The 121,896-nt window shown below is 38.6% G+C and overlaps 1 protein-coding gene across 1 annotated transcript; it reads left to right on the top strand.

The window, feature by feature from the left end:
- The first annotated feature begins 379 nt into the window (after nt 1-379).
- Nucleotides 380-69,549, top strand: LOC146002588 (uncharacterized). Its single transcript, XM_083140528.1, has 3 exons — nt 380-528; nt 57,101-57,196; nt 62,632-69,549. The coding sequence occupies exons 1-3, from the start codon at nt 511-513 to the stop codon at nt 68,863-68,865; spliced, it is 6,348 nt and encodes a 2,115-aa protein (XP_082996654.1). The 5' UTR covers nt 380-510; the 3' UTR covers nt 68,866-69,549.
- The last annotated feature ends 52,347 nt before the right edge of the window (nt 69,550-121,896 follow it).

The raw sequence follows: 121,896 nt of genomic DNA, 5'->3' as shown, positions 1-121,896 counted from the left end.
CTCATCCCCTACGTACCTTCATAACTTTCCTTTTTTCATAACTAATAAGCAATTTGGACAGGAAGTGCTTAGTATTTACTTCCTGATGCCCTCTTAAGGCCGGTCCTGGCTGGGATAACATAAAACATTAATTCATTCACTTCACAAAATAACGATACCGCCAAACTTTTCAAAAATACCTGAAGGATAGGGCCTTTGGGCGATAAAATCGCCGCCAGACCCCTCCTTTTTCCGTCATTGTTTTGCGGAACGCGCAGCGAAGCGACTCGTAATGAGATCGGTAAAAGCGCACGCGGTATGCCTGGCAACACTGCCGACTGGACACACAGGGCCATCTCCATTCCACACGCTTATCTTGCTCCGGTGCTCCTCGCCAGCGACCTGCTTTTACTCGCAAAAGCACGAGCACTTGGGCTGTCGTCCGCAGCAAGGCGGAACCTCACTACTTAAACGTTGACCAAGAAGATGAGAAGCAGTCAAATGTTTCCCTAGTCAGCTACCAGGACAGACATGGCCTCTCAGCTCCAGGTAAGTCTCCCTGTGTATGCATATGGACGTTACGATACCTCCCCCCTTCCCCAGGGCAACAGTGAAGTGAAGTGAAGTGGTTTTTCTTGTGTGTTCGTTGTGCGGCTTGGATTCTCAACCTGTGGAAACTGGAAATCGTGCGAAGTTCAGTGTCACGGACGCTGCGATATCACAGGAATGGATTCGCCTGTTTAGTGCTTTTTTCTTTCAACGATACCAGTGCAACAGCTTGTGTTTTGCTTCTTTTTAATAGTGATTGCTTGGTTTAAAATTTAGTGGCCTCGTGGACTTTTCCCATTGTGTTCCAATTAAATTACTAGAAGCATTTGTTGGTGTTGGCCTTGAAACTTAAGTTTCTATTTGCCTGCTTGATTTTTCTAGTTTTTGCAAAGAATCATCTTAAAAGTTTATATCGTATTTAGTAAATTATTCGCGCGGATTTATCCAACATAATATTATTTGATTATGGTCGATAGTCGTGTCTGTAAGTTGGTCAAAGGCTTGTCGAAGTTTCTTTCAAGCTAACCATACGCTCATATATGATAAGTAGGACTGAACCTACAGTTTTAAGTGCTAGTCTAGCCACTGTGCAATGTGCCTCCACCGGGTATCGAACCCAGGATCCCTTGATTTCATGGTGACAGCCTCGGAGAGGATCTTCAGAAATTCGTTTGTTTTGGTCCAAGTTCCTTTTGTTTTATTGCGATTTCATCATGCTACGAATGCAATTTTAACATGGTTCGATTTCTATTTACTTCTGTTAACACATACTGCGGAGTTTTAGAGATCAGTTAAGATTCTGATCAATATATGCTTTCGTAGCTAGGTTAGGCAGGCCAGGTTTGGTTCTCTTGGAATTAAAACAAAGTTCCTAAATGCATTCTACTAAGGTTCTCAATTACTTCTATATTAATTCCCACTAGTCTACGATACTTACAGTCGCTTGTCGACGGAAAATACATTGTCCATGGGAAGCGCTCATGCTTGCGTAAGGCAATTTTTACGTTGTTTTTTTAAAACATAAATAACTTTTTTCGAAATCCAAACAGTGCTAATTACTTTAAGGAAGCTTTATATTTCGCTGGACAGTGATTGACAAGATTCTACGATAATTAGTCTTCCTGCTAGGAGAATTTGAAAAGAATCCTAAAACAATCGGAACCGTTACCTTTGTTTTTGTTAGCTGATCTCATATTATGCCAAAATCATTGATTCGCAACGAAAGACTAATATGCATTTTGTCTGTTAGGAACTTTGTTGAACAGTCAACGCGCGAGTCAATTTCTATTTCTACTACCAGTGCAATAAGACATAAGACTAACGCCTTCTTTTACCGCAAAACCTAAAGTAACCTGTCATCTTGCGGACAGAGGATTTTGTCGTGCTAATTACTTGATTATTAAAGACAAAAGATTAATCCTTCTTTGTAGCTGATCAGTGGTGATTTATTCATCTTGAATTTTTGGACTTTTAACCACTATATTAAATATTTACGTAGGTACGTAAATATTTAATATAGTGATTAAAAATCAAAAACTCAAGACAGAAGATTACGTTCGTCACATTGCACTATAATTTGTATGCGAACGTCACGTTTTTCTAGATTCATTTTTTTTACCTATTTCTAACACGGAAAATTATCATCATTCTTGCTTTTGCGTTGTGTTGTAAATTTGCTTCCAGCAGGAAGTGCTTCGACATTCATATCTTTCACCAAAAAAGTATGTTCCATTCCATTTCTTACGAATTGTAAACCATTACTCTCTTTGTGTGCTAGAAATCGTTTTTCTTTCATCCACTGACATTTTAGTTTGTTCTCCTTACTATACGTGATGCACAACAACACCATCCTAACTGCTTTTCCACCTTGTTCCCCTCCAGTGCCTTTGAATGAAGTTCTTTCCAAAGCTACGAAATCCGAGCGCTACGAAAGCAGAAGTGGAGCAGGAATATTATATCCGCGTTTTCTCTGTTCATATCGGTGCTACGATATCATTCTCCTTTTGAGGGATTTCTGTAAGCATATATATATGTTGCAGCGTTATTGAAAAATTTGTTTCAAGTAAATCTGTTACATTGAAATTGATTTCCTAAGTTTGAAGCCTTTCCAAGGGTTATTTGTAAGAGTATATTTGTAGATTTCTTCCTTGAGACAGAAACTTATGTTAATTTTCTGTCGTTGACTATTTCACATAAATTCTTCAAGTAAGTTAGTGATTGAGTGCATTAAGTTTCGATCTTGCCAGAAACGTTCTCGGGTTCGAATCCAGCCCTAGACAAGGATGAGCGTCCCTTCATCAATTTTATCTATTCAGCACTCATTCTCATCGTTGCGATCAGCCAGAAGTGGCAGAAAAGTGCGTTAAATAACAAAAATATGAAATCATCAATTTGTCCCTATCGCACTGATTTTTTACTTAATATGATGATGTAGTTTATGTGGACAACTAACTCATAATTACAACGCAAATCCCGTTTTGAATACCATATTAAGAGAGCTCTAGTTGGGCGAGTTTCATTTCCTGTTAATACACTACAAGAACATTTTATGTCGACTGTACTAGTAAAAGTACAGTTAACCTATTTCTCAGCATATTTTGATTTTTCTTCCCACTTTTGCTTCGATGCCCTAATATCGTCAAGGTCACCTATTTGAAACATGCATTGAATATTTTTCTTATTTCTTAACGCGATAAAAAATATCAAATTTAAGCCATTTGAAATCTAATAACATTAAGAACTGAATACAATTTTGAAAATTTTTGCTCTTTCTTCCAAAGCTACATAAAATCAATGTCGTCTATTTCACTAATTCACTATTCATTTCCATCGCTGCGATTTACCTAGAAAAGTAGAAAACTATATAAAAACACGTAAAATAGCAATAAATACAAATATTATACAGTAATTGACAGTTTATACACTGATATATTCCATAATTCTATGTTGTTGTTTGACACCGTTGCATTATATCAGTTCCAATCTTGTCAACACGTTACATAATCCTAATACTGGAGTGAAATAGTTGAATGAATGTGGAAGCCAAAACTATGATTCAGGGACTGATTGATTTGGTTCATTTTTACTTTGATTCAATTTTTACTGATAGCGAAGATGAGGATGAGTGATGACATGGTGAAATTGATGAAGGGCCACTCAGGAAATCACCCATGCCGAGGCCGGGATTCGAACCCGGGACCACTGGCATCGCAAAATCTATGGGTAGTTCCATGGGCGTATAGAGCTCAAGTAAGGGGGGGGGTTCAACGTTTGGTTCAATTAGGGTTCCTATATTTCATAAGTGAAAATGCAGGATACTACTGACCGGTAGCTTGTTAGGGAGCGGGGGCGGCTGGACCCGATAAAATTGTATGTACAATACAACATAATTGTCATTTACATCACAAATTGTGTGGAAACTTTATTTGAAAACTGCGGACTGAACAGAAAGGCATCCAAGCACTGACTCCTTATAGTAATCAATGCAAGAGAATCTCTGCTAGCAGATGGCGGCGCCATCGTGAAGTCAAAGATGTTTGCAGTACCGTCTGTATCTCGTTAACTCTTCTATTATGGAGAGGGAGTGGTTCAATGTAGAGTTACATTGTTTTGTAAAATGAGCATTTTTAAATTACGTCCACGCATTTAATATAAAAAAAAAGTTCAGGGAAGTAGAAGTCTTAATCATATCTTCTTTCCCACCCCATTCCAGAACATTTGTGCATCCCGAAGAAACTATTCGGAACACCGGGAAAAGTGACACCATTCCGGGATTGTCCCTGAAAATTTTTTCCCCTGCTTTTGAAAAAGCTAATCCCAGCTTCTCTTTAAGAAAGTGTTACAATGTTAGAATTAGTCTTTTTCTCCTTGCTACAAAATTGAAAATAACAACATCGGTGTTATTTTAATATTCGTATGTATGTACACTTAACAGTGCAGGGTGCATTAGTCGAGGATCTCCCGTTGAATTGCGAGGACATTATTTCAACCTCCTTAAAGTTAAAGACATCATCTCGGGTGTTGAAGATGAAACTGGCAGTGTAGCCAAGATCACCAACAATTTGTGCATATTTGAGTACAAGGAGCTTGTCACAATTTTCTACTGCCTAAAATGCAGACCCTGGACATGTCTTTTCAATTACTGTTTGCTACATATTTTTCAGATTTGGAAATGTCAAAAATATCAACCAGGTTATCCAACATTTTGACACACTGTTCCAATGAATGAGGAATAGGCATTTCATATTGGAAAAAGTTGTTGCAATTTTTCAATGTGTTGACTGTGTTCAGAGAAACTTGGGTTCATTTCTACTACAAAATGGTCCAAATATGGACAACAGTAAAGTTTCTGCTATTAGTGTATACGATTTCACAAGTCACCCTACTGAGTATTGATACTTTTCTCTCCATTTTGTGTCAAACAACTTGAGAACGTTACAGAACTTCCAGAGCTATCTTGCACTGCATATTGTACAACCAAATTACTTTGAGAAGATTGATTGCTTTATTTGCATTATTTTACTTCGCTTTTTATGCCACTTTTGGCTAATTTCCGAAGATCGGGTTGAGCGATGACATGATGAAATTGATTAATAGACACCCACAAATGCCCATGCTCATTTCGGGTTTTGAATCCCGGACCCATGACGTGCTAACTACGTGGGGCTGCTCCTTTGAGAAGACTCTAGGGGGAAAAATTATAACTGATTTGACAGTCTGAATATCGCAGAAATTCCACAGAAATGGGCAATAGCCAGGGTTAAAATGTACAGAAATTGCTTTTGGACACTTCCCTGAAATTATCAATCTATCTCACACCCTTAATTCTACCACCCATTACATCAGCACTATCATATTCTTCACCAACTATTTTTTTTTTCTAAATCAACACCCACTCAACCCAGAGAGAGAGTAGAAATACTAATAGCTGAAGCTAACCCAGATGCAGTTATAATCTCCAATAGGGACAAGTTTCCCATTCCGATCTATAGTTTGGAAAATGGTTTATCGACTTTTCGGAAATTTCAAATTATCAAAAAATGAGAACCTGAGGAATACTTAAATTTTGAATGGTAACAAACCATATCGGGAACTTCTAATGAAATTACAATGTTTGCGCTATAAGTTTACAAGCAGCTGCTTCGGGCAGAAATTACATGTGGTACTATAGAATTTGTGAAATTTCAGGAGTTTTCTGAGTATTTTCCAGATAAATTCCAAAACTATCAGGAAATTGCAGACATTTACTTTGCAGTCCCATCTGGCGTGTGCAATTATTTTCTTTCCCATCCGTATCCCGTTCTATACTCTTGTAATTTATGAGAACAAAATAAGTCTGAAGAAATTTTTAGGAACAAGTCTCTGCGCATAGCGGATAGAACAGGTAATCTGGTAATTTTTCTGAACCTAAGGGAAGGGGTTTGGACCCGTTGAATCCCTCCCTTAAATACGCCCATGGGTAGTTCTACTTAAACTTATATTGAAAGCCATAGTTTCTTCAAGCACTTCTACTTATCGGAAAGTGTATTTTGCAAATGTTATACCTGAATTTTCTAAAGGCTATTAAACATACTTAACGGAAGAATTTGTTGTTAGAATTGTGAATGAAGTAGGAAGATCCACTACTTCATTTACATGCACTGTGCTGTCATCAGAGCAAGCTTAGATATTGCAAAAAGTTCCAACAATTTTGTTTATTCCAACGCGAACAGCGTGGCTTGAGACGAACTGGTCACAGTGTCACAGTGATCGCCACGAATCAGGAATGTTAGGTTTCAATATTTAACAAATCATCGATATTGCTAGCTATATCATCCCTATCGTCGCGATTAAATAGATGCAGTAAAGGGGTCTACAATTACCAAAATACATATACAAAACATTGGTTACCAATCACAAATTTTTAATCAATAATTTATTCGAAAGAAATTATTTGTCCCGTTATTTTCAACTCGTATAAAGAATGATCAAATATTCTACCTATCCACTACATGATTCTAAATATTCCACGAATCTGTAAGCATCCGATTGTAATAGATTTTGACTTTGAATTAGAACTGCATGTTTAGACATTCACTTTAAAATCACGGTACCTCAAATATATATCCATACTCAACATGTTATAAGCCGGACCCTGTGGCCGAGTGTTTAGCACATCGCGCTGCGACGCCAAGGGTCCCGGGTTTGAATCCCACTATGGCTTGGTTGTTTGTGAATGTCCATTCATAAATTTCATCATTTCATCCCTCATCCCCATCTTCGCAAATTAGCCAAGAGGCACAAAACGCAACCTTTTTTCTCGCACAATTTGAATTCGGTCCAAGTTGTGTATTGTTTCATTTCAATACGGAACTTGGACCGTATCTAAATTGATTCAGAAAAAAGTTATTGGACCGTATTTAAATTGATCAAGAAAAGGTGCCTACACCGTATTTAAATTGATCCGGAAAAAAGGTTCCTGGACCGAATTGAAGTACTTTAGAGATAAAAAGGTTCTTTACGGTCCAGAACCAATATGCGTTTGCTGATTTACTCTCCTGGACCGAAATTGAATTTACTTAAAATTCCTGGTCCTTTTAACAACCCTGGTTTTAGGTGCTTCTATTCAACTGATCCTTTATAGAGATCAAACTCGCGTGCTGAAATGCACTAAGATACGAGACATTCCTTCTTACCCATTACTTGCTAAGGTTAAGAGGGAAGCCATTCTTGAAAGATTTATTCAGTGTTTATGGAGGTTTGTTTGTTACATAAAATAGAGGAAAGCATGCATATATAATTTATACCAGCCAGTCCCTGTCAGTTTTATGGCGCTCTTAAAAGTTTATCTGACGGGCATAAACAATTCGGATCTTCTGTCATTACACATGTAACCCACTTACTAAGCTCTCATTAGCCTCGTGGTAAATCCCAAATTTATTAGCCTTCTCTATCAAGGCCGCACTGCAAGGGCATTCTTTGCATTTTTATGTATTTGTGTTGTTCTCGCTTATGGTCACATTGTAGCAAAATGGTATCATGCATGTGTAGCATACTTTACATTTTCTAATTACTCATGCTCGTTGATTAATGCAGGATTGCTTTTGTAGCTGCATTTGTAATTTTGTGTTGCTGTTCTTCCTCTGAAGAAGCGTTGATAGTCTATTCGTTCCTTTTTCCAGTAGCAGATAATGTTCCCACCTGTCGTACTTCCTCTGAAGAAACTTTGATAGTTTCTTCGTTCCTTTTTCCAGTAGCAGATACTGTTCCCACATGTTGTACTTCCTCTGAAGAAACTTTGTTAGTCTCTTCGTTGCTTTTTCAAGTAGCAGATAATGTTCCCACATGTCGTACTTCCTCTGAAGAAACTTTGATAGTCTATTCGTTCCTTTTTCCAGTAGCAGATAATGTTCCCACATGTCGTACTTCCTCTGAAGAAACTTTGTTAGTCTCTTCGTTGCTTTTTCAAAGTAGCAGATAATGTTCCCACATGTCGTACTTCCTCTGAAGAAACTTTGTTAGTCTCTTCGTTGCTTTTTCAAGTAGCAGATAATGTTCCCACATGTCGTACTTCCTCTGAAGAAACTTTGATAGTCTCTTCGTTGCTTTTTCAAGTAGCAGATAATGTTCCCACATGTCGTACTTCCTCTGAAGAAACTTTGATAGTCTCTTCGTTGCTTTTTCAAGTAGCAGATAATGTTCCCACATGTCGTACTTCCTCTGAAGAAACTTTGACAGTATCTTCGTTCCTTTTTCCAGTAGCAGATAATGTTCCCAAATGTCGTACTTCCTCTGAAGAAACTTTGACAGTATCTTCGTTCCTTTTTCCAGTAGCAGATAATGTTCCCACATGTCGTACTTCCTCTGAAGAAACTTTGATAGTCTCTTCGTTGCTTTTTCAAGTAGCAGATAATGTTCCCACATGTCGTACTTCCTCTGAAGAAACTTTGATAGTCTCTTCGTTCCTTTTTCAAGTAGCAGATAATGTTCCCACATGTCGTACTTCCTCTGTAAGTTGTCTGTTGAAGACAGTTCCGAGTAACAGAGGGAAGTAGGAAAGTAAAGTAAAAATGCAAAATACGCCCATGCGTCCTTCTTATTCGGGGGTTAACTTTTTAATACAGCTTTCGCTGAATGAATAGAAGATTGAAGTTTGTCATTTGTGACGTTTCGCAATGAGGTCTGCTGTGCCCAAGATAACGCGTTTATTTCGAGTATAATACCTTATGCCATCATCATAGAATCTGTTTGCAACCTACATTTACGAAAAATGACAAGACCTATTGAAACTTTCCCCAGCCAACAGCAATAACAACTATGTTCAAATATTAGTTGCACTCTTCAAGTGCATCCTATATTTCTTGTCGAGAATTAAGGCATAGTAAACCATATGCTGTAGTGATGATCTTATGGAAATTGAGCCATACTAGGTAAAAAACAGTCGTTGACGAATTGAATATGCAACGTACATATGTTCCAAAGGTACTAATCAGAAGATTGCAATATCCCCATGTTATTTATTATAAGTTGTCACCGCCGGCAATGATGTTGATTTATGTAATAACAAATTTGCATTAGAGTCAGACTTGGTTACAAAATAAATCTTTCTAGATTTCATAGTTATCTAAATAGAACAATGGAGATGATAAAGAGTTTTTTTACAATTATTATTTCATGTGTGTTTCATCCAGAACATATAGTTCCATTTTCATTGCTTACGTCATCATTTAATTCATTACATCTCTACATTACCGATTGTTTTTTAGATTATTTTACTTTTATTGACAGATCTAATGACAGTCGCATAACTATACTTGTTTGGCCCCATAGTGGGTCGATGAAAATAATATTTGTCGCGTTGTGCTATATCTTCAAATTGACTGCTTTGTGAGTTCTCACCAGATCATTTTTAACAGATTTCCTTGCCTGTCAGTGTCAACTAGCAGGTTGAATTGTTTTATAATTCTTTGAACTATTATTTTGTACTAAATCTACAACCAAGCAAGTATTTATGGGGAGGGGTCCGGACCCCTACCCCCAAAGATTTTCTAAGTACAAGAAATATATAATGAAAATAATGGAATAATAAAATAAAATTAATCGAGGGTTATTAATTTCCCCCAAACTTATTGGAACCAAATGATTTTGTGATCATACGACTTTGAATGACAGTAGAATATTTATGCAATATTGTTTTACTACTTACAACGTAACATTCATAATATATGACCGGAAAATTACTTTTCGTTAACTGGATCTAACTACTTTTTTATATACACTATAAATATTCAATTTTGTATCTATTTGACATTAATTTCCTTTCCAGGGCAGTTTTTTTTTTACATATTTTGCCGGCCTTAACTACACATAAGCTAGATAATGAATACCTGTTGTTATATCATTATTCCCTACCGTCGTCGCCTTGTAATAAAGGGGTCCCGGGTACAATACCCGGTAGAGACACAAGTGGGTCGGATCCCACTTTAAACTGTAGGTCCAGTCCCGATTAGCCTTACTGTGCATAAAGTGGACTTAAAACACCAATTCAATCAATCACCATGATTATTCCTATATCGTCCTTTTATCTATTCATGTAATAAAAATATATTAATTAATTTGAATAATTTAATTAATACTAATTTAATTAATTTAATATAATTATAATTATTTTAGTATAAATAATATTATTATTACTATTACTATTATTATTTTGAGACACTTCCTTCGAATCGTCCCCGGAAACATATTTCTAGATACGTGCCTGTCTACAACTACACCAAATTTATAATCTCTGATGTATCGGTAGCCCCCTGAAAAACTTTTCCGCGTGGACATAATTATTCTTGAACACAATATACCGATTAAATGAGAATATCAATATCTGCGGTTGAATATGTGGAGAATAATTGAGTTTCTTTTTAACATGAAAGTCCATGCAAAGGAGATGAACGAGGCGCGAGAATCTTAGCAGAGAAAGCTGTTAAATTTCTTAATTCATGCATTTGTTTCCTTTTAGCGTGGGTTTTTGCCACTAGGTTAACAATGGAAGTGAATGAATAATAATGACGGATGAAAGAAGAAACATCCAAGCCGTACTAAGAATTCTAATAATAAAAGATTAACGTAGGTGCAAAAATAACCACTACACCTTACCAGACAAAATTTGTAAAATTTCCCCCGATTTTCAGAAGCAAACGTTGCTTACATTATAGGTGCATGTCCAGATTTCCGCTATAAAAACTAGAAGAAAGGAGTAGAAATAGCAGATGTGAGTCGAGCAGATAAGCATCAGTCATCCAACAATCAGTTCCCATCATACAAGTTAAGGAATACATTGGAAGAGGCAGAAGAAGGCATATCGAAGCAAAACCATACAGCTGTTGACCCTGGCCATTTCATGCACTGCCTCAGACGCCGGAATGATTGATTCGCGGCGGCGCAGATGAAAGGACCTACCTTTGCCGGTGGCAAGGTCGAATTTGTCTTCCTGTGATTCAACGCTTTGAAACGGGGAATACCGCTCCCTCTGCAAGTAGCTCCGAAAGCGCCGTTAACGTTGTAGACATCTTGTACCATTCGGATGTGAATGTTCGATTGTAAATATTTCACAGGAAGGTGAACTTGATATCTTGAACTATTCACTAACGACAGACATACCTACCCACATGTCAAAGGAATATAAACTAAATTAAAGTGCACTGCAATGGCATTTGTCTGGAATTACTGAAACAGTCGAGTTCATCGACACTTTAGTTATTCAGTTAGTTGCCCAATGAGATAGATACCATGTCCCATTTTTCTAAGTTGCGATGGTGCTTCTCCGATGACGCAGTGGTAACGTCGTCGCCTTGTAAACAAGGGTCCCGATTTAGATACTTGGTGGAGGCACATAGTGGTTCGGATTCCACTTTAAACTATAGGTCCATTCCAGATAGCCTTGCTGTGCATATAGTGGACTTAAAATGAAAACTCGTTCCAATTTGCCATGTGTTTATGCCCTTTTGGTCAATTCCGACGATTAGCGTGGATTATGATTACATAAGACTGACAAACTGACGAATGGACACTCCTGACCGAAATTTTTCATTACATTCCTCAGTCTTTCAAAGCAAGTTACAAGGTGTTACCTTAACAAAGACAACATATGCTTCTTTCGTGCTGTTTCCTTAGTTTAATCTTTAAACCCTAGGGGTTCACCTAACCCTTCAAACAACCGTCATGCAAATTTGATTTGATTTAAATCTACAACACTATCCAATATGTGAAACAGTTTACAAAGGTGTTTTACACATATTGCTAAGGACTCATGTTGTAGTATCATCGCTTGTTGGAATGGATATTGTAAAAACATACCAAGCAGTATTACAAAAACAAGGAATGTAAAATGGGTTTATGTTAATTAGAATGGCGTCTGGTTCACTCGATCTCTAAACGGATAGGAAAGAAATAACCAAAAATTAACAAAAATGGTGGAGTAAATTAGATTTAAACATTAACGGATAGTTGTTCTGTTAGCACTAGGTTACAGATAGCACAATTGAATGCTTAAACAAGTACCTTGCTGCCTTGACTATAGTTATTTTATTTGTTGCTACAGCAATATTAGCCTTCCGCTTTGCCTTGTTAATTTTAATTCCGACATTGCATCTACCATTATGATATCATCCTGAATCAATGTTTCTAAATATAGACATTCATTCATTAATCTGCAATAATAGGCTACTTCCAGTAAGCCCGTTATCTCTTACAGACAGTACTAGACAGAAAGTGTACAGTGTACAGAAACTGTCACAGGCTATATCTTTGTTTGACTAATCATTTTGCCAGATTTATCTGAAATTTGTTTATATATATAAAGATTCCCAGCTTTCTTCAGATAATGCTGGATCCAAGCTACGTATTACATCGTCGTTTCCCAATGTAACATTCATCAGTTGTCTGAACACTGTGTAGCTCACGAGATCGATACCTGATGGAGGCACCGGATACGACCTTAAACCGTAGGTCCAGTTGCCATTAGCCTATCTGTGCTTAAGATGGACTTCAAACTCGAACACCGTGTACCATCGACTATCATACAGACAGACGACCGACTTGAAGTCTATCGGCTCACCGTGCGGATTTGTATATTAATTTTTGAGGTCATCTTTCTTAACCCATCTCTTCTTGTTGCAGCACTTTTCTCTGACTGGGATGGGCGAAAGTCACGAACTGATAATCGGACCCATTCATGAGGAACGACTCGCGAAAATGAACTGAAATTATTAACCTTCCCTAACGCAACCTACATTGCACTCTTCACCAAGAACGTGTCCGGAGGCGGCGGATCGGAATTTCCCCCACCCTCACCACTCCCACCACCACCCTCATAAAAATGAAATGGTGTAGAGACATTGTTACATTTGATACAGCATTCTGCATAGGCCTATATGTATTTATTTCATTTCTTTTAAAGCTGAAGCCTGTACTTTTTAAATTGTTAGCAAAGGACTTAAGGTATAAATGTCAACAAGACAAGAGTTTGAAACCACAAGTTAATAAAAAAACATATTTTCTGTTATCAATGCCGTGTTTAATGGGGTGGAGGCTATCTAGCTTGAGGCTACACCAAATACGTATCATTAGTCATGAAATCATGATCACTGAAATGTCAAAATATGAATTTAAAATGCCAAAATATAACATTAAATTTGAACTTCTATTGAGAAATGCCTTCATGACACATGTTTGCGAAATATAATATGTGGCTCTTTAACAAATCATGAAATATTGACAAGGGACTCGTGAAATAACTCTGAATGGGAAAATAATACTTATTGAACAAATATTAATGCTTTCTGATATTACATTGTTCACAGTTGCCATATATGTCATATTCATTTCAAGGATAACAAAATTACACATGTAGATTGATGCATTAAAAGTGAAAAATTGTTATCTTTGAAATGAAATTGTCTGATCTTTGCAATTCGTGCATTTTTAATGCATCAGACGGAACACTAGCTGATAAAAGTGGCCTTTTATGCCTCGACACACCAAGAAGTGCATCATTTGCAGTTTATGCACGTTAATGGGTTATTGGAGTCTAAATACATGCGTCAGTTGACACATTTGTGGTTCTGTGTGCAGAAACAGCGCAGTGGGTTCACCCTTCAAGGGTGCAAATAACAACGTATTCCCATTTCGTGCAGTACCCAACCCACTTTGCTGACGATTCTGTTCCTGAGCTCAAAAGGATGTAGTCGTTGTTGTTTGGTGATTTCTGTCTGAAGACACAGGCGACGTTCTTAATTAAATCAACCAGCGTGACAAATCGTGAGTGGCTCCTTCGTCGGAATCTGTTCCATTAGGTGCACTTATCGCTCATAAGGAACTGTAACACGCACGCATGACGAAGCAGCAAACAGGGAGGTGAAAATGGTACGAATATGAAAGTTTCACCTACAAACGCATCCAACTAAGAGCACTCTTTTAATGCGGCTGATAGGAAGAGCTGGAAACATCCCCGCGAAATGACGAAATCATGACCGATGTTCCGTCCGGGTGACTATTTTATATCTGGAATTTCGCTGAATGTCTTGGAAAGGCGGATTTCCCTGATTTGCATAATTAATTGGGCTAGTGAAAGAATGCTCAGTTGATGTATATAATGGTTCATGGAAAGGGCGGACAGAGGAAACGCATTATGCAGGTGAGAAGACATCGCTGCCTTTTTTTTTTCTTAGTTTCGGTTTGGAGAGTTCTGATTTATTATACTTTAGTTGCGGCCTCTCCGATGACGTAGCGGTAATATCCTCGCCTTGTAATCAAGTGGTCCCGGGATACTAATGGAAGCATATAGTGATTGGCATCTCGCTTTTAACTTTAATCTAGTACCGATTAACGTATGTGAGTATACAGTGTGTTCAAAACAAACTTCAAACTACTTCTTGGGATACAAAAAATTAAGTGAAGGCATAGTAACAAAGGAACGTCACAATGCGCGTACATTCCAGTACAGCAAGGCCAGCAGTGTATTTCAGCTGCAAAATACTATTTTTCCTTATTTTTCGCAATAATTAAAATCTTCCATCTCAATGGAGTGAACTTGTAATTCACCCAGTCAGTTTAGTTTCGAGATGGAAACCCTTAGCGTCATCTTGTGGCGATTTGACAAAACATCTGCGTATTTCACCAAACACCCATGGGAAGCAAGAAATGAAAACTAGACTCTGTGATCTTGAACCATCCAATAACAGACCAGCTTCTATGCACGATACCTTCAACCCCAATCAGCAAGGGCTGAGAGATTACAATCGCAGTACAGTCAGTAATGTATGCTGCTGTAGCTGCTGTAGTGTTGCCAACTGTACGGTTACATATCTACGTACGGTAATTTTTTGTTTCATTGTTATTGCCAGTGTCAAGGCAGATCAGCGAAGTATTATTTAAAGATTATAATTATAAGCTTTGGAGCAAAGTAGACACAAAAGCTATGGTTTTTGACAGAAGAATAACATATTATGCATGAGCGTGATGGTTTGAAAAATATTTTGCAAACATTGAAAGCAGAGGACATTTTTATAAAAAATGACATGAGTCTGCAAAGACAAAGAAATACCACATTTCACCTTTAAATAATCTCTTGTTAAATATAGTGTTGAAGGTAGAAAGACTTAAATTCTCTTGAGCTTCTAAATTTTTCCGGGCCTGCTTCTCCAAGGATAAATGTCACCGCACGCCACTGAACTATTCAATGATGATTAGTGGACACAGCTGCTAAACCTGGCGTCCAAGATTCTAATCCAGTATCGAGCAATCACATTTAGACAGTATCCATTATTTATGCCAATTTCCTCATAAATTTTGCTCTGGTCTTGAACATATAATAGAGGGTTAATATTTTATTTTATGGAGCTATTTAAGGGTTTCTTGATAATTAGGACCCACTTACTAATCCAGTCTGAAAACCACAATTATACCTCCTGTTATTGTAATTTAGTTCATCACATACCAATCGTTCATTATAAACTTCTCAGTTTGCTTAGCGATAGGAAAACACAATGTAAACAAAGAAAACTGAATTGGAACATAACAAACATGGTTTCGCTGCAAAGCCTAGGCCTTAGGTCATCCCGAAATCAAATTCAGAAAATTCCTGAGTTTATTAATTGTGCCTATTTTCTTATCTATTTCATCAACCTCCTGTCACCCTTAAGAGTCAGCGAAGCGAAACGAAAAAGTATAATTGTTATTAGGGCTCATAGCGAAAATGGAAAGAGAGGAAATGTTGGAAATGTGTATCATACTAATAACGTTGTTCTCTGGTACTGGACTTTTGAATCACCCTATATATAGTGTATATAGTTTGCTCAATGTCTCGAGTTTCTAAATTACACATCTACAGACACCTATTTGAAAGCAGAACTTTCATTTAAACTTTAGTTAATTAAGTCTAAAGTTTTAAGTGTGGACGAAAGGGTTATTAAGTTTGGAGGTTGTTATTGTACAACCCTAGATGATGCACGTAGTGCTCGGAGCAAGTATTATTATTTCACTTCCTTTCAAAAGTAAACCATTTAAATAAAACAATCTTTGAGTGTCCAAAGTGCCGGCATACGACCTTAATTGGCTCTCTATATATGAAGAACGGCAGATTCCATTTTTTTGTCCGTGTTTTCGGAATTCAAGTCGTCTTGTACGTTCGACCAGATATGTGTCGCACACGTGGAAACTACCGGTAACCCATCTTAATGAGGTGGAAGTAATCGTTGTTAAAATTCTTTTCCCCGGTGCTTCTTCCATTGCCATATAAATTGTTTCATTTGTCGACAAAAAGCAACGAAATCTTTTACTTGATTGGTTCTCCGTTCTCTGCTGTTCCAATTTGCCCGTTTACATCCTCATGCTTAAGTGTGCAATGAGTGGAATGGATTTCATTGTATGAACGCTGTGGTTTTATGTAACCTGATCTGTTGCTACTGTTAGGTGTGGAGATGGTGAAAAGTGAAATGAAGGGGCACGGGTGCTGAAAAGTCATTTTTTTCTTCGTGAAATTCACTTGGAGTGCGTGAAGAATATTCATTGAAAACCATACGGACTGAAACAGCAAAGTCATACGTATATTTTAATGACAAACTGAAAAAGGGTTATTTTTAGTCAATTTTCATGCAGGAAAAGGTTAAACGTTACAGATATACAGATTTAAAATTCCAATCTAACCACTGAAACACAACCGCATCACATTGATTGCAAGTTGACAGCTCTAACTAATACGTTATGTAGGAGGCTTCTCCACTACAAAGCAAATATAGTATGCTTATTGTAAGATAACCACTGCATATATTACTATCTATACTGCTGGGTGTAAGGGATGACCAATTCTGCAGACACTCAAATGGCAACCTCTCTTCCAGGTATTAAGCCTTAAACTGCATTTTGCAGACTAACGAGTCTTTGGCGTCTGGACTCGCAACCAATATAATCGTCTCTGAGGGTTTCCGTTGTGTGCTGTCCGTGTATGTTTGTCATTGTCCTTTCACCAACTTTGAGCTTTTGTTTTAAGTCTACTTTATGCACTGAAAGGTCAATCGAGATTGAACCTACAGTTTAATGTGGGATCCGAATCACTATAGGCCTCCACCGGGTATCGAACCCAGGACCCCTTTACTATTACAAGGCGACGACGCTACCACTGCACCATCCGGGAGGCCCTCTTTCACCAACTTTATGATCATCTTTGCGATTAACCAAAGTTGGCAGAAAAGCGAAATCAAATAAATCAATATATGAATGTCTATACTTTTCCACCATGTTCTTATAATATGTGTCATATTGGGAAGATGACGCAAAAGCCCTCTAGGGAGCAAGCCCCCCCCCCCCCAAGCTACTTTTTCATTCGGTAACCCCTGGTCAGCCATCGAGTCCCATCGCCGCTGTTTCCTAGCTTTCGAGATCGGAGCCCGCTACTATTTCTTCTCAAGTAACTCCCAATTGCCTTCAGGATGCTGTGTCAGCACAGAAATTTTGTGACACCTTGCATCGAAACCCTGAACAGCTCGCACCAAAAGCTAGAACACTAACATTTTGGTTACACGGGAGCTCTCTACTTTATATACACTTACTAGTATCAACCATTTCAAACTTCAGCAATAGCTTGTGTATTTTAAAAAACAGGGATTCTGGGGCCTAATCGTGGCTACGTATACTCGTTCATATGGGGTTGCTCTCACAGCGCTTCCATTCATTGCTACTGTAGTAGAAAATAGACTTAAAATAGTTGAGATACGCAGTGTATGCCTCTACATTATGTATTTGCACCAGTTTCCATGGAATGTGATATTAGTTGCGTCACTTTTCTGCCTCTTTAGTTTAATCATGATGATGAAAATTAGAGCTGATTACATAAACTATATAAAAGTTACACGCATAGCATTTGAACATCAATGTCCAGAACCTTTATAGCAGGCCCGAACCCAGGGGAGGGCCTTTGGGGGCCATGCATACCCCCGAACTCTGAAATTTTATAATGTTAACGTATAAAAACGTACGAAAATTACATTGACAATTTTTCTGGTTTTCAAGAATTTCGATTTTGTTCTTGCATAAATGAATGCGTTGTTTGTGGTGAGAGAGACAGGCTCCAGATATCTACAGTCTGCAACATTGAGTAATTTTAGTTTTGTTGATCTATCTATGTTGTTAGTATATCGGCAAGGTTATACCCCCCCCCCCCCGTTACTTTGGACCATAACAATGCAAATCTACAATTGTACACCGAACGGCAAAGATAATAACAGGAACATTATCAATCACTATTTTAATTCTTTTATTTACTCTACATCTTGAGTTGGTTGCCTACTATTGCCTATGTTACCTACTATTACTTTTGCCGTTGCGTGTACGCTTAGCTCTAGCTGCAATACTTCCATAACATTGATGGTCACATCTAATAATCAACAGCATTTCGCCTACCATTGTGGGGGAGTGGTTAGCACGGTGAGCTACGACGACATTGGTTCCGGGTTCGAATCCCGACCTGAGAGTGGGTGTTCTTTGTGAATGTTCCTTCATTAATTTCATCTTATCACTCATCCTCATCGCCGCCATTAGCCAAAAATGGCAGAAAAAGAACCAACGCAATGAATCCAACGCATTTCGAATCTTCTATTTGTTCCACATTTTCTTATCTGGCCCCTCCCTCAAAACAATCCTGGGTACGGTCCTGCTTCAGAGATGTGATCGCGACTCAACTATTCTTCAATGGACGTTTTAAAACTCCTACTTCAGGGATAGTCGAATGCTAGCGGACAATATGTGTTTTACGTTCCTATGTGATACACCAGTAATAGTTACAAATTATGTGTATCCTCATCTCATCCATTCTCAAAATACAAAAAGTCCAGTTAAGTTATCTTTAATCGTAGCTTAACCGCGCCATACGAGAAACTTACTTACCTAAGGAAAAGGGGGCTCGAAGACCCACACTTTTTTTTTATTATCCACTAAAATTCAAGACACTATTTTGTTCTTGAATTGCGTCTTGCTTTCTTGTTTATAGAAGGTTTGTTATTTATTCATTATAATGATTACAAAAATTACCATCATTAATAAAAAATAATAACCAATTATTGCATGAGTGTCACGTCACACCCATATTTTACCATTCGCTAAAAATCACAAAAAAAACACAATAATCTTTTATTAATACTTCTTTGATTACAGAGTGGCAGTTGTTTATTAATTATAACAATCACAAGAAGAAAGCCGCCATTACCAACAAATTGCATACTCTCACTAGTATGAGTGTCTCGAATAACACATTTTTAATGATGGCACCTGATACGCCCTCCAAGGGCATTTTGCCTCCTATTTACATTATAATTGTGTTTTTTGTGAACAAAACTAATACAGAATATTCATAGCATCCTACGGAACTATGTAATTTATTTTCTATCTTTTAGAAAAATTTTCACAGTTGAAAAATTGAAAAAAAATAATAGAGGTAACGGGCCTGAACCCCCCCCCCCCCACCCTCTGATATGCTAGGGTTAATAGTTTCTCTGTTATTAACATTCAAAGAGTGTAAACACTATTTTGAAATGCTCTGTGTAACAGAACTTGCCATAAGCTGCTAAAAATTTCGAAGAAAACTATAAGATATTGAGATTCCGCCACCTCCTTTGACAAAGCATGTCCTTAAAGTCTTCACGGTAATAAGATACACTTGGGTCATATTTCACTGGTGCCGAGAGATTCGGCTGCAGGTGTGGTGATGAAGATCATTCCGGTCTTGATTTAACGGTGCGCGGAGGAGCTGCAAGTAGACCAAAATGTGTCAACTCGATTTTGCAGGAACTTAGAAGTTGCACCTGGTGGCTCATAAAGAGCCCACTACTGCATTTTCTGGGACAGGCACTTTGCTCATGTGGTAATGGTAACGGACGTCATAAAGCATCTTGAAATGGCCACTTCGACTATCACGAAAAGGAATCTGTATGAAATAAAGGTACTTGTGTAATGTTTATATTTTCCTTTATGGATCTCATCTTGTGAGAATAATAATAATTATATTAATGATAATAATAATAATAATAATAATAATAATTTTATTATTATTATTATTGTTAAACTTGTAGTCCATGTGAGAGCAAGGATTATTTTAACACACTAAAGTTAAGAGATATTTGGTACTATTATAGTATAAGGGAAACACCTATAAAACATATTTTTTACATTGCTAACGTACTATTTTGGAATGCGGAACATTTCCTAAGGTGAAATAATGCATTTCTAACTAAGATAATGTATATTTCTTACATTTACAAGTACTTACTGTTACTTGTTATTTCGATTCTGTAACACATTATAGCTGGCGATAGCGTACTGGTTCAGGGCGCGTTGTGAGAGTGTTTTGTCGATTTATGCAGTGCTGCAACCTCGTTCATCGGAAAATACTTACTTTCGTGCCCGGATTTGGAATTATGCTAATACGTCGCAAACCATTGACGTTAGCCCCACAAACCATTGATGTTAGCCCCAAAAACCATTCACGTTAGCCCCAAAAACCATTTTCCGTAAGGTTAGGTTAGGCAAGCATAGTTAAAAAAATATTTAAAAAAAATACTCGACACGTCATGTTCTAGTGAAAACACGGCGAGGCTGAAACACTGACTATGGGGTTGCGTCATCTTAACACACGGAACATTGTACTCTCGTGCAGAAAGCAAATGGCGGCAGCACAAACAGCGTGTCGGACAGAGATTTTCGCAGAAAAGGACATGTTTTCGCATTAAAATGGATCAAAACTAGATTCACGAACTTCCACAACGCTACAGAAAATGATTTCCGTAAGTACTTTCTCCTGTAAATTTGAAGAAATATGTTTCCCTTATACTATAATGTTACCAGATATTTAGCTTTTCTATGACGACGTAAGAGGCACGTCAAAGCATTAAACGCTTACAATTTATATCTCTTAGGGTAATAATTCAAATGACGATAAATATGAAGGCGGATAATATTGCAAAATTTCACAATACGTGTCTCAATACAGGGTGTATCACAAGTAATAGCGCAAACTGACACAGTTAAAAGTACACGATAATAGAAGCAAAAAAGTCTCAGTAAACATGGGTCTGCAAACTAGCAGTTTTCGAGATAATTGCGAATGTGTGGCTACAAGCCGCCACTGACTTCATTGTTTGTAAACGTCGCCCTAGTTGGTAAAAATGTACTCTTCGTTGCTGTGAGGTTCCGTTTTAACTACGCAGTACAGTACAACTGACGTGACTCCCACAGTACGATTAGACTGTGTACTGATTGTATCCATCTTGTTTGATTACAACGCCACCTTTAGGAAATGTTTTGTTTTGTAAACAAAGAGCAAACCTCGGACAGCGCAAGGAGTAAAGCACTCGGTGTTTACAAAATGCAATCAGTGACGGCTTCTAACCACACATTCGCACACATTATTAGCATTTTGTCAACTAGGACGACGTTTACAAACAATGAAGTCAGTGGCGGCTTGTAACCACACATTTGCAATTATCTCGAAAACTGCTAGTTTGCAGACCCATGTTTACTGAGACTTTTTTGCTTCTATTATCGTGTACTTACAACTGCGTCAGTTTGCGCTATTACATGATACACCGTGTATAAAATTATTAGAATTATTATTACATTAGAAGAAAATGCGACGGATAATAGTAACATCTCCAGCAAAAAACTGTTTTGAAAAAGATGGAGGGGAAATATTTTTTGATGTGGTAACATTTATTGATATAGGAGGGCAAACCATATTTAGGGTAAATGTTCTTTAAACTATTGAGTTTTTCTTGTTTGTAGGTAGGGACGAAAGGAGGGGCCGATTGGCTGACAGAGGCTCTTGCCCTCCAAATCATCCTATGGCGTCACAAGTGACGTAATATAACTAAATACTTTTAAAAATTTGTAATTTTGTAGTTTACTGATGTCCATATTGAGCCACGGTATGGCGCCTGACTGCCACGCTTAAGACCCGGGCTCGATTGCCGGTATAGGTGACCTAATGTCGGAAATTCTCCGGCCTTGTCTCTGCATATAGCGGCTCTGGTGTTCACCTTAGGGGCAATCCTGGTCGTAGGGGGTTAAACTCAGCTAGAGCGTGGTGCTAATCATATCATGTCCAAAACTAGTCAAGATCGAGAATGTAAGAGACCGTACTTCTACATTATTTGTTCCATTATGTAGACGTAGTAGGTGTTTATATGCCCTAAAACACAATCGGACACCCTCAAGGACAATCTGTTTGATCGGACAATCCAAATCACTGCACTTATTATGTAAACATTTAATTTTCTCCGACTGATATAAGCGTATCGGTTTACCGACTAAATTGCTAATTTTATGACCCGATATTTCTACATATGACATGGCAGTTATTGTCATTTTAATTAACATAAGTATATAATTAATATGCTCAAGTTTTGTATAGCAGGCTTTCTTTTTCAAACGGGAAACCCATTGCAGTCATCTGGTTACAAATTAACGGAAGTTGTAAATAAAAACATTGTGATTCCTCAGGCGACATTTGCAATTTTATACCAAATCTATAGATTATTGGTTTTTGATATCGACAAATTTTGTGTTGGCGCTTTATGGGTATTTTCAAAAATCTTATACTGCTCCATTTCTACCAACAAGATAACATTGAAGACAAGTCTCTTTTATTTTTCATTTTCTGAAACTAACATTTTATCGCTGACTGTATTGTTTCACACATTTGCATAGGAGTCTGTCTGAAAGTTCAATGTTTCGTCATTTTGCTCTTCGTTCAGGTCGTATTATGTTCTCAATGTACTAATACAGCAAGAACCTTAAAATTTCAAACACGCAATCAGTCAATTGATCGATTGATCGTTGGTGGTTTTCAAAGGTAAGGAAACAGCGTATCACAGAAAAAATCCCTAGAAGTCTGCAACCTTGATATACAGCAGGGTTAAGTGGGTGGCCAAGCCTTCAGTGTGTGCCATTCTCGCAAAGTTTGTTTAAAGTCGATTTTCATGCATAAAACGGCTAATCGGGGCTACAGCTACAGTTAAGTGGGCCCCAATCACTGAGATGTACTCGAAAGGAATTATTTTGTTTTCAATGTCTGTTGTTTTTAATGTAATTTGAAGTTTTTAAAGTAGGAATATCACTGACATGCTAAAAGATACTAGCTAGCAAAGCCGTTTCGCAAAACTGCAAGATGACGATTACTCGCGAAGAAATATCTTATGTTTAATTAAAGTGTTTAACCATTTCTTACTTTAATATGAACATAAATTCGTTCAAACATTTTCTACACGATATTTTGAAAAAATCTACACATTTATGGACGCACCGAAATAATACCACATTATAAATGCATTTCTTTCATAGTGCTGTGCCTATGATCCGAACAAAATAACACATGTTATATCTTATTTATTTATTTCGCCTTATTTTCTATGGCGACGTTAGGGCTGTGGAAGCCTTCTCTACAACTTATCTTAAATTAATTTGCATACCTAGACCAAACTAATGTAAAATATTCACTTTGATGTGTAGACGCAGTTCATATTACTAAAAGCTTTTGATTAATACTTTTAACAATCTGGAACACAATTAATGGAACACAATTAATGGAACACTTATAATAGTAGACTGGCAGTGGCAGCGATTAGGGGGGCGAGGGGAGCAGTTGCCCCCCACGTCTCGCCACTTTTGCCCTCGCACTATGCTAAACCTTATCTACCCCCCAGCCAGTTTTGAATCTTGCCCTCCTGGTTTTGGAACCCAATCGGGATCAGTTAGCGATTAATACCCCGTCAGGTAATGACACTTGAACAGAGTTTGTTTTATGAAAGAGATACAAATATCGCCATGTTGTTACATGATATCGTCTGGTTATAGTAGCATACGGCAAAGGTAGAAGTTTACATCGTAAAAGAGCAACTGTTTGAAAAATAGCACATTATTTCATCAATCCTAGTCGAAAGTGATAAGATGATTAATTAAACATGTCGAATACACTCAAGAAGAACATAAGCTTATGTACAAGAATTATACTTTCAGTTTTTGGCATTGTTTATGCAAATCATGTACATTTATCTTGTACGTTTTCTTAGTAATTAATTTTCAAAATAGAACTTACAATCCGCCATCAGATATGAACAAATAACCAGTTTTTATGCTGTTGGAAATTAATATTCAAATTATTTCTTTAAGCAGGTCTTTCTACTCTTAATTTAGGGTGTCCATGTATTTCTATACTAATTTCTTGGTCTGCTTCCAAACAGTTAAGTGAAGACCTTATCTCAAACAGTGAGCGAAGACGGGGCACACTTGGTTGACTCGTCAGGCCACAGTGCTTCAGATCGTGTGCATCTCGGTTTCATTAGCTTCATTTTCCTACAGCAATTTGATCTCCTTATATGCGTCACAGATTACAGCCATACGCAGATGCGCCATAACTAGGGTAACTATAATATTTTTACCCCAAAACAGGACAACCCATGGAAATCAGATCCCCCCAGTCCTTTCCTTTCCTGAAAAGTTGGTTAGTCCTAATAATAAAATTATTGTTATTATTAATGTATTGCTATTATTTATTAAAGGATGGATCACATAAATGATACATCATAAGCAATACATTAAATATGATCTACCATTTTCAAAATGTATTAATCATTATAATCTCGGTATGACTTACATAGCATTTCTCGTTCTATCTAGTTGAAATCGGTGGCGAAGTGGTTATCACATCGTGCTACGACGCCAGGGGTCTCGGTTCGAATCCCGGCCTAGGAATTTCATCATATCATCCCTCATTCCCATCTTCGCAATTAGCCAAAAGTGGCAGAAAAGCAATGTAAAATAAACCAAATCAATCAATCGTCCTTTCATGCTCAAGTTGAATTATGCCAGAAGTATTTAGCCAAAGAACCAATCTTCTGGAGAGCAGCTTTATTCTTCATCAATCGTTTATAAATATCCCGAAAACCTTACTCCAATTATCAAATACATAACTCTACATTTTTTTTCTGAGTTTGTGTCAAAACACAGGGCAATTCCGTAAAGAAACTTTATGCTTATTCACTGCCGTACAAATAACGGAACACATACAAAACATATTTTTTAGCATGAAATTTCTCACAAATTTAGATTTGCTTTTCAAGATAACTCCTAGACTTCTAGAAAACGGGAAAAATAGTGACTTTTTAATAATATCGACGGGACGACCGGGTCACGCCTCTGAAACTGGACTGTTCCGGTCAAAACAGGACGTATGGTCACCCTAGCCAGAACGCACAACACTTTCTGTAAAACTCTTGTCAAATTGGCAAGCACCACATATCATACGAACATCTTCCCAATGCAAAAAACAATCAGCAAACGGTACACTGTGTCTGAAACTCTTGGCCATTGAACACACGTCAACAAAATAAAGACAATTGAATGGACAGCCACAACACACTTCATCTGAAATCCTTGTCCAATAAAGACAAGACAGTTTTTGTACGCCAGTGGTTCTAAAAGTGTGCGCCGCGGCGCCCTGGGGCACCATTCCTGGCTTACAGGGGCGCCGCGAAATGTTCCAATATTTTCACTGAAATGACAGTGATTATTATGATATGAATATGATTGTTCAAAAAAGGTGCTTATTTAGTACTTTTTACTGTTTCTGAATTGAAATATGTGTTCATTTTTTAAGTTAAGACAAGCAACCTAACCACACTGACTGATGAGATAGGCCTCCATTCTGACTTGGGCGCCGCTGAAAACATCTTGAAACACTAATGGCGCCGTGAAACGAAAAATTTGGGAAACCCTGGATTAAGCCATTGTGCTGTGAAATCAGTTGGGTTACACACATTTAAATTTTGGGTTTCACAAGCACTATTCTCAAAATGCTTCAAACAATTTTCAGTTGTGAAATATATTTACCTGGTTTGCATAATTTACTTCAAAATTTTAGTTCAGCTACTTGAAATAAAATGTATTCAGTAAATAGGCTCATTTCAATATCTCTATTGTTATGTGGAGTCTTGAGTATTATATTTTGAGAAAACATTTTGCGAAAGTCTTACGAAGAGAAAACTGCCTAGTGCTTTCATTTTTGTATTACAGTAACATTCTCTAAAACTAACAAGCTTACCTGATTATCCATAGATGGTAGAACACTTTCTATTACAATGTTAAGATTATAAATTGTGTAGAAAACATCTTGAGAATAGCGTACTAGTTTTCAATTTTATGATGTCGTTATTGAACAATGAATGAATAATATAAATTTTGCTTTCCTTTGAATATAGTTCAGAATTTACATGGAACATGTGACAATTCCTAACACAATAAATTCATTACACGTTGAAAGTACAAAAGTATTACTGATCTCTGATCTGACGCAATTTGTCTTCATATGATAGTACATTTGATGTAGTGTTATATTTGGCTATATTGCCTACGACACTTATGATTAATATGATTATGAAGAAATATATAAAGTACACAGAATTTGACATGATGTTATTGTTAAACAAACTAGCAATATGAACAGTACCGAGACTATACGTGATTTAGGACTATACGTGTAAACTCCAGTCTCGTTCTTTTCTCGGTTCGGAATAGTAAGCTTCGATTTCGTATTAGTCTCGCCTCTAGTCTCGAAATAATAGGCACAAAAATGTTAAAGGGTATTAAAGCTAGTAACATAAGTTTTTGCACATCGAACAAGGCATTACCTACCTTCTGGTACGCTGAAGAAGTAAGGAGAGTTTTTCTTTTGGACACTCTGCGTCTCTTTCTTTTCCTCTGTTGAGCTATCTCTTTATACATTTCATATGCCTCTAATGTTTCCTTTATTTTGGCAACTCCCCGGCGGTGTTGGGTAGGCTGCACAACGTAATAAAAGTGTCCTATGTTCTGAAGTATATTTGACAGTGGTTCGATTGTCACTTTAATCTGCAAGTACAGTCTCGATTAGTCTATCTAAGCATAAAGTGAAACATAAAACAAAACTTTGATAAACTTTTAACTTTCTCTTATTATTTCTTACTCCTTTACAATTTTCCATTTCTTTCTCTCTTTAATATTTCCTTCCCTCTGTATTTCTTCCTTTGATTCTCCATCATTTTCTTCATTTCCATCTTCTCTTCCTCTGCTTCTCAACCTTCTTCTCCTTTCTATTCTGTGTGTCTAACTTCACCTTAATCTCTCTCTCTCTCTAACCTCTGTGTAGTTTTTGTTATACGTGTTGTACTATAAAGATTCTGAAAGTTTTTCTTGGACATTATTTGGGTGGGCAGCAGGTTAGGATACAACTATTTCACGGTGGGCTCCAGCCCACTCTAACTCACCTAGTGTCTACGGCACAGCACAGTAAAGCGATGTTTGTGATGTAGGTGAAATATATCTATGTACCTTACCTTCTGATTTGATGGATGCCTCGAGACCAGACTGTCTGATTCCAAGCGTTGGTCTCGTCTCGACATTACAGATAGCCGTCTCGTTCTGCAAGTCTCGATTGGGTATGGTATCGTTCTAGTTTCGGATTTCAACCACTCGTCTGTTTAGTGTTGTCATCGATATCGATAAATTGGGAACTTCCAAATTGAACCTTGCTGTAGAACAGTATAATAATCACCACACGTAAAGGTCAAGTACTTAGCGAGAGAGAAATTGAAAAGAATCTGACTAATTACAAGGGAGAGTCAAATAAAAACCTTCATTTGTTTTTGTTTCTTATCTAGCAGATTTCTGTATGTATGGTTGCACAAGTTTGCTCCATTTTAGCACAGATCTATTGCTGATATACATTTATTTTCAATGGCCCTCCCCGTCGTGGCTTTGTAATCAAGGGGTCCCGTGTTCGATACTCAGTGGAGGCACATAGTGGTTCGGATCCCACTTTAAACTGTATGTCCAGTCGCGATTAGCTTTACTGTGCATAAAGTGGACTTAAAACACCAACTCAATCAATCAATCAACATATATTTTAAACTTTGAGTTAGTGCCTGCATACCTTAGGAAGAATAAGTGTTTGGGGGTCCACGTGCAGTCACTCAAGAGCCACTGCAAAGGCCTTTCCACCCATGTGCCTTCGAACTGAGGCCATGGTCGAACTTTGTCATCCATTAGTAAACATGCTGGTGTGGTAAGCGTGCACAGAGATAATTCAATTTTCATTTGCCGAGGAATTTCAGTAAGGTTTAGGCTGACAGAGAGCAAGAATCCACTCGTCTTCACTGGTGCAAGTGTGTATAGGAGACGCCATCTTTAAAATAACAAAAATGACGTTTTGAAGCTCACTTGATTAGTGTTGCCTTCTTGAGATCGTTTTGTAAATAACTGTTGATACATTATGTATTTTTTTCAAGGTCTTCATTTGACGCTTGTAATACCGTGCGTTCATTTCGATCTGCAGCCGAGAGATCGGGAGAAGCGTGGCGGGCGGCGCTGACGGAGATGCCGACATTTGCGGCCTGTAATGCCCGCTTATTTTTATAGACATATGCAGACATTTATATAAATATTGCAAAACGATCACTAACCTGTGTTATAACACGCAAAAGTTCTTCTGTAATTCATCCAAGTTCTGCTCTTATATACACAAATAAATACGCTATAGAAACGATGTTAAGAGCCACAGATAATAAAGCATTTTAATCATAGTTTTGACCAGTAACGTCCTGTTTAAGTTTATATCCTTGAAAGAGTTTTGTGGCCATGGGAATCGTTTGGAGGTTTCGAATGTGCAACACTGTATCAGGATTACACTGCAGACGAAACCGATAAAAGTGAATGGTTTTCGTGAGCTTCCTTGCAATCCGAAATATCCGAGCTCGAGTTTTTTGTTCCTTCGCGACTAGATGAAGACAGAGTTGTAAATATAGTGGCGAGCAATGTAAACCAAGAGCGTGTTAATTTCGTACTGTGCGCAGGAGTGTTATTCTTGGTTACTTGCAGTTACTTGTTTGTGTTATTGTAGTGTGTATGTGTGACGTGTCAGTGAGACGATTGGAATGCCAGCCGCAAGATTCACGTTAGAACAAAGATTTTTTTATGTATGACACGTACCTACGTGAAAACAAACTCTTGTCGATACGTGTGTAGGTAATTTGTACAGAAATTCCCATGCGTTTCAACTCCACACAGAGATACGGTTAGACATCTTGTCCTTAAATTACGAGAAACTGTATCGTTAAATTTTAAAACACCTAAGCAAAAACGACGGATTCTAACCGAAGCAAAACTCGATGATATTGGTGCATCGTTAGAACGTTCTCCAAACAAACCTCTACGCCGTGTTTCACAAGAGGTGGGCGTGTCAAAATCATCGGCACATACAGTCACTAAGCTACTAAAATTAAAACCATACTCTTATAACACAGGTTAGTGCTCGTTTTGCAATATTTATATAAATGTCTGCATATGTCCATAAAAATAAGCGGGCATTTCAGGCCGCAAATGTCGGCATCTCCGTCAGTGCCGCCCGCCACGCTTCTCCCGATCTCTCGGCTGCAGATCGAAATGGACGCACGGTACAAATTAAAATAAAATCTGGTCAAATACTTAGTATAGGTATGTTCAGAGGGCGAAGCATGGATTTCGATTTTTTTTTCCACAACCACTTACAAAGCGACACATTCTTTCCTCTAATTAATACCATTCAGGTTCGATATGTACTTAACGATGACGATATTTCCTACTTACAGATGCAAATTTACGATCATTCCCAACAAGCAATATATATATTATAAGTTTTTAATTATACCAGTTGACCATAACAGGAACCTTCAGAGGTTAGAATATAATTATCTAAATCAATTACTATTTTAATCAAGGCATAATCCTTATTCTTTTTACCTGAATCATAGCTCGTCCAATAGATGGCCCATTGGTTTTTGTACGAGATTGTTTAAACATTTTGTACTTTACGTGCTTCACACTGTCGTCCTCTTGTTGATATGAGATAAATCTATAATAAAGTCGTTCAAAAACGTTACTATATTAGACTACTTACGAAACGGAATCTATCCTGAAACTTACAAACACCCACCAATCAACATAGCTAAGGAAATAATTGCAACAACAAATCCAGCGCCCGTAACATAACACGATTTCTCGATTATCAAATTTCTATGATGACAATTTATTATTATGCATTCCTAAATCCAATTCACTTTTCTGCCCGTAATTATTTACAATGTGAACCAACTCACTCATAGTACATCATCTCCGAATACTATATCGTATGTATCTTTGTAGCTGTTTTTACTTCTGTGACATCGATATCAAGACATATATTGCTGACTTGTCATTGTTCGACTGCTACACACAATTTCCTTCCTTCTTTATCGTAGAAACTGATCACAACATGAAAGCTTGACCAGATATAACAGTGTCTCAGGATCAAGACCTGTCAGAATTAAACCGCTGGCTTGCTTTACCTGCCATAATTTTACATAATCTATTGGGAAAAAATGTGATTTATTTTTCTTAATTAGGCGACTTTCGTAGACAATCATTTTCTATTGATAAGCATATAATATACATAGTTTGCAAACTTTGGATGATTTCTCAACGCTATTATAAACATGTTTCTTGTTTAAATTTCCTTTTGGCATCTCTGCCATTTTGTCATTCAATATATAGCTATTCTATTATGTTTTCTATTACCCCTTTAATATAGCATCATAACTTTTGTATCCTTTTATTTTATTTAAGGTTAAAATACTTATTACTACTTCTTACTTACTGTCTACATACTTCACAGCATTAAATCTATTTTTTCTGCTAACAGAAATCAAATCATTCACGAACCACACTTAGGAAATTAGCATTCCATTGAAGCTCTTTGAATTTTGTCCTGCTATCTATATGCGTCATGTATCATGATAGAGTAAACAACTTATCAAGTTCGTTGTTAAAACATTATCTGAAACAATGAAAAAATCTTGAAGTTTTGTTTTCATGCGCAAGACTTTTGTAAACATGGTAATTTTGGCGCTGGTGTTGTGTTAAAGAAAATGGCGACTTTTACAGGTCCTCAGACCTTACACCCTTGTGAAAGTCATAGCTATGTGCCATCTATGCCAGAGAATATGCAACAGTTAAAGAAGAGAATAAGGAACACCCTTGCTTTGGTGGGTGAGGAATTCTTGGGAAAAGTGTGGCAAGAACTGGAATTTCGATGAGATGTGTGTCGCATAACTGGTGGAAGCCACATTGAACATTTGCAGCCATCGGTAGCCATTTGTATAGACATTCAACTTGAAGTGTTACTGATTGATACGTAGTAAATATCATTGCTGTGTTCCATACAGTCGAAGTAAATTCTTAAAGTTGTTCACTCCATTATGATACACCCTGTATTGCTAAGAAACAAGATGGGTGAAAATGAAGAAAGTTAAAAGCGTTCTCAATTGGTCAGTGAGAAGCAGTGGCAAAAAAATGAAAGCCACTTTTACCAATAGGAATCCCACGCTGATGGCGATCGGCCTAACCTTGCTCATATTTTTGTCACTCCGCACAAACATCGTAAATCCACTCGGACACACCTCTACGTAATGAACTTTGCTCCATAAACTTGGCGCCCAAGTGTTTTGATGTTAACAGGAGATCCACACTGGGGAAGATTGACTCCTACCACGAAGACAGGACCAGCTAATTGGTCTGCAACGTATGACGTAATTGCATCCCTGGGATTCGATGCAGGGTAAATTGGATTGCTGTTCTGTACGGACGAGATGTAATGTAGGAGTTGTTAATTACAGTCAGAAATTAAAATATTAATTATTAATTTACTGAATACTTTCGCTGCAAACAAGAATTAAATTTATGTTACTTCATGCAAGGTTACTTTGCTCGTTAAGAAGACGTGAGGTGATCGATCATGTTTGCGGAATGTTTATGAGAAATAGTCGCTAGAGATGATGCACTCCTAAATAGGTTAGGCTCTTGTGTTGAAGCCCACTTTATGACTGGTCGGGACTGGATCCACTATGTGCCTAGAGTGGATATTCAACCCGTGACTCCGTGATTACAAGGCGACCATTGTGCGAACTAAAGAGGAGGGGAGGGGGAGGCCGGGGATTTCCCTTGGACAAAAAAATAACCGTCAAAAAGAAAATTATTTTTATCCCTGCCAGGGATATTTTTATTCCTCTCAAAGAAAATAGAATTGAAAGCATATAATATACCCTTTCTTAACTATAGAAAAAACACAATTGAAATATCATTCCTGTCCATTAATGGTCCAGTCATCAAAGATTTCCCTGCCGAAAAGTAAGCAGCCTTGTAGAATATAGAAGGACACACCATTCTGCAACGGACCAACCTCACTGAGCCGAAGTTTCTATAGCATAGTACTCATATTTTAAAGTGTTCATGTGAAATGTATAGGTCGGTTAGATGAAGATTAAGTTTGAACTTTGCAATAGAAATTTGGTCAAGTTTTCGGTGTTATTAGTTCGATAGGTCTTTTGCGTATGGGTTTGTTTTTCTTAAAATGTAAATATACTAAGTACAGGATGTTCATAAAGTCCCGGTACCATTACAAAAAACATAGCTCTGAAACTACAAGCAATAGAACAATGCTGTTGATTGCAAAACGAGCTACAACTCTCCCCGTTTATATGCCATACACCTCAATGTGCGCCCCTCTAGTTGCTCTCAGAACATCAAGGCGGTAATCCACTTCTGCCCATACCAGTAACAGTTAGGTTAGGATACTCTCCGTTATTCTTCTTCGAAGAGTAGCAACATCTGGAACAGGAGTGCGGTAAACACAATATCTGACATACCCCCAGAAGACGAATTCCAAGGGTGTGATCAGGAGACCGCGGTGGTCCATCACGGCCTATTCACCTGCCAGGGAAGGTAGTCGTTGTCTTCGTCTATTGATTGCAGCATGGCACTGGCGAAATCATAACGCAAAGGACGGTCATTTGGTTGCAAATCCTGAGTGATTTGCACTTTGTTCTATTGCATGTTTCCGAGCTATGTTCTTTTTTAATGGTACCGAGACTTTATGAACACCCTGTATTTCTAAATTACGTGTGAATGCTAAAATTTAATGACCTGGGTTAGAAGCAATGTTCTAAGGTACTTAAACCGCAAGGCAATAGTTTAGTTTACTGACTGGTAACCATTGTCTGCCATTAGGAGGAGCGTTGGGGCAGTTGCCCCTCCCTTCACTTTTGCCTTGCACTATGGCCTCCTAATGCAAAGCCTTGTATACCAAGAGAAAGTATACTGTCCTTGTCCCTAGTTTTGGGACCCAATCGCACCCATTGCTGGTAACATATACAAATTTGCATACCCAAGAACAACCTACCTTCCAAAATGAAATCACAAATACATCAATGATTGAGCACCCCCCCCCCCCAAAAAAAAAAGAACAATGCTTAATTCGCACACTGAAGGCGACGATCAGTAATCCATCGATGAGGCCTGTCCCTACATCAGAGTAGGTATATAAATATTTGGCTACGTTTTTAGAAGGCGGGACCAAGCAACTTATAGAAGGTCGACGTATGTAAGCAGGCTATTTGATATTCAAGATTGCCATATATTGTAATGCTAGTCTATCGATATTTCATTTAATGCAGTTTGTTTGTTGGCGGTGTTAGGAAATGCACCAATCAAAATATTTGAGAGGCGTTTTGTCCTATTGAATTATATTCTAGACATGGCATTCCTATAATATCGATATTTGACGAGCAGGGATAAGGAGACGGTGATCGATAATAAAGTGATGATACTTTTTTTTTGCTTTGTGGCGGTAACATTAAAGGAATGTTGCTGAAATTATTTCCACTGCAGTTTCACGCAATGAATATATACCTCAAAAATAAACCAAACCGGAAATTTAAGACAAGAAAGCAGAACTGGTAGAGATTTGTTTAGGTAAGTCTCTTGTTCAACCCCACAAGAAAGTCCCAGAAGTTCCCATTTCGGGTTTGCCGCCATTTTAAAAATAAGTTCGCCATGCTTGATTTCTTCACTTGTTCATAAATGCGGTTGTTCTTTGTGAGCTATTTGTCCTGGAATAATGCGGTTTTTTTTAAATTGTCCTCTTGAGACGAAATTCCATTTTGATATGAATTTATTACATTTTGTTTGTTTATTGCGGATTACCGCCACTTTGAAAAATACTTTTCTCAATTTTTCCTAGAGAGTGGGAAAAATTTCAGCAAATTACTGGCATTCCTAAACAGTTATGTTCATGTTTCAGAAGACTGAAGCCAGAAATTAAGAAGTGCTAAATTGTACGACGTCTGATAGACATGATTCATATATTTCATACGTATTGATGAAGGGAACAGTTTATATATGTAAACAACCGTTTATAAAAGAGGAAACATAATTCTTTTGTCATCACAAAGTATTGAAATATTAGAGCGAATACAAAGACCATATCATCAATGGTAGTGACGGTACAAATGTCATAATTGAAATTATCTAGAAAGGAGTATATGAAAATAGTTTATTGTTTGTAAACAAATATTGAGAAGAACATATTATGGAGTATTCAAATCCTATATCTGAGAAAGTGAATTTTAATTACGAAAAATGTTACTCTAAAGGACATTGCTTGAATAATAAAAGTAGAGAAAAACAAGTAAAAAAAATCCCAGATGTAAAGTTAGAGAGTTAGAGGAACTTCAGAAATAAGATTTTACAGCAGTTAATAAGCTAACAAAATTTGCTGACATTCAAGGTAAAAGAATCAACTTCTGGTGCCTATATCATTGGGACTTAACGTAAGTTACCATAGTCTCTTCGAAAAGGAAATTATAATTCCGAATATGTAAAGGCAAATAGTGCGAAGTTGTTTGGGTTAGATTCATATGTTAATTTACATTACGAAGAATCCTTACGGAACATTGAACGATTAGTGATTTCATGTTCTTTCGAAGGCAACTTAAAACTAACCTGACATCCCTCATATAATATGGAAAATTTTACTGTTATGTAGGAACAATCATCCAATACTTTCATAATTCGCATTCGAAAGGTTTCAAATTTCTAATCGAAAATCAAATCATTGTGTTGGATTTTCTTTAGCGTCGTTGATCTTCATTTACATCAGTCGACACAAAAGAAATGAATTGTGAATAAATCTAGCTTCGGAACGTGGTGGATCACGGAGATCGATAAAATTTCTCTGCGTAGACAACCACGTGATTAAAGGCATTGACGGCTCCCGTTGTTGTTGAGTTGGTGTTTTAAGTCCACTTTTTGCACAGTAAGTCTAATCGGCACTGGACCTACAGTTTAAAGTGGGATCTGAACCACTAGGTGCCTCCACCGAGTATCGAACTTGGGACTCCTTGATTACAAGATGACGACGCTACTATTACTCCATCGGGCAGAGTGGTTACTACATCGCGCTACGATGGCAGGGGTCCTGGGCTCGAATCCCGGCCTGGGCATGGATGTTTGAGAGCATCCATTCATCAATTTCATCATATCACTCATTCCCATCTTCGCATAGCCAAAAGTGGCACAAGAAGCGAAGTAAAATAAAGCAAATCAATGAATCAAAGGCATTGACGACAATTGTTCAGTCCTTGCTACAACATGTGATTGCATGCCGTTTGTATGGATGGTGTCGTTGATAGCCACTGTGTCTGGTGACGGCTGAATATGTTTTTTATGTATTGTCACTAATTTCAGGGGGCTCATCCCTTATCAGCACGACCGTCGCCAGAAATATTTGTATGAGGAGCAGACCATTGTACTTGATTAGTACAAATAATACTGACAATAATAATTATTGTTATTTTACAATAATAACTATTATAAGGGGGTTCAGATTTTTATGACCTAAAAACTTCTGTAATATGCATGCATTTATTCCCTTAAAATTAGCAAAATATGACCTTAAAAACTGATAATATGACGAATAGGATATATGTAAAATTTAAAATGTCTGACATTTAAAATATATATGAGACACAATTTACAAAATAAAATTCGGCCATCAGTACTGAAAAACATTTTACCGAACTCTCTCACAAGACTTTTTTAAGTTCACACTCTCTGGGCACTTCACTTTCGACATCTTGAAATTATAACAACGTGCGCGTTGCCTGCAAAATTCGTTTCCCTGCTTCCTGGAGCAAAGATGGTCTCTGGATGCAGTGCGAACTGGAAGCTTCAAACTCTAAACGACAGGATTCCTTTCTTCCCTTCCTTGGCACTGATACGCTCCCTCACTGAAAATAACGTACACTTCCAATGCAGTCTGGTTGCCGTGTATAGAATGGGAGGGGAGGGGCAGAACAGTTAACGATAAGGAATGAACAATAGCGTAACAATCTTTAAGCCGATTGCGGACAACGAAAAGAAAGATTGGAAAACAATTTCACTGTAATTTTTTTAAAGCCCGTCCAGGAAAATACACCGTTGGTTATTTTCCAGCCAAGGTATAAAACAAATTGATAAAAAAATCCGCCGGTTAGATAAGTTTGCGAAACAAGCCAGGAATTTCATTTTAAACACTGGAAATACTGTGTGGTGAACATGAAAATATGCTTTTATTCCACACTTTTGGGCCATAATATGCCCCATTCCACACTTTTGGGCCATAATATGCCCTAAACCGAAAATATAGTAGAAATATGCATTTATGTGACCAATAAAAACAGTGTTATTGACTTCAAAACACCAAGATACGTGCTTAAACTAACTTAACAAACAGAAAACCAGCTCCTGGGAAAATATGATATGTCATAAAAATCCGAGCCCTATTTATAAGTTATTGAAAATGAAACACTTTTAATCCAAATTTGTTGTTGTTGTTGTTACTATTATATAAATGGAGCGTCTTTGCTACTCGATCCGGCGTGTCACTGAAAATCCAACACAACTGTTGTCCATTATTACCTTACATTTTGCACAGTTAGTGTATTGAAATTCATAGCTTTTTACTTTTAAAAAATGCTTTAAAAGTTAGGGGTGAATATTATTCATCAAGTTTATATTGTGCGACCTCTCACAAAGAAACCTATAAATTTTGGAACCTGTGGATCCATTTATTCTTTGGATTAAATGGTAGAATACAAAATTATAACCCGGTTCGTCTAATATACACTAATTTTATTTCAATCCAATGCAGTTTTTACTTTGGTTAAACTTCATTTCTGTGATTAACAAACAAAAAAATCTTCTACCTTTTAAAACTTTAACGATGTCAATATCTAGGGCTATCGACGGACCAGTTCGACCCCCTTTCCCAACGCCTATGCTTATCAGTAAGGTGAAAAATGGGGATAGAAACCATGAAAATTAATTTTTTTAGTATATTACAACTTATTATACAATCGTGTTAAGTAAGTGTTTCAACAGAAACGCCTTGTTTTCAAATGACCCTAAAAAAAATATTTAGTATATTCACAGTAATAATTTGTATATGTTATGATTGAAAAAAGTCTAAAATTTAATTTTTGGCAACGTATAATCCACCTGAAACGAAGGAGACCCCTCTGTACGCACAAAAGGTTTTGGTATGGTGGTGTATCGAAACGTGGCTTGATTGGACCTTTCTTTTTTTGATGGCTATGTCACATCAGAAAATTATTTGCAAATGCTGCAGGAATACTTCATTCCTGGTCTTCGACGGAAACGTTGTCCAATTCGTCAGCAATGGTTCCATCAAGACGGAGCTAGGCCGCATACAACTGAACCTGTCCTGACAATCGCTACACACATTTATTTCAAAATGGTAGTGGCCTCCAACTAGCCCTGATTTAAACCCGTGAGACTATTTCTTGTAGGGTTTCCTAAAGCAGGGAGTTTTCAAACGAGGACTGCGATTACTAGATGATTTGAAGCAAACATCGAACAGTGTACTGCACAAGTTAGTCGTGCAACCCTAGGTCAGATATTTGACAACATGTGCAACCAGGTGCAAGAATTGTTTCGAACATATTTTCCATTAAACTTTTGCGTTTTCTCTATCAGATTATGTATTATTTTTTTTTGAGTACTTATCATAAATATTTTAAAATGCCATTTCAAATCACGGCGTTTCTGTTGAAACACCAGGTATAATTAATTATCACTATACACGATTTAAATTAGATATTTGTGTAATTTAGGGTGGGGCTTCAGCCACTGTAGCCCTCCCGCTGGTTACGTGCATGTTCACCGCATGGCACAAGATCTACCTTGTCTGCCACACACATTGTCTTGGTATTTTTCCTACTTTGCTCGAACCGCCGCGATTCTAGAATACGTGAAAAGAGGTCTACCGAGCAATTCCGGAGGTGCAAGTTTTGGTTGGAAGACGATATTAAAGCCACGCTCCCGGGCTTTTCGACTTTCTCTCGGAAGGGGGACTTTCCAAACAGGAATCAAGGTAGGGGAGGAAGCGGAGGGGAAAGACATGGGTCAAGTCAAGGTCAGTGATGATAGGACGTGCTCGCGAGATGACCAAAGTGAAAAGATCCAAACCCCGTGCGCTACAAAATGAAGCGGGTTTTAGACACTTCCATCCAACAGGTATTTCTCTGGGCAACAGTGTTACCACTTGAAGGGAAATTTCCCTCATTGTAGGGAAATTTGGGAAAAAATTAAATGGAATGGGAAATTTTAGGAAAAATATCAAAATCGCAGGGGATTCTGAATATATCGGGCTCACATAATAAATTCAATCTCTTCGAAGGGTTTCGTCGTGTAAATTATTCTCTCCAAAATAGTAATAATGTGATTATTGATTTGCTTTGTAAAACTTCGGTTTTTGTGTCACTTATGTCTAATTTGCGAAGATGGGTGATGATATGATGATATTGATGAAGGGACACTCGCAAATATCCGCGGGATTCGAACCCGGGACCACTGGCGTCGTAGCGCGATATGGTAACCACTCCGCCACAGAGGCCGTCAATAATAATTTGAATTATTGAATTGAATTGTTCTTTTGAGTCCACTTTATGCACAGAAAGGCTAATCGGGACTGGACCTACAGTTTAAAGTGGAATTCGAACCACTATGTGCCTCCACCAGGTATCGAAAATAAAAATTTGAATTTAGAGCAATGAAAACTTTCTCATTATTTACAAGGAAATTTTAAAATTATTGTTACAACTCAACTAGTACAAACATAACGAGGTAGCTGTTCTCATAAAAATTCCTATATTTTGCATATTTTTCGCAAAGTGTACAATTTGATATAAACATTCTTGATTTTCTGTTATTTTCGTTTATGCAGTCGATCCTAATATCTCTGTAAGTTGATCCTTTCTATGGGTTGGTAAAATAATAGTAATGGTGTAGAATGGTGAATGGTGACCGCAGTTTTGCAATTTTTCTAATACGAGGAGGAAATTTGGAAGAAAATGGAAATTCTATACATGGGAAAGGGAAATTCTGATCTCAAACTTTGGCAACACTGCTGAGCGATAGCTCCTCTGTCTTTCTGCTTCTTCTCGTGAAGGATCATCGAAAGGCGGACTTGAATTCGTGTCCCGTGGCTATTTGGAGCGCCGTCGTCTGATAGGTGTGAGGTTCTCGTGCGATTGTCACGAAGAACACTCCAGCTACACCCGCAGCCGCATCGCGTCACTCTTGCGATCTTCATTACGCTGATTTGCCTTGCTCTCGTTTCTATTCCTTCTTGTCCGTCGGGCGTCTCGGCGACTTTCCACAATTCATGTCTTCACGGTACAGTGAACCTTATTTCACTGGCGCACAGCGTGTCGTCAATATGTTCCACCAGACTTATGGCGAGGACGGGGAATACCAGCAACGTTTTCGGCAATTGCCTTAGTATTGCGTTACCCAAATAATTCGGATCTCTAACAGCATATCCCTGCTTTGAGGCAAAATAACAATTCAGTTCACTATCATTATCTTGATAAAATTAAGAACTGCCCAACGATACGACAAAACTCAATTTCAAACAATTGAAAGAAGTAGCGGTTTTAACTAGGGTTGAGCCAATACCAACACCAGAGGCATCGTCCCCCCCACCAATTCTAGGGGGAAGGGGCAAACATTCAAGTAAAAAAGAAACAAGGCTAGCACAATCAAAGAGTAGCAGGACAAAAGGATACTCAACATGGAATACGTTTTCATGTATTTCTTTCATTTTGTCTTCCAGATGGTACAGGACACGTGCAGGTGGGGCCCAGAGGGACAATTGCTCCCTCGATTTCAAATTTGATACAAGTAAAAATACATTTCGTAAACTTTTCTTGCTCGCTTCCCTTCTTACAGTCTGATCAAGTTCAAAGCCGTAGCTGCCCTGGGCGCCGAACGATGAAAATGAAAAAAAAAAGTTGTAAAAGAGTGAATGTCATGGCGACCTGTGAAATTCTTTACACCCTATTAAATCGATATTGTTTTCAGTTTGCAAAAAATTGGATCTATTTTTCGTTTTTGCTCGCTTCGCTCGCAATGTTCTTATGTTTCTGTAATGCATTGTAAATTACCAGAGAGAGAAGTAAGACCAAATATGTACTTCAGACTGTAGCTGCTGAACAGTGGATGAACAATTGTTTTGAGGAGTGGGACCGCGCACATGTGAGAGACAATTTGATTGATTGATTTAGTTTATTTTACTTCGAGTTTTGTGCCTCTTTGCTAATTTGCGAAGATGGGGATGAGTGGTGAAATGATGAAATTGATGAATAGACATTCACAAAGAACCAAACCCGAGCGGGATTCAAACCCGGGACCTTTGGCGTCGCAGCGCGATGTGCTAACTACTCGGCCACAGGGTCCGGCTTGAGAGACAATTTATGTCATTTTTGCTGTGTTATGAGATGGATAAATTGATTATGTAATGTATTTAAATAACATTTGTATATGCCTATGTATAAAACATATGTTGTACACGAAAGTTATACATGTCATATGTACAAAGAGAATTATATTCGGAATGTATTTATCATGAATTTTCAGTCTTTCACAAATACAGTTTGTGTGCATGTTTTCCATTATTAGCTAATGTGAAATTGAACGTGTTGAAAAAATATGTCAAATCCTTTGTTCCAACACAAATGCTTTAGCACCGATCTGAAACACCCCCCTTTTTTTTGGTGCTTTACGAAAATAACGGCTTTGATACTACTGCTACTACTACAATTACTTTTACTATCACCACACTACCAATTATTATTATTATTGGCACGTTTATGCAGATACTTCCCCCCCCCCCCCCCCGCCAGGACAAAAATTCGTGCTTGCGCCTCTGTATTGAATTCTATTTCTGGCGGGGTCTTACAGGTGTGTTGTTTGTTACGTTGTCCTTCCAATGGCTCATTGCTCATGTTCAATTTCAGCAAAAGACTACATATTAATTTGAACTCTTGCTCTTCTGACAACTAAAAATGTAGACATGTTAAGAATTGGGGATTTAAAAAAGATATGGAATCCACTTTTGCATTTTTCGATCGATTTTCTTCCTGCTTGCATAAATTATGTTACGTGTCTTTAACTAAACAATAATATTTCACAACTGCTTTAAAATAGTCTTCTAAATCATGTCAAGTCACTTGAAACGCGTCAGAAATTGAAAATAGTAAAACACCTAGTTCGCCGTTCAAAATCAAAACAGCGGTCTGACAGACCCCTTTATGGCAGGGGTCTTAATGTCTTATATCTTAATGGGTTTTGTTTAGAAATTATGATTCTATTAGTATATTTAATTAATTAATGTGCGATTATAAAGGAAAGGATTTTAAGGTGCAAAATATGGTCTGGAAAGGAAGGGAAAAAAAGGTTCTTAAAATGTTTTCGAAAAGATGCACAAAAAGGTGCTAATAAAATGCCTTTATTCAATGCTCTCTCTATCTGCGCCTTCTGTATATAATGCGCGCGGACCGCATAGAGAACTGTCGTTCTGGCGAATAGGTTTTGTTGAAGTTTGTGTTTTCTCTCGCGGGTTTTGCTGCATTATCTTCGGAACTATTTGGGGCTGCAATGATTATATTATACCCTTTCATAAGTCTCGTTCTGCTCTACAAACTGAGACTATAGGATCTTATGTAGCTGCTCAAGAAGAGTGAAAATCATTTATTTTTCTGTCCAATGTTTTAACAAAACATGAAAGAAAAGGAAAGAAATAAGGGGCTGAACCATCAAAGAGGGATGTAAAAAAGGGATAAATGTGCTAATATCACGAAAAGGTTGTTACCCTGCCCCCGTGTCAGGGCAACAGTGTTTTTTTTCCTTATTGAAATATTTATTAATATGTTAATTAATTGGGTGATCAAGTGTATAAACATATATATGTGTGATTAGTGTAAATCAATTTATTATGCATTTTTAGGTACGTATTATTCCATGTATAAATACCATGTAGCTATCTGTTCTTTCTTCGTGTTTCGAACGTTCAAAAGAAAGGCGGGCAGTTTAGCTGTTAAAGATTAAAAATTTTGAAAGAAGGGCGGTTGGCAACAGACGCCAACCAAACGTATATAAACTCCCAGATGAGAGTAGGGGAGGTCGGCTGTTGGAACTGAGACTTGGAAGGGAGAGGCTGTTTTTGCTTCGGTTAGCTAGGACCGGAGGACAGATCTCCCGAAACGGATGCTGTAAGAGATTGGATTGCCGGGCAAGCTAGTGCCTTGGTGTCCGATTTACAGGTAAAAGGGTAGTTTGTACTGGATGTTATTTTGAAGTAATTACGGTGCGCCGGGCAGCCTAGTGCCTTGTCACCGTGGAGGTTGAGAAATGTACACGTCGGGCGGCCTAGCGCCTGTTAAGACGTTTCTTGGAGTAACGCGAGTCTACCTTGTGACAAGTGTACTTCAGATTTAATTCATAAAATGTAAAACATCCAGGTACAAACAATAGAGATTCCAACATCAAAATTAGAGTCTTGGCCCGATAAATAATTAGAGAAATGAACGTTCGGATACGACTTGTATATACTTTAAATTTTACGTTAATTAAACTTATAGAAAATACCAAAAATTTCCGTTTTTAATTTCACACAAGCTGGACAAGGTAATTTATCCCCCTGATCATAAAGGTTTCGCAAAAGGTTTTCCGTTGTCTCTTGTAGTTAATTATATAATTATGTTGACTTGTAGCAACCCACGTGCATTGTCGTACAGATACCCCTAGACAAATCTGAGCCGAGTACGAAGTGCACCGAACCTCGAGTGCGGAGGTAAAGTGTGGGGGGCAGGATAGTAACATATTTATTTGGGGGCCTGTCCGGGATTGAACTTAGTTATTTGAGGTCTTGTCGCAGGATATTGAACAAGATTTTTGCTTTGAAAGTTAAGGAGAGAAACGGACGAGGATCGAACCGATGATCTTGCGAAACAGAAAAGGGGAAGTTACAAGAATGTCGCTTGGTAACTCGAGTAGGTCCAGCCCGACCGCGTCAGAACTTTCTGTTGTTGAGGAACAAAGGTGCGTTCCAAGAGTGACAATGGAGGAAATTCGTTTGCCGCTTCCGACATTTGAGGGAAATGTAGGGAAGGAAGATGCTTTTTCGTATCTGGATAGGATTCAAGATTACGCGAGAACGCTGAAAATTGCTGAAGATGATCTTCTGAAGCAGTTTATTCCTCTTTCGTTGCGAAATGAAGCGAGGGAGTGGTTTTTGTTCACGGAACCGTTCGGTGATTTTTCACAATTCAGGCATAAATTCTTGCAGGCTTTTCATGGATTGGATTATCAGAGAGAAGCAGAGTTATTTTTGTCGCAAAGGTTTCAACTTGCTAACGAGGGATTGGCGGAATACGTTCGCAAAGTTGACAGGCATTTTAGTAGGATAAGGAATTCGGCTTCTGCACAGGAGAGAATTGACTTTGTGAAATCGCACTGCAATCCGGTATTTAGGGATTATTTGTACAACAAAACATTCACTTCTATGAGAGAAATGAGCGAGTACGCCCTGGAACTACAAACGGAGTTTTTGGAAAGGCAGAGATTCAAATCTTTCGTTTCAGAAGATGAAATTCGCAGCTGGTCTTTGAGAAAGTCATTTAACCAGGAATGCGAAGAGGAGAGGGGGAGAAAGAAATCTGATATTTTCTTGGACCCTGTGAGCATTGGTTTTGACCGCCCGAAAGTCGAGCGCTTGAGGGCTGAACATGTGGTTTCACGCCCTCCGCCCTCGCGGCTTGCGGTGAGGGATGAAAACAAACAGAACCGCTTTTCGAAGGAAGATTGCAAGAGAAATAAATTATGCTACACTTGTGGACAGAAAGGTTGCAGAGCTTCAAATCACCGTAGGGAAAACAAGATTAATGAACAAAGGAAGGAGGTAACAAAAAACTCGTAGAGTCGCCACGAATTTGTCAAGTTCGTGGCGTGGAAACATTTTTAAATGTTAAAGACGTAAAGGAACCTATTGTTTTATGCAACGTGGCTAATGTGAAAGTGCACGCATGTATTGATACGGCGTCGTCCAATAACTTTGTGTCTTTGGAGGTCTTCGAGAATATGAAGACAAATGGAGTAAAATTGAAGGGTTGCAAAACTAAAGTAATACTTGCGGAAGGAAATGTGGAATCTTTGGGGAGCGCTTACGTGAATATTAAGTTTCACGGACACAAGGCTCGGGATCAGATATTTGTGTTATCTAATGCTAATCATGAAATGTTAATGGGAAGGACATTAATGGCTAAGCTGGGACTTATACCCATGATTCATCGTAACGGGTGGGCAATTGAGCCTGATCTTTCGAAAATCGTGCCTTTTGATTCGCCGCCGACACGTGACAGCGTTGATGCTGTTGGTTCAAGGGGACTGGGTTCGACCACGGATGGAGTCGAAGGAGTCCGAGAGAACGTTTCTGCTTGCGGAGCGGAGACACGTAGCAGCGACATCAAAGGGGAGGGGGTTGACGAAGAGAGAAGGATTGCCATGCTGATGGAGGGTACCGATATCTCAGAGGAAAACAAGCCGAAATTGATTGCCATACTGAGAAGGCATATTGATGTTTTTCAAGATAAACCGGGATTAGCAAAGGATTACGAGGTTCGTTTGGATGTGAATAACGAGAAGCCGTTCCGAGCGAAACCTAGGCCACTTTCTGAGCAAAAGAGGAAATTAATGAATCAGGCGATTGAGCAGATGCTTGAAGACGGGATCATTGAAAGGGGTGATACAGATTACCTTTCACCGCCTATCCTTCATGTGAAGAGAGATAACACATGTAAAGTGATCATCGACAGCAAAGGCTTGAATAAGAGATTGGAGGCTAGACGTAGAGAAATACCTGATATTAGGTCGACAATATGTAAGCTTTCTGGGGGAACTATATTTACAGTTCTGGATATTCCGTTTGCATTTGCAAATATGCAGATTTCTGAAGATACAAGAAAATATGCCGGTTTCTTGACAGAAATGGGAACGTTTAGATACAAAAGGTTATTTTATGGCTGTCGTAGTGGACCTTTTCACCTTGCGGAACTGATGCAGAAGACGCTAGGAGAGCATTATCAAACTGATGCAATATGTTATTATGATGACGTAGTGATTGCAAACGCTACCGAAGAAGAACAACTGAGAGTGTTGGATTCTGTTCTGGGAAAGATGAAACACAAAGGACTGACGATTAGTTATCGAAAGTCGCGTCTCTTCAGGAAGAAAATTGATTTTCTTGGGTTTACAATTTCAGAAAATACGATATCTTGTGCAGAAAGTAAGAGGAAACAGGCAGAGCAATTGCAGCGCCCGAGAAATATCAAGCAAGTTAGGAGACTAGTAGGTTTCTTAAATTTTCTGTCAGATTTCATACAGGACCAAGCAAAAATATCCAAACCGATCACGGACTTGTTACAAGGAAATAGGAAATTTTCTTGGGGAAAAGAACAAGAAGAGAGTTTGCAGAAGTTGAAGGATGCAATTGTAAATAGTCCTGATCTCAAGATTCCTGACGTTTCGAAAACGTTTCACTTGTTTGTAGACTGCTCTGACATAGCGCTTGGCTATATCGTCGCTCAGGAGGACGATAAAACCAGAAAATTGCAGACTGTTGCATTTGGGAGTAAGAAGCTGTCTGAAACTCAGCGTTCTTATTCTGTCACAGCGAAAGAGTTATTTGCGTTGACCATGGGTCTGGAGAAATTTGAATATTACTTTCTGCAAGCACCGGAAGTGATCGCTTACACTGACCATTCTGCGCTCGTGGATATCTTGAAATTTTCTCAGATTCCGAGCCACATAAACAGAATGATAAACAGGGTGACCAGGTTTCCAGTTACAGTAAAATACATTGCCGGTAGAAATAACACAGCGGTTGACTACTTGTCGAGGATCGAAGCAGGATTCTCTGAGAGGGAGAATTACATTGGATCTTCGGATGCAGAAGAGAATTATCCGATAGAGGACATCAAGCCTGAAGGATATTTCAGATTAGAGATGCCTGATGGGACGATAATGGAACACCACGAGATTCCTAAAGTCGAAGGCAAAGTGTGTCAGAAATTCGACCGGAAGCAGAAAAGGAAAACGGAAGCGATGTTTACAGATGCAGCTGGCAACACTGTAAATGGAGGACAGACGGACGGACAGAACGAAACTTCGCCGCCCGTAGATCTTAAAGATAAAGAAATGTGGAAAGGAGAACAACAGAGCGATCCTTACTTGTCGAAATTAATTGGATGTTTGAATGGAGAAGAAGTTGAAATCAAGGATTCTCGAGAGAAGAGAAAATTTGACTTTTATCTCCAACATTCCTGTCTCGACGATGATGGACTGCTTTACCGTTTCGTTGACGAAAACACTGGACTTTATCCACCGTTTAGCTCCAGATTGAAGCTGTGGGTACCAGAGAAGTTGAAGAATGAAGTACTTAAGTCTTCGCATGATGATTTATTATCTGCGCACTTAGGACATGGAAAGACATTGTTTAAGGTCCTAGAGAATTATACTTGGGATGGAGTAGTCAAAGATGTCAGTAACTATTGCAAAAGTTGTATCACTTGTCTTCAGTATAATCCTGACAACAGCAGAAAGATGGGCTTTATGAACTCGAGGAAAGCTACTGCGCCTGGATACAAAGTGTTTCTGGACATTTTTGGACCACTGCCTACAAGTACGAAGGGGAGATACAAGTACTGTTTAGTCATTCAAGATGAGTTCTCAAGGCACATTAGTTTGACACCGCTTAGAACTACAACGGCGAGGACGATCTCGCAAGCATTTTTGAAGTACTGTTTTCAGTCAGGATTCCCGAAATACGTTGTCAGTGACAACCAGAGTATATTTCGAAGCAAACTGTATTCACAGACGTTGCGTTCTGTGAATTGCAAGCCTGTCTATATTACGCCATATAGACCGAAGGGAAACAAATCAGAAGCAGCGATTAAGATAATCAAGCAAGCACTTGGGAAGTTCTGCAAGGAACACTCGTCGTGGGCTGAAAACTTGGACGCGATAAGTTTTGCCATTAATAATGCAACGAATTCGATGACTGGATTGAAGCCGTCATTTTTGTTCTTTGGACGTGATTTGTACACACCGCATGACACTCGGAAAATGGAGCTTCAGATGGAAGATGGAACCGGGGAGGACGTCACGGCGGAAAAACAGATGGATTACGTCATACAGTTAAAGGAAAGAATGGGCGCGGCTTTCGAATTTGCAAGAGAAAAAGAGGAAAAGACGAGGCAAAAGGCGTCTAAGGCCTACAATAAGGGCAGAAGAAGGGTTAATCTTCGTGTCGGAGATCGAGTACTGCTTCAAGAGCATAGAATTTCGTCTGCTTTTAATAAGCAAACTGCGTGCTTTTTCCCGAAATTCAAAGGGATCTACAGAATTCTGAATTTCACTACTCCAAATAATGTTGTTTTGGAAAAGGAAGGTGAGGGGAAGAGAGTTCTGGCTAACGTTGACCAGCTGAAGGTCATTCCGAGAAGAAATTTGAGAAGTGTGAGGGAAAGCACTCGTCCCTAAATTCTACCCTGAGAATCCATCTCAAGGGGAGGGGGTAGAAGGGCTGTGAAAATTGATGAAAAAGAAGCCGAAGAGTCGACTTCTAGTTTGTACAGTAGTAATTAAGTTCCTGATTTATTGTCGCTACACATTTGAGTTCTGGTAAATTTATTTCATGTGAATGTAAGATTTAAAATTATGGACTGTTGTATTTTATGTTATGTCAACCTTTTGCCGATAAAGGGTGTTGACAATTGTCAACATGAAGACATGAGAATTTCATCGGTAAGAGAATGCTGAAGGATGGCAGTTCGATGCCCGGAAAAGGAAGGGAAAGTTTCCTTTTCGATGGAAAAGCCATTTTTAATTAAGGTCGTGTGATCGAACGATAGAACCTTGGAAAGCATTTGAAGCTGAAATTCGGCAGGAGTCGAACCGAGTACCGCAGAAGTCCCAGACGCAAGGACTAGGGGACTAAGGAGCCGGGGTTCTTCGGATGGACCGAGAAGGAGGCTGAGTCGACCCTAGAGCGGGAGCCGGACGTGTTCATTGGAAGGTGGAGGAGCTGAATCTGTCTGCACCTGGGAGCAGTCCTGATGACCAGATGGCTGAGATGTCCAGGAGGTTCCAGGATTCCGGAGAAAGAAACCGTGTGGAAATAGGATATTTAGTGCAGTGATATCGAGACTCTTCTTTTTCAGAGATACGTTTTTTGACGTGTAGTGAAAATAACTTTTTCAGCGAACTTTTTCTCTTTCAGATACAGTGCTTAACTTTTCTCAGTGACTTTAAGACAATTCACACATACTGAAATTTAAATTTCAGATTGAATTGTAACGCTGGGGAGGGGGAATCTGTTACCCTGCCCCCGTGTCAGGGCAACAGTGTTTTTTTTCCTTATTGAAATATTTATTAATATGTTAATTAATTGGGTGATCAAGTGTATAAACATATATATGTGTGATTAGTGTAAATCAATTTATTATGCATTTTTAGGTACGTATTATTCCATGTATAAATACCATGTAGCTATCTGTTCTTTCTTCGTGTTTCGAACGTTCAAAAGAAAGGCGGGCAGTTTAGCTGTTAAAGATTAAAAATTTTGAAAGAAGGGCGGTTGGCAACAGACGCCAACCAAACGTATATAAACTCCCAGATGAGAGTAGGGGAGGTCGGCTGTTGGAACTGAGACTTGGAAGGGAGAGGCTGTTTTTGCTTCGGTTAGCTAGGACCGGAGGACAGATCTCCCGAAACGGATGCTGTAAGAGATTGGATTGCCGGGCAAGCTAGTGCCTTGGTGTCCGATTTACAGGTAAAAGGGTAGTTTGTACTGGATGTTATTTTGAAGTAATTACGGTGCGCCGGGCAGCCTAGTGCCTTGTCACCGTGGAGGTTGAGAAATGTACACGTCGGGCGGCCTAGCGCCTGTTAAGACGTTTCTTGGAGTAACGCGAGTCTACCTTGTGACAAGTGTACTTCAGATTTAATTCATAAAATGTAAAACATCCAGGTACAAACAATAGAGATTCCAACATCAAAATTAGAGTCTTGGCCCGATAAATAATTAGAGAAATGAACGTTCGGATACGACTTGTATATACTTTAAATTTTACGTTAATTAAACTTATAGAAAATACCAAAAATTTCCGTTTTTAATTTCACACAAGCTGGACAAGGTAATTTATCCCCCTGATCATAAAGGTTTCGCAAAAGGTTTTCCGTTGTCTCTTGTAGTTAATTATATAATTATGTTGACTTGTAGCAACCCACGTGCATTGTCGTACAAAGAAAGATACCCCTAGACAAATCTGAGCCGAGTACGAAGTGCACCGAACCTCGAGTGCGGAGGTAAAGTGTGGGGGGCAGGATAGTAACAAGGTGCAGCAAAGTGTGTTTATTTTACTTGACTTCATGTCTTAAAATACATATCTCAAACGATCGGCATGAAAACAGCTATAGTTTTGGAAAGGTGCTGCTGCACCTTAAAATCCGTTCCCTAGTGCAACATCCATAATACTTAAGGGTTAGTAAACATTATAATCATTAGCTTTCAAGTTCTACTTGTCAATTGAACTACATGACTCTATATACTCGCTCTCACGTTTCCTCAGATGCTGCGATTCGTTCGACTTCCGTTTGTTAGCTTCCGGTGTGTTTATAAATTGCCTGGAGAAAAAGTGGAGTGCGAGTAATTTCCATGTAAACAAGACTGGAATAATTGCTTCCAGATCGTGATCTGGAGAAAACAGTGTTTGCCAGAAGCACCAATGGCACCGACTGCAAATAATTGAAGGTCAGGGGAAGGGAAGGCGAGACTAAAGCACAGATCTTGTTCTACAAAAATCGATGCCTACTGCGAGCCATATTATTGCCCTCCGAACGAGAAGCTTAGAAAAGACAGACTAAATACATTTCTCGACCGAGTACATATTTGTACTACAGTAAACCTTCTCAATGACGGACAGGCCTGGGGGGAAAATAAATGTCCGTCATTAAGAAGTGTCCGCTATTCAGAAAAAAGTAGAGGATATTACACAATAGGATAAACATATTACAGTATGTACTTTACGAACATAATGTTTGTTTTCATACATTCAAGGAACAAAATACTGTACTACATACGGTGAATTTGAATTTACTAAAGTATCCCTACGTACATTAGAAATTTCAAAAAAGAAAATACAGTACACGTAGTGTAATACTTTGTTAAATTACTGCATTTGAAATGCTCTTTCATTTTCAATAGGCTCGAACTATTTCTGGCCAGACCCAGAATGTCCAAAATAATCATCTATATATTTCTGAGTTTTACTTCTCTTTCTCGTAGACGTTGATGACTTCAACTCTTTCCTTTAAAGTCAGTCGATTGCGTTTCTGCGACATCTTAGCAGAAGTGACACACACATCTCAAGATAACCACAAAGAATATTGTCAGCGTTCGGCGGCGCAGATCGTATGCGCAGTTGTCCGTGGCTGCATGACGTCATCGTCGAGAAGCTCGGCACGGAAAAGGCTGGTTCCTTATGCAAATATTGAGATATTTGACAACGAATATCTTCTAAAATATAGTAGCAGGGGAAAAGTTAAAACTTTTACTGTTAAGATTCATCCTTTCTAATCAATTTAACACAAAGTTGATTTAAATGTGTAAAATGGTTTTCAAGAAATCGTGTTACGAAGGAACCCCTGTTTTGTTCTCTCCAGGCTTCCAATATAAGGGAGTTTTAACTTAAGCGCGTTTGATTTCTTTTTGCTCTATGTTTTGAAATAAGATTATTTTGTTCTTGTCAACTGAAATCATGCCTAAATGCTATGGAAAGCTGTGAAAACTATTATCAGAAAACTAACGGAAGAAATCTAAAATATCACAGCTTGATTGATATAAAAAATGCGGGATTGCCCATTTTTGTGAAAAAGGCATTGTGCGAGATCTAAAAGCAGAACTTTTTAATACTGTATGTAAATGTAAGGGTGTAATAAACGTGACTTCTTCCCAGGCACGTATCCAAGGGGGGGCTTAGGGGGCTCGAGCCTCCCGAAAGTTTTCGATTTACACTAGATAAAATGAGATTTTTTGTTTCTTGTGGTGTCAAATAAAATAATGTGACGTTAATTTAAGGAGAGAAATAATTATCGATGCAAGACGGAGAATATTCTATAACCCTGTTATTGGTAACAGCTCGTGTCCAAGGTGGAAATCAGGGAGCTCAAACCCCCCTTCAGAAAATGTTCAGTTTACGCTAGATAAAATTAGATTTTTGGCTTCTTGAATAATATGGTGATAATTTGAGAGAGATAATTATCTAGGCAAGACTGAGAATGTTCTATAAGCCTGTTATTCTTAATAGCGCGTATCCAAGGTAGGGATCAGGTGGCTCGAGGCCCTCCCTGCTCCCCAAGGAAATTTTTCAGTTTACACTGATAAAATTAGGTTTTTGGCTTCTTGAATAATGTGACGATAATTTAAGGAGAGGACTAATTATCGAGACAAGGCGGAGAATGTTCTATAACCCTATTATTGTTAATGGCACGTATCCAAGGTGGGGGTCAGGGGCTCGAGCCCTCCCCCCCTTTAGGAAATTGTTTTGTATACAATAGATAGGAAAGGAATTCCTGGATACGTGCCTGCTGCTTCCCGTAAAATATCACTGCACTCTCCACGTTTCTCTTCTGTCTTTTCTTTGGCGCCGTTAATAGCTTCAACACGTTGTTTTTTTATATATTATATATATTTGTGACATATTTGTTTTAAGTAGTATTCTGCTCGTTCCGCCACCTAACGCAGCAGCAAGGGCTCAAAGGGCAGTGCAGTTACACCGGAACAAGGCTCGGAAATGGCAGGCTTCAGAAGTTATAACTCATCCAAATTAAATTAAACAGGGATGTGTTCTCTCTAAATTTAAATCATAGGTCACCAATAATTTGATTAAAAGTTTTAAAAGTATCTGTTTTATTTAATAGCGTATTAATTGGTGCATTCTTCTCCAGCATAGCTATAGGCAGTGACCACACTACGGGGGGGGGGGGGGGGCAGGAACGCCCCTATTCTCGTTCGACAATTTCTCTCTCTCTCTCTCTCTCTCTCTCTCTCTCTCTCTCTCTCTCTCTCTCTCTCTCTCTCTCTCTCTTATCTGCCCCCAGCAAAACGACAAAAATAAATAAATGAATGAATGCTCTTTTAGCCAAAATATGCATTTTTGTGTCGTATGTAACGGAATAATAAACATGATTTACCCCTCCATCTTTACTATTGCGCAGTCACTAGATACAGCATATTTTGATTTCTATTATTCCCACATATTTATTTTAATATTAGTATTATGAATCATATCCCACTGTGTTACCTCACGTAGCCACCCCCCCCCCCCCCCCCGCACACACGTACGATTTCAGTTGTAAGTTTTAGACTAAGCTTGTCAAATGTCCACTTATATCTTTGTATTCTTGAGCCATTTTAAAAAAAATCATTTCGCCCCTTCTCAACTATTTCGTAGCAATGTTTTCCCACTGGAAGCCCCTTAGCAGATCGAGATCCGGGGCTATAGCCTTCCCAAGCCACCTCCCCTCCAAATACTCTCTTGGCCTCATGGAAGAAAAATATATGTATTTATACGAAATATTAATTTGACTTGGCAGTTTCTCTTTTCGAACAGGAATAAATTTTAAATTATAATAGCTAATACATTTACACTAGCAATTTTGAGTAAAGCTTTTGCGTAACCCTAAAAGTATATTTAGAGACTGCAAGGTCAACTCTCGATATTTCAGATTGTATTAGTAATTTTCATCAATTATTTGTTACTTCAATAACCTCCTCGCAAATGTTTCTCGCATATAGATGCCATATGATTGTCATTTTCTGTTTATTTCCTTGTAATGCTGACCTCCGTGGCGAAGTGGTTAGCACAACGCTTTACGATGCCAAGGGCCCCCAGGTTCGAATCCCCGCCCGGGCATAGGTCTACTTTCCTTTCATCAATTTCATCATATCATCACGCATCCTCTTCTTTGCGATTAGCCATATGTGACAGATAAGCGAAGTAAAATAAACTAAGTCTATTAATCATTTATGTTTTTAAACTCCTTAATTCTTCTTTAGCATGCCACGTTTTTGTTAAAATTATATTACGATTTGTAAAATGACGAAATTCTAAAGGAGAACACTCAACTTTCTTTGTAGCGCATCGGTCAGAAAGTTTCAGGAATATGGATTTTCAAAATACATTTTTTCACAAGTACTTTGCCCCCTTTTAAAAGTAGCGCGTTTTCAATTATGTTACTAATCATTAAAAGGATGCCTCAATACCATCTTGGAGGATGACAATTAATATTTTCCCCCTTCTAAAAGTAATAATATACTTTCGTTCTCTGAATCTCCCATATAAATGCTAGGGGCCGTCTGCTTCAACCGAGCTCACTCCCTCTCTGGTGACGTCACGTGTTCGTGCAAGATCGGCAATCTTCGGATGGCTTTACCTAATCTCTATCTACCTTGGAATATTGTATACTGTCTGCACTTTTACAAAGAAATACGTTCGGTGTAACATGAAACAATGCGCACTAGTTCTAAATACTGGCCATTGTTGTTTCGAATTCCAGGAATTGCGACCGTTTTACTTCAGGCTGTCCGTTATTAAGAAGTTTAATTTGCGTTGGGGTGGTAGTTTTCAGTGTCCGCGTCCGTTATTAAGAATATCCGTTATTGAGAAGTAATATTGCCATTAAACCCCATGTATTTCTGCCGGGGAATTTAAAGATGTCCTAATTTAGAGGTGTCTGTTAGGAGGAGTTTTACTGTAGTTGTAAATCATTTAGAATCCTCTGTGGTAAAGTCGAGGCTTTTATAAACACCGTGTTCACAAATTATTAGAATTTTATAATACTACAGTTCACTAATATTGAACAGACAGACATGATATTACCACTATGTGAAAGAGGGATGCTTTAAGTTTTGTACTGCCCTTAAATGTATTCTATGTGTGCCCCACGTGTGACACGGTAGATATCCAGGCAGCATTCGCATTCTTGCCAGCCAAACCCTCTCAAGCATGTCTTGTGTGACGTTCCCGATGGCGGTGTTGATGCACCTTTGCAGAAGTTGAGGAACGTAAACATTGTCTTCTTTGAAACCCCACAGGAAGAAACTGCCATCGGAGACGTCACACAAAGCATGCTTGAGAAGGTTTGGTGATAATGGGAGTACTGTCAGGACATCTGCCCTGCCATAAGTTGGGAACACATCCAATGCATTTAAGGTATGTGTAAAACTTAAAATATTCATATTTCAAATGCTGCTAATACAATGTATTTCTGTTCATTATTGGTGTAAATATAGTCTTCAAAATCAACCAATAATTTGTTTACACAATATATTTATGACTCTAGTTATCATTACTTCCTTAACAACTTAAAGAATATATTTCTATTTCTCGGTTGCAGAAGAACAATACTTATAGTATGCGTTACTATTACAGAAAATGCAAGAATGAAAGAAGTTTAGCTATAGTAATTGTATGACGTGTGAATGTACGTCGTGGGTGCAGAATACATAAACAAAACTAATAGTAATTTATCTGCATATTTGTATAGTAAATGCACGAGGGAAAAGGTAATTTATTGGCTGGTTGATGGCATAATTTAATTGTCATCTAAGAGGTTCTTGAGGAATCTAGGAGATTGCATAGGGATACACTGCTGGCAGATTTAGCACATATGTGTTACTCATATGTGCATTTATTTTTTATTCCTATTTTCTTCTATGACTATTTAAAGGGTTTTACAATAAGAATGATATGATTTTGAAATGAACTGGCAACTCTGCTTCAATTGTTATAACTGTCACTAGTTGTCATTTGTGTTTAGTATACTGTGACAATTCATCATGTCTAAATACACGCTTCAAGAACGTTTCGTTATTATCCAAATGAGGAACTTGAAACGGATCATAATTTTGGGCAAATTATTCACGAGAAGCCCTTGCATCCGCAAAAGGTCACTGTATGGTGTGGTTTATGGCATGGTCATCTTAAGACATTCTCTGACTAGCAGAAATCAGTATCAGAATAAAAAAAAACTGATATTAGGTGTTTGAACGCTTCTGCTCAGTGGTGGCGATAAGTGCCCCAGAGATCTCACGCCGAGAGGATGGAGCAACGTGAAGGAGATCCCTCATATAGTTGGTTTCGTACCACAGTCATTAAGGAACGCATTTCTCTTAATTTATGCAGGATACAAAATATCCCTCTGTGCAACATACATAATATTAAATGATGTCACCGTAATCCAAGAAGTAATTGATCAATCAAGAGGTTCCTATTTGTTTGTTGGGTGTCAAAGGAATGTGTTTCAACAATAAAAGAATACAATTCGCACAATATTTTGCAAAATGGTTGCATTATGCAATAATAATCGATTTAATTATATAATAATGATCACATATTATCTACACTTCGATGAATACTGTAAAAATGTATAATACCTTTTTTGTACGTTAAAATTTGGGCCTCTCTGACTACCACCACGGATCCTACATTGCTTCAAAGGGCAGACTCTTACACTCGCTACAGATCACAAGGAATGAAGAGCACATAAAATTAAGTATTTTTGACGTCTCTTTTCTGCCACTTTTGACTAATCGCGACGATGAGGATGAGTGATGATTGGAAAACATTGATGAAGGGACACTCATGAAAACACCCATTCAAGGATCGAAATTCGAACCCTGCACCTTCGGTGGCGACATCGAAAGTCAACCAGAAGGCATCACAATGTAATTGCAAGTAGACAGTGTTGAAATATAATACTTGGATGAACAAATTAGTAAAGCTAGTGGGGGTAAATGTCCCACTGTATTGAAATAAAATTCGACAATAATGTAGGCTAATTTAAGAACAATTATCTTTTAACTTTTATCTTTTTTAAAATTTCTGACTTACGTATTAATAATAATAACCCATGGCTTGACAGCCCTAAAAAGGCCTTGGCCTATCTCCCGACTGCCAGTCTCCCTTCGCACAATCCTACCTAGAGGTGTGGAGTTCTTCAACCGATAATGGGATGATGTAGGGTCAGCACGTCGAACCTTCAGCCGTTAAGAGGAGATTTCCCAGACCGGTGACATTACTCACTCGTAGCAACCAATTTCCTCACGATGCGGTGGTGGGTTGCCACTGGTCCTATGCACTGGCCGAGAATCCATTCGGACTCGAACCCATGCCGTGCCGCAGTCGGAGCCCAAAGCACAGCGCCTTAGACCGCACTGCCACGGAGGGAGGAGGACACTTAAATAAATACATTTCAATCAATTTAATTCAATAACAACTTTTTTTATATACACAAGTGAACATTAATTAATCTATCTTACCATATGTATTGGTAATAATTATTGTGAAAGTAATAATAACCCATGTGGTATTCGTATAATTTCTTTATTATTCTCAAGCTTTTATAGTTTGTTACTTGTTTATGTTTTGTTTCTTCTGTCCTTTAGTTTTCTCCTCTGTTCAAAATTTGTAATATATGTATGTAATTTTTTGTATTTGTGTAACTTTTGTATTTGTATAACTTTTTGTATTCGTATTTATCTAAGGTTTTGTGTAATAATTACTATGTGTTTGTATCATGTATTACATATTTATGTAAATTATATTGTATATAACAAATTGTAATGCCTATTGTAATTGGAGCATTCGCTCTGTTATAGGCGACTGGTTAATAAATAAATAAATAAATAATGAAAATTCCCTTTCTATTGCAGGTTAAGTGTCTACTTGTGCTTGCGATTGTTGCTGTGTCTGCCACGAACATCGAAACAACCCCAAAACAAAAGGACAGAGACAGCCAAAATGCTCCGGTAAGTCGAATATTTTTTTCGCGTTTCCAAGACATCAGTAAAAAAGTAGATAAATTATACGTGATTTCAATAAGAAAATAGTGACTACATTCACGTTGATAAACAGTACATCATAATTTCATTTACTAGGGTGCAAGCCTATTGATTTTTAAGGATTACTTACTTAAAAAAGCACATTCTTTGTTCATATAATAACCAACATTTCAACACACTGTTTTCCACAATTAGCTGAATCAACACTTTTTTGTTATATTTGATAATTTCCTTTAGAGCGTTTTAAACATAGTATAATTCTTGAGTTTTAATCTTTTGATTGAGTTGATGTTTTAAGTCCACTTTATATACAGTAAGGCTAATCGGGACTGGACATACAGTTTAAAGTGCGATCCGAACCACTATGTGCCTCCATCGAGAATCGAATACTGGACTCCTTGATTACAAGACAGTGACGCTACCACTGCGCCATCGGGGAGGCCCCTTAATCTTTTTAGAAGGTGGAAGCTTAAATAACTGTAGTATACGTCAAATTGGGCATTAGGCTATAATTATAGGAAACGTAAACAAATATAACAGTTAGCCTAACAGACTGATTGCCTATATTTCATTATAAGGCCCTAAATGTGATTTGTGCTAAAATTTCAAAATAAAATTTGTGATTAATGCTAAACATAAATCGTTTTGATTCACATTGCACTTCTGTGTTAACAATATTCCTATTGAGAGAAGAAATTTCCAGTTTTGATCCTGTGTTGATATGTAAGAGCATTTCAAACATCAAAATAGAGAAACGACAATCACAATCTAAATATAAGTATATCATGTTAAATGGTGGCAACATTTGTACTACTTCAATACTGAATTTGAGTGGCGAAACTTAACATTAAGAACGAGGCAAGTGATATTGTACTACACGTACAATTCATATACTACAACAGCAACTCCGATAGGGAGTGCAATTTATCGCCCAATTAGACCAGTTTTGTTAGGAAAAGAGGTCATTGAATTCGTGAAAAAATAAAATAATAAATTGAAAAAAAATATCGTTTCTCCAACCAACGGCCATAATCCCATCCTTTTGGTCAGGTTATTGTTTGAATTGTTCTTTTAATTCCACTTTATGCAGAGAGAGAGACTAATCGGGATTGAACCTACAGTTAAAATAGTATCCGAATTACTGTGCAATGTGACTCCACCGGGTATTCATCCCGAGACCCCTCGATTACAAGGCGACGACCTTAGCAGTTCGACGTCGGGGAGACCAGTCACTCTTTTGATACAGTAAAATATTTGCTATAATTTACAACTTCCTGTACACAATACGATTAAGATCAACGTTCGTTTTAGTAAAGTTACAATACAAAAAGATACAATAATAATTTTACTATGTGTTCTTTGCTGAAATAAATAAAATGGTTAAAGTCGTGAAAGCTGAAAACATCTCAAACTAACAAAAATAATATCATACTTGTTGCTAAATCATTGCATATGGAAAACTTGAGACGTTTCTTTGAAAATACATTTTAAAAGTTAAGTTATGGGACCATGGGCATTTGCAGTAAGAATAAAACACATCTGTCAATTTAAGAACTTGTTCAGTACACAATGTTTGCACAATAATATGACAAGAAACACAAAAATAGTATTTGTTGGTAGTGAAAATAGAGTTCCGAGTTTGATAGCACACAGGATTCAACTTTAGTGCTTTTTGCAAAGTTCCGAAGACAGTGTTATTGGTTTCTTCACCTCGAAGTGTAATTCAGAAGTAAACATTCCATTGCATTTGTCTGTATTAGTAACTCACTTTCAGTGCCTTGTACATAATTTGGTACTCGTCAACACTGATGATGTATTTGGAAGTCAGATTCCAGACATACTTCTTTTCTGTAAAACAACAACTCAATTATGAGTTTTTCATATCATGGAAGCAAGGCTTAACGGTGTTATTCTATTCTGTAAATGTCAACGCTCTCCCACACCGGGAAATGATCTTTGTTTTGTAAGCGTTATGCCCGATTTACGAAAGCATTTCTCTTAACATTTTTGCTTGCATAAATGCGTAAATGCTTCCAAAAATGTTATAGTAGATAGTACTTTACACGGAAGCGTTTCATGTAACATTTCGGTAAGCTTTTGCGATTACAATGTATAACATTTACAGTACGAAAGGCACGTCGAGTTACACCATCTGTGGTGAGTTCATGGTGTTTACATTTGAAACATCTAAAATATTGTTCCATACGTGTACAGTAAACGCTATAAAGTATGTATTTAAGCAGCACCGTTGATTTGTACACTCATATCATTTAGTACTCCGGCTGTTTGTTTCTTTATACAGCATATTTGCAGAAGATACAATTAACCCTACAAGTGTATCAATGTACGCTGTATAAAACACACCTTATTACTAACTTCGTTATTTGTATCTAATATCCTTTAATAAGAAAAGTTTTTCTTCCACGGTTTAATAGTTATCTGCTTTTAAAAATGTGAAGTGTTGCATTGTTTACATCTCACTCGGCTGCCATTACATCTTCACTCGTGGCCTAGAGGTCGCTTGTGATTGGTTACTCTACGATAAATGCTACGGAAAAAGAGCCGATTCTATCCTTGAGAAATGCCATGAAATATGTCATGGCATCTGAAATGGCATAACATTTTTCACTTTACACGGCAGCATTTTCTTTGGTCATGACATGAATGTTTCGATAAATGCTAAGGAAAATACTTTCGTCTAAAGCAGGTCTTACTGACTCCTTTTACAAATAAGGACATTGTGTTTTTTAGAGAGACGCATTGACCGAAGTGTAAAACGTGTGGCAATTTAGTGATTTTCACCGATCCTTGCAGCAGCTCACTTTAATCTTACATAATTAAGGTATCTTGTGAAAAAGTTTCGACATGAACCCTCTTTTAACATAACTCGGGTCTTGTAATGGCTCCTCCTAATATATGTTTAAAAACATAGAGAGAGAGAGAGAGAGAGAGAGAGCGAATTACATTCACATTCCGTGCATTTCGTCAAGAGAAATTTGAAAAAGTTTAACATAGAAATTATATGCGGCTTTCCCGATGGCGTACATACATATTCTTTTCATAAAATATTGTTTCGTATTTATATTTTTGTTATTTAACTTCGAATCTTACCACTTTCACCTATTTTGCAAATTATACGATATGATGAAATTGATCAAAGGGAGGTTCGCAAAGAACACTCATGTGCAGGCCAGGATCCAAACCCGGGACCTTAGCTCTCGTTAGGTTTTTATTAATTCATTTTCGGGCGTGATTATAGAGAAATGAATTCATTGTTATGCATTGATATAGACTAAACGATAATTATTAGGGTCGGAAGTTGATGACAAGAAAATGACCAATAGAAATGACCTTCAAATTATTTTAAAAATAGCCTAAAAATTGTAAACAATTCCCTAAAAAAAATTTTGTTCTTAAAATCAAAGCTTCATTTTTTTTCATAAATTACAAGTGTAATTGAATAATTCGATAAAACCCATTGTTTGGTGCGTTTAAAATAACTTTACTACAATTAATTATTTCAGTTAAAAATTTGATTGTGCTTTTGCATTGAACATGTAATCGATTAATGGTTTACTTGCTAAAAAGACTGTGTCAGGAAATTTAAATATGTAAACTATGCCAGCAAATACAATAAATACAACAAATACATTAAAACAGTTGAAATGAAAAAGAAACCTCAAAAATGAAGAAGAATGCAACAAAAAATTCCAAGAAATATTGAAATATAACCTTAAAGAAAAAAAAGGCCAAGATATGAAAGAAATCAAAATGAAAAAAACGTTATCTTGTTCTAACTGAAGGAAAACGGACTGATATAAGGTTTAGCAATGTTTTTGAAGTCTCAGTAAATATATGATTTGTCATAAATTTCTTAGCCCGAATGATGATGTATGAAAGTAATATAAATCAAGGAAATAACGCTCCAATGACTCTTTCTTTTATCAAGCTTAGTCTTGTTGCAAATATAATAAATAATAATAACCTGTGCCGTAAAAGCACGTGCGGGCCAGTGCCTGCCGACCTCACTCCCACTAGAGATGAAAAATCACCCAACCAGTTACTGACTTGTGGTCAGTACGAAGAACCTCCAGTAGTTATAGGTTCCCATGACCAAGCTACGGTACTCATTCGTAGCTCCCCAATTTCCTCACGATGCAATGGAAGGTAGGTGGCCATCGGTTCAATACACAGACTGAAATCTCAGAAGAACAGTTGTTAACGCTTCTCCCAGGAGACTCAAACCAGCGCGCGTACCGTAGACGGAGGCCAAAGCATGACGCCTTAGACCGCGCGGCCAGGGTTCGGTGTAAATATGATATATATATTTGATATATGTGCGTAATTAGTTACAACATTAAATCTCTCACCCTCTTTCATGTTGACATGCTGCTTTTACTAGGAAACATTTTCTCTGGTTTCTGTAGTTTTAGGTTTCGAGCCTTTATTGCCTTATTAATGTAATATTCAAGCCCATCTCATTTTTCAGTTTATCAAGTTATTTTCCTTAATAACGTGTTGTGTGTTTTTGAAATACTTTTTTACAGTAGTATGGTGATACGTTTACTGTGGTGTCTCAACTATCGTGAATTATCAGCCGGAAATTGTGTACCAAACCCCACGTGAAACTGTACTCCTAACTCAGATTAGTATCTTTTCTGATTGAAGTGACCCTAAATTGAACCAGAATTATTTTAAACTTCGGTTTAGTCCCGTTTACACAATGTTTTACAGACGCAAGCCTGCTATCTTCTAAATCAACCAAACAAAAAGCAGATTTAAAAATTTTGCCTTCGTGGCACGATACTGTATACACAGGGAACTTTACCTGTACCATAAAGGATTAATAAGTCACCCCACCATGAGTCTCTATACACAAGCACGTACACATTACATGGAGCTTCTCATACAAGTTTGTACAAAAAAATAACAACAACAATATAAGATTATCTACACATTCAACCAGTTCTTACATGAATATTTTCGTTTAACTTCCCCTCGCCCCCTCCTTTGATTGCTTACTGCTTTCAAGTTAATAGTTATAAAATTAACAGTGTGATGTGTATACAAATATATCTACGAATATATTAAGGTAAAGTATCTACATACAATTTTCTGATGCAGTTGAATACACACCGAGCATTTAGAGAAACGAACCCTTTATAAGCCGTAAGCAATCAAAGAAGGGGGCGAGAGGAAGTTTAACGAAAATATTCATGTAAGAACTGGTTGAATGTGTAGATAATCGTATCTATCATTCTAACTTGTTTTATGTGCTCTCGTATTCCCATGCAGCAATTCATTTATATATATTTATTTATTCATGTTGACGTGTTACAAAATAAAGTAATTAGCTGTAATAATATATGACTCAAAACATTTCATTTTTCTTCCTTTTGAAGGCCAAAGTCCGAGGTAAAATTGACTTTGGAGCAAGAGTCCAGACTGCTGTTAGAGGAAAGTCATACAAAGAAAACAATGAGCAACGGAGCAAGGAGGAGAAGCTGAAGCAACACCAAGAACAGCAACAGCAAAAGAAAGAACCAAAGCCAAGAGAACTCGAGCCTATAATCGGTCCCCCCTACACTGTAGTAATAAGAGGAGGAAAGGAGATATCAACGAAAGATGATAAGAGTTCCGCAAAATCTAAAAGTAACCACACAGATAAGGTATTTACGGCAGAGAAACGCATGGATACAAATATTGAAGATGGAGAAATAATTTACAGGTCGCCGAATACGGTGATGTCCATTTCCAAGTCGTATCCTGACGATGCATACTCCCCTGGGTCCTCCCAAGATACTAAGATAACAATCAGAACTGCTGTGTACGAGGATGGTATAGATTCCCAGCACACTCCAATGGTTGTCATGACAATTGTGCCCATATCACCGGTATACGCCCAAGTAGATGCTGATAGCGAGAATAATAGCTCGTTAGTTATAGATTCGCACAAGGCACCCGCCAACTTAATCTCAACTTTCAGAGGGACATCAAGCAGAAACTCCCACCAACCAACAACAACTGTGAGCATTAAACCATTGCACGAGAAAAGTTCCACTATCCGTCTGGGGAAGAAGACAGACCTGCATAAACACTCACGTCACTCGTATGTAGCACCCAAGCAAAGAACCGTGATCCATGGTGCAGCTCCCTCGGAGAGATTAACAGCGAAACAACAAAGCAGCATTGGTCACAGCCACGATCATTTACCACACAAACATACCCAAAAGCATTTCGTTGCCACATACAAACCAAAACCATCTGATTTGCACAATAATCCTGTAAGCACCAAGCAGTCATTTACTCAGCGACTTGGTGGAAGAAACCAAAACATAAAATTTAGACTTACGACGTCAGTGGCTGATGGCCTCGCTCATTCGAAGGAAACGCCAAGTAATCCTGTCCAACAGACACAACACCAAACCTCTGAAACTACCAACCATCCCAAAATATACCGCCATGCTCAGAGACTGAGCAACCTAGGAGGACATTCAACTCGCAGTGAACCATTATACCACTTCAACTCATACTCTCACGAACCGTTTCAGCATTCTGGAATTACCCACCTAACAACAAGGCAGCCTCTTATATACCACAGTGCCTCATCTCCTCAACAGATCGTGTCTCCTCAGCCAATGGTCGCCACAACAATTCATCAACCATCAGTAATACATCACCAACTACCCATAACACATCACACCACACTGATGCATCAGTTAGCATTAAACCCTTTCATGACTCAGGTACTTCACACGACTCCAATTCTGACAAACCCGCAATCATCTGTGTATCAACAGAGTTCCAGCAATCATGTTCCTACAGTGGGTATTACAACCGCAAATGGCAATCAGCTATGGGTACCATCAGGACCTCTTTCAGTCAGCAGTGGGGGATTCGGTGTGAGCAACGATTCCTATGCCAGTTACGACGCGTTGACGGGATTACAGTCAATCCAGCAGAATTCAATGCAAGCAGCCCAAGAATCAAGCCACCAGCCTCAATTCGTAAGTCAAGATCCAGGAGTAGTTCAACACAATGTACCAGTGTTCCAATTGGTCCCTTCTTATCTTGAGGGCAACAACGACCAAACAACGCCCTCTCCAAATGCAAAAGCTGCCTTAGCTGTGACGCAGTCCGTCATATCAAGACGAGTTATAGACAACGTTGATAGCGGTGAGAATATATCTAAAGAAGACAGTTCGGAGAAAAACGTCGAAAGTGAAAAGGACAGCTTTGAATTCAAGAAAATCGAAAGTAATACCACAGTTATACCGGAAAATTCTACAGATAAAAACGACACGGAAGACATCGAAACTACAACTGAAATCAGTACAGAAGCAAACCTTGACTTTACAGATGCAACAACAGATTCCAGTCTAGAAAATATTCAAGTGAACGCTTCGGAAAGCCTAAACAAATCAAAAGAATCACCGGGAGTAATGGCTTTATTTCACTCTACTGAGAATGCCACTGAATTTAACGTTTCACTTCTGGACCTAGCGTTAAACGCTTTACCACTTAGCGAGCCACTAATTCAATTACCGCCTCCTGCTTCGGCTACGCCTGTAACAATTTCAATACCCGATCCTATTATACTGAACAATGAAGGTGTCGTCAGCACACACCAATTAGCGTCAGATGTTGGGGAGGTACCAAAAACGCTTCCTGCCACCCAGCAATTACCTCTATCCCTCCAATTGCCTCTTTCTCAAAACATTCCCTTCCCTTCAAGTCAAATTTCTTCCTATCCGGCCTTTCAAGCCTCTATAAACCCACATACGAAGCAACTGTGGTTAACTCAACATATACCTATCTCTCACACCTTTCCTATAGTACAAGACCTAGCTAATGCGCAAAAACAAGGACTGAACCAACGGACACCTACACGTGTTATCATACCTTCACATCATCTTAGAAGCACTCGTGGCTACCATCCATTGCCTAGAATGAAACATATTCATGGCACGCGACGCATACCTTATGCAGCATCTGCACCATATTCGCCCTTCTTTGTTCTACATGGGCATGAGGATCCACAGATGTCAGAATCAAACACTGTCCTGAACTATCATGTTCCTGAGCTATCTGCAATAGACGCTACCTCTTATGAAGATGTAAATCTGTACGATCCTGTCGTAGCATTGGAACGCAAAGGGGATTTGGATACATACGACGCGGAATACGATTATACTCCAGAAGATTCTCAGTTTGACTTAGAATCCGAATTTTCCGACGAGAAGAAGGAACCAGAACAGGATGAATCATCAGACGAAGCAACAATCCCTGCAGAACATAAGGAGAACACCACCGAAACTACCACTCCAACAATTCCAAAGATGTACGAGGTAACTGAAGCAGCTCAAAGTGGACCTCCACCAACTCATGCACCATTCAAGAAATTTGCTGCTTTCGAGAAACGTTCTTCGACTCCGGTACGCGGTAAATTCCGAGCGCTCGCACACAGAATGGGGAAGCCCATGTCATTTAATCTCGGAGACTTGCGCAAACCAGAAGAAAACAAACCCACTCTACACAAACGGCACTTATTGTCTACTGATGTTCCGGAATATCGATTTGAAAGATCTCTGTTCAAACATGTTGATGGAAATGAACCAGACAATATAATTCTCGAACGTTCAACTCCCTCTGAATTCAATAAGATAGAGACGAAATCGGAAGAGAATTCTCAAGATTCAGAATCCACAAGCAAAGAAAGTGATAGTTCTTTAAAGTCTACATCAGCAAACAGACCTTCATTAATTCTGGTGGTAGAAGATAATGGGAAGTTCGAATTAAATCCCGGTGAGCTTGAATCTAATTCTTCAGAGACCAGTACAGAAGAAATGTCAACCGAGTCCGGCATTGAATCTCAAACAGTTTCCACTTCCAGAGACGAATCATCTACAGAGGACAGTAACACAGGAATGGAAGACCTTAGTACAGAGAGGATCGAAGCATCGACACCAACTCTCCAAGAGAGTAATCTGCAAGATACCACCGATTTACAACAAACGTCAAAGATACAGTCTGAAAGCGACGAGAAACCAGTTTTCCAAAAACTGTTGGACGATGAAGAAGAAGAAGAAGAACAGCAGTCACCAGACGACACTTCCATATCTGACAGCGATGACAACGTTATGAGCTTCAAGCTTAAAAATTCGCAACCGCCAACTACATACGCACCTCCTTTGGTTCTCATACCATCTCAGTATCGCACGGGAAATAATGGTCCACGTGTGCGAAACAGGCAAAGTAAAATTGGTAAATATTTCGGTACTCAGCGTGGTTCGTACCGCTTTAAAACGGCGGGATTTGAACGGCCAACTTTTATGACTGCATCAACTGCAAAACCAGCCGAAGCGAGCTTGGATTATGGCAGAGATCTAGGGTACAGTGGGCAGAAATTGTCGAGCAAGTTATTAGTATCTGACGACACTGTTGAAACCACCACATTTAATAATGAGATTTCTATCGCTCCTTCTAAGGCGACCGAAGGCACAGTTGACGCGAACAAGACAGAAAGCCAATCTCAAGACAACAGTTATTCTCCTTTACTTGACGTATTATCTGACTATCTGTTCTCATCCGATAACGCCACAAGTACGACAGGAGACCCTCCAGAATATGGACTGAAGAAGAAGAAGGAGGGTTTCGAAATAAACCGCAACGTGACTGCTAAGCCTCAAGTGGTCTTCTTCACACCCGTAAATACCAGAACTCCGAAAAGATTGGAAAGTAAACCTTTCTATAATGATTTAAATGCCGAAGAGAGTGCTCCGAAAGAATATGAAAGCAGAGAACCATACATCAAATTTGAGCCTTTGGATGAAAATAAGGACACAAGACAGTCTCAGGTAGATGAAAATGCTGACTCAACCACCTACCCCAAAGACTCTGTATCAAGAACTAATCAGCATCAGGGAGATTACAGAGAAACGTGGAGTACAGATCCTGCTGAGGAAAGACAAGAATCGGAGGAAACATCGTTCTCCAAAGTATTTTATGATGTTCTGGAAAAAATTGTAGGACCGGAAGAAAATGAAAACAAAGGTGCTGACGAATGGGCATATACTTCCGGTAGCAACCCGTATGTTCCGATTGACCGCAAGGACGAAAATGTGGAGGATTTAGAGCACATCGATAATGTTTCTGTACCTTCCGTCGTATCGAAGGATGGATCGCAAGGTACTCAAGGAACTGGCCGTATGTACACCGTATCAGAAGACGAACCTGAAGAAGACGTGAATCCAAGAGCTGAAAAGTTGGTGACCAGTAATACTCAAAACGCTGTTCATAATCTCACCAGTGCATCTGCAGACAAAAGTGGATTTTTCCCGGCATCTCCACCTTTGTCGACTTCTGGGTGGATTCCAACGAATCCACTGGTACAACCGAACCAGCACACGTTGGTTTACAAGCTTCCGACCACCCAACAAACATCCGCACATCATCAAAATACTTCTAATCAAGCAGCAGAGGAACAAGTTGTACAGTTCGTCACAAAAAATACAGAGTCCTTCTTCGGATCAACTTCAAAACCTCTTAATGTAATCTCCCCGAAACGTCCTTTGGAAATAAAAGTGACAACTTATAGTCCTCCCATAAACATCAACTACGTAGCTACTCAGAAGGTGGATGCGAGTACCCCTCCACCAACCCAGCAGCCTGCTCAGAAAATATACCACCCGAGTTCTACAGTAGCGTCTCCAATAAGTTACCAGAATGTGCAACGGGTAGTTCCTGATCAGCAAGATTCTGGAAGCGTTCGGCAACCTGTCTTCCACAGTGTCGCACCCAGCGGACTGAAGTACATCCCGTATCGTGGCAAAGCTATTGCTGGCCTCCAGTCGGGCAAAGTCTTCCCTCATCAAATACCCCACCGCTCGCCGAGTACGGCATCCTCGCTCTTCCGCCCGGTGTTTGCCAGGCTCCCGTTCCAGTTGCCAAGTTATTCGCCGCAGAAATCACGTCTGCCCCTTCAGCACAGTATTGGTCTCCATCACACCCCACATTCTCCCTTCAGCGTTTCAAGCCCGCTAACATTCTCTAGATACAATCCATTCTCCTCTCTCCAGCTGAACACTGGATTTCAGCGACCTGTAGTATCTGCCAGTCCACATAATTCCTACAGCTTCTTCCAGAACGGGCTCTACGGATCGACAGGATTGTTGGGGAACAGTCTACGCGGTTCGAGATTCAAAGGTCTCAGTGCATACTCTCTTCTTCCACCACAGCTCCAACCACCCCCGTCTCCTCTGATGCAGTTGGCGAATAGAGAGAACAGAGGGCCTCACACCTTCCCTCCAAACATTGAAGACTTACTGGAAGACCCAACAACCCCAAGGCCACCACCTCTGTTTGATCGCACGACGACACCAGCCTCTCTCTTCTATCACTTCCCGTTCATCGCCAGAGATGGAATTGACCACAGCGCGTCCTCCAAAAACCCAAAGAAAGTGTTGCTACCTCTCAACACATTTAAGAACCCAGCTGTTCCTGACATTTACAGGAAGAAAGACTACACGCTACCAGAGACTCAAACGCAGAACTCAGTGCTTGGTTTCCTGAGGAACGCCTTCAGGCCGCAGTCATTCTGGGACCTTCTACATTCATTCTACCCGTCGCATCGGTAGTTCCTGTCTTGTGATTTATCTCTATTGACTACTCTTTGAAATGTGATCTAAACGAGACAACTATTTGCGTATCTGTACGCAATCTACCAGTCCAGGGAAGTTAACAGTGGTACTGTTCAGAGTTAGGTAGGTCTGGCACTCAAGTGTTGAGAAGAGCGTCGAAGATAAAGATGGAAAGTTAGGACGTCAGTGCACACCGTTACGTAAATCATGAGTATTCTGTTTGTTGGTCTCTTGTTTTGTAAGAAAACACAACGAAACATTACACTTATGAATATACAATCAATGTGTGCAAATCATATTTTAAAAGCCTTGCACTATTTACATAATTTATCGTATGTGCAATTCTTTTCCTAGAAAAATGTACACTTGCAATGTGAACTATGATGGCACTTTCCATAGAATTAGGGAAACGTGGAAAATGATCTGGGTTTGTTGGAATGTTAAGGGTACCCCATTGTCACGAAGATTTGATGTGATTATTTTGTAAATACTGTAATATAATTTATAATATTTACTGTTTTAATAATACAACTTGTATTATACGATTAAATGTGAGGATGTGTTTGTATGTTGTTGGTTTGTTGAATTGATTTATATTATTTTATTGTATATTACGTAAGAGTGAAATAATGTTGTGTGTTTGTTATTGTTATTTGTTGTTGTTGTTGATGCTCAAGTTTGCCTGTGATGTGCAAATGTTGTTATAATAAATTATATATTATTTTTGAATATTTTGTGTTCATTCATTGTTTCGCTAGTTCCCGCTATGGCTATGAACACGGATGTTATTATCAGTAAAATGAATTGAGAAGTGAAGAATCTATTGAGTTTAGAGTATGGGTTGGCTAGAAGCATTTGAATACGTTGATTAAATTCTTATATAGCGCTAACTACACTTATTATACTTGTTATTATTATGCATTTAGGTGTACACTAGGGCTGAGCCGATACCGATGTATCGGTATGATTCGGTTTGAATTTTTTTTTGCCGATGCCATCCGATAGCAAAGATCTTGAGTGGCTAGAGCAGCCAAGAGAAACAACTTATTTGTCAAGATTTTCCTTTTCAAAGGTTCGTACATCCTTCCTTGTGACCGGTTGTGGTCTCGCACAGGAATTATATGTACATTTCCGAAAATGATGTACCCTTCTGGGAAGCAGATGACAAGATCAAAGATAGGACTAAGTACTGGACCCAAACGTGACATTGAATGCATGTAACTGCCTGGTGGTCAACGGTATGAGGAAATAAAAGAAACCATTCATTGTATAACGATAAAACGTGATTTTATCGTTACTAGTATTAGACTTAGCTTTGCTTTTTAACTACAGTTCGGTTGAGATAAACTGATTCAAATATTATTATAGATTTTAATGTGTGAAGGAAAGAATAACCAATTACCTTTACTTTCTTTTATTACAGAAGAAAACTAAGAAATAACTTCAAAAAAAATAATTAAAGGTTCACACTGATTCGCTGGTGGTTCTTGGTTTACATGAGTAAACCCAATACAAGAGTTGACCCCAGTACTTTAGATTATTTTGGTAAAAGAAATATAAGAAAAAATCACTCTCACATATATTTATAAAAATAATAAATTTAACCTTTTTACTCACGATTACATGGCCGGCCTTTAGAAAGAATTAGCGCTTTTCAAACTTGAGTATGATTTTTTCTTTAGAAGATCAAGCTTGTGGGGATTAAAACAAGAGAGCTCTCGACACTGGGGACCACTTCACTAAAATCCTCGTTCTTCTGTCTTCTTTTTCCGACGAACCTTGGTGTCTTGTCGTTGGAGAAAATCCTTCTCTTCACTGAATGAAAATCTGGTAAACTGCTGCAGACAAAGTTCACTTCCGCAAGATCTTTTTTTCCGGAGAGCCTTAATGCCGATTTAACGTTTCTTGTCCCTCTGCAAACAACTGCGGACTAGCGTGGTCTTCCGACTGAAGATTCTACTTTACCACTTCGCCAGAAGAAAATGTCCCCGGAGGTATGAAAAACTGAACAGCCAGAGCACTAACTTGCGCGACCACCTTGCAGTCAAAATCTCCGCGCCAACTGCTGTAACTTCTCCGCGCGAAAACCCACGTGCGCGTACTTCCCTTTGTGTACCGGACTCAGTCTATTATCTCAAAAAGGGGTGTTTCGATTTCTTTTGCTTCTTTCTTCCCGGAACGTTCTGTAAACAATCTGTTACAATTGCCAATTCTGCTCGCAAATTTGTGGGACGTGACGTTTTCAAACCCAGCATTTTTATAATGCTAGGCTCATTCCGGAGTTCCTGGGAAAGGGATGAATGTCGCTGTGTGAGGGAGGGCTGTGGGTTTTCTTCTTGTGCTCTACCCTTCTGTGTGACTGCTGGCCGATACAGACACTGCGGTGACTTGTTTTCATTCCAAATGACAGGAAATAATGAACAGCAGGGCATATACAGAGCTGCCAAATGATCATTATATATATATATATATATATATATATATATATATATATATATTATATGATTTTGTGTATATTTTTATGTCGTTTTCCTCCCTCCCTGTTAATCCAAATGATAAGAATAATGTTTAAATTTGTATTTTCCTTGTGCAAGCTTTACGCTGTACGCACTAGATACAGTTTATTTTACACACTATAACTTTCTCTCCCCTTAAATACATGTATAATGAAATTGGGGGTCGTGAAATGAAGCAGGAACACTTACCATAATTCACCGATTTTTTCGGTGTATCTATAACACTTTAACAATGCCTCCAACATTTCAAAAACTTATTCCTTTTTGTGCAACCTCTAGGGGTAGAAAGGAGTTCACATAAACTGTCATAGGACATTTTAAGTGATATAATGCTATATGAGAATAATTTTGGAGTATTTAATATCATTAATAGAATGTGATGTGATGAGTTTGTGACTCAGTAACTAGTTTTGGTATTTTAAACTGGAATTCTACAAGTATCGGCATGGTTATCTGTTGGAATCGGTTAAGGTATCGGAATCAGCGAGGTATCGGCTCAGTCCTAGTGAATGCTATATGTGACTGATCTCTCAGCAAGTATTTGTGATTTACTTTTCCTTCCCACGCATTATTTCTTCTGACACCAACAAATGTGAATCTACACGAAGAATCGTAACAATCCCTAAGATTGTATGTTTATTTTATTAAGTCTCTCTGAACGCTTCATGTTGACCAGGGCATTCACTTGTTTTTCTCAGCTGTCTCAAGCCTCTTAGGCATGTTTACAATGCATTGTGTTGTGCCATGCAAACCTCCTGAGCATTCAGGAACAGGTAATACTTCTGGTTATGGTGTCAGCGGTTTGCATGGTAGCAATTATATTAAACACACGATTCGGCGATTCGGCATTGAGGAAGAGCTCGATGGCCAGGGAATATAGAGGAGAGACAAGCTGGGAGGTGACTGGACTTTGTGGATTGAGTTGGTAGAGAGAGGTGGTCAGCAAGGTAGGAGGTCGATAGTGGAAGCACGCTTTGGTCAGCATAAGAGAGAAGCTTACAGAGGACTTCGATATTTTCATTCAGCTAAAGACTTCAGATAGACAGGTAATTATCCTACACCTAGCCATGATACAGGTTCAACGGTTCACAAAATCCAGCGAGTGACCATTGTCTTTTCAGTAGTTTAATTCCTTTGTGTAATTTGTACCTTTCGCATGCCAAGCGATAACTCGTCAAGAGGATGAATGATGAGCAGTTTACATCACCCCATCAATTAACTGGTTAACCTGCTAGATACTCTTAATCCCACGAACTTTAAGGTTCGTTACGTGGTGGAGATTTGGGCTTCTCGTCCATTTTTTCAGAAATGCGATGAGAAAAGAGTTTGTTAGCCAGTTTAAATTAACCCCACCCCAAAGCTCGTTACGTGATGAAGATACGTGGGTCTTTTCATTTCTTACAAGAATGAAAAGAGTTTGTTAGTCAGTTTTAAACTCAACCCCACCCCAAATTTTGTTACTTGGTTTTAAATTCAAACCCACCCTAAAACTTTGCTCATTTGTTTAGTTTTTTGGTATAGCCTTGCCAAAATTAATTTTGAAAATACATAGTGCTTAAAACTTTTTGCATTTATGGGGGGAGAAGAATTTACTTGTGACATGATAGATGTCGAGCTTTCACCTTGCTGATGAACTCGACGAAACATTAGATCAATTATTAGATATAGCACGAGGGACTACAAGTTTTAATTTAGATGTCAGCGGCCCAGCTGCAAGTTCCACCCCCAAGTTTAAACGTAGCCCAATCTTAACTAGACGCCTTCAGCGAGAATTATTGGAAAAACAGAAATGTGAACCACAATTAGAGCTACAAGATCAGGATATTAGAGATTTAGACCAAACACAATTCGCAACGATGGCTCAGTCGCAGTTTGTTCCCCCAACTATTTTAGAGGGTATCCCATTTCAGGGGATAGCCGGGGAGGATGTATCAAAATTCTTAGATAAAGTGGATAGCCTTGCCATATTAAATGGATGGAACAATGCCCGTAAGCAGGAATTATTTCCAGCCCTTCTGGCCGGGCCAGCGTTACGATGGTACCAGACCTGGAAAGATGGTACAGAAAATCAAGAAGTTTCTTACGAAGAGATACGGCAAAAAATTAAAGACGAATTTACAGGGTCCTTGGATCAACTCCAGATCGAGGAACATATTCGATATAGATTACACAAGGAAACTGAGCCAGTTACGAATTATGTTCGGGACAAACAATTACTTCTACTCAAGGAAGACCCCAAAATGAGTGTTCAACAACAGATCAAACAGATCATATTAGGATTACAGCTGGATTATATGAAAGATATCCACCATAAAGAGTATGAGTCCGTGCAAGGGTTACTTAAGGATTTAAAATCCTTTGAAAAACTTCAGTTCTTGATGAGGCAGCGCAAGCTGAAAGAACTGAGGTACGAAGATCAAAGAGATAGTTTATTCTCTCCTTTGCATAATACACCAACTTTTCCGCAACAGCAGCAGATTTTACTGCAGAGTAACAATCTGGCTACTGCTGAGTCTGCGCAATCGCGACCCACTTCAGACATTGAGGCAAAATTCAAAGCCTTGCAAAAGGAGGTTGAGCAATTAAAATTATTTAATAATCCCCAAAATACCAAAGCTCAAGTCCAGGCTCAGGAAACTGGTCTGGAAGCAAGATTAGCCAGTCTCACTTTGAGATTGGATAGCATGGAGGATCAAAAACAGAACCCTGGCACCGACTCATCTACTCCAAAACAATTTAGAGAATCTTATTATAAGGATAGCTATCAGTCAGGTGATAATTATAGAGGCTCCTATCGGGGTAACAATAATAGACGACAGTACAATAAGGGGTACAGGAATGGACGCAATAATAATAGTAACAACTCAGATCGCAATAGGCGATATGGTAATACCCAACAATGGCGAGGACGTGGAAACTTCCGCGGACAGAACTCGCGGGGTTCCTCGTCTTCAGCAGGGCGAGACCAGGAAAACAGGGAAGAGCAACGGGGGAGACCACGCTGCTCAATTTGTAATTACCCTAACCACACAGCAGCCACTTGTTTTCAGAACACGGAGGCTTTAAACGAACAGTGACTGCCCATAGAAGAGACGTATGCGCAGATTTCGTTGGCAAACAAATATCAGTCTCTACTTTCCCCTATGAGGAATTAATTTATATTAACGCAGTGTTAGGGGGACAACGTCTGAGGTTTCTTGTGGATTCCGGAAGCCAAGTATCTGTTACCAGTGATCGAGGCATTCCTTCAACCGCCAAACGTTTTAAAATTCATACGGCCATAAGGGGAGTAGCAAAAGAACAAATTGAAATTAAAGAGATTGTCCTGTTAACATTTGCAATAAACGGCCGCAATTTTACCCATCCTTTTCGGATGATTCCAAATTTTGAACATGGGACAATCCTAGGATTCGATTCGATTCGATTCGATGTTAAAATTTTGGGTGCGTCAGCTCTTAGGCTATTTTGCACCCTTCACATTATATGGGATCCAGCCCCTTATCTTTACAAAGAACAACTCTAACGTTGCATAAGTAAAATCTTAAAAGCTTAAAATGTTCTGACTTCCGTTAAAAACTGAGGCTTTAAAGGGCTCTCAGCACACACAAGGACAAAAAACAGGACAAAACACACAAAATTATACTGGCCAGAGTGCCAGTCGCCAGAGCCTCGTTCGTCTGCAAAACGCAGTCCAGGGTGTACTAACGTGGAAGTGAGGTTGACAGTTGGGTGTATTACGTGGAAAATCACCCCTTGCACCCCGACAATCCTAGGAAATGATTTTTTAAGAGCTCATAAGGCAAATTTGGATTTTGATCAAAATCGACTCACATTGAGGAGATTTGGTACTCCTCCGCGGAACCAGTTAAGGACGGAACACAGAAAAAACTTTGACGTTTCCATAAAAGTTGCTAGTCTGATCAGGGATCTATATGTGCCGGAATTTGTAACTTCCAGACAAATTGGAATCAAACCTAGATCTCATTTGTGTATTCCTGTCAAATTGACAAATTCTAATAATAAAAATTTAACTTATTTGGAACCAGATTTACAGTTTCAAATGGACACAGGCTTAAGGGTGCCTCGAGCCATTGTAAATCCGGAGTCATTTTTAATTTGGATTACTAATCCAAATTCTTACAAAATTAAAAATAGGAAAGGGGCACGTTTAGGTACCGCAGAGGCATGGCAAAATCCAGTACCAGCTTCACGTCATACTACAGATGACGGAGGACCTAACGTTATGGTGACCAAGGAGACTGGCACCGTGACAAACTAGTGCACGACATTACTAAATTTGACATTAATCGAGCATTGGAACCCGATCAGAAATTGCAACTTAAACAATTATTAGAGAAGTATGTAGATGTATTTTCTTGGTCTGAGCAGGACATTGGTTGTGCCACTAATTATACGCATCGTATAAAGTTAAAGGACGATTCGGAATTTCACGTCCCAGCCTACCCTATACCTGTACACCTGCGTAAGGAAATTAATCAGCAAATTGACAACTTGCTAGAAGGAGGGGTCATCAGTCCTACAACATCACCGTACAATTCACCAGTTTTTCTTGTTAAGAAGAAATCAGGAGCTTATCGCATGGTGCAAGATTTTCGATTACTTAATGCTAGGTCTGTTTTCGATGCAGTTTCTATAGGAAACATCTCAGAGATATTGCATAATATGGCCGGTAAGAGTTATTACTGTAGTGCCGATTTGAAACAAGGATTTTTTCAAATACCATTAGCAGAAGAATCGAAAAAGTACACTGCCTTTACTATACCAGCCAGGGGACAATTTGCGATGAACTTTACACCTATGGGACATGTGACTTCTCCTGCGGCAATGACCCGATGTGTTCAGCTCGCTACAGCGGGGATGAACGACAATAACTTTGCCTTTTATATCGATGACATGTTTGTTTTTGCCAATACATTTAAGGATATGTTGGTGAATTTAGAGAAAATGTTTCAATGTTTACGATCTGCCGGATTGAAATTGGCTGTACCTAAATGTTCATTTGGATACTATGAGACAATTGCCTTGGGCGACAATGTGGGCAAATATGGCTATCGTATAAGCGATAGAATACTGTCATCCATTAAGAATTGTAAGGTTCCCACCACCACGAAGAAGGTTAAAATGTTTTTAGGTCTTTGCAGCTACGTGAGGATATATGTCAAGAATTTTTCTGATATTGCATCACCATTACAGGGTTTAATTCGTAAGGGCAAGAAATTTACATGGGGTCCTGAACAACAATCAGCATTTGAGAAATTAAAGGAAGCTCTAATTACTGCACCTGTTTTGTTACCGTACGATCCAGCGAAGAACACCAAGGTTTTCACCGATGCTTCATCTCATGCGGTCAGTGGCGTATTAATGCAGCCCAATGCAGAAGGAGAGTACTTGCCATGTGCGTACTGCAGTAGAACATTGACGGACACTGAAAAAAGATTGAGTGTTATTGAAAAAGAACTAACGGCAATTTTATATGCTGTCAAATCATTTAGATTTTATCTTGTTGGGCGCCATTTTGATTTATACACGGACAACAAAGCAATTACGTACATTAGGACATCCCGTAATTTGAGCTCAAAGCTTCTTCGATGGAGCAACCTTTTGGAGGATTTTTCATTCACTCCTATCCATGTTAAAACTACGGAGAACATCGCCGATCCCCTCAGCAGAGAATGTGGAGAAAATGTAGAGGATGGCAACACTGAAGAGGACATTCCCGAACCCAGGACACTTACTTTATTTGATGCAACCTCAGATGTCGCGGAACATCAGAGACAGGATTCATTTTTTGGCTCAATTATTAAAGTTTTGGAGGACCCAGACAGGGACGATGGAACATTACCTCTATACATCCAGAGGCAGGTCTATCATCATGTGTTGGAAGATGGATTATTATATAGACAGCAGAAATTAGGAGCTACTACCAAGAAATTATTATGCATTCCAATGACGTTACGTGATTCTGTGATTGAGACACTCCACGCTTCACCCATAGGAGGTTCTCATCTTGGATTTACCAAATGTTACAACGTTGCATTACCACGAATTTATTTTCCAAATATGAAGTTATTTATACAACTGAAAATTAAGGAATGTATTACATGCCAGCAGAATAAACGCCGTCCAGGTCTACCAGCAGGAGAACTGTGCACTTTTCCCGCACAGAAGCCATTTCAGCGGATTTCCCTGGACTTTTCAGGTCCATATCCTCCCTCATTCAATCTTCGTCATCGATACATAATAGCTGCAACAGATTTTGGGACGCGCTATTTAATAGCCAAACCAGTTGCAGATTGCACAGCCAGTACAGCAGCTGAATTTGTGTATGAGGAAATAGTGTTACGCTACGGAACCCCACAGGATATCTACACCGATCGCGGATCAGCATTTAAGTCTAAGCTTTTCCAGGAACTTAGCAATAAATTGGGAATCATCATCAAGTTTTCACCAGTCGGTCTACATAATTCTATAGGTCTTTCTGAACGTAACCACGGGGTATTGCAGAGTATAATGAAGTGCTATGTTAATTCAAAACATACAGATTGGGTCCAATATTTACAGCCAAGTGTATTCAGTTATAACACTACGAGGAATCAGAATTTGCGGTATAGCCCATTCTTTTTAGTACATGGATTTCAACCTACTTGGCCCTGGGAGCCTGCATTACACACACCAAGCTGTGAAAATGTGGAGAATGATGTACGGTTCCGAGTATTGGAAAAAGCAAGAACCAATGCTACGGATAACCAGGCGAAGCGTCATGTTGAAGTGAAGAAATATTATGATCAGAAGAGGAAACAGATCAAGTTTCAACCAGGCGATCAAGTATTAATTTTTGACAGCACCCAGAAAATTGGAACCGCACGGTGCTTTTCAGGTATTTATAAAGGCCCAGCCATAGTTATTCGAGAAGAGAATCCTAATACATACGTGGTGGAATTTCAAAACAAGCGCGGAAAGACAGTAGTGGACTCTATTGCCGTCCAGAGACTCAAAAAATACTATGCGCCAGATGACGGTGAAGGCGAAAAACACTTGGCAGGTCAAGATGAAGATGAAGATCATCAAGAGGACAACGCGGACTCACACATGGATAATGGTCACTAAAATTGAAAATTTATATAAGTAACAGGTTTAACTTTTTAATTTCACTTGCATGACATAATAATAATTTATAATAAAATAGCACTAATAATATTAACAATTAAAAGCAGACTTATTATTTAATAATGTGCTTTAGGCACAAAAGTTTTTTTTGCAGTATGTAATAATACTAGCTCAGCGAATACATCACTAGAATTTTATAGTCACTCTTCAGAAGAAGGTATATGATTATATTAGCAAAGTTTATTTTAAGCGCCAATTATCAGTATATTTATATTATATGAATATGTAGACGTCGACGTCAAGATTTTATTGCGCTCCACTAACAAGTATTTTCCTTCGGATATTGGATAGCTACCGATAATCCTGGAAATCCATTCTGCCATCGCAGAATGATAATGATTAAACCACAACGGTTTTAGTTTAAAGCTTTGCCACAATAATATGCTAAGCATATTTTAGAATGAGTAGAGAGAATTAAAGATTCTTCAAGTTTTAGTGATGTTAGTATTTTAATACATTTAAAGATCGCATAAATAATAATTATTATTTTATTTCAGGTAGTCAGGAGTAAATCAGTCTCAATTTTTTTTCTTACCTTGTACCTCAGTACGGTTCGATTGATTTCAAAGAATTTAAACATAAAGTTAACACCTGAAATTAAATAAGATAAGTTAAACAGTGCTAATAAATTTAGAGAATAAATAAATTATATTAAATAAATAAATTACGCAGATAAACTGAGCCTAGAGTCAGAAATAATTAAAAGTTGAGTTAAAATCTTTACTAATTCGACTAGGCAAGCTTAAAGTACGTATTCGCTTTGAAGAACTGTTTGTTTTGATTGCCTAAGCAACATGAAAATCATTGCGATTTTAGTTACTTTAAACGGATTTCTTCCATACGTAAAAGCTTCTAATTTTATTTATCTGTTGAACAAGTCCTTTGACTATCCTTATAATATAATTACAATTTTATTATTAACATTTATTATTAGTATTTTTATAATTTTCATAATCTGTTATTTTCAATGTCAACGCAAGCAATCTATTACTTATGACCATGAGTGTACCAACGAATTACCGTTAAGCAAACTTAATAATGATTCACCGTCCATTGATCAGATTTACGACGATGTTGCACCGATTGTTGAAGTGGTACCATTAAAAACGAGTCACCCGCCAATTCCCCCACCCCTGCCTCAGTCCATTATTATTCAACCTAGGGTACAACAAGAAGTTCAGGATGTATCCAGAAATATTTTAGTCACTAAAGACGACAGTATAAATTTGCCGAAGAATATTTTATCCGTTAAAGATAGAGTTCAGAAATTTGCCGTAAGCAAGGGTCCTAATTTTGTTCAAAACAGTCGCAAAATGGAAAGTGAATTGCCTATTTCACCCTGTGTTCAGCCAGTTGTAAAAGTTAAAGAGTCATTTGCGAATCAGTCACCAGTAAAAGTTGAGAAAGTTTCAAGTGTTACTTTAAAAGCAGAAAGTAAGCCAAATTTTCAGATTCCCGAACCTGTTGTATCGTTCACAGACCATATTTTTTACGACTTCACGTTCGCCTAGAATTTTTATATTAATTACGATTCAAATTTTAAGTATAATTCATTTTTTACGTTTGATTGTACCTTATGCAAGGTTTATTAGTCATTTAGTTTGCTAACAGCTTCCCAACTGTTGTTATTTTACGAGCACGGAAGTGTTCAAGTAAACACGCTGTCGCAAGTGCAACGAATTTTTTTTTCTTTCCGTCCAATTTATTACCTAATTTCAAACTCCTTGAATTTATTTCGAACTCCCGCAGCGCTTACTAAACCTTGTTCGTAGTAATTTAAAGTTTTGTAAACATTTACGCGTCATTCAATGTATCAGCGAATCATGGCGTTGCATTTTCTTCCTCTGTTCCTTTGCTCGCTGCCTGAAGCGGCGACTTTTTCCCCTCCACCTCTCCGACCGCTCCCGAACGTACCCGAAGATGTCGACCGAACACGACAAGCGAGCCTACGATTTTCCTCGCTGTAAAGAAATTAGTTCAGTCTTTCCAAGCGACAACGAAATTGCAACTTTTCAGGAACTTTGTCAGCGAATTCCTTTCTCCGCACTGTAGCTCTCTCCCGAGTACTTTGAACACGCTGGAAGCTCAGAAAACACTTAGTATGGAAATTACAACAACCAGTGGCGTTCGTTCATTAAAATTTTAAGGGAACAGTTTAGTTACGCATATAGCCATCAGAATTTGATTTTCACGATAGAACTTCATGTCAACAATGTTTAAGGGATAATTTTTGTTATATAGATAAATTTTGCCATAAAACGTCGCATTCATGCACTTCAGACTAATCACGACCAATAATTTTACAAAGGAACAACAAGACGAATTTTTGCGTTTTTTCTCGCAAAATTTTCCCGTTTTTCATAGAGATATTTATAGTAAGTAAAATGTTTGGGAAATCGACGTACATTTGGTTTAAATCAGGATAAAGTCAAACGAAATTTCGATAAAATCAGGGAAATTTTACAAAAGGGCAATTTTAGCACTTTATGCACTTAGAGTAATCGAAATTGTTAGCAACATGCCAAGGCTAAGCCTCGGTGATTGGCACAGGCATGTGCAGCAAAAGTCGCCACGGCATCGTTAGCCTTTCCAAATTTAAACAGTGTGGTTTACCACAAATGTTATAATTTGAGAATTTATTATTATTATTAATATTTATTATTAGGAAATTTAGCTCACTTACCCAATGTGCACCTTATTCGACAATGCGGCAATAAATTCATTACTTCTTACTGATTAACTTCATGTTAATGTTAGTACAGTAGGTAATATTAGTAATTTGTATTTATATTCTAATATATTGCATAACTATTCTCTATCTATTTTTTTGGACATACCTAAGGAATTGACACACCATTCTTATGTGAGTCAAGTATACCTTTCCGCGGCGGGTCTGTTTACACGACCAAGTGATTTGAGGTATACGGCGGACTCAGAAGTTTTGAGTGGATACATTTCTTTTGTTTAAAGGAAATTTGAAATTGAGAAAGTTTTTAATTATTTTATTGTGTTTCAAATTTGAATATCACTCTTTTAATTCCCTAATGCCATATTTGTTACCACCTGGAGTCTCAACGAAACTCAGAAGTAGCATTTACTGAAAATTTTGTTTTATATTGCATTAATTTCAACCACGGCAAATTGCACCGGCCTATTGTTTATTAGGAGGCCATTAGAGGCTTGTCAAAGCAACCTTTTAGCACTCTAATAGCTTGCTTTGCGCAACTCAAATTTTATTTATTTATTTTAAGGGTTCACAACATAATAATTTATTTTATAATTTCAACAGAATTTAGAACATGCTTGCAACACTTATCTTTGTTTATTAATTCTACCTTTTGTAATTTTGAAGTGAAGTCTATTACTGACAATAAATTATTTCAGTTTATCAGAACACGCAATGGTATTTTAATATCAGGTTCAGGTCAATTTATTGTTATTCAGAATTTGAATAATAATTTGAACACGCACAGATCAATTCAGCTTAACGAAGGGCAATCTATATTTTTTAATTATCAGGATTTTTGGCAGATTATTGTGGATCAACAAATTTTACACAAGAATTTTAGCTTTCGAACAAGTAAAGATGAAGGAAATTGAATTATTACTTAATATCCCCAAGAATTTATCTGATTTCACTATTCCCCAATGGACTCCGCTTGAACTTGCTTTAAAGCAACTTAATCAATCAATTAGTAAGAGCATCTCATTTCAGGAATTAGTCCTAAACCCTTTGCCCATGTCTATATTAGTTTTTGTTATTTGGAATGTGTTATTAACCGCAACCCTAGGATATTATTTCTTTAAACATTATCAGCTTTCTAAACAGATTTATTTAGAACAGCGCAGTAATAATTAATAGGTTAAGGCAACACATTAATCATGGACATTAATATTTTAATTACGGTTGGATATTTTATTTAAATTTTCCTTATTTATTTTCAAAGAGTTATGGCAATTATTTTATCTATTTTATTTTGATGAGACAATTTAATTTGATTTTAAAGAAAAGGCAATGGAAATAAGTTGGTATTGGGTACTTGCATGAACATGAATTATACATTTCCTATCCTTTATTATTTCCTTTCTTTGTCATAATTTTCCCTTTATTCAACCAACCTAACGGAACGCCATGGACAAGCAATGCTTACACCATCCATGGGCATTTTTCATGACGGACATCCGCAGGCAGTTTACTATTACCAGGCAGAAAGACTTATTACCATTCTACGAGGGAGACATGCAGACATTTTTACGTACGATTTCAAGAAGAGACTCGTCACCACCAATTTGAGGGAGACATGCAGACATTTCTAATTATTACTACACGGAGACTACTTTTTACAGGAAGGATGTAGTCAACCATACATTTCCCAGTATAGCGGACTATACACTATCAACGACACCTAGTGATGGAGCTAGATAAAATTTCCCTCCACACTGTTTGCAGTTCAAACAACAACTTTTCCCCATCTCCCAAGTTCTACGGGTAATTTACCACATTTTTTACATTGCCCCAATGCAGTCAAGACGACAAGCAATCCAGAAAGAAGAAGAAGCATAGAAAACATACATTCTACAAACAGCAGTTCCGGTCACAAACAATAATTACAGAATTGTGCTACAGTGTTTCTACACATACACATGCGAGCTCCTATCATGTGTATTTATTTGGTCATTTAACATGCATTATGGGAAACAATACTTTTCCATAGCCCTTATACACATCTTCAGTTTTGTGCCATGCATGAGAACCAGTTTTATATGCATTCAAGTTTACATTATACTACAAGGAAGCGACAAGCGCCAGTGGTGTCAACTGACCAGTGCTAGCATCAATTAGTGCATAATTTTTTTTAAGATGAAATTTTGCACTTTGAATAAATAAACGGTCATGCAAGCAATAAAAAAGCTTAACTAAAGCACTTTCAAACATTGCAGACAGTATGCTTTAGTTTTATGCAAATGTTTCTCCCAAACAGTTAATTGTGATTCACCAACATGGTACATAGTTAAAAATACAATTGCACATTGGACATTTTCTGATATTTTCAATCAGAGTAGACAGTTGGTAAAATACTTCAAGATTATTTTTTTTGTGTGTGTGCAGTCATATAAAGGTATTCACCAAGCCATATATATGTATACAGTGTACAGATTAACGTAGAAAATAAAATTGAACGCTATAGTTATGTTTTACCAGCGACAGTTATCAGTGTAACTCACTATATGCATTGAATATTGTATAATAATACATTGGAATGTGCAACATAGCCATGCAAGTTCATATATTCAACGATTTTAGGAGTGCACTGGCTACGTAGTTCGTAAAACATACTACACTTTGATATGATAAGGCTTTCACACAGAAAAAACAGTGAGATGTGACAAACGTTTTACATGCCTACTTACGTTTACTTACTTGTGCACCTTTTTAAGGTTTTGTTATTTTTTTGAACAGTCTAAATCGAGTGGCAATATAAACTAACATTGTGAATTCCGTTCTACCTTGCGAAGACGCTCCAGCCCAAAGAGAGCCGTTTGCCTCGCTGGGTGTCACAGAGTAGAAACCGCTTGGCGAGGCATCACAGACTATTGACTAGGCGCTGGCGGATGAGCAATTCTACATAATAAACATTACGTACGCACAAATGTGGTACAGTGGGATCCATGAGTAACACCGTGCAAATTGTCCATCACCATGTTTGTGCACTTTATTTGGCCCAATAAGAGCTTCAAGAATTAAACGAAAACTCAAGACAAGCTGTTGACAACTTCTGCAACAGCATACATAAAAATCCTTTGCTTAAAAACACATAGGATGTAAGAGAAAAATTTATCAAAATAGTCATGGACAATTTGCACGGTAATACTCATGGATCCCACTGTACATTAAGAGTTTTATCGCTTAACGACACGAACTTTTGTGATTTCTAGTCTTATAATAGTACATATTATTGTTTTTTACATCGTATAAACATATGAATTTGTTAGTATTAATGGTATTATTCATTATAAAGTTTAGGGAATTAAAATTTTCTTTCCTTCAGGATGCAGCAAACAACAGACAGTTATGGTGGATTTCTTTTGTATATTTGGTTTTTTTAAGAAAATATATGGAATTGGCGAACCTGAGTCATGTCAAGCTTTGCGATTTGACTTTTAAATTTTCAAAGGAGAAAATTTTTCTCTGTCGGGGCGAACGTAACAATCCCTAAGATTGTATGTTTATTTTATTAAGTCTCTCTGAACACTTCATGTTGACCAGGGCATTCACTTGTTTTTCTCAGCTGTCTCAAGCCTCTTAGGCATGTTTACAATGCATTGTGTTGTGCCATGCAAACCTCCTGAGCATTCAGGAACAGGTAATACTTCTGGTTATGGTGTCAGCGGTTTGCATGGTAGCAATTATATTAAACACACGATTCGGCGATTCGGCATTGAGGAAGAGCTCGATGACCAGGGAATATAGAGGTGAGACAAGCTGGGAGGTGACTGGACTTTGGGGATTGAGTTGGTAGAGAGAGGTGGTCAGCAAGGCAGGAGGTCGATAGTGGAAGCACGCTTTGGTCAGCATAAGAGAGAAGCTTACAGAGGACTTCGATATTTTCATTCAGCTAAAGACTTCAGATAGACAGGTAATTATCCTACACCTAGCCATGATACAGGTTCAACGGTTCACAAAATCCAGCGAGTGACCATTGTCTTTTCAGTAGTTTAATTCCTTTGTGTAATTTGTACCTTTCGCATGCCAAGCGATAACTCGTCATGTCAATGACGAGTGGTCTCATCAAGAGGATGAATGATGAGCAGTTTACATCACCCCATCAATTAACTGGTTAACCTGCTAGATACTCTTAAGATCCCACGAACTTTAAGGTTCGTTACGGAATCGTATCAGTAAAATCGTTTACCGTAGTACAGGAAGCTACAGTCCCGAATTGATAAACAGGGAACCGAATTTATTCTTTTGTCATGTAAATTATACATTTTGTCCAAAATTAATGTTTACACTCTTTGATCATTAATAACGGGAACTCTAATAACAGAAAGTATGAACTGTTTTGCGTGTAACATACCTTAAAGTTATACAGAATAAATGTTTATTGGCAGCAATACTTTTGTCTGCAATGCTACAGAACAGATCGACAATTCAACAAACAGCAGATACGGTTTCCACAGGATGGAAGTGTCAATCGCATGTTTCATGTCATCCAGTGACCATAGCTTTGTGTGGTACACATCGTTCTTCACTTTCCCAGAGGTAGAAATCTAACGGTGTGAATTTGTGGATCTGGGTGGTTATTTCACACTTCTTACATTGCTCTGCCACCTTGGGTACACACATGCCTACCACCTGGTAGGCTGTGATGGAACTAACAACAACAGAATCCCTACACACGCACACACACGCACATATAATGTAGATATTGCAGCTTCAAATACAAAAAGTCCACTCGTTATTTTTACTAGTGTAAACACTATATGTAAATATGTAAAGGAGGGGTGACAGCCACATTTATCTACATTCATTCATGATCATTTACTAATACGTACATTGACGACGTTAATTGATTCATTGATTTTGTTTACTTTACTTCGTTTTCTGCCCATTTTGGCTAATCGCGAATATGAGCATGAGTATTGATGTGATGAAATTGATGAATGAACATTCGCAAACACAGGCCAGGATTCAATCCAGGACCACTGGCGTCGTAGAGCGCTGTGCTCATTCAATCAATTTATGACTACGTATTCTGAATGGTGATCGTTTAACTTTACACGTGAAAGGGGAGGGAGGGCAATCGCGTTTTTAGGCAAAACAGTTTGGAGCAATCGTCACTGGCGATTATGTTAATTGGCAACTATTCTAGTTTTAGACACCTGAGGGGGGTATCTCGGCTACATTTTGCTAATTGCTACGATGAAGTTTAAATGGTGATAAACATAAAATTGGTGAAGAAACTATCATAAAGACCCACGCTGCACCAGGGCTTGAATCTGGAACCATCGATAGCAGGACAGCGTCGAAGTCAATGAAGTCCGATTCGAGGAAGTATGCTTATGGTCGTGACTGTACAAAAGAGTCTGACTTGCGACTCGCTTCAACACGTTCTTCCTCGAGTCGTACCTCTGCCTCTCTACATGTCATGCTCGTAACTGCCTGCCCTCTCAATGTTAGCTCTAAAAGTGACCAATGACCCCCGTGCTCCCAGACATCTATTCTAATCGACTTTACTCAATAATACCGACTCAGTTACCTTTACTCTCTGCCTTGATTGCGATTGTTTACACCTGTTTACAACGATGGTGATCAAGGAAGCTCGGCAATGTCTGATAAGACATTCCTCAGATGTTTCCTCAGAAGAGTGAGAGCTAAATGTCTGGGGTTTGGAATTCTTTGTACTTAATATTTTCAATGATTTTATGGACTGTTACGAAACAATCCAAAGATATACATGGTGTCCGAATTGAAACGCCCTAATTTCAAATACTTATATTAAACATAATATACAGGCGAGAACAGTGTGGTAGGTGGTATATGGTAGCTTAGGTGTGGAGATTTCAAATAGGTAATGAATACTAACGATTCGTTTATTTTGTGAAAAGTGAAAATGACAACCAATGCTGAAGAAGCGCAAACTGTGTGGTAGTACGCAGAATTGGGATGCATGAAGCTTAAGACGCTTGTGAAGCACATCGTGGACTATGGATTTTGCGAGAGCAATCTCACGTGACGCCGTACGAACGGATTTCTTGGGACTTCGTGCAAATGCATCTGCAATGCGCTGAACGATTTCCTCTGATGTTCGTGATCGGCCACCACCATGCCTCTTAGCGACAGATCCTGTCTGTAGAAACGCCTCTTTCCACGCCTTGATTCTCTTGGCATCGGGAGGGTCTCTGTGATACTCTACACGACACCGTCGTTGAACTGCAATAATGGATCCCAATTCTTCGTACCACCACACAGTTTGCGCTTTTTCAGCATTGGTTGTCATTTTCACTTTTCACCCCCTGGAACGATACAAAATAAACGAATCCTTACTATTCATTACCTATTTAAAATTTCCACAGCGAAGCTACCATATACCACCTACCACACTGTTCTTGCCTGTTTATTATGTTTAATATAAGTATTTGAAATTAGGGCGTTTCAATTCGGACACCCAATATATTTCCTTGTAAGAAAAATTAAAAAGAAATAACGATACTACGGCTGTAGAGAAGAAAATGCAACGAGAAACCTAGCTTTACAATTGTAATCTTTTAGTTGATTATTTTCTGCAAAATGAATCATAAGCGCGATATCTGCAGTGGCTCACAAAAGTGACCCTTACTTTCACCATCGTTACAAATATTACAGCAAAAGACTAAGTTGTAATTTTAACATACTGGGTGTAAGGAGTGACCTCCTGATGAGGTACCCAAAAGTCAGCCAATTTCCCCATAATAAACTCCAGTAACTGCTTCTTGAAGGCAAACAAGGCTCTAGCGCCTGGACCTAAGGCCAGGATAACCCTGTGTGGAGTTGTGTTGTCCTTGTGTGTGCTGAGTGCTTCTTTACAGCCTCCTCAGCTTTTAGGTAAAGAGATTTTATCCTCGTAAATTGTGTATGGTTCTTGATGAATTCATTAGTTTTAAAACTTTAGAAGGCAATTTTTAATGACATCGTTTACTTTCTAGTTAGGGTCTTGTCCTCCATTTTGTTTTAGTTAAGGGGCTTATCCTCGTATTGTGTGAGAGACAGAAATAGCCTATGTGCTGATTTATCCATAATATCAAAATTAGCCAATTAATACTAACTGACTTCTTGCCATCGGATTTATCATTCGACTGAATAATCGATTGAATGGAGTAGAAAACTTCACCGATTAATAGATTTCATTGAACGGATGATTTGAACGAATCAGTACAGTTAATTGAAGAATTGTTCAGCTGAACGGTTCAATTGAACGGGATGGATTTCCTGGGGTGTGTAAGCTCGATCCTATTCACACACTTATAGGAAATAATGGTAAGTCTCCATACCCTCAGCTGCGAGATGTGAAAACACAACCTTGAAAGGACTTTAAGGAACTCGCACACTCAGCGATAGACGTGAATCTCCTCGGAACTGCAGAGATAATCCCCAATACCTGCTTCACCTCCGATTCTCGATCGAATCCCCCTTTCACTCTTTCCCCCCAACTCTTTATTCTCCTCTCTTCCACATAACATTCCTGTTATTCAGGTGTCATCCTTCCTACATACTCTCACACTTCCTGCTTATCATCCTCTGCAAATCCAACTCGGCGATAACTGACATAAGAATTCCATTAATATTTCCTGGTTGGATTGATTACTAACTGTCTGGGAGTAATGACATATTTTATATTAGTAAATTTCCTGTTCCTGATTTTCAATAATTATCCTTAATTTCTTCTTATACATAATTATCATCTCTTTACGTTAGTAATATATTCAATACAACAGATGTCTTTTAATTAGACACACACAGGAAATGTACTACGTAGAATTTTCAGCGAAAAATGCAGGATCTTCCAAGACTCGAACCCGGGTCTCTGGCATGCGCTGCCATTGCTCTGCCACATTGTTTTTAAGGAATACCCCTATGCGGTAGTATCCTCCGTCATTCACCTTTGTCACAACTTTGACACCTCAATTTATATTATATTTTCTGTTTTCTCATTACGGACAAATACAAACATCCATGTCCCAGCCGTGATTCGAACCCGGGACCTCTCCGCCACGGAGGCCGACACCACCGAGTTACCGAACCGGCTCCCGCTGTTTTACCTGAGTGGAATCGCCTCTGCTAGTGCTACCGCAACGGAATATGTTGCCTTTGAAACACTGCATACGTCGACGTTGCCTGATTTCTCCCAGCGTAGAGATGTGTTTGCACGTCCTCAGCGTTTGAAAGGAAACAGACCCTGTTGCGGTAGCACTAGCCAGAGACCCAGGTTCGAGTCCTGGTCGAGCCTGCATTTTTCGCTGAAAATTATACGTAACACATAATTTGACCGTCAACTCAACTAAATATATAATTTAATCGAATAATTGAGTTAAGCTAATAGGATAATGGATTAAAAATAGGCTCACTTGAATTGATCCATCACGAAATCGATTGAATTAAACGGATCGTTTGTTAGAAGATACACATTCAACGAGCCGGCTCCAGTGGCGGAGTGGTTAGCGTATGGCGCTACGACACTAGGGGTTCCGGGTGGAATCCTGACCTGGGCATGGATGTTTGTGAGTGTACCTTCATCAATATCATCACTCATCCCCATCTTCGCAAGTTAGTCAAATGTGGCACAAGATTGATTGATTGATTGATTGATTTAGTTTATTTTACTTTGCGTTTTGTGCCTCTTGGCTAATTTGCGAAGATGGGGATGAGTGATGAAATGATGAAATTTATGAATGGACATTCACAAACAACCAAGCCCGAGCGGGATTCGAACCCGTGACCATTGGCGTTGCAGCGCCGTGTGCTAACCACTCGGCCACAGGTTCCGGCGAAAGTGGTACAAGGAGCGAAGTAAAATAAAGGAAATCAATCAATCAATCAATCAACACATTGAACGGAACCTTTAAATCACGAATTAAATATTGTAAACGAAGAATTGTTTCTTCAAAGAAATCATAGTATTTTTACCCATCGTCAGAAAGTAGCAGTTGCACTAATATTTCCAAATGGTAGAATTTCCGCAGGGACACAATGGAACATAAGCAAATAAATTACCTTGTTTCATTCTAAAGCAGTGTAACGAACAACACTCCATCTGAAATGGATGGAAAATTGAGACGGAAGAAGAAAGGTGAAAACAAAAACATCAAAAAAGAAGAAACAAACATGTTTGTTTTCTTTATTCAGACCACATTTTCTCGTCGTCAAGCGTGGATATAGAGTAGAACGTGGCTCGGAACAAAACCTTCATTAGCCATTCTGCAGTTTCGTAGTGTGAAATTGGAGACCTTCAAGAGGGATTTGTGGTAAGAACAGCATCATCACAATTGGAAACCGAGAAAGTTGGCCTGTGTGAGTGTGTGTGTGTATGTTCTCATGCATCCTGGGATTTCCTGTGAACCTTAACACCTGAGAGTATGTTATGCAGGCCTCTAAGACTACGGTTTTCTCAATTCTTCTAAGCTTGTCTGAAATATGTCACGGAAATTGTCTATTCTTTGTTACAAATAGCATGGAAGTGTTTACAAAACTATGTTTTATTAGTATTTGTATTTTTGTTACCTATCGATTAAGTGATTTTGTTTATTCACTTCGCTTTTCTGCCAATTTTGGCTAATCGCGAAGATGGGAATGAGTAATGATCTGATGAAATTGACGAATGGACACTGACAAACACCCATGCCAGGTCAGGATTCGAATCCGAGATCCCTGGCGTCGTAGCGCGAAGTGATAACCATTTGTTTTTTTATCGTCGCTTTTTGTGTCACTTATGGCCAAAAGCGACAATGAGAATTAGTATTCATATGATAGAATTGTTTGTTTGATTGAATTGAAAGTTTTGGTGCGTCGGCACATAAGGCCATTTTGCACCCTTCTATGTTTACAGGGAAATATCCCCTTATCTAAAATTCTGACTGAAGAAGTTAAAAAGGAGTGTAAAAAGCTCCTTGGACAAATTTAGAAGTGCAAGGTTGTGAATGGACCTGCACAAAACAAGCACAATATATTAAAAATACAATATACGAGGGGCATTTAGAAATTATTTAGACAGGGGCTGGTATTCGAACCCCGGGATAGGTAAGCCGGCGACAATACAGTAGTCTGAAAGAGCATGACCATCAACAGCGATGTGTATTGTGCTTCTCTAGAGAAGTTGCATTGCCGAATAAAGTAATATCGCAAAGGAAAGTGGGCCAAGAATGTCATGTTGCTTCATGACAATGCTCGTCCACATACTAGCCACCGCACTGAGGATAAGCTGAGACCTCTAGGGTTCACTGTGTTGTCACATCCTCCTTACTCACCAGACCTTGCACTGAGCGACTACACCCTATTCAATGAAATGAAGAAGACCCTACGTGGTGTCAGACTTCCTGACAATGACGCCCTCGAAGCATCTGTCAGAGACTGGGTACGTGACACTCCAAGAGATTGGTACCATGCGGCCATACGGAAGCTACAGGAGAGGTGGCAACGTTGCATCGCTATTCAGGGAGAATTCGTGGAAAGGGCTGAAGCCTAACCTGGGAGCCCGGACCATCCCCGACATGGTACGTGTCATTAGTCTAAATAATTTGTAAACGCCCCTCGTATTAAAAGCTTCCTCACTGACGGTGGAAGAGGCCAGCTCTTACAAGGGCCGCGATTCGAACCCGGGGCCCAGGCGTCGTAGCGCGCCGTGTGAAGTCAGCTGTTTTAATAGTAGCAAAGTTTCCTACAGATAGGTAAATTGGACTGGACCTACAGTTGAGATCCTGAGTTGTTTGGTTCACATAAGGTACTTAGCGATTGTCTATGCTGTTAGCTTAAACGCCTTAGGTTTGATTCCCTATGGGTACTGGGTACTGATCCAGCTTGAATCAATAGTTACAACCACTATGTGCTTGTGGGGAACTCTTCTATAGTGTAGTGGGTAGATGGTATCGCCTTGTACTCACGATTTCCTGAGTTAGAGTACCTGTGGAGCATATTGTACAATCTCGATCCCACTTTAAATTGTATGCGTGCAATACACAGTCCGGCTGTCTTAGCCGAAACCATGGACAGAAGTGCGCATGCGCCAACTGGACTTGTTCAGTGTCAAAATAGGGGTGACGGCAGAAATCACGGACTTCTAACTACAGACTGGAAACGATGAGCTTTTGTTTGAAGCCGTGCATTGTCCTGGGGCTAGAAATATGGCGGAGATGCACATTAGAACTTGTTAAGTTTTCATTTTTGTGAAGAAATTATTTGTACTCACTTGTGGAGTGTAATACATATGTAGAGTTAGTTATATACTTTGTAGACTTTCAAATTACAATCTTGTGTTGTGCAATGACTCACAATTTTCAAAATAGTTGTTGCAAGTAGAGATATGAATGTATGCTCGCCACCATGATAGTTTCAGTTTTTTTCTGATTGTTTCCTGCGTTTACATTTAACAATTCATTAGTTTTTCCACCTGTTTAAAATATCATTTGGATTAGGCGAATATCGAATATGGAATTATATCAGTTTATATGGTGTATTAATTCTTTAAAACTAATATAAGCATTTACATAAATCTGGAATTTCTACTTTTTGCTGTCTGTTTCAATTTCATTAATTTATAATTGAAGTACTTTACGCTTCCCTTTTCGCAAATTCGTTTTTTTTTGTTTGTTTTTTTAAGTCGATGCCCGATCCCAACAATTTTTCTCACCAATACATTTCTATTTTTTTTAACATTATAAGTTAATTAATATGCACTCTTGAAATTTAATATTAATAGATAAATTATGGCATAATCATAGTATTATTGTCAGGAGTATTGTTGTCAAATATAAAATTTGATTTAAATAAGTTGACAACGGCTGGATATAATGGAAAGTTTTAGTTTCCTCGGCCAATATCATTAAAATTCCGATGGCAGGAAATCCTGCCAGAAATTACTGTTGTCCCATTCCAAAAGAAATGGACTAATTGAACTGAAAATGCAAATCCTAGATTGTTAAGACCTCAAATCTTCTTTTTTGACCGTGACGAAGCAGTTTCGTGACTTGGTGCATTCTCAAGTATTATTTTGTGCTTGCGAGAATAGGAAGGAAAATAGTTTGCAGCTGCTCAAGTAAAAGGTAAGTACAAATATGTTTTACTTTATTTTTGTAAACTAATAGATTAATTCTGTTCTTGAAATGTATATTTTTCATTGTAATAAGCCATTTGTAATTGTAGCATATAATATGCCCAAAAATAGTAATTCAAATTACCTTGGCAGGAAAGCCTGCCACCAGGAATTTAGATGTTGTAAATTTCAAGTCACAAACAATTCAGCGAACTTCATTCTTGTTTCCCTCTTACGTTTCTTGTACTGCACAATTCTACAGACTTGTGCTTTACAGAATAATATTAACATATTATCATGTAGAGGGATGTTTGGCTTCGATCATTCTCTATCTTGACATCTTGCTTCTGTCACTTTTCCCTTTCCTGTGTATTGCAGTCGATATTCATTTAACACAAAGGCAAATTTACAGTACAAATATATCATATCCCGCAGTCCGCCAAATTCTGAATTTTAATTGCTGATTTACAGTTTGAATCTTAGTCCTAAAACCACAATGATTCAATAGTAATGTTAAACTTTTATTATTATAATATTACTATTATTCCATTATATTACATGAAAGTATGTAAACAATAATATGCAAAGAAAAGTTACACTTCTTACTTGTTCTTTCAGGCTCTCTCTCAATGACATTTATGACCTGTTGACTGAAGACTCAGTCAGATGAGGAGACGAATGGCTCAGTGGAGTGTCTAAGAATGGGAGAATTGGTTGGAGTGATACCCTCCCTGTGGCCCAGTATTCCTAAAAAGAGGTTGTTAAAAGCAGGAAATGATGGTAAAATGAGGATTGACTTCTGAAAAATGTATGTTTGCCAACCCCACCCCCTTCGAAAATACTGCGAACGCCACTGGAATGATTGTAGTATTGCTAATCTGCCGCCAGTTGAAGACCTGGAAGCAGATACAGATGTTGACTCGGATAAAACAGATAATGAAACAGAAGAACTACCGGATCACCTGCCAAGGAGAATTCTCCAAAGAAGAGGAGATGTACTGTCCCAGAGATACGCAGGAAGTTTCAAGAATCCTGGTAATGGAGATTCACAACCTTATGAGACGGGGTACATTTGATCACATAATGTGCCACCTACATTTTGCTGAGAATATGAAAATGACCAATGATCGCTAATACAAAATAAGACCTAATCATGAAACTGTTTGGAGTACCCAAGAAGGTTTACCAGGTCACCATTTTTGAGAAAAGAGATACTGCATGCACTCCAATATGATAACACTGGATATTGGACTGTGAAGAGCAATAAACCCAATTCAAGATGTAAGAAATGTTCAGGACGTACTACATACAACTGTGTTAAATGTGCATCTGCTCTCCATCCTCAATACTTCAATGCTTGACACGCATTATGGAGTTAATTTTAACTAATGTTCTAGAGATTGATTGATAATTCTGTTTCCTGTTGAACTATGTGCTAAAATATGTAACTCTTTCGAAATTTATTTAGAGCACATTTCTGGAACTATTGTTTGAATTTGAATTAAAATGTGTTGGGTGCGACAGCACTGAGGCTATTTTGCACCCGTCATACTATACGGAGTCCAGCCCCTTGTCATAACAAAAATAAAAGCATGTCTGAAAACTAAAATTTCCTTACCTAGGTTAAAAGCTGAGACTGTAAAGGAGCACTCAGCACAAATAAGGACAAGACACAGGACAGAATTATACTGGCCATGGGGCCAGTCGCCAGAGCCTCGTTAGTCTCCTGTCCAGGTGGCAGGAAAACTGCCAGACTATAATGAAGGCAAGTAAACAATGTTTTAACATTGAACGAAAGGCTATAAATGTGTAAAAAGAAACAAATAAAGCATTTCGCAATAATAAATGCAAATAATAAACAAATAAGCAAATAAATGAACAGTAGGTACACAATAAATGTAAAAAAATGTTTTTGCTAACCTAACCTAACCCAATAATTCTGACATCTCTTTCAGAATTCATCAAACTGAAGAAACTGTTTTCCATCTGATGTCTTCAAGATGTTTCCCGGAAACGTGATGTCTCTCACTGAATTCGCTGTCAGCGAAACTCCTAGGGAAGTTTCACGAGCTCTATACATGCTCGGCTTCAAGCCTGATAGAGACGGCATGCTGGTGACAAACTCCAGACCTCTGTCTCACCTGCATACAACTGGCGCTTCTGGGGCGATGGATCGGCCGCGGCCCGGCGGTTGAGAAACACTGTTCTAGAGCATTCACGTGAATCTTCTTGTGGTTTGCTTTCACTGTTGACTAAATATTCGCAATACTCTAATAGGTTTACACAACCACAAAACTGTTGTGAATATCTAGACAGCAGCGAAAGTTGTTCCCCTAGTCATTCTGATTCGACTTTCATATTTAGATTTAGACCCGATTAAACCATCTGTGCATAATCAGACTAAAACAAAAACCTGTTTCAAGTATTGCAATGAACAATGGAAAAAGAATACATCAGAAACAATTAACTTATCACCATGGTTTTTTTTCAAATAATAAAACTCAAGAGATAATTTTTAAAAATGTGATTGTGTGGTTCAAAAACTAATTGAGTTGGCTGTCCAGTAAACACTCTTAACACATAAGGTTAGTATTCCTTAGAAGTAGAATTATTATATTCTACAAACAGTGGCGGCCCTAGATTCTGGTGGGAGGTGGAGGGGAAGGGGGGAAGAGGCACAAAATCAAATAGAAATGTATCTCGATATTCACATTGTTGTAACGTCATTCAAACAAGGACTCTTTAACACATAATAGAAAATTTAAAAATTAAATTAAATAGAAACGGTGCAAATTCAAATGTTGCAATTTTAGGTCCGATTTTATTTCACGATATGATATAGTAACCATTATACATTATAATTTACAGTGTAATGTTTTGTTGGGAAATATGGAAAACATCTATTACACTACAGAACTCCATAATCTAGAGATTGATGGAGCGCACTGCGATACTATAAATAATTGCTTTGAACTTTAAAATTATGTATATATATATTTCTTTTTTTCACGGAATATTATTATTTGCACTTCGGCAGGGTGGGCTACGGACCACTCTGACCCACCCTTGGCGCCGCCCCTGTCTACAATTCAATAGTGTCAAATAACGTAAAGATAGTGTCAGGATGCAGAGGTTTAAACCTGAAAAACTCTATTAACGGCACAACAGAATACATGCAAATAATTGTTGTATCATTGCATTTGACGCAATTGTATATACGTATATATCAAAGAAAATATGTTTAGAGCTGTTTCAAATTTGTAGCTTCTGACTGTTACTAAAATAGTTATCTTATTTTGTACAATTCATGTTATGTTCCTTTCGATTATCTTCCATACTGGTTATAATCGGAAGATGTATTCTTTGTTTTAATATTATTTATTTGCATTCGATAAGTTGCTCTCAATAGAGAGGCATCTGTGAAGTTTTAAAATATTTAGAAAATACCATGAAAGGTATTGGGATATAGCAAGGAGTTCTGAATACGTTTTCGATTTTGCAACTGCTGAAGTCATTCTTCATCTTCGCAAATTGAATGCAATGATAATAATAAACCCGGTTTATGCATTATCAGGGTCACCGTTAAGGTTATTCAACGCATGCCACTACAAAGGGCCTGGTGCTACCCAAAATACAGTACAGGGTGATTCAAAAGTTCCTTATAATTTCTATATATATTTATGGTCATGAATGTAACCATATGCAACATCTGGGAGACCAATTGCTGCACCCTCGATGCATGTTACACACCACGCCCGCCATATTGGATTCAATTTTAAATTTTCAAATGAGAATACTGGAATGTGACATAGGCATCAAAATCATGTGAAATTTTCTACCAAATCGAATCTTGAAATACATTTGAAATCAACTTACGTACTATCAGGGCTCAAAATGGAAATTTACACGAAACGGAACACTTTACTATCATTTACATGGTGTTGTCTTTTTTTGTGTCTGGTGGCTTAGTCGGTAGAGTGTCTGACTGCCACGCTGGAGACCCGGGTTCAATTCCTAGGTAAGGTGATCTAAGGTCGGAATTTTACCGGCTTTGTCCCCGCATAAAGCGGCTCTAGGGATCACCCAGCCTCAAATCAATGGGTACCCCTTCGTGATAATGGCGGCCAGACCGTGATGCTGTGTTCAAATTAATAATGGCTAAGATTATAATATTTACATAAACATCAAATTAATAATGCAAAATATATTGGACGCGAGGTTTCTGAAAGTTTCTTCCTTTTAAAATTGAAGGAGACAGAAATCGTGAATGGCAGTGAGGGGACAAATTTTTGTATGAAATGTACTGCGTATATCCTCAATACTTTGTCATAATAATAATATTTATTAAATAATCCATTTGTCCAAGTGAAATTGTTATTTTGTGTGTGAGCGAAGACTAGACGGAACGGAAAATTTCCAGATATTCACGAACCGTGCGCTCCGGTCCATTTCGAGCCCTGCGTACTATACAAAGAAGAATCCGAATTTTCATACGGATGTGCGTGATGTTATATGAAAAGAAAATTTCCAACGGGACACAGTTAAATTTCTTGTGTGTGACCACAGCTGTCCACTGATTTCCTAAACTATTTTCCATAAACTATTGTCCGAGACAGTACAGGCAAGATAAAGCAATACTTTGTGTTGAAGCTGAGACACTAAATTAGAGGGTGCACATGTTTACCCTCCCCTGCTTTTATATATCAATGCAGCAAATTTGACAATAGATGTGAAGAAGATGGACCGTGACAGGGAAACTTGTCCTGCATATTCCAGTCTCTGCACCTGAAATGGAATAAAAAAGATCTGGAGTTACTTTTCCTTTTGTTTTTACTTCTCAAGAGGACATTTACTGATTTTTTCAGATAGTATCTCTATGTCAGTACTGTGTGTGGCTTCTATCCAAGTAATTACTTAGTTCACTTTTAATAAATCGGCTAACAGCATTGGTAACAGTAGCGAGTGGCTGAAGGAGCTTCTCCCGTTTAAAATCAATCAAGACGTACTTTAGAACTAACATGTTTTCTTTTTTTTACCTCACAGAAGAAAATATCACCTACATACAATGCTCTCGAAGTATAAATTCCCAGCTGGGGGGATGCAACTCCAACTGGCGAGTGACCTTGAAGGCTATTTCTGTCCCTTTCTGTCCCCCAATCGTCTTCGAGGGTGTGTGGCTCGATGGGTGTCAAGAAACTCAGTTGCGAAGTAAAAGCTGAAGGGGTCACATCGCTCTCCCGAAGCAACGTTGCCAAGCGTATTTTTTATTTTACCAGATGTCTTTATTTACGTGTTTGTAGTGTTTTTGCATGGGAAACTCCGTCATGTAAGACCACGTGTGCAGTTGTACCATTAAGACCCCGCTGATTTCTTGTGCTGGCAATATCGTTGCCCGAAAAGACTCTTTCGCACTTTACAGTACGTTTGGCAACATGTGGTGGACCAAACGCTCTTTTGTTTCGTCTCGCGAACAACGTTCGGTACCTCGTGACTCGAAAATGCCCGATTTCAGTCGAAGAAAATTGAACTGATCGCTGATTCGCTGTTTCCCAGCCGCCAGTTGGAGTTGAGGTTCAGTGTAATTGGGTTTGGAGATTGCAGATAGGAGACAGGAATGATGTATGGATCAGCATGAATAGAATGCTGTAGGGGGGGGGGATTCTTATGCAAATTATCCCAACTGCTCGGATGCTTTATGAAAAAATCTAAATTGAGGGGTTTAGCATCCTCGCACTGCACAAGATGATATATATTATGTTTTTTTTTTTGGGGGGGTAGCACCGAAACAATACCTGACTACCAACAGTTTATTAAGAAAAATTGTTTGTCTTGATATTGTCTATGTGCTGTCAAATTTCGTCGGTGGATCACGGGAAATCCTGTGTGTGTTGAGGACAGAGAGGGGGAAGGGGTGAGGGTGAGGTTGAGGTTGAGGGTAGAATTTTAGTAGGAAAGCCTTGGAGAGTGAAGCGGGCTACGAGTGCACGGCAGGTAAAAGTTCGCAGTGCAAATATCTCTGTTCCATTGGAAGTTAGGCTGGCAACAATGAGTCAGCCTGAAAGATGTCGTGTAATGTTAATACTGTCCTACCATGTAAACATAAGAGTCGAAATCAGAAACCGTACAAATGGAAAATGTTATATTTACGCTATTCACAAATGGTTTTTAAAAAAAGAAAAAAAAAAAGAAATTTACATGTAATGTAATGTCACTCACAGGGTTCATGTCCTCTGTTCTGGATCCCAGAACAGATATCACATAATGTATTGTATACACCAATTATATCATGTATATATTCCTTTGTATAGCATTGCAATTTATTATTATGCCTATTATAAAATGCAATCAAATTGTAATAAATAGAGTGCATCATTTCGGCGCTACAGTCGTTCAAAAAAGCCCATTTTGCCGCCTGAATGCTGGCAACCACACACAACATTTGATTGCATTTGTGACGTCATATCCCGTCCTGAAACGATGCGTTCTAGGGTTGCCAGGAGCACTCATATTCTGTGAAAAATGACATAGCTACAATCAGCCACATTATGTACCGTAAAAGAAAGCGAGAAAAGACGTTCTGTAACCTAACAGGAAGTAAACAAACGGCACGAAAACTGGTAGAAAGAAAACAGATTTCAAGTGGAAGTGGTCATATCGAATTTTGTATCAGCTTACATTTCAAATATTTGCAAATCTAGTTACCAAGTTGGCATCTACAGTTTAGTCTATCCACTTCGTCCTTCTGATACTAGTTTTCTGTGACACACTGAACAGATTACAAGATACTAGAAATGAAAGAACTCAAAATTCCAAAGGTAAGCAACACATAATATAATGTATATTCAGTGCATTATGAGGCAAGTGACAAAAATGGTTGAAAAAACAGGGATATAAGTAGTAGTAATACAAGCTCCAAGCTCTCCGACGACTGTGTTTATCTATGCACCGGATATACATGTAATGTAATAGTTTGAAACTATGAACTGGACAGTATATTCGCTACTGATTCGTAATTAGATTGTTACTGTGGTTGTACGTGTTTTAGCCGTAATGTAACAACGTGAACCTCGGAGACTTCCGTTATCAGCACAAAAGTACCACAAGGCATCTGGACACAAACCTGTAGATACCAGCTTTGCAACGAGATTTGCAAATATTTCATGTAACTGGGCGCAAACAGCCACATGTAAGCTGTAAGTCCAATAAAATGTATTGTTGTTGATATTTGACATGTAGGCTGAGACAAAATCCGAAATTGACACTTCATTTTGAATACGTTTTTACCATTTCTCATATCGTTGGTTCACTTCCCCCTTCGCCTGAGATGACTGCTGACCTTCTGGCTGGTAGGCTATGATGTTCGGTCTACTGGACGCGTTTCTAGCTTCGTTTTACACTTAATCACGTCATTGGTAGTTTGTAAATTTTCACAAAATTTGTGTGTTCCTTGCAACCCTTCCGTGCGCTGTTTCGCCGCAGGAAATAACGTCAAAGATACGATCAAATGTTGTGTTGGGTTGCCAGCATCCAGGCGGCAAAACGGTCTTTTTTGAACGGCTGTAGCGCCGAAATGATGGACCAACGAGAAAAATGTTACAGAGAAAAGTTGTTTGTTTTGATGTCCTCTATACGAATCTGTGGTCCGTGGGCGCCATTAAAATGACACCCTGTATATATACTTGTGGTGTGTGTCATAATGCATTAAATATTTCAAACTATTTTTCACAAATTAGAGCATCTGCGGGTAACGGAAAGCGGTGTTGTGGGGTGAAAGGTCGCATATCACAGTGGGACAAAAGTTCGCGCAAGAAACTGTGCAAATTACATCACCTGATCTGTGCAACATTTTTCTGATTCTGATTCGAATTATGTGCCTGTTTATCAACGAATACATAACTATCTTTCCTCTCCAAATAATAATAATAATAATAATAGCCACTGTGGTCTATTCGGTAGGGCGTCAGACTACTACGCGGGAGACCTAGGTTCAATTCTTAGATGACCTAAGGTCGAAATTTTTCCAGCCTTGTCCCTGCATAATCAGCTCTGGGGCTCACCCAGCTTCAAATCAATGGGTACCTGGGGGGTAAATGCTGCCGGAGCGCGACGCTCATCACATCACCTCCGATATGGCCGAGATCGAGAATGTGTGGTTCCCTGCCTCCACATCCTCCAAATGTGCCTTCATGACACACTGCTATATGCACGGGGAACTTTACTGTCGAAATAATCTCACTCCCCAAAAGGGCAATTTCACAGAAGAAACGGAGGAAAGGTAAAGCGTCTGAAATCATAACCAGTTCGTCTTTTAAGAATTCAATATGCATTTGTACTTAATTTTAAAATAGTTACTAATGAAAATAATTTCAGTACAAACTGTAAACCGTTTTGCAGTCATATATCCGTTTTAAATTCCTTCCTAATGCGAACTTTCCCCCCGCCGCATGCGAACCTTTACTCACCGGTGCAGTACAAGTACGTTTCCCAATTCGTTAGAAAAATCTGTTAGAATGTATTTAAAATGTTAATCTGAGGCCTAGAGAAACTGAAAGAAGAATGCTTGAGTTTTGTTGGGTATAAATTTTAAGAATCAAAAACTAAGTGCGCATTCTTAACCACTATACTTTTCAAAATGTATAGTTCGCGTTCCCTAACGGCGGACCTGATTTTTAGGGTGGAAAACATGAAAATAAAAACGCAACGATTCGGTCTCTTCATTATATATATATATATATATATATATATATATATATATATATAAATAATTAATTCGCAGCAAATCTTGCTGGTTGAATGCATATTTTTATAAATGGAATTCTGACTTTTGCCCATTTCTTATTTTTAACCTAAATCCCATATTAGTCCCACAGAATCTATGGTAAACCCTGAATTGTGGTCTTTCTGCGTACATTTCATCATGAGAAGACTTCCATATCCTGGCGTGTAACATGACCTTGCCCTGGAGTAATTATAATTTATGACGTCGACCGAGAACACGCTAAGGTTCAACTCAAAATCCCCTCCCCCCTTGAACCGTAATACAATTTATTTGCCATCTGGCAAAGTGGCATGTTAAGTAGACAGGTGCGGAGGAAAATCGTACTATTTATTTCAATTTCAATATTACACATTCGAATACAGAATGTGTTCCTATTCCCATTCTGGGGTTACCTTACATTGGGGTTACTTACTGTACTCACGAAACATATTCCAAGTTCTTTTCAGCCTGATCATTTGGCCGTTCAAAGTAGGGAACGAAGTAGGAGATCTAATTCAATCTACTTCCATAACTTCAATTTGTTACACCTTAGACCAGACCCCCCTTCTGGGGGAAAAAATCGTAATGCACTTACAGCACTTATTTCAACTTTTACCATCTAGGAAATATATCCAAGTTGTTTATCACTAGGACTAGGATTTTAATAATCTAAAAATAACCAAAATATGCAAATGAACTAAAATTTTAAAAAAATGCACTATAATTTGAAAAATATGCGCTTACAACTGGACTGTTTCAAACAACAATATATCAATATTTATCATATGCTCATATGCTATGCACTCAGACGTTTTGGGGGTAAAGTTTATTTTGTACACTGCATTGCAATAGGGAGGAAGGTAGTTCTCATAATTTTGCAGAAAATAAACAGAGATCTACACTTTGAAGAAATTCAACAATAAGCAAATATTTGCTCAGAGTTATTTTTGGCCAAAGTCCATTATCTACTTTCATTCCATTAGAAAAGAAGACCACTTTTCAGGAAATAAACTGGGACGTATAATTTTGCGTGTGCGTGCAGGCAGAATGTTTTACCAAACCACCATGTAACAGGCACGTTACAAAGTTCAGTTTACAAAACTGAAAACAGTGACATAAACTATCAGATCAAATGTATCCAGACACTTATCTCTAACTCGTAATCTGACGTCCAAAGGTCGCTATGACCTGACCAACAGGCAGTGGCGGCTGGCCAAGTGCAACAAGTGCAGATGTTTTCACCTAATTTTCAAATTAATATTGACATTTTTCATTTGCTTGTTAAATGAAACTATTTCCCAGCAGAACGCACACGATAATACTCAATAATACGCCGCTCGGCGCTACGCACGTGAAGAGTTCGTCGTAGCATAAAACAACCCAAGAGCAAATGCCGCCAGGTTGCGGAAAACTTAGCCGGTTGTCATGGCAACGGTGACGTCACCTAGCGTTGGCCTTGAACGGGTGTCGCCTTCTACGTGAAGCAGTTCTCTCGTCGGAGAAAACATTGCATCCAGTGATTGTGGCAAAATCTTTGCGTTCTCGCGAGATCTTGTTCCGCGTGTGTGTTTCGCGTTTCCTATCGTGTGTTGTGTTCATGTGTTGAGCTGTGGTTTCTACAATGAACCCAGTAAATGACTTAGTGTGTAATTTGTTGCAGACACCATTTTCCAGATGGACGGATGAAGACAAAAAAAGACGTTTTAAATTGTGGGGGGCCCACTGACATTCTTCAAATATCAGTTAAGCGAGAGAACAAAAAGGCAGGGAAATCGTACAACATTAAATTTAAAAGTTCCTGGTTTGTCGACTTTCCTTGGTTGTGTAGTAGTCGTTATTTGCAATCGTTGTTCTGCTGGCTTTGTTTACTGTTAGTAACAAATACAATGTGTGGAATAAAGAAGGGTATAACGATTTTGTCAATATAACGCGTTCTCTGCATAAGCGCAATGATTCGATGGAACATTTAAAGTGTAAATTACAATTCAAAGTTTTTGAAAAAAACAGGAATACCATAGCAGATGCCCTTCAAGAAAATAGTAGGCTTTTAAATGTACGGTTCAATGAAAATGTAAGATTAAATAGGCTTTTCCTACAATTAATAGTTGACGCAACGCTGTATTTATGTAAACAAGAACTTGCGTTCAGGGGTCACGACGAAAGCGTGTCTTCGCTTAATCGTGGGAATTTCAAGGAACTTGTTGCATTATTAATATCGAGAAGTTCGTTAGAAATACAGAACCATTACAAAACGAACTTCTTCACCTGTTATTTTAGGCACGAGCCGCTACTGCCAACAGGTATAAAAGGAACACGGAGCTATGCGTGGTTCAGTGAAAAGTACGAGCAGAATGAGTAAGTCAAGAAGCTCAGCGACTTTGAATGTGATCTAGTAGATTGCAACATGAGCAGGATATCGATCCGAGACATTTCAGCCCTTCTCAATTTGCCCAAGTAAAGAAAAGAGTTAGTGGCGTGATCGTGAAATGCAAACGTGAAGGCATAAGCGCAACAAAACCACTGTTGGGTAGGTCACGTCTAATGGCAGAAAGGAACCACCAGCGTTGAAGAAAGTTGTTCGCGAAAATCGCCAGTCATCGTGTGAAAACATTACCCAGGAGTTCCGCAGTGCTACTGATTGTCCAGCGAGAACCATGACTGTACGTCGAGAATTGGAACAAATGAGGGTTCCACGATCGAGCAGCGGCCTACAAGCTGAACATTACTGCTGTAAATGCTATGCGTCACCGATAAGGAGGATTCATGACGCGCCTGCGTCATGGTAATTTTTTTTTTGGGGGGGGGGGTGCGGGACAAAATTGTATACAAATTCTATATATCTCCACGCAAAACTTGGGGGATCGTTTCTTTGATTGACTTGTTATTGATTTTTAGTTATGGTTATGTACCTACCTGTTGGTGATCGCGGCGATGAAGTTGAAATGAAACACCACTTCTTATGTCTTTAGAATCGGTTTGGAAAGGGGGCGACGTGCTGTTCGCATTAATACAAGGTTATTCAAGCAGACAAAGTGCTAAGAATAAGGTTCAGTTTACTAACAATGGCAGTGAGCCTGAACAGTTTTGTACGTTTTATGTTAACAAACGTGAACATGAGGCTAATGTACCTAAAGTAAACATATATTGCTTACATATGTCTGTATTATATTGTTCCGCAAATTCTGTCTGACCATAATTACGTGAGTAAATATTTCGTAATATAATTAATATATATTAAGCATTGTTTCCATATTAAAAACACTAAGTTGCTGACCAAGGCAGTTTATTAAGATATAAAAACGCTTAACAGGTAACGTTTCAACCCTGTATCAGGGTCTTCCTCAGACGAAGAACTAGTTTAGTGTTTTTAAATATTTCGGCATAAAGAGGGGCGGGGGGATTTTCTATCTTTTGGGATGGCGTGCGTCATAGGCCTTGGGGGGACGGACACCCCTGCTGTAAAGAACAATGCCACTGGACTCCAGTGCAGTGGTGTTTTTCATGGAATGGAGTGGGTCCTCTCGTAATACTGATAAAATTCTAATACGGAAGGGTACAAAGAAATTTTGACCAGTTTCGTCCTGTCTACGATAGAAGACAAATTAGGTCATGGCAATTGTCTGTATCAGTACGACAGCGCTCCCAGTTATAAAGCAGAGGCTGGGGGCGAATGGTTTGTAGACAATACCATCACATAAATTAATTCGCCGATCCAGAGTAATGACTTGAATCCCATTGAACACCTTTGGGATGTATTAGAACACCGGCTACGCTCAAGACTCCGTCGGGTGCTGCTCTGGTTACAGCTTTCAGGATGAATAAGCTACCATTTCTCAAAAGACGTTATGACACCTGATTGAAAATCTCACCTCAGACATAGGGCTTTCATGATAAAAAAAAATGTATTAATGTCACGTAGTGCAACTTGTTGCATATGGTACGTCTGATGACAGTTTCGAGTGTGTCTCCAGATACTTTGATCAGATACTGTACTTTCCAAGATATGTATATTGCTACAACGTTAAAGCAGGAAATTATCATTGTGACTATGAGATTATGTCATAGAAAAATCCTCAATGATCACTGAATTTCACACTATATGACTCATCGTCTTCAATTCTTAGTATCTCTTCGCTTCATTTTACATATTTCACGTGGCAGTTTATTTCAAGTTTTATCTCTGAATCCAGAAGTATGAAGAAAATAACTAGTTTTCATTTTAAATCCACTCCCTATTGACATTTCAATGTATCTCTCTTCATAAATCAATTATATTTCATTACGTTGCTCAAAGCTGGTTAACTAATTTATTTACATTACCATGTATTTACAAATGTACTCACCTTCAAAATTACTCAGCTAATCTAGTACAAAATTTTAAAAACCAGCAATATACACATAGGGTAATACATACATAAACAAAAGCTTCACCGAATTATTATTATACCTACACAGCATGATCACAAGATGGCAAGTATTAAGTTATACAATATATTTTTATCGTATTCCCGCATGCAAATTGAAATCCAAAATTCCAATAGGGTGGGCGGGTGGGAAAAATTTATTCACTTCAAACTTCACTTAATGAAAGAAAAAGGGAAAATGGCCATGCTCTGACTGCCAATCTTTGTAACGCCGTTCCTCGATGTCCCTAAAAATGGAAGCATGGAACGATGAGACCAATACGCGCAGAGGTATAAATTTGCGTGGACAAATAAAATCGAGGAACCACAATTACAATTTTATACTTGTTACGGGGTTCACCGATATGTATACGGAATAATTCCCACAATAACAGTAGTTTGAGAAAATACGTGACGTATAACCACACCCTTCTTTATCCTTCCAAAATTCGGTAAGTTATACAACAAACCTTTATATCAATTCCATCACCAATCATGACTCACACCAATGAAAAAAAGGTATCACATTTAAACTATACACGTTTATTTAACCATTTAGTTGTAGCAACATTCATTCAATATTCCGTTCTACCTTTTAACAAGCTTTCACATTAAAATTCCAGTTTAAGTTCGAAACAGACAATTCTCATTTTTTGGCATTTTTTTTAGACAGAATAAATTATCATCAAAAAACAACAATTCAATTAAAAATACGCCTTTATTACCTTCAGCAATATTGCAGATAAAATTTACTTCATTTAAAATTTTTAGCGTTTCAACATTCAATACACGAGTTTTACTAATTTATAAAATACTTAAAATTGTAATTATTAAAAATTTAAATTTCTGCCTGCATTTTAAGAGAATTAGATGCTCATGAAATTCTAGATACGCTGCTAGTTATTATTCGTCTCGTTTTTGTTGTTGCAAGTAAAAAGGGACTTTCATTACGATGTCTTGAGGTTGAATGGATATTCGCAGAATTGCAATCTTAGGTCAAACGTGTATCGGTTGCACTTTGGCTTACTGTTGCGACGCTGTTCTACACTATTACTTAGTACACGCACAAGTACATATCTATTTCTCACTTCTGACATTTATTTTATACACATGATGCATTCAAAATCCCCATCTGTTATCACGTCTTTTAGTAAAGCAAAAAATCACTTCCGCAAATCATCGATATATTAAGGTTCACAATTTTTAACAGCGATAAATGGGCACGACTCTCAAAAGAATCTGCGTGAATAGTAAAGTATGTGCCATTCAGAAAATATCCCCTTTTTGGAGTAAATAGGCAAGTATGAATTTGAGTTTTGTTACATAAGTTCAATTCACTAAAAACACACGCATTCTTACATACCTTCGAATGTTCTAGTTGCAAATTAACCAGACTGTTCGTAATATCCAAGTCGTCAAATTGATGCGGTCAAATTTAAGCGTTATGATTACGTAATGGATTTCGCCGTTACTTCCTGGTTGACACGTGCTCGTGCGGAAACTGCAGCAAGTGTATCGGATCTAGTTATTTCAAGGTTCAATGCCAAAAGTTCAGTTTCCAGTTCATACTGACATATAATACTTCTCACTTAATTATTTCGAAATAAATACTGGTCATGCAAATATATATATATGTAAAATGGTACCACGAAATTAAAAACAACTGGGCGTGACGATTACCAAAAAAATGTCTATCGCAAGATTTTTTATGTAAAATGAAAGTTGGTTCTCGTAAAATGAATCCAATGCACAATTCCTTACTAATGTTTTCGTGACGTGACTCGTTGTTGCAAGAAACAATCTAAGTTCAAAATAACAGCACGTAACTTTTAAAATGCATGCCGAAAAGTTCACAAAGTCTCAACTTACGATATAAGGTTGCACACGATACAATAAAGCTTGCCCCAGTTGAGAATAAAATACAAATACGACGTTGAACCTTGAGTGGAATGTGACGAACTGTGTTTGCAATACTTGCGTTGCTAGCGAAGAAAGAAAAAGGTAAAAAGTGACTGGGGGGACATCTATCGGTATATATTGGTAATGAGGAAAATAACCTCAAGGGGATTTTTATGGATGCGAAATTTCCCGGGTGGGAAATTTTTACTTAATGTAATGGGATGACGTAAAGCGGGACTTACAAATGACAGATTCACGTCATCACCGTTACAATACACATAGGGTAATACATACATAAACAAAAGCTTCACCGAATTATTATTATACCTACACAGCTTGATCACAAGATGGCAAGTATTAAGTTATACAATATATTTTTATAGTATTCCCGCATGCAAATTGAAACATATATCGGCGTTGATATATATTGCAGGATTCCTGGATACCAAATGCAACCGTCAGCTATAGAAATATCTTGTAGCATCCCTGGACACCAAATGCAACCATCAGCTATAGAAATATCTTGTAGCATCCCTGGAGACCAAATGCAACCGTCAGCTATAGAAATACGTTGTAGCATCTCTGGAAACCAAATGCAACCGTCAGCTATAGAAATATTTTGTAGCATCCCTGGAGACCAAATGCAAACGTCAGCTATAGAAATACCTTGTAGCATCCCTGGAGACCAGATGCAACCGTCAGCTATAGAAATACGTTGTAGCATCTCTGGAAACCAAATGCAACCATCAGCTATAGAAATATCTTGTAGCATCCCTCGAGGCTACATGCAACCGTCAGCTATAGAAATACCTTGTAGCATCCCTGGAGACCAAATGCAACCGTCAGCTATAGAAATACCTTGTAGCATCCCTGGAGATCACATGCAACCGTCAGCTATAGAAATACCTTGTAGCATCCCTGGAGACCAAATGCAACCGTCAGCTATAGAAATACCTTGTAGCATCCCTGGAGACCAAATGCAACCGTCAGCTATAGAAATACCTTGTAGCATCCCTGGAGATCACATGCAACCGTCAGCTATAGAAATACCTTGTAGCATCCCTGGAGACCAAATGCAACCGTCAGCTATAGAAATACCTTGTAGCATCCCTTGAGACCAAATGCAACCGTCAGCTATAGAAATACCTTGTAGCATCCCTGGAGACCAAATGCAACCGTCAGCTATAGAAATACCTTGTAGCATCCCTGGAGAACAAATGCAACCGTCAGCTATAGAAATACCTTGTAGCATCCCTGGAGACCAAATGCAACCGTCAGCTATAGAAATACCTTGTAGCATCCCTGGAGACCAAATGCAACCGTCAGCTATAGAAATACCTTGTAGCATCCCTTGAGACCAAATGCAACCGTCAGCTATAGAAATACCTTGTAGCATCTCTGGAAACCAAATGCAACCATCAGCTATAGAAATATCTTGTAGCATCCCTCGAGGCTACATGCAACCGTCAGCTATAGAAATAACTTGTAGCATCCCTGGAGACCAAATGCAACCGTCAGCTATAGAAATACCTTGTAGCATCCCTGGAGATCACATGCAACCGTCAGCTATAGAAATACCTTGTAGCATCCCTGGAGACCAAATGCAACCGTCAGCTATAGAAATACCTTGTAGCATCCCTGGAGACCAAATGCAACCGTCAGCTATAGAAATACCTTGTAGCATCCCTGGAGATCACATGCAACCGTCAGCTATAGAAATACCTTGTAGCATCCCTGGAGACCAAATGCAACCGTCAGCTATAGAAATACCTTGTAGCATCCCTGGAGACCAAATGCAACCGTCAGCTATAGAAATACCTTGTAGCATCCCTGGAGACCAAATGCAACCGTCAGCTATAGAAATACCTTGTAGCATCCCTGGAGACCAAATGCAACCGTCAGCTATAGAAATACCTTGTAGCATCCCTGGAGACCAAATGCAACCGTCAGCTATAGAAATACCTTGTAGCATCCCTGGAGACCAAATGCAACCGTCAGCTATAGAAATACCTTGTAGCATCCCTGGAGATCACATGCAACCATCAGCTATAGAAATACCTTGTAGCATCCCTGGAGACCAAATGCAACCGTCAGCTATAGAAATACCTTGTAGCATCCCTGGAGACCAAATGCAACCGTCAGCTATAGAAATACCTTGTAGCATCCCTGGATACCAAATGCAACCGTCAGCTATAGAAATACCTTGTAGCATCCCTGGAGACCAAATGCAACCGTCAGCTATAGAAATACCTTGTAGCATCCCTGGAGACCAAATGCAACCGTCAGCTATAGAAATACCTTGTAGCATCCCTGGAGACCAAATGCAACCGTCAGCTATAGAAATACCTTGTAGCATCCCTGGAGACCAAATGCAACCGTCAGCTATAGAAATACCTTGTAGCATCCCTGGAGACCAAATGCAACCGTCAGCTATAGAAATACCTTGTAGCATCCCTGGAGACCAAATGCAACCGTCAGCTATAGAAATACCTTGTAGCATCCCTGGAGACCAAATGCAACCGTCAGCTATAGAAATACCTTGTAGCATCCCTGGAGACCAAATGCAACCGTCAGCTATAGAAATACCTTGTAGCATCCCTGGAGACCAAATGCAACCGTCAGCTATAGAAATACCTTGTAGCATCCCTGGAGACCAAATGCAACCGTCAGCTATAGAAATACCTTGTAGCATCCCTGGAGACCAAATGCAACCGTCAGCTATAGAAATACCTTGTAGCATCCCTGGAGACCAAATGCAACCGTCAGCTATAGAAATACCTTGTAGCATCCCTGGAGACCAAATGCAACCGTCAGCTATAGAAATACCTTGTAGCATCCCTGGAGACCAAATGCAACCGTCAGCTATAGAAATACCTTGCAGCATCCCTGGAGACCAAATGCAACCGTCAGCTATAGAAATACCTTGGAGCATCCCTGGAGACCAAATGCAACCGTCAGCTATAGAAATACCTTGCAGCATCCCTGGAGACCAAATGCAACCAGCAGTTATAGAAATACCTTGTAGCATCCCTGGAGACCAAATGCAACCGTCAGCTATAGAAATACCTTGTAGCATCCCTGGAGACCAAATGCAACCGTCAGCTATAGAAATACCTTGTAGCATCCCTGGAGACCAAATGCAACCGTCAGCTATAGAAATACCTTGTAGCATCCCTGGAGACCAAATGCAACCGTCAGCTATAGAAATACCTTGCAGCATCCCTGGAGACCAAATGCAACCAGCAGTTATAGAAATACCTTGTAGCATCCCTGGAGACCAAATGCAACCGTCAGCTATAGAAATACCTTGTAGCATCCCTGGAGACCAAATGCAACCGTCAGCTATAGAAATACCTTGTAGCATCCCTGGAGACCAAATGCAACCGTCAGCTATAGAAATACCTTGTAGCATCCCTGGAGACCAAATGCAACCGTCAGCTATAGAAATACCTTGTAGCATCCCTGGAGACCAAATGCAACCGTCAGCTATAGAAATACCTTGTAGCATCCCTGGAGACCAAATGCAACCGTCAGCTATAGAAATACCTTGTAGCATCCCTGGAGACCAAATGCAACCGTCAGCTATAGAAATACCTTGTAGCATCCCTGGAGACCAAATGCAACCGTCAGCTATAGAAATACCTTGTAGCATCCCTGGAGACCAAATGCAACCGTCAGCTATAGAAATACCTTGCAGCATCCCTGGAGACCAAATGCAACCGTCAGCTATAGAAATATCTTGTAGCATCCCTGGACACCAAATGCAACCATCAGCTATAGAAATACCTTGTAGCATCCCTGGAGACCAAATGCAACCGTCAGCTATAGAAATACCTTGTAGCATCCCTGGAGACCAAATGCAACCGTCAGCTATAGAAATACCTTGTAGCATCCCTGGAGACCAAATGCAACCGTCAGCTATAGAAATACCTTGTAGCATCCCTGGAGACCAAATGCAACCGTCAGCTATAGAAATACCTTGCAGCATCCCTGGAAACCAAATGCAACCGTCAGCTATAGAAATACCTTGCAGCATCCCTGGAGACCAAATGCAACCGTCAGCTATAGAAATACCTTGCAGCATCCCTGGAGACCAAATGCAACCGTCAGCTATAGAAATACCTTGCAGCATCCCTGGAGACCAAATGCAACCGTCAGCTATAGAAATACCTTGCAGCATCCCTGGAGACCAAATGCAACCGTCAGCTATAGAAATACCTTGTAGCATCCCTGGAGACCAAATGCAACCGTCAGCTATAGAAATACCTTGTAGCATCCCTGGAGACCAAATGCAACCGTCAGCTATAGAAATACCTTGCAGCATCCCTGGAAACCAAATGCAACCGTCAGCTATAGAAATACCTTGCAGCATCCCTGGAGACCAAATGCAACCGTCAGCTATAGAAATACCTTGTAGCATCCCTGGAGACCAAATGCAACCGTCAGCTATAGAAATACCTTGTAGCATCCATGGAGACCAAATGCAACCGTCAGCTATAGAAATACCTTGCAGCATCCCTGGAGACCAAATGCAACCAGCAGTTATAGAAATACCTTGTAGCATCCCTGGAGACCAAATGCAACCGTCAGCTATAGAAATACCTTGTAGCATCCCTGGAGACCAAATGCAACCGTCAGCTATAGAAATACCTTGTAGCATCCCTGGAGACCAAATGCAACCGTCAGCTATAGAAATACCTTGCAGCATCCCTGGAGACCAAATGCAACCGTCAGCTATAGAAATACCTTGTAGCATCCCTGGAGACCAAATGCAACCGTCAGCTATAGAAATACCTTGCAGCATCCCTGGAGACCAAATGCAACCAGCAGTTATAGAAATACCTTGTAGCATCCCTGGAGACCAAATGCAACCGTCAGCTATAGAAATACCTTGTAGCATCCCTGGAGACCAAATGCAACCGTCAGCTATAGAAATACCTTGTAGCATCCCTGGAGACCAAATGCAACCGTCAGCTATAGAAATACCTTGTAGCATCCCTGGAGACCAAATGCAACCGTCAGCTATAGAAATACCTTGCAGCATCCCTGGAGACCAAATGCAACCAGCAGTTATAGAAATACCTTGTAGCATCCCTGGAGACCAAATGCAACCGTCAGCTATAGAAATACCTTGTAGCATCCCTTGAGACCAAATGCAACCGTCAGCTATAGAAATACCTTGTAGCATCCCTGGAGACCAAATGCAACCGTCAGCTATAGAAATACCTTGTAGCATCCCTGGAGACCAAATGCAACCGTCAGCTATAGAAATACCTTGTAGCATCCCTGGAGACCAAATGCAACCGTCAGCTATAGAAATACCTTGTAGCATCCCTGGAGACCAAATGCAACCGTCAGCTATAGAAATACCTTGTAGCATCCCTGGAGACCAAATGCAACCGTCAGCTATAGAAATACCTTGTAGCATCCCTGGAGACCAAATGCAACCGTCAGCTATAGAAATACCTTGTAGCATCCCTGGAGACCAAATGCAACCGTCAGCTATAGAAATACCTTGCAGCATCCCTGGAGACTAAATGCAACCGTCAGCTATAGAAATATCTTGTAGCATCCCTGGACACCAAATGCAACCATCAGCTATAGAAATACCTTGTAGCATCCCTGGAGACCAAATGCAACCGTCAGCTATAGAAATACCTTGTAGCATCCCTGGAGACCAAATGCAACCGTCAGCTATAGAAATACCTTGTAGCATCCCTGGAGACCAAATGCAACCGTCAGCTATAGAAATACCTTGTAGCATCCCTGGAGACCAAATGCAACCGTCAGCTATAGAAATACCTTGCAGCATCCCTGGAAACCAAATGCAACCGTCAGCTATAGAAATACCTTGCAGCATCCCTGGAGACCAAATGCAACCGTCAGCTATAGAAATACCTTGCAGCATCCCTGGAGACCAAATGCAACCGTCAGCTATAGAAATACCTTGTAGCATCCCTGGAGACCAAATGCAACCGTCAGCTATAGAAATACCTTGTAGCATCCCTGGAGACCAAATGCAACCGTCAGCTATAGAAATACCTTGCAGCATCCCTGGAGACCAAATGCAACCGTCAGCTATAGAAATACCTTGCAGCATCCCTGGAGACCAAATGCAACCGTCAGCTATAGAAATACCTTGTAGCATCCCTGGAGACCAAATGCAACCGTCAGCTATAGAAATACCTTGCAGCATCCCTGGAGACCAAATGCAACCAGCAGTTATAGAAATATCTGTAGTATCTGTGGAGGCGAAATGGAAACATTCGCACTACAAATTGCTTTTAAGAGTATTGTAGTATTGTTGAGGAATCTAATTTTATGTACATCTTATTTAATAAATGTTTGGAACCCTTATATGAAGTTCATTTTTAGAAGCAATTATTTGTCACACTTTGAACCAGTATTGTGGCTATTTGAGATTAAAGTAGAATCAGCTATAAATATCCTGTAAAGATTTTTACTATCATATTTTTGTTTATATCCCTCATATACCTTTCGATTGATATCTTTACATTGAAAGTGCCTATTCGTGTTAGTTTTTGCACAGAATTTTGATTTATACGGAGGCTTTTTCTAAACACACTATCTGTTTTTATTTGGAGACCTAACATTAGTTCTATTTGTTAATTATCCATTAGGTATTTTTGAAATATGCCCAAGAGATAATTTTATAGAATGAACTGCCATCTATTGAGTTCCTTTTAAATGTGTGTAGTTGTAACCTGGAGAATTTTGTGTTTTATTTTGAGTCGATTCTGTGCACAGTAAGCTTAACATTAACTTGACCTACAATTTAAAGTGGGATGCGAACCACTATGCCCCTCCAACGGGTATCGATTGCGGGACCCTTTGATGAGAAGGCCTTGACGTTAGCACTACGCCAACGGGAGGTATGATTAAGAGATTATGAATCTATGAGATGAAGTTTTTGTGCAAGTAAATAGTCTGCATGGTCATTTGTTAGGTCTCCCCAATAGCGTAGTGGTAATGTCATCCGCTTCTAATTATGTGGTCCTGGGTTCGATGCCCGGTTGAGTCATATAGTGGTTCGAAACCCACTTTGAAAAATTCGATGGCTCAGTCTGCGCCATAATATTCCCATCTGGGTATCACTGCTTGCATCAATGAGTCTGCGTCTTAACAGATTGCAGAATAAACAAGCAACACTACAAGAAGCTGATTCACCCTGTGGCGCCAAACCACTACGTCACATCCGCTTCCTTTCTCGTGCGTTGGTTTGTGGACGAACAACAAAAGAAAAACTATAGCAACGGGGGATACGTGCCTGTGCGTTCACACTCCAAAAAGAGCCTGAATAATCACGTGCTTGGATCGTTCGGACAGACAACTCTTCATCAGAGGAAGATCGCGTTGGAAAGCCTACTTCTTGAGCATGTGAGCGCGCATGTGCGTTAGGTCTTGTTGTTGTTTCTCGCAAACCTTCTCATTAACTTTCCCGACATGGTTTTCCTCTTAATGTCGATTCCGAAGACCGAAAAGGTGAAAATGTGTGTCACACAGATCTTCCACGGAGGCAGGTGGTGAAGGCGCCAAGGTCGTTTTCCTTCCCAAAATGCTCTGCGGCTGCTCTCACCGACAGCGTTGACGTGCAAGAGCTGTGCCATTTCCGAACGAAATTAAAAATACCCTGGATCTGTAATAGGTACTAATTATTGCAATAAATCCTTCGAGGCAGATGAAGTAATGCGCTTAGATGCAAGCGCCCGGGGGCACGTGATGGCAGCGAGGAAAATCAGGTAGACTTGTCTGCTTCTACAGTGTTGCCAACTAAATATATTTCTGTTGCTTGAATTAACGTCACGTATTAGGTTAACCGCGACAGAGAAGTTTGCAACAAAGTCTGAGGGGGAGCCCGCGACCTTGTTAAATGCACCGCCATCACAACATTCGTTTGATATGAATGTGGAGAGGGTGTGGTTAGTTCATGCACGCATAGTAGCTATTAGTTGACTGGCATAGTCTTGCAAAGAGACACAGTCTGCAGGGCGTCTGACTGCCACAAGGTAATCCTTAATTCGATTCGCCGGGTTAGCGAACTCCGGTGGGAATTTTATGTTGATCTCCTACCCAGGCTCCCCTCAAAGAGTTTCTGAGGTCTGAGAGAAATTCTAGAGAAGCGAAAGGGGTAGGCGCCTGCCCGGAGCATGGTGTTGATTACATCACCTCCACTGTAGCCGCCGAGATCGATAGAATGTGTGAATATTACTATATACAAAGCTCCTACATGAATTTCATGACGCGGGTGAAACGCATAGGGATAGCTATTTTACAAATCATTTTACATGTCAGTTCGGCTTACCCCATTCTACAGAAAACTTACTTCTTAGAAAAGTATAATGTCTCTTTTTTAATTTTCAAACAACTTGTTAAATTATTTGAACTGTGATATAATACTATCTATAATTTATGAATTTAAACTTGAATGAAAATTGGAAATACAAAAGGAGGATTCATGGGTGTAACGGAGAACTTTGCTAACCCCGAAAGAACAACAGCGGCATGATTTATTTCCTGCAACAAGGTACGTACTCATTTTAATTGTAACTGTGAATGTAATTGTACGAACTTCCTTCATTACATACCTAGCGGCCCCAGTTACGCGAATATTGCATCCAGTTTGCCGGCAGACGCGATCTTACTTTCCGCCGCGCTAACCGCCGTTGCTACTGTTGCTTGGTAACAGTATGAAAGCTGAGGTGGGACGGGGAGGGGGCGATTAATTCTATTTTAACAGATGCACGAATGTCTAAGCATAGGCGTAACTTGACGGGGGAACGAGTCCTAGACAGTGTAGAACCTTTAAATATTTAAAGCATTTCAATTCGGTCCAGGAACCTTTTTTCAATGAAACAATAAGCAACTTGGACCGAATTTAAATTGTGCGGGTAAAAATGTTTCGGTCCTACAGCGGAACCCAATAGAACCCATTAGAATTTATGGGTCCTGGACTTTTAACAACCCTGGTTTCAACAGGTGAAAAAACTAATGAATTGTGACAACTAAAATATTATATCCAGAAAATAACATTATTGAAGATTAGAATGCTATTAAAAAGTATAAAAATTATTTCAATAATGTACTGGTAGAATTTAAATATTTTCTACACGGATTTACTTTGTTATCATATTTAATACATACTTTAATCATTTTAAAATATACATTTGAGTATATTAGAGACAAACTCTGGATTAAATATATTAATACATACCTCGAAAATCAGTCTCTAAAGATTGTCTTGAATGTAGCATGTGTTTGTTCATGCTACATGAGATGCAAAATTAACAAATTCTTGTTCTAAAATGAAATGGCTTCTAGACAGGGCAAGTCACATTTTTCAAATTAGCCAAATTTTAAATTAAGCCTGGTAGCAGTGTTCAAACTGAAGAGGAGGGAAGCCAGAGAATTCGGCCCTGCATACATTTTCTCATCCTCATCTAATCATTTACAAGTACTTCCTAATCAGGGAAGGTATTTTCTTTATTCTATTTTTCCTAATATTGCTAATTAAAAATTCAAGTAATAATTTGTTTTAATATCGAGGTTAATTCTACATAAAGAAGTAATTCTAAATTGTGTTATTTTCTACACGAAATTTCCAGTTAAATCAATAGGTTGCAAATTTTGTAACATTTTCCCGTTTGATTCCCTTGCAAATCTAACGTTTCTGCACAAGCTACATCACGTTTATACTTGAAATTATAAGTCCTGTATTAAGTTAAAATAACTGTTTGTTTGTAACAATGCGGAGACACTGCATTATATCCTCACCTCATGCATAGAATTTCCTAATTCATGTTCTGAGATATGAACATAATTCAAATGTTTGATTTGAAACTATAGTAAGGTGTTATACCTATACGTTTGTAGACAATAATAATAATAATAATAATAATAATAATAATAATAATAATAATAATAATAATAATGCATGTTAACATAATTCTTTTCTATTAGAAATTCTTTTCTATATAGAAATTCATCGGCACATATGTTCGACATAAGGTATTCTTCACCCCCTCGGAAAACATGCCTTCGCCTTTGGCTTCCGAAGATAACAAGGTAAACATGTTCTTCTGCTTATAATTTTATCAATTCAAGCAGTTGACTGGTATGTTGTCACCGCTGGACGAAGGGAGGCGGCCGAGAGAAGAAGAATCCACCTACCCCGCATGCCTGGAGAGCGACACAGGGACTACGCGAGGCAGACGAAGCGTCGATAGGAGGAACAAGCAGTATTAAGTAAACGGTCTCAGCTCGATCCCCGGGGAGGACCAAAAAATGCTAATGAAACAACTTTAGACAAAATGCCCAAAACAAAGAAACTGACATCCCGGGAGCTTCCTTTCTGAAGATTTTAAATTTAATTATGAAAGCTTATCTGATCAAATTAAAATCAAATAAATATATCAACGCTGTAAGCCAGAGAACTCCCTGAGAATTTGGGTTCGGGACTGTGAAAAGAATTAAAGATTATAATTTAACAACAACTAATATATTTATCTAATTTATTAAAGAGCTCTATGCAATTTTTGTAATTAACTATGTTCACTGCGTTCAATAAACTTACACAAGTACAACCTGTGTTGTACGCTTAGGATGGTTTAACATACTTTCAGTGTTCAATATATGAATCTTGTATGATAATATTCGTTAAAAATTTGCACACAATTAGTTTTTATTCTTCATGAAATGTTAATATGCTCGTATTCTCTGTTCTTACGCATATTATTGTTGCAATAGGGAAGGTAACGTAGGGAAATAATAATTACATACTTTTCTTTCTTCTTAACATTATATAATTTAATGTAATTTTGTCACTATATATATCTCACAACATCATATTCATAAACAATATGCAAAATTGGTATTTTATTTTCTTATGTAATATTAATATGTTCATATTTTCTGTACTTTACCCATATATAATTTTTATCAGGTGAAGGTAACACAGGGAAATCATATATTTTATTTTCATAAACATTAATCACGTACATTTACTCCCATTACATTGATTAAATAATTAAATAATAATGTATTAAAATAAAATGTTCTTGATTTTCGTTGATGTAACCCCGGGTAGGGAGATGGGCGTGATAGGATGTCATATTTAATTTAATTACACGTTATCTTATTTTTGGCATTCGAATAATGTGGAGACGCAACGACAATAAAGCATCGTTCTTCACTCGGAAATTGCTCCTTGTCGGTCGTGATCCCTTGTCCCCTCCGTGGAATGCAGACGCTGCAGCCCGACCCTGTGGCCGAGTGGTTAGCCAAGGGTCCCGGGTTCGAATCCCGGTCGGGCTTGGTTGTTTGTGAATGTCCATTCATCAATTTCATCATTTCATCACTCATCCCCATCTTCGCAAATTAGCCAAGAGGCACAAAACGCGAAGTAAAATGAACTAAATCAATCAATCAAGCAATCAAGCAGACGCTGCACTCTTGTATCGACGTGTGCCAGGTAAGCAGCTGTGCACGCGGCGGCTACGACCCTAAAGAACAAGCGAGATGGAACCAATATTCAAATATTCAAATACAAATCTCACACTCCAAATTGTACTTAATCTCTCCTTCCTTACTGAATGAATAGCAATCAGTGTGGGCGCAGGAAGAAGCCTTTTGGGGGCACCCTGCTCTGGTATATACCAGAGTGGGGTTCAGGACTTGTGAGTTGGGTTCTGTGAGTTTGATGATGAAAATAATTTTGTTTATCAAAGCGCTCTGGAATGGCGGAACGCAATCCACTGCGACTCGAGATTATGCATGCCTGTCTCACTGCCCGGGAAACGTTATTGAGAATGTTATTAAAAATATTATTAATACTGTCCTACCATGTAAACATATAAGTCGAAATCAGAAACCGTACAATAATGGAAAATGTTATATTCACACTATTCACATTTTTTTTAATGTGTACATGTATTGTAATGTCACTCACGAGGTTCATATCCTCTGTTCTGGATCCCAGAACAGAAATATCACATAAAGTATTGTATATACAAATTATGTCATGTATATTTTCCTTTGTATAGCATTTCAATTTATTATTATACCTATTACAAAATGCAATAAAATTGTAATAAATAGAGAGAATAAAGTCGGGGGAACCGTCAAATTCGTAGCAACTGACGTCTTGGTATATATTTAGGAACCAGGACAATAAGCGCATACCCTCGAATGTATGCGGGAGAAGGCGGGCTTACTTCGGGGGTTCCCCCTCCCTTATTACATGTATTGAGTAGTTGTAATACGTGTATATTGGTTGCTTATAGTTGATAATTGTCTATTGTAATTTATATGATAATGCAAATTCAATATGTAATGTAATGTAATAATGTAATAAAGGGCATTATTATTATTTGCACTTTATATTCATATTTATACGATAGATAGTTAACCTGACAACTACACGCCTCAGTGACACAGTTAAATATATATTTTTTTATATATATACGTATATATGCACCAAACACTCATGCGATTTTCTTTAAAATATGTTTCACAAACGCAGAAGAAGTGTGAATTCACGTGCCTGACGAATGGTACCTTCGCGGAACATAGAATGCACCTTCCTTGTTCAGCGCGCAACATTCCCTCACAAGTTAGAAATACGGACATTTAATTGACACTCAAAAGTTCCTCGTCCGTGATTTTTGTAAGTTCTGTTCTTAGATTGTCTTTCAGTTGATATGTAGTGTGGTGCTTGTTTCTACAGACTATTTTTAGGGGTCCCCACAAAGAATATATTTCCTACAAACGTCTCGACATGATTCGGTTTTCACTTTAGTATCACACATAAAAATTCTTTATTTTAAGGTAAATTTATCGACTGACATTTCAATAGTCTCACAATCGTATTAAACACACATTTTTCTGAACTTTATCTTTTAGAAACGAAATAAAAATGCATAAACTTAATAAAATTAGGTTAATCATTGAAGATATTACTATTTACATGCTTTGAAACAATTAAAATTCGGACGTAAGAAGCAATTGTCTTCGGGGTATCTTTTAACCAGCGCGCGTCCCGCTTGGTTAACAATGGCAACAAAACTTGCAAACAGAACAAATATGTTAAACAAAATTTGATCAACATATTCCCGGAATGTGTGAATGCAGTTGGCCATCAATTTAAACAACTCTTTGAACACAGGCTAGTACTCGCTATGCAATACAAATAAAATTTTCTACATGATAAAGATATGTGTCAAAAAGTAAGCGGGACGTCACGGGTCGAAAATGCCGGTATCCACACCGTGCCTCGCCGTTCTGCGGTCACGCGCTATCTCGGCCCAGAGCCAAAACGAACGCACTGTATTTGATGGTGGTAGATTTTCGCTTAATATTAAATTGTCGCAGATTTAATTTTTTGTTGCACATTAAATTAATTTTTTTCTCAGCAAAACCCTTACTATCATTTTGCAAGAAATGCCATTTCCAGAAAACCCAACGAG

Source organism: Lepisma saccharinum, chromosome 18, assembly GCF_977018435.1.
Source record: "Lepisma saccharinum chromosome 18, izLepSacc3.1, whole genome shotgun sequence".
Taxonomy (NCBI): domain Eukaryota; kingdom Metazoa; phylum Arthropoda; class Insecta; order Zygentoma; family Lepismatidae; genus Lepisma; species Lepisma saccharinum.
The sequence above is the reverse complement of the archived record's forward strand: the minus strand, read 5'-3'. Positions and strand labels throughout refer to the sequence as shown.

Excerpts from the sequence above, each read along its gene's own strand:
- LOC146002588 (XM_083140528.1), top strand. Across the intron at positions 57,197-62,631 it reads GAGACAGCCAAAATGCTCCG|GCCAAAGTCCGAGGTAAAAT; the intron begins GTAAGTCGAATA and ends TTCCTTTTGAAG.